Genomic DNA, 144179 nt, shown 5'->3' with positions numbered 1-144179 from the left:
GTGTCAGGGATGAACCGTGGAAACTGTGCGGCGCCCACAGCATCATACTTTGACTTCAGCGTGTCGTTGCACTGGAGTTCAATCAGCTCCATTTGGATGTTGGTTGGTGCATTTTCCACATCAACTGCGAAGGGATTACTAAGCAGTTCAAACTTGCATTTCTGGGCATCGAAGTCGGCAAATCGCCGGCTAAACTCAGGGGCGAGAACACTGAGTTTTTCAGCAAACTGTGCGCATGGGAACACGGCGGTAGAGATCTGTGCTGTTATGGATTGGCAGCAGGGAAAATGGCAAGGGTTTCCTTGCAGCATCTGATTCTCCCACAGGCACAGTTTAGTTTTGAAGGCCCTCACTGCAGCGTACATGTCTGTGATGATGCGCCCCCGCCCCTGAAGCTGCAGGTTCAGCGCATCGAGATGGCTCGAGATGTCACAGAGAAAGGCCAGCTCACACAGGAACTTTTGCTCCCGGAGCTCTGCTGTATCCTTCCCTTTGGTTTCCAGGAATTGACATATTTCCTCACGCAGCTCGAAACATCTATTCAGTACTTTTCCTCTGCTTAGCCATCTCACCTCTGTGTGATACGGCACGTCTGCGTATTCCGATCCACACTCCTCCAGAAAAGATTTAAACTGGCGGTGATTTAGACCTTTGGCTCTTATAAAGTTAACTACCTGTGTTACTGTGGTCATAACATGTTCCATCTTTAGGGCTTTGGCACACAGTGCTTCCTGATGTATGATGCAGTGGTAAACAGTTAGCTCACCTGCACAGTTCTCTTCCCGCATCTTCTCCCGAACCATGCCCACCAGTCCACTCTTTTTACCGCACATCGCTGGCGCACCATCTGTCGTTAATCCAACGAGTTTATCCCACGGCAGCTTTATTTCAGTTACACATTTGGAAACCTCCTCAAAGATTTCATTTCCTGTGGTTGTGCCATGCATTGATTTGAATCCTGATAGCTCCTCCGTAACACACAGATTTGAGTCCACTCCACGGATGAAGACTGACAGCTGAGCAGTATCAGATGCGTCGCAGCTCTCATCCACAGCGAGGGAGAACGCAACAAAATCTTTTCCCTTTTCCATCAGCTGGTCATACAGATTGGTGGCAAGATCACATGTGCGATCAGCTACTGTGTTCCTGCTCAGGCTCACGTTTGAAAATGCTTGTTTTTTCTCTGGGCATACGAGGTCACAAACCTTCATCATGCACTTTTTCATGAACTCTCCCTCATTAAAGGGCCGGGCTGATTTTGCGATCTCTGCTGCCACTATATAACTAGCCTTTACAGCAGCCTCGCTTTGTGATGTGGCTTTTTTAAACATATTCTGTTGTGAAACCAAACTTCTTTTCATCTCCTCTACTTTCTGGCTCCTTTGAGTCATGTCCAGGTCCTTGTATTTGTCATGGTGTTTGGTTTCATAGTGTCGTCTAATGTTGTACTCCTTACTTACAGCCACGTTGACTCCACAAACAAGACAAACAGGTTTGTCTTTTACATATGTAAACAGATATTCTGCCTCCCACTTGTCCAGAAAGCTCCTGTTTTCTGCCTTTCTTTTCGCCATTTTTGGGAAGGGTTAGCTCGCTGACAGTTGTAGCGTCTATGTTGCTATGACTAATGTCACAGAGGAGAGAGCGTTTCTGGGTCCTGTCCTGTTTGGCGCGCGAAAACAGCAGAGCATTATGGGATTCGTAGTATTAGTGGTGAATGCGCTGTATAATACCGGCGGGCCAGCTCTAGTAGTAATTTGGTATTGTCTCGCGGGCCAAATATAATTACCCCGCGGGCCAAATTTGGCCCACGGGCCAGAGTTTGACACCCATGCTGTAGATGGTTTGTTCTCTGACAAAGGATCTTCTGTTGAATCTGACAATGAATCTTGATGGTTGTACAGCCGTCTCAAAAAAAAAACTGTGAAGGCCCTCTGCGTTACTCTGGACCCTGATCTCTCTTTTGACAAACATATCAAGACTGTTTCGAGGACATGTTTTTTTCCATCTACGTAACATTGCAAAAATCTGAAACTTTCTGTCCAAAAATGATGCAGGAAAGTTAATCCATGCTTTTGTCACTTCTAGGTTAGACTGCTGCAATGCTCTACTTTCCAGCTACCCGGATAAAGCACTAAATAAACTTCAGTTAGTGCTAAACACGGCTGCTAGAATATTGACTAGAACCAAAAAATGTAATCATATTACTCCAGTGCTAGCCTCTCTAAACTGGCTTCCTGTTAAGGCTAGGGCTGATTAAGGTATTACTGCTAACCTACAAAGCATTACATGGGCTTGCTCCTACCTATCTTTCCGATTTGGTCCTGCCGTACATACAAGACGCAGGTCTCCTTACTGTCCCTAGAATTTCTAAGCAAACAGCTGGAGGCAGAGCCTTCTCCTATAGAGCTCCATTTTTATGGAATGGTTTGCCTATCCATGTGAGAGACATAGACTCGGTCTCAACCTTTAAGTATTTATTAAAGTCTCATCTCTTCAGAAGGTCCTATGATTGAGTGTAGTCTGGCCCAGGAGTGTGAAGGTGAATTGAAAGGCACTGGAGCAACTAACTGCCCTTGCTTTCTCTGCCTGGGTGGTTCCCCCTCTCTCCACTGGGATTCTCTGCCTCAAAGCCTAATACAGGGGCTGAGTTACTGGCTTACAGGTGCTTTTCCATGCCGTCCCAAGGAAGGGTGCGTCACTTGAGTGGGTTGAGTTACTGATGTGACCTTCCTGTGCGGGTTGGCACCCCCATTGGGTTTATGCCGTCGGGGAGATCTTTGTGGGCTATACTCAGACTTGTCTCAGGAAAGTAAGTTGATTGTTGAAGATATCCCTCTAGTGGTGTGGGGACTATGCTTTGGCAAGGTGGGTGGGGTTATATCCTGCCTGTTTGGCGCTGTCCGGGGGTATCGTCAGATGGGGCCACAGTGTCACCCGACCCATCCTGTCTCAGCCTCCAGTATTTATGCTGCAATAGTTTGTGTCGGGGGGGTAGGGTCAGTCTGTTATACCTGCAGTTCTTCTCCTGTCTTTTATGGTGTCCTGTGTGACTTTAAGCTCTCTCTCTCTCTCTCTGACCTGTTCACCGGACGTGCTACCTTCTCCCAGACCTGCTGTTTCAAGTCTCTAGAGACAGCATGAGAGGATGAGATACTCTGAATGATCGGCTATGAAAAGCCAATGACATTTCCTCCCGAGGTGCTGACCTGTTGCACCCTCTACAACCACTGTGATTATTATTATTTGACCCTGCTGGTCATCTATGAAAATTTGAACATCTTGGCCATGCTCTGTTAAAATCTCCACCCGGCATAGCCAGAAGAGGACTGGCCACCCCTCATTGCTTGCTTCCTATCTAGGTTTGTTCCTAGGTTCCTGCCTTTCTAGGGAGGTTTTCCTAGCCACCGTGCCACTTCTACAACTGCATTGCCTGCTGTTTGTGGTTTTAGGCAGGGTTTCTGTACAGCACTTTGTGACATCAGCTGACGTAAGAAGGGCTTTATGAATACATTTGATTGATTGATTGATCAAGGCAAAGGGATACCACTATGACTCGATGGGGCTCAAGGGATCGCACAAAGCGGATGTGGAGTGGTAAGGGGGGATATTAGGGTTGAGACATAGTTACCGCTGTGACCTCTGGGCCAGTACGGAGAGCAGCACAGGAATCAGTGGGAACCTGCATCACTGGGCCAGTAGGGGGAGCTGTAGAGTTTTTGGTGGAAACAGCTGGGCCGCCAGGGGGAGCGGGCATCTGGAGACCGGTGGGTGAAGTCACGGTGACATCGGCAGTCGGGTGTTCGGCACTGGTGGATGCGCTAGCGGGGCCCTCTCCACCAAGGGAGCAGCAGGGGAAGCAGCACTATAATTGGTGGCAACCTGCATCACTGGGCCAGCAGAGGGAGCTGGGCAGTTGTTGGTGGAAACTGCCAGGCCGGCAGAGGGATCAGACATGGTGGCTCTGCCATCTGGAGACCGGTGAGTGATGTCACAGTGAATGGGATTGCGGGGCATGACGTCATCGTTGGCAGTCGGTTGTTGGCAACGGTGGATGTGCTTGCGGGGCCACGTCCACTGAGGGAGCTGGCAAAGAATGAAAACAACACAGCTTTTGGATCTCTCCGGCGGAACCTCTGGAGGCCCACCACCCAGTCTGTGATGGCTAGTGGCTTGGACTTGTTGCCCCTGTAGGCCGCGGCCTGCCCTCGCGAGTGGAGAGAAGGGCTAGCTGAGCTAGCTGGTGTTATGGGGATGTGCGACATTGGCTTGAGGATCTGGTGGAGCAAGCTGGTGAATGATTTTCTTGAGGATAGACAATGGCAATTAGCAGGGCCAAGGGGTAGGGTGAGATGTTCTAGCCAGCGTGGAGGGTCTTGTGGCAAATTTCTCCAACATACAAGTATTAGGCAACATTTTAAAGATAAAATTCTCGTTAATCCAGCCACAGTGTCTGATTTAAAAAATTCTTTACAGCGAAAGCTCCACAAACGATTATGTTAGGTCACCACCAAGTCACAGAAAAACCCAGTCATTTTTCCAGCCAAAGAGAGGAGTCACAAAAAGCACAAATAGAGGTAAAATTAATCACTAACCTTTGATGATCGTCATTAGATGACACTCATAGGACGTCATGTTACACAATATATGTATGTTGTGTTCAATAAAGTGCATATTTATATCCAAAAATCTCATTTTACATTGGCGTGTTATGTTCAGTAGTTCAGTCGTTCCAAAACATGCAGTGATTTTACAAAGAGCCACATCAATTTACAGAAAAACTCATTATAAATGTTGATGAAAATACAAGTGGAACTTTAGATATACTTCTCCTTAAGAACAAATTCTTATTTTCAATGACGGCCTAGGAACAGTGGGTTAACTGCCTGTTCAGGGGCAGAACAACAGATTTGTACCTTGTCAGCTCAGGGATATGAATTGCAACCTTTCGGTTACTAGTCCAACGCTCTAACCACTAGGCTACCCTGCCGAGGATTGGAGGATTCTAAATTAATATCTAAGGGGCATTTTCCATGAGATATTCTCAGATATTCTCACAGATCCTAGGGGGCTATTATATAATTCTAAATTAATGAATATAATAATAATCATCGCTTTGTTTAATAAAATGTAACAATATTTTGGAAATGTCATTTTCATTTAATCTGGAGTGAACGAGAAAAAGGCAATTCTTGAACATGGGGTGAGACATTCTCACTAGTTTGTAAATAAAGCCAGTTTGTTAATTAGAATTATTTATTTTTGGAGAAATCTAACTTGATTTTTTAGCAGACATTGCTTATATTCAGTCAACACATATTTCTTAGGAATATCATGGAATATAATTTAACATTTTCGTTTCTCCATGCTTGTCTCAGAGCAGAGCAAAATGGTGCTGAAACAGATGTCCACAGCGGGAAGTTTATATATAACAATATTTTGGAGATATTTTGTTTTCAAAAACACAACAATGAGCGATTGTAATATGAATACAGGCCAAAATACAGCCCTGCTTAATAGCCATAGTGGCGCTGTACAACGTGACCGTGTGTTTGAAAGAGTATTTTCCAGTCAGCAACAATGATTCATTTGACAAACTAAGTACTTTGCGTCCTGCAGGCCCAGGTATGGAAAAAAGCTGGAGAGACATTCAATAACGTCATCTTAACAGATGAATCAACCGTAGCCCTTGAGCAATAATTTACTCAAAATTGCTACAGAAGAAAAGATCAAGCAAGCTGAGTCTCAAGCATCAGCTCAAACTCCATTTGTTGGGGGAAATTCCTCGCCAGGGACCAGGCCCATATTTGATTTTTGATGGTAAGTTTGGCTACTTACAAAGAAAAAAGGTACATACAATATTGTAGCCTACACCTCACGGACTGTTATGTGTTCCACAATAATTCACTTTGCCTCCTTTTTCAGGTATCATAGCTTGAGATTTCTTCGACGAAGACATCATCAGGAGAAATTCTGGACCCTATGTCAAAGAGGTATTTTTTGGACCAACATCGTTTCTTTCAAGGTAGGATTATAGCAATATTTTTGATACGTTTAGGCCTATTTACATGTATATTTCTATTATTATACGTAAAGTCGGTTTGTTGGGCTAAAAAACAAAAAATTCTCCAAATGCAGACAATGACCCAAAACACACTGCTGCCTGGGTTTGCATAAATTGGGTCAAGACGCCAGCAGAGTAAGTAGACCTTTATGTAGAAAAATAAAGATGGAATAAAAATAAATAAGTAAATAAAAGACATACAACACCTACGGTATGCCTACTGTATATCTAAAAATATTTTTTCATCTCTACATGTACTGTAAGTGTCACGAGTCCGACCGAGGGTGTTTCCTTTTCCCGGGCGGGTGGCGCTCGGCGGTCGTCGTCACCGGCCTATTAGCTGCCACTGATTGTTTTTCCTCCCCCTCCTTGTATGTTTAGTGGTAGCACCTGTGTAGGGTTAATTAGTTTGTCTTTATTAGACAGCCGGCCCGCCTGGTTGTTGTGCGGGATTATTTCTATGTAACCTTCGGCTCTGTTGTGTTTGGAACGTTACTTTTGTGAGCACCCTGTGGTGTGTTAAGCGCTATTAAAAGACGCACAGCATTGAAATCTCTGTTTCCTGCATTTGACTCCACACCCACGACACCCGGAGCATTACAGAATCCCGCACCAACTCAAATTGAATGGAGTCAGCAGGAGCAGCAGCCAACCCTCTCCCATCGATGGAGGAACGGGTTCTCCACCACACCACCGTCCTCCATCGGATCGGATCCGCGATGGATCAAGTGATGGAGAGAATGGACCGATGGGAGAGGAGTGGTCTCCTCTCTCCACCTTCGGCACCCACGGTTCCGGACTCTCCATCTCCCGACTCCAGCACCCTCCGTCTGACGCTACCGAAGGCTTATGATGGAGCTGCGGCGGGTTGCCAGGGGTTTCTGCTTCAGCTGGAGCTATACCTGGCCACCATCAGACCCACTCCCTCAGGAGCAGAGAGGGTGAGTGTCCTCATCTCCTGCCTCACGGGTCGTGCTCTGGAGTGGGCGAACGCAGTCTGGAATGGCCCAGACTCAGCGCGGGAGCACTACCCAGAGTTTTCCCGCCGCTTCCGTGCCGTGTTTGATCACCCTCTAGACGGCCGAGCGGTGGGAGAACGACTATTTCATCTCAGGCAGGAGAGGAGGAGCGCCCAGGATTACGCGCTGGAGTTCCGGACCTTGGCAGCCGGATCTGGGTGGAACGACAGGGCCCTCATGGACCACTACAGGTGTAGTCTCCGAGAGGACGTCCGCCGGGAGTTAGCGTGTCGGGACACCACTCTGTCACTGGATCAGCTGATTGACATGTCCATTCGACTGGATAATCTGCTGGCTGCCCGCGGGCGTTCAGAGAGGGTCCTGTGCATTCCACCACCCAGCCCCTCCGCTCCCATTCCGATGGAGTTGGGAGGGGCTGCGCCGAGGGGTACCGGAGGAGGAGGCCTTCCCTGCACCAACTGTGGTCGGAGAGGACACACGTCTGATCGGTGCTGGGGGTCCGTCTGGGAGTAGAGATGGCAGGCGGAACGCTTCTCGGTCACCCCAGGTGAGTCAGCATCAAACTCACCCAGAACCCCTTGTTGGCCACATGTTTGTCTTAACCTTTTTCCTTCACTTTTTTCCCTCTTCCCAGCATAGGGCGCTAGTCGATTCAGGCGCAGCTGGGAACTTTATGGATCGCGGACTCGCCCTTAAGTTAGGGGTTCCGCTGGTGCCGATAGATTCTCCCTTCCCCGTGCACTCCCTAGATAGCCGGCCATTAGGGTCAGGGATGGTCAGGAGACCACGGTCCCACTGGACATGGTGACGCAGGGGAATCATAGGGAGCGTATCAGTTTCTTTATTATTGATTCGCCTGCGTTTCCAGTGGTGCTGGGGACTCCCTGGTTGGCCCGGCACAATCCTAAAATTTCGTGGAGACAGGGGGTTCTCCAGGGGTGGTCAGAGGAGTGTTCTGGAAGGTGTTTGGGAGTTTCCATCGGTGCCACGTCGGTGGAGAGTCCAGACCAGGGTTCCACGGTGTGCATTCCCCCCGAGTATGCCGATTTGGCAATCGCTTTCAGTAAAGTGAAAGCGACTAAATTACCACCTTATCGACCGGGAAGGGATTGTACGATAGATCTCCAGGTAGACGCTGCGCTTCCCAAGAGTCACGTGTACCCGCTGTCCCAGGAGGAGACGTTGGCAATGGAGACATATGTCACGGAGTCGCTGGGACAGGGGTACATTCGGCCCTCCATTTCACCCGTCTCCTCGAGTTTCTTTTTTGTGAGGAAAAAGGAGGGAGGTTTGCGTCCATGTATCGATTATAGAGGTCTAAACGCCATCACAGTGGGGTATAGTTACCCTCTACCTCTCATCGCTACGGCGGTGGAATCGTTCCACGGAGCGCAGTTCTTCACAAAACTGGATCTCAGGAGCGCGTATAGTCTGGTGCGTATTCGGAAGGGAGACGAGTGGAAAACCGCATTTAGTACTACATCAGGCCACTATGAGTACCTCGTCATGCCGTATGGGTTAAAAAATGCTCCAGCCGTTTTTCAATCCTTTGTAGACGAGATTCTCAGGGACCTGTGCGGGCAGGGAGTGGTTGTTTATATCGATGACATTCTGATCTACTCGGCCACTCACACCGCGCATGTGTCTCTGGTGCGCAAAGTGCTTGGTAGACTGCTGGAGCATGACCTATACGTCAAGGCTGAGAAATGCGTGTTCTCTAAACGAGCCGTCTCTTTTCTGGGATATCGCATTTCCACCTCGGGGGGTAGTGATGGAGGGTGACCGCATTAGTGCCGTGCGTAATTGGCCGACTCCGACCACGGTAAAGGAGGTGCAGCGGTTTTTGGGTTTTGCCAACTACTACCGGAGGTTTATCCGGGGTTTTGGCCAGGTAGCGGCTCCCATTACCTCACTGCTGAAGGGGGGCCCGGTGCGTTTGCAGTGGTCAGCCGAGGCGGACGGAGCATTCAACAAGTTGAAGGCGCTGTTCACTGATGCGCCCGTGTTGGCGCATCCGGACACCTCTCTAGCATTCATAGTGGAGGTGGACGCGTCCGAGGCTGGGGTGGGTGCCGTGCTATCACAGCGCTCGGGTACGCCACCAAAACTCTGCCCCTGCGCTTTCTTCTCAAGGAAGCTCAGCCCAGCGGAGCGTAACTATGATGTGGGGGACCGGGAGTTGCTAGCGGTGGTTAAGGCACTGAAGGTGTGGAGACACTGGCTTGAGGGGGCTAAGCACCCCTTTCTCATCTGGACCGACCACCAGAATCTGGAGTATATTCGGGCAGCTAGGAGACTTAACCCACGCCAGGCAAGGTGGGCCATCTTCTTCACCCGGTTCCGGTTTACTTTGTCTTATAGACCGGGCTCCCAGAACGTAAAGGCTGACGCACTGTCCCGCCTTTACGACACGGAGGATGGGTCCACCGAACCAACTCCCATCCTTCCCGCCTCAAAGTTGGTAGCCCCAGTGGTATGGGAGGTGGACTCGGACATCGAGCGGGCGTTACGGGCTGAACCCGCGCCTCCTCAGTGTCCAGCGGGGCGAAGGTACGTGCCGCTTGGTGTTCGGGACAAACTGATTCGGTGGGCTCACGTCCTACCCTCCTCGGGTCACCCTGGGGTGACGAGGACAGTGGGGAGCCTTCGGGGGAGGTATTGGTGGCCTACGTTGGCTAAAGACGTTAAGGGTTATGTCTCCTCCTGTTCAGTGTGCGCTCAGAGTAAGGCTCCTAGGCACCTTCCTAGAGGGAAGCTACAACCCCTCCCCGTTCCACAGCGGCCATGGTCACATCTGTCCATAGATTTCCTGACCGATCTTCCGCCGTCTCAGGGGAACACCACGGTTCTAGTGATTGTGGATCGGTTCTCTAAGTCCTGCCGTCTCCTCCCGTTGCCCGGTATCCCTACAGCCCTACAGACTGCGGAGGCGTTATTCACCCATGTCTTTCGGCACTACGGGGTGCCGGAGGACATCGTTTCTGATCGGGGCCCCCAATTCACGTCTCGGGTATGGAGAGCGTTCATGGAACGCTTGGGGGTCTCCGTCAGCCTGACCTCCGGTTATCACCCCGAGAGTAATGGGCAGGTGGAGAGAGTGAACCAGGAGGTGGGTAGGTTTCTGCGGTCGTATTGCCAGGATCGGCCAGGGGAGTGGGCACGATACATTCCCTGGGCTGAAATGGCTCAGAACTCACTACGCCACTCCTCTACTAACGTGTCCCCTTTTCAGTGTGTGTTGGGGTACCAGCCGGTCCTGGCACCATGGCATCCGAGCCAGACCGAGGCTCCTGCGGTGGAGGAATGGGTACAGCGCTCCAAGGAGACCTGGAGGGCCGTCCAGGACTCTCTACGACAAGCGAGTGGACGGCAGAAGAGGAGTGCTGACCGCCACCGCAGTGAGGCCCCGTGTTTGTACCGGGGACAGGGTCTGGCTCTCGACCCGAAACCTACCTCTCCGCTTGCCCTGCCGGAAGCTGGGTCCGCAGTGTGTAGGGCCCTTTAAAGTCCTGAGGAGAATAAACGAGGTGTGTTATCGATTACAACTCCCTTCCTATTATCGTATTAACCCCTCGTTTCATGTGTCTCTCCTCAGGCCGGTGGTGGCTGGTCCCCTGCAGGACAGTGAGGTACCGGAGGTCCCTCCCCCTCTGGACATCGAGGGGACCCCGGCGTACACGATCCGGGCCATTCTGGACTCAAGGCGCCGGGTGAGGGGCCTGCAGTACCTCGTGGACTGGGAGGGGTACGGTCCGGAGGAGAGGTGCTGGGTACCGGTGGGGGACATCTTGGATCCCTGTTGAGGGATTTCCATCGCCTCCATCCGGATCGCCCTGCACCTCGTCCTCCGGGGCGACCTCGAGGCCGGTGTCGGCGCGCTGCGGGAGCCGCGCGTCAGGGGGGGGTACTGTCACGAGTCCGACCGAGGGTGTTTCCTTTTCCCGGGCGGGTGGCGCTCGGCGGTCGTCGTCACCGGCCTATTAGCTGCCACTGATTGTTTTTCCTCCCCCTCCTTGTATGTTTAGTGGTAGCACCTGTGTAGGGTTAATTAGTTTGTCTTTATTAGACAGCCGGCCCGCCTGGTTGTTGTGCGGGATTATTTCTATGTAACCTTCGGCTCTGTTGTGTTTGGAACGTTACTTTTGTGAGCACCCTGTGGTGTGTTAAGCGCTATTAAAAGACGCACAGCATTGAAATCTCTGTTTCCTGCATTTGACTCCACACCCACGACACCCGGAGCATTACAGTAAGTCTCCTGATTTGAACCCGATCGAAGTTGTCTGGCATCAACTGAAAACATGAACCTGTAACTCTGCCAAGCCGACAAGCAAAGATGAACTAGTCAAGGCCATCAAGATGTTATGGCTAGAGAAATTGACGATACAACAATGAAACAAATACATTGATCATCATTGATCATCTCAGCAATTTCTTACCTTTGGTCATGGAGCTGGGTGGAAGTGAGAATATAATGTGGTTTAAATAATCTGCATTTGAATGTCTTTTTTCTTGTTACTTTATTAACGAAAGCATAAAGACGTTGATGAAGAACTACTATACTGCGGTTTTGAGTTAGAAATGTAACACTCTAGGGTACTTGAGAAACGAATACATTGCAAGTTGAGGGATTTTCACAACAGTAGCCGGGCTATAGAAAGTATATTGTCTCGCTAATAGGAAGCATTTGCATGATGGGCTACACCTGCTACAGTGTTTGAAAACCTATTTTCAAAATGCCTCCAGTTGTCCATCACTACTGTAAAAAAAAGCACAGCATCTTGTTTACATTCTTTATTGTGTCACACATAATTTATGTCTATTTTTACAATTACTTTTAGAGTTTGGGATTTACAAATGTGCGCTTTTCATTATCACTTACATTGTTTTAGTTCAAACGTGCAGACTGTTTTATGTAGGATCCTAATTTAAAAAATCGTACTTCTATTACGCTGTTAAGCCTCATAGCCTACCTCAGCCATTTAAGTTATATTATATAGGTCTAGGCTCTGAAGAAATAGACTCCAATTAAGCCCTCTTGTTTGTAAAGTCAAATTAAAATGAAGATTATTGTTGATGTCACATTCTGACCTTTATTTCCTTTGTTTTGTATTTATTTAGTATGGTCAGGGCGTGAGTTGGGTGGGCAGTCTATGTTTGATTTTCTATGATTTGGGATTTCTATGTTTGGGATTTCTAGTATGGTTCTCAATCAGAGGCAGGTGTCATTAGTTGTCTCTGATTGAGAATCATACTTAGGTAGCCTGGGTTGCACTGTTTGTTTGTGGGTGATTGTCTATGTTAGTGGCTTGTGTCAGCACAGGTCTCATTTGTAGCTTCACGGTCGTCATTGGTTTATTGTTTTTGTATAGTGTTTCAGTGTTTTCTTTATTAAAATTCAGCATGAACACATACCACGCTGCATTTTGGTCCTCTGATCCTTCTTGCCTTCAGATGAAGAGGGGGAAGACCGTGACAGTTGAAATGAATTAATTGACTGGTGTAGGTATTCTCCATCTGTTGGTGTGCAACACTTGCATAACAAGTTAGCTATATTTTCAGCACCAGCCACTGTTCACCTCATATTGATTACTCTGCAGTTGCCACCTGTTTTTTTTTTTTTCAATTGAACCTTTATTTAGCAAAGCAAGTCAGGTAAGAACAATTTCTTATTTACAATGACGGCCTACCCCGGCCAAACCCAGATGATGCTGGACCAACCGTGCACTGCCCTATGGCACTTCCAATTACGGTCAGAAGTCCTACAGCCTGTATTCGAACCAGGGACTGTAGGAATGCCTCTTGCACTGAGATGCAGTGCCTTAGACCGCTGCGCCACTCAGGATCCGTGAACAATATATAGATGTTTTTTTTTTCAGAACATTAACCATGTGTAGGTAGATGTCGAAAGGTAGATACAAATGTTTTGTTGCAAGTTCACACCTAGCTCGGCTATTAGACAATTCTTTAGTAAAGGTTGAATAGTCTATTGTTCAGCTAATAGTGCATCCTAGAAACATGGTTAGCAGAATTCACAGCCTGCTATGCTTGTGAAAAACTATACTTTTTCCCCTTTCCACATGTTAAAGATTCCTGCTTGTTTCATGACATTATTATTCCGGTCTCAGCACACAGCCTGGATTGTTACTCCCATCTCGGTCCTCTTCCACGAGTCATTCTCCGCCTGAGTGGCTCGCTTGTGGGCTTGCTGGCAGGATATGGCAGCACCTTCGGTTGTGCGTCAAGAATTCAGCACAGCAAGTTTTTATGAAGGTCGGGTTATTCATAGGCAAATAGTAATATGCTCTAAACCACTCTGGTGACAAACAAACTTTGCTGCCCTGTTTGCAATCGTCCACATGGCTGGGAGTTAGATATGCATAGGAAGTATAGTGTACAGTTTTTTTTCTGTGTATATGAATTACAAATCATACTTTACTTAAATCATGTTTCTTGTCTATTGCATAGTTACAATGTGTAATCATTGATGTCCCAGGAGCAGGAGTGGTAAACACTGTTGAAGTGTATAATTGTAATACATACATGCAGACAGCATCATTCAAAGAATTGGATTTGATACACCTGGTATTGGATATGATTGAAAAAATAACTTGCTAAATAGTGATATTCGTAAATGTACTTTATGACAAAAAAATACACACTATCGTTTGTCTCTACATTATCTAAAATATTCCTCTCAATTGTACATTTTTTGTTTGACTCGTTAGGACATTATAATTACTTACATTTGCTTCCACCATAATGTTTTGTCAGACATCTTTGCTGAAGAAAGTCACCAGCGACAGGTGTCATAACGTCAAATTCGTCATTGGAACCACTTGATATTATTGGTCATATAAAAACCCTGGGACCCAAATGCATAACGAGTGCTCTAACTCCCACCTGCGGTAGTCTAGAGCAATGAAGCTGTGATGCTGGGTACCTCTAAATCCCGCATCGTAAGCTCGTAACTTTTAAAGGAGGAACCACTATATGAGATGAGTGATGCAAGATATGTAAACATTATTAAAGTGACGAGTGATCCATTTATTAAAGTGGCCAATGATTTCAAGTCTGTATGTAGGCAGTAGCCTCTCTGTGTTAGTGATGGCAACCTCTTAAGGATCCGCCCCTTTTTTTCAATTTACACCTAAAATGACATACCCAAATCTAACTGCCTGTAGCTCAGGACCTGAAGCAAGGATATGCATATTCTTGATAACATTTGGATTATATAATAATCAAGGAACCCACCAGATACAACCCTAAATCCGTGAACACGGGCACCCTCATAGACATTATCCTGACCAACTTGCCCTCCAAATACACCTCTGCCATTTTCAATCAGGATCTAAACGATCACTGCCTCATTGCCTGATTCCGCTATGGGTCCGCGGTCAAACGACCACCCCTCATCACGGTCAAACGCTCCCTAAAACACTTCTGCGAGCAGGCCTTTCTAATTGACCTGGCCCGGGTATCCTGGAAGGATATTGACCTCATCCCGTCAGTCGAGGGTGCCTGGTCATTCTTTAAAAGTAATTTCCTCACCATCTTAGATAAGCATGCCCCGTTCAAAAATATCAAATCAATTCAATATAGCCCTTGGTTCACTCCAGACCTGACTGCCATTGACCAGCACAAAAACATGCTGTGGCGGACTGCAATAGCATCGAATAGTCCCTACGATATGCAACTGTTCAGGGAAGTCAGGAACCAATACACGCAGTCAGTCAGAAAAGCAAAGAATAGCTTTTTCAAGCAGAATTTCCCGTCCTGTATCTCTAACTCCAAAAACGTTTTGGGACACTAAAGTCAATGGAGAACAAGAGCACCTCCTCCCAGCTGCCCACTGCACTGAGGCTAGGTAACACGGTCACCACTGATAGAACCATGGTAATCAAAAATTTCAAGAAGTTTTTCTCAACGGCTGGCCATACCTTCCTCCTGGCTACTCCAACCCTGGCCAACAGGCCCGCCCCCCACGCAGCTACTCGCCCAAGCCTCCCCAGCTTATCCTTCACCCATATCCAGACAGCAGATGTTCTGAAAGAGCTGCTAAACCTGGACCCGTAAAAATCAGCTGGGCTAGACAATCTGGACCCTCTCTTTCTAAAACTATCCGCCGCTATTGTTGCAACCCCTATTACCAGCCTGTTCAACCTCTCTTTTGTATTGGAAAGCTTCTGTGGTCATCCCCCTCTTCAAAGGGGGTGACACTCTAGACCCAAACTGTTACAGACCTATATCCATCCTGCTCTGCCTATCTAAAGTCTTCAAAAGCCAAGTTCATAAACAGATCACTGACCATTTCGAATCCCACCGTACCTTCTCCGCTGTGCAATCCGGCTTCCGAGCTGGTCACGGGCGAACCTCAGCCACGCTCAAAGTACTAAACGATATCATAACCGCCATCGACAAAAGACAGTACTGTGCAGCCGTCTTCATCGACCTGGCCAAGGCTTTCGACTCAGTCAATCACAGTATTCTTATCGGCGGACTCAATAGCCTACGTTTTTCTAATGACTGCCTCGCCTGGTTCACCAACTACTTTGCAGACAGAGTTCAGTGTGTCAAATCGGAGCGCATGTTGTCCGGAACTCTGGCAGTCTCTATGGGGGTACCACAGGGTTCAATTCTCGGGCCGACTCTTTTCTCTGTATATATCAATGATGTCGCTCTTGCTGCGGGTGATTTCCTGATCCACCTCTACACAGACGACACCATTCTGTATACTTCAGGCCCTTCCTTGGACACTGTGCTAACTAACCTCCAAACGAGCTTCATTGCCATACAACACTCCTTCCGTGGCCTCCAACTGCTCTTAAACGCTAGTAAAACCAAATGCATGCTTTTCAACCGTTCGCTGCCCGCACCCGCCCGCCCGACTAGCATCCCCACCCTGGACGGTTCCGACCTAGAATATGTGGACAACTATAAATACCTAGGTGTCTGGCTAGACTATAAACTCTCCTTCCAGACTCATATTAAACATCTACAATCCAAAATCAAATCTAGAATTGACTATCTATTTCGCAACAAAGCCGCATTCACTCAAGCCGCCAAACTTACCCTAGTAAAACTGACTATCCTACCGATCCTCGACTTCGGCGATGTAATCTACAAAATAGCCTCCAACACTCTACTCAGACTGCATCCAGTTTGCTATCACAATGCCATCCGTTTTGTTACCAAATCACCTTATACCACCCACCACTGCGACCTGTATGCTCTAGTCGGCTGGCCCTCGCTACATATTCGTCGCCAGACCCACTGGCTCCAGGTCATCTATAAGTCTATACTAGGTAAAGCTCCACCTTATCTAAGTTCACTGATCACGATAACAACACACACCCGTAGCACACGTTCCAGCAGGTATATCTCACTGATCATCCCCAAAGCCAACACCTCTTTTGGCCGCCTTTCCTTCCAAGTTTTCTGCTGCCAGTGACTGAAACGAATTGCAAAAATCGCTGAAGTTGGAGACTTTCATCTCCCTCACCAACTTTAAACATCAACTATCTGAGCAGCTAACCGATCACTGCAGCTGTACATAGTCCATCTGTAAAATAGCCCACCCAATCTACCTACAGTGGGGCAAAAAAGTATTTAGTCAGCCACCAATTGTGCAAGTTCTCCCACTTAAAAAGGCCTGTAATTTTTATCATAGGTACACTTCAACTATGACAGACAAAATGAGACAAAAATATCCAGAAAATCACATTGTAGGATTTTTAATGAATTTATTTGCAAATTATGGTGGAAAATAAGTATTTGGTCACCTACAAACGAGCAAGATTTCTGGCTCTCACAGACCTGTAACTTCTTCTTTAAGAGACTTCTCTGTCCTCCAGTCGTTACCTGTATTAATGGTTCCTGTTTGAACTTGTTATCAGTATAAAAGACACCTGTCCACAACCTCAAACAGTCACACTCCAAACTCCACTATGGCCAAGACCAAAGAGCTGTCAAAGGACACCAGAAACAAAATTGTAGCCCTGCACCAGGCTGGGAAGACTAAATCTGCAATAGGTAAGCAGTTTGGTTTGAAGAAATCAACTGTGGGAGCAATTATTAGGAAATGGAAGACATACAAGACAACTTATAATCTCCCTCGATCTAGGGCTCCACGCAAGATCTCACCCCTTGGGGTCAAAACGATCACAAGAACGGTGAGCAAAAATCCCAGAACCACACGGGGGGACCTAGTGAATGACCTGCAGAGAGCTGGGACCAAAGTAACAAAGCCTACCATCAGTAACACACTACGCCGCCAGTGACTCAAATCCTGCAGTGCCAGACGTGTTCCCTTGCTTAAGCCAGTACATGTCCAGGCCCATCTGAAGTTTAATAGAGAGCATTTGAATGATCCAGAAGAAGATTGTGAGAATGTCATATGGTCAGATGAAAGCAAAATATAACTTTTTGGTAAATACTCAACTCGTCGTGTTTGGAGGACAAAGAATGCTGAGTTGCATCCAAAGAACACCATACCTACTGTGAAGCATGGGGGTGGAAACATCATGCTTTGGGGCTGTTTTTCTGCAAAGGGACCAGGACGACTGATCCGTGTAAAGGAAAGAATGAATGGGGCCATGTATCGTGAGATTTTGAGTGAAAACCTCCTTACATCAGCAAGGGCATTGAAGATGAAACGTGGATGGGTCTTTCAGCATGACAATGATCCCAAGCACACCGCCCGGGCAACGAAGGAGTGGCTTCGTAAGAAGCATTTAAAGGTCCTGGAGTGGCCTAGCCAGTCTCCAGATCTTCAACCTCATAGAAAATCTTTGGAGGGAGTTGAAAGTCTGTGTTGCCCAGCAACAGCCCCAAAACATCACTGCTCTAGAGGAGATCTGCATGTAGGAATGGGCCAAAATACCAGCAACAGTGTGTGAAAACCTTGTGAAGACTTTGACGTTTGACCTCTGTCATTGCCAAAAAAGGGTATATGACAAAGTATTGAGAACCTTTTCGTTATTGACCAAATACTTATTTTCCACCATAATTTGCAAATAAATTCATTAAAAATCCTATAATGTGATTTTCTGGATTGTTTTCTCCTTTTGTCTGTCATAGTTGAAGTGTACCTATGATGAAAATTACAGGCCTCTCATCTTTTTAAGTGGGAGAACTTGCACAATTGGTGGCTGACTAAATACTTTTTTGCCCCACTGCACCTCATCCCCATATTGTTTTTTTTATTTACTTTTCTGCTCTTTTGCACACCAGTATCTCTACTTGCACATCATCATCTGCTCATTTATCACTCCAGTGTTAATCTGCTAAATTGTAATTATTTGCTCCTATGGCCTATTTATTGCCTACCTCCTCATGCCTTTTGCACACACTGTACATAGACTTTCTTTTTTTCATTGACTTGTTTGTGTTATTGCCTTGTTTATTGTTTACTCCAAGTGTTGTTGTCTGTGTCACACTGCTTTGCTTTATCTTGGCCAGGTCGCAGTTGCAAATGAGAACTTGTTCTCAACTAGCCTACCTGGTTAAATAAAGGTGAAATAAAAATGTTATCAAATATATATAACACATTACATCTGGTAAAAGATAATACAAAGAAAAACATGTATTTAAAAAAAATAGCACCATCTTTGAAATTCAAGAGAAACAACAATGTATTATTCCAGCTCAGGCACAATATATTTTGGCCACTAGATGGCAGCAGTGCACTTGCAAAGCTTTAGACTGATCCAATGAACCACTGTATTTCTGTTCAAAATGTTGTATCAAGACTAATGTGCCTAATTGGTTTATTAATACATTTTCAAATTCACAACTGTGCACTCTCGTCAAACAATAGCATGGTATTCTTTCACTGTAATAGCTACTGTAAATTGTACAGTGCAGTTAGATTAACAGGAATTTAAGCTTTCTGCCAATATCAGATATGTCTATGTCCTAGGAAATGTTCTTGTTACTTACAACCTCATGGTAATCACATTAGCCTACATTAGCTCAACAATCACTTGGGGGACCGATCCTGTAGAGGTTACTAACAACCTAATGGCCTCGAGATAGAAGCTGCTTTTCAGTATCTTGGTTCCAGCTTTGATGCACCTGTACTGACCTCGCCTTCTGGATGGTATCGGGGTGAACAGGCAGTGGCTCGGGTGGTTGTTTTCCTTGATTAACTTTTTGGCCTTCCTGTGACATTGGGTGCTGTAGGTGTCCTGGAGGGCAGGTAGTCCCCGGTGATGCATTGTGCAGACCGGTTGTGGGTGGTGCAGTTGCTGTCAGGCGGTGATACAGCCCGACAAGATGCTCTCAATTGTGCATCGGTAAAGGTTTGTGAGGGTTTAAGGTGACAAGCCAAATTTCTTCTTCACCACGCTGTCTGTGTGGGTGGACCATTTCAGTTTGTCTGTGATGTGTACGCTGAGGAAATTTAAACTTTTCACCTTCTCCACTGCTGTCCCGTCAATCTGGATAGGGGGTGCTCCCTCTGCTGTTTCCTGAAGTCCACAATCACTTCCTCTGTTTTGTTAACATTGAGTAAGAGGTTGTTTTCCTGACACCACGCTCAGAGTGCCCTCACCTCCTCCCTGGAGGCTGTCTCGTCATTGTTGCTAATCAAGCCCACTATTGTTGTGTTCAAACTTGATTGAGTTGGAGGAGTGCATGGCCACGCAGTCAAGGGTGAACAGGGAGTACAGGAGGGGGCTGAGCACACACCCTTGTTGGGCCCCAGTGTTGAGGATCAGCGAAGTGTAGGTGTTGTTTCCTACCTTCACCACCTAGGGGCGGCCCATCATGAAATCCAGGACCCAAATGCACAGGGCGGGGTTGAGACCCAGGACTTCAAGCTTAGCGATGAGCTTAGAGGGTACAAGGGTGTTGAATGCTGCGCTATGGTCAACAGAATTCTTACGTAGGTATTCCTCTTGTCCAGATTGGATAGGGCAGTGTGATGGCGATTGCATCGTCTGTGGACCTATTGGGCTGGTAAGAAAATTGAAGTTTGACAGGACAGGTCTAGGGTGACAGGTGATATGATCCTTGACTAGTCTCTCAAAGCACTGCATGATGACAGAAGTGAGTGCTACGATAGTCATTTAGTTCAGTAACCTTTACCTTCTTCGGTACAGGAAAAATGGTGCCATCTTGAAGCATGTGGGGACAGCAGTTTGGGATAGGGAGAGAATGAATATGTCCGCAAACACACCAGCCAGCTGGTCTGCGCATGCTCTGAGAACGTGGCTTGGGATGCCGTCTGGGCCGGCAGCCTTGTAAGGATTAACACGTTTTAATGTCTTACTCTCATCATCAACTGTTCAGAGGAGTCTGCGTGAATCAGGCTTTCATTTTATTTTTTTTACCTTTTATTTAACAAGGCAAGTCAGTTAAGAACAAATAAGAATAAGAATTCTTATTTTCAATGACAGCCTAGGAACCTCAAGGTCGAATTGCAGCAAAGAAACCACTACTAAAGGACACCAATAAGAAGAAGAGACTTGCTTGGGCCAAGAAACACGAGCAATGGACATTGGACCGGTGGAAATCGGTCCTTTCGTCTGACGAGTCCAAATTTGAGATTTTTCGTTCCATCCGCCGTGTCTTTCTGAGAATCAGAGTAGGTGAATGGAGGATCTCCGCATATATGGTTCCCACTGTGAAGCATGGAGGAGGAGGTGTGATGGTGTGGGGATGCTTTGCTGGTGACACTGTCTGAAGAGTGTGCAAAGCTGTCATTGAGGCAAAGGGTGGTTACTTTGAAGTATCTCAACTATAAAATATGTTTGGTTTTGTTTAACACTTTTTGGTTACTACATGATTCCAAATGTGTTATTTCATAGAGTTGATGTCTTCACTATTATTCTATAAAGAAAAACCCTTGAATTAATAGGTGTGTCCAAACTTTTGACAGGTACTATAGATCAGAAAGGTTGATATGTGAAACACTGTATTAAACATGTAGCTGGAATGCTGCAACACACACACACAAACACACATGCCAACCTCAACCAGTTGCCTAAAGAGACTCGTTCTATCCAACAATATCAGCTGTGAGTGTTTCATTAAAAATCCCTACACTGCTGAGGTTCTGTATCCACTCACTTAATAGAGTTTAATAGAGGAAGCTTGTGAATGTGTATACAAAATTTTAATGACTTGAAGTCGTGGTAATTTCAGTAGAAGCTGCTTAGCGGATGTCGACGCTGGTGTGACGTTTGAGAAGGGAACAGATGTGTGGCTGAGGCCTCGCAACTGAATAGCTGTTGATGGATAGGGAGAGATGTCGCACCTAAAGGGCAATTATGTGCAATAACAAAGATTGCAAATTAGCGGGATTATCCTGGTTGGGAGAATGTCGGCACAAACACAGCTCACCTTAAACGTGCAATATACAGAAATCTCTCCACCGTTGCCTCGTTGATAAAATTCTGATGGTTCACCTAATTTCAGTTTGTGACTAAACAAGTAAAATGTAGAGAATCATTGTATTATCTAAACCACTGTGAAATATCTATTCAATAACTAAAAATGCACTGTTTTAAGCTGTTGTACAAAACCAAAAGTAAAAAGACTCAAAAACTAAACTTAAGGATGAGAAGCATAAAAATAACACGTGGAACGGATCTACAGATCTACCTCTTCTCAGACTTGATTTCAATGAAGTTTGCCCACAAAGCTACATACTGTGCCTTTAATGCAACGCACATTTGGACAACACACACATACACACACAGACGCACGAAAGTATGCATACACGCACGCACGCATGCCTGCACACACACACACACACACACACTAACGCTTGTCGTCTGGGGAAGGAGAGGAGGACCAAGGCGCAGCGTGGTAAGTGTTCATATTATTTAATGATATATGCAACACTAGACAAACCAACAAACAAACAGTCCTGAAAGGTGAAACAAAAACACTAAACAGGAAACAACCACCCACAAAACACAATGGAAAACAGGCTACCTAAATATGGTTCTCAATCAGGGACAACGATTGACAGCTGCCTCTGATTGAGAACTATACCAGGCCAAACACAGAAATAGAAAATCATAGAAAACCTAACATAGACAACCCACCCAACTCATGCCCTGACCATACTAAACAAAGACATTACAAAAGAACTAAGGTCAGAATGTGACAATGATGACATTTTTGCTATATTCACAACATACCTTGTGTACTCATTTTGAGAAAGGCGTTATTCATGAACAAGATGTTCAGTATTTCAATCTGAGTTACTTTGAAGGACAAACCTATTTTAAGCATCATGTTTGTGTGAAATCACTGGTTGAATGATACTAAATGAGGGCTTATATTTTCAATAGTGCCACAATAATTAACACATGAACAAAAAATGCATCAGTGCTCAGGGTGTTTAATAAATTTCATATTAAAAGATAAACGCAAACACATTCACGCACACATACTGTAAACACACACACACAAAAATTACACCCGAGCATGCAGGCACACACACACACACACACAAACTTCCCTCTACTTCTTCCTCTATCATATTGGCCACAGTGATGCAGCATTATCAGTACAGGACCTGTAAAGGCTACTCAAATGATGCACTCTCTTCTCCAAAGGGTTATGCACTCAGATCCCGTTGATATTATTTTCCTGCCATAAACTCCCAGAGATTAAATGTCAGAAATGATTAGCCTTTTCAGTAGAGGAAGACAGACAGGCATGACTGAATGGAGGAAGAATTACTGTCTGTCAAAAGGGGAAAAAAAGGTTTAAAAAATTCTCAATCGCATACAAGCATTTTCTGGATCTGTGTTGAAACGTATCAATAGCAGAAGACCATATGGTATTGAGAAATCCAAAGTTCAAAAGCTTTTACGAGGGGAAGAGAAAAGGAAAGAAAGAGAACGAGAACGAATGAGACAATGATCATAGGACAAATCCAGACCTATAAGACTTTGCCACTTGGACTCAACACATTGACTGACAGACATTAGACCTCCTGGCTGTCACTGCATTTGGGCTCCTGGTTGTCTCTCTCTCCTGACCCATATACAGGTCAGACGGTCGGACCATGCCTACAGCAGACTGGCAGGACACAGGGCTGAATTCTGGAGATAACAACCTAGGCTCATTCACAATACCCCCCTAGCACTTCCCCTCCATTGTGTGCGATCACACAAGCCCTATCGTGTTGTAGTGGTATCACAATTCAACTTTGAATGAGGTGTAGTGCATTTTCAGCCCTCTAGTTGGCCCTCCAAACGAAGCTAATTGAGATGCAGACATTCTATTGAGTGTTTCCCTAAACTTGGGAAGCGTTGCTTCAAGAATAATGGCTGACAAAATAACTAGGAAGGAGGCAAATGTAATTCATTATAACTTCATAATGAATCAAGAAAAGCATGTGCAGTAAAGAGGAATATGCTAGTTCATGTAGAGACAAACAACATTTATAAGAATTGCTATTTAACAAGCTATCTGTCTAGCTAACATTAGCCAGCTAGCTATACATTTAGCATGCTATATGGGCGTTTGATTTGGAGGAATTGTAATTTGTGTTGTTTAATGTTTTAGGGACTATTTAACAAACCAGCCTGTCATGTTGTGAAACCCAGTGGATGTTAAATCTACTGCAAATTGAATGAACAATTGTGTAAGCTTGCCTTGCTGTTCATTAAAGCAGATTGACATAAGGAATAGCCTTTTTGCACTGGTGCCTGATCTACCTAAGGCTTCATCGCTGGGACTGCGCTGTGAACTCCAACTACGCAGACACCAGCAGTGGCTTTGTCACTCTCTGGATCTGATGGGGCTCTGCCTGCTGTGGGAGGTCTGGACCTATCGCCGGGAGCAGCGGGGGTATGCTATCCTGCTTTTCGTGGACCCTTGGAAGGCACAATAAATTGTGTGAGAGGTGGGAATGGGTTGATTCCTCAATTCTCTTCTCCGGCCATTGTATTGGGAAAGGGGGATTAGTCAGTTGTAGAACTGAAATGTCTCTTCCACATTTAACCCAACCCCTCTGAATCAGAGAGGTGTGGGGGGCTGCCTTAAATTGACATCGACGTCTTCGGCGCCTGAGGAACAATGGGTTAGCTGCCCTGCTAAGGGGCAGAATGACAGAGTTTTACATTGTCAGCTCGGGGTTGGAGGAGCTCAGCTCAGCTCAGCTCAACCTTTCAGTTGCTGGCTCAACGCTCTAACTACTAGGGTACCTGCCGCAGGCAGCTCAAATGTGAGAAATGCCTCAGTCTCTGGAGCAAAAACGTTGTGCTATCCAGGAGCACGAGTACAGGTCATCAATGAGCTGCTCCCAAACATTTTAACCATTCTAGAGCAGGTGCTCCGCTAGCGACTTGATGACCTGACTTGCCTTGTTAAATAAAAGGTAAAAAAAATAAAATGAAAGCCTGATTCACGCAGACTCCTCTGAACAGTTGATGATGAGAATAAGACATTAAAACGTGTTAATCCTTACAAGGCTGCCGGCCCAGACGGCATCCCAAGCCACGTCCTCAGAGCATGCGCACACCAGCTGGCTGGTGTGTTTGCGGACATATTCATTCTCTCCCTATCCCAAACTGCTGTCCCCACATGCTTCAAGATGGCACCATTTTTCCTGTACCGAAGAAGGTAAAGGTAACTGAACTAAATGACTATCGTAGCACTCACTTCTGTCATCATGCAGTGCTTTGAGAGACTAGTCAAGGATCATATCACCTGTCACCCTAGACCTGTCCTGTCAAATTGCAGAGCGCAAAATTCAAACTACAGAAATATAAATATTTAAACTTCATGAAAATACATGTGTATTACATGTGTAAATAAAGCTTAACTTCTTGTTAATCCAGCCGCTGTGTTAGATTTCAAATCAAATAAAATGTATTTATATAGCCCTTTGTACATCAGCTGATATCTTAAAGTGCTGTACAGTGCAGGTGTAGAGCAGGTGTAGAAGCACAGTGGCTAGGGAAAACTCCATAGAAAGGCCAAAACCTAGGAAGAAACCTAGAGAGGAACCAGGCTATGAGAGGTGGTCAGTCCTCTTCTGGCTGTGCCGGGTGGAGATTATAACAGAACATGACCAAGATGTTCAAATGTTCATAAATGACCAGCATGGTCAAATAATAATAATAACAGGCAGAACAGTTGAAACTGGAGCAGCAGCACGGCCAGGTGGACTGGGGACAGCAAGGAGTCATCATGCCAGGTCCTAGGGCTCAGGTCATCATGCCAGGTTCTAGGGCTCATCATGAGGCATGGTCCTAGGGCTCAGGTCCTCCGAGAGAGAGAAAGAAAGAGAGAATTAGAGACAGCATACTTAAATTCACACAGGACACCGGATAAGACAGGAGAAGTACTACAGATATAACAAACTGACCCTAGCCCCCCGACACATAAACTACTGCAGCATAAATACTGGAAGCTGAGACAGGAGGGGTCAGGAGACACTGTGGCCCCATCCGATGATACCCCCGGACAGGGCCAAACAGGAGGGATATAACCCCACCCACTTTGCCAAAGCACAGCCCACACCACTAGAGGGATATCTTCAACCACCAACTTACCATCCTGAGACAAGGCCGAGTATAGCCCACAAAGATCTCCGCCACGGCACAACCCAAGGGGTGGCGCCAACCCAGACAGGAAGATCACATCAGTGACTCAACACACTCAAGTGACGCACCCCTCCTAGGGATGGCATGAAAGAGCACCAGTAAGCCAGTGGGTTAGGCCGAGAATCCCAGTGGAGAGAGGGGAACCGGCCAGGCAGAGACAGCAAGGGCGGTTGGTTGCTCCAGAGCCTTTCCATTCACCTTCACACTCCTGGGCCAGACTACACTCAATCATATGACCCACTGAAGAGATGAGTCTTCAGTAAAGGCTTAAAGGTTGAGACCGAGTTTGCGTCTCTCACATGGGTAGGCAGACCACTCTATAAAAATGGAGCTCTATAGGAGAAAGCCCTGCCTCCAGCTGTTTGCTTAGAAATTCTAGGGACAATTAGGAGGCCTGCGTCTTGTGACTGCAGCGTACGTGTAGGTATGTACGGCTGGACCAAATCAGAGAGAATGGTAGGAGCAAGCCCATGTAATGCTTTGTTGGTTAGCAGTAAAACCTTGAAATCAGCCCTTGCCTTAACAGGAAGCCAGTGTAGGGAGGCTAGCACTGGAGTAATATGATCACATTTTTTGGTTCTAGTCAGGATTCTAGCAGCCGTATCTAGCACTAACTTAAGTTTATTTAGTGCTTTATCCGGGTAGCCGGAAAGGCTTTACGGGGAAAGCACACCATGCGATTATCTGAGGACAGTGCCCTGCATACAAAACCATGAAAAAAAAAGATTTCAACCAGGCAGGTGCGACACGAAAGTCAGAAATAGAGATATAATAAACGCCTTACCTTTGAATATCTTCTTCTGTTGGCACTCCAAAAGGTCCCAGTTACATCACAAAGGGTCCTTTTGTTTGATAAAGTCCTTCTTTATATCCATAAAAACTCAGTTTAGCTGGCACGCTTCAGTCAATAATCCACCGGTTTTCCTCCTTCAAAATGCATACAAAATGAATCAAAAACGTTACCAATAAACTTATCCAAATAAGTCAAACAATGTTTATAATCAAACCTTAGGTACCCTAATATGTAAATAAACAATACAATTTAAGACAGAGAATAGTATGTTCATTACCAAAGATAAATAACAAAGAACGCACTTTCCTTCACGCGCTTGGAAACACTACAGACAAAATGGGAGCCACTTAGAAAAACTAGCAAATTTTTTCCAAGAAACAGCCTGAAACTCTTTCTAAAGACTGTTGACATCTAGTGAAAAACCTAGGAACTGCAATCTGGGAGGTTTTCACCTTATAATAAAAGTGACAGCCATTGAAATCAGTGGTAGGCCAAATTTGTTTGGGGGAGGATGGTTTGTCCTTCGGGGTTTCACCTGCCATATCAGGTCTGTTAAACTCACAGACATTATTTTAACAGTTTTAGAAACTTTAGAGTGTTTTCTATCCAAATCTACCAATTATATGCATATCCTAGCCTCTACTGACTCCCCATCCCGCATGCGGGAGCGTAATCATCACCTGACACTAATTAGCGTAACGCAACGGACATAAATATCCCTAGAAAATATTCCTATTCATGAAAATCACAAATGAAATATATTGAGACACAGCTTAACCTTTTGTTAATCACCCTGTCATCTCAGATTTTCAAAATATGCTTTACAGCCAAAGCTAGACAAGTATTTGTGTAAGTTTATCGATAGCCTAACATAGCATTATGCCTTGCTAGCAGCAGGCAACCTTTTCACAAATCAATCAAGCAATCAAATTCAATCGTTTACCTTTGATGAACTTCGGATGTTTTCACTCACGAGACTCCCAGGTAGATAGCCAAAGTTAATTTTTCCCAAAAGATTATTGTTGTAGGCGAAATAGCTCCGTTTGTTCTTCACGTTTGGCTGAGAAATCGCCCGGAAATTGCAGTCATGAAAACGGCGAAAAATATTCCAAATTAGCTCCATAATATCGACAGAGACATGGCAAACGTTGTTTATAATCAATCCTTAAGGTGTTTTTCAAATATCTATTTGATAATATATCCGTCGGGACAATTCGTTTTTCAGTAAGACCGATTGGAGTAATGGCTACCTCTGTATTTTACGCGAGAGTCACCCTGGGAGCCATCAGGTGACCACTTACGCAATGTAGCCGCCTATGGCTATTCTTCAACATAAATGCGTAAAACTACGTCACAATGCTGTAGACACCTTGGGGAATACGTAGAAAGTGTAAGCCGGTTGATAGCACGTTCTCAGCTCAATAGGGACTCATTGGAAAGCAGCGCTTTCAAAATATGGAGCACTATAAGACACAATGTCAGTAACCTCATTTATGCCCCTCTTACTGCCATGAATGCCTCTGCTGGTCCTAAAATTACTGTATGCAGTAATCATATGCCTATGAACGACAGTTGTACTGTTACCACTGAGGCGGTGTGCCATAGCAGGAAGTCAACTGTGTGCAGCTCACCCTGTACTAACATAAATAACATGGGCTAAGCTTCCCAGTAAAGCAATAAAAACAATCAAGCATTCCAGAAAAGCGTTAAAAAAATAGCCAATGTTACATATGTAGCTTAAGAAATAAGGTTCATGAAATCAATTTGCTAGTAACAGAGGACATTCATATTCTGACAATCTCTGAAACTCACTTAGATAATACCTTTGATGATACAGTGGTAGCAAAACATGATTATAAGCACTACAAAAATGATAGAAATGCCAAAGGTGGAGGTCTGGCCTTTTTATATTCCTGTAAAGCTTGTTAAATACTGCTGAAGTAATATGGCAACAGGTTCATTTGCCTCACCTAAAGCCAATTCTTGTGGGAAGCTGCTATCGAACCACCAAGTGCTAACCGTCAGTATCTGGTTAACATGTGTGAAACTAAAGAAAAAGAAAAAGAAACTATACTCTGAAACAAAAAGAAAGGATATAAAAAATGAAAGTAAAAATCTTTGGAGTAACTTAAATAAAGCCCCCTTTACTGGCTCAAATAGCCAACCAACCAGCCTGTTCAGAACCCTTAGGAAACGTCTGGAAATAAGTGTGTTTAACCATATACAATGCTATCTCACAGTAAACAAATTGACCACAGACTTTCGGCACGCTTTAATGGAAGGACACTCAACAAGCACAGTACTTACACAAATTACTGATAGGCTAAGAGAAATTGATGATATAAAGATTGTGTAGGCGGTTTTGATAGACATTAGTGTGGTTTTGACATTGTGGTCATAGTCTGCTGTTGGAAAAACATATATGTTAGGGCTTTACACAGCCTGCTTTATTATGGATAAACAGTTACCTGTCTAACAGAACACAGGGTTTGTTCTTCAATGGAAGCCTTTCCAACATAATCCAGGTAGAATCAGGAATTCCCCAGGGCAGCTGTCTTGGTCTCGTACTTTTTAAAATCTTTACTAATGACTTGCCTTTACTAACTACTTGCCTTGGCTTTGAGTAAAGCCAGTGTGTCTATGTATGCGGATGACAACACTATACACGTCAGCTACTACAGCGTCTCAAATGACTGCAACAAAGAGCTGCAGTTAGTTTCAGAATGAGTGGCATGGAATAAGTCAGTCCTAAATATTTCAAAACTAAAACCATTGTATTTGGGACAAATCATTCAGTATACCCAAACCTCAACTAAATCTTGTTAGGAATAATGTGGACATTGAGCAAGTTGAGGTGACTAAACGGCTTGGAGTAATAGTGGATTGTAAAACTGTCATGATCAAAACATTTTGAAACAACAGTAGCTAACATGGGGAGACGTCTGTCCATAATAAAGCTCTGCTCTGCCTTTTTAACCTCTCTGCGCACCGAACCCGGTAGCGGGATGAAATTCGACAACATACGGTGATCGCTACATAAATAGTCATATTAAACATTCATGAAAATACAAGTGTCTCACATGTTTCGAAAGCCTTGAATCTTGCTAATCCAACTGAGTTGTCATATTTAAAAAAGGATTTACTGCGAAAGAATACGATGCGATTATCTGAGGATAGAACCCCATAAAAAACAACTATTTCAACCAGCACAGGCGTAACAAAATCACAAACTGCAGTAAAATAAATAATTTACTTTTGACGATCTTTGACGATCTTCCTCTGTTTGCAATCCCAATACTCATTATTATACTTTTGTTTGATAAAATCAATTTTTATAGCCTAACGAAACATTTTGTGAACCGCTTGTGTCGTGAATTCCGTCTCATTCCATTTTCGACGACACATTCGAGGTAAATACACACACAAAACGTGACTTTTCCAGTCATGTTTGGTTTCATTGCAATCAACACTACCAAACCTGATGGGTCATTTCGCGGGACGTATTGACTGAAAGAAACCAATTTGAAGACAACAAGTAATGACATTATTGTGCACCAATGATTTGACCGCTGTTTCGTTGATTGACTGTATTTTAACCCAATGACCACTGATCGTCTTGAAATCTAGCTGGGTAGATAGCCAATGAGCTGAGGTAAACGGCAATATGTAATGTTTATGTAGTAAACTCCGGCGTAAAGAGGTTCATTCGCCATTGACGATTCATACCGGAAGGAGCCACGCATGTTGCGCACAGCATTGTTTTGGTAAAGCGCATATTCAGCTGTTTATATATCAATCGGTATGGCGACTAAGTCAGGGAAAGCTAAATCTAAGTCTAGATATACAGATGTACACACAATTTTAAGAAATTGATTGAGGAAGATTCATTTAGCGATTCCCAAATGGAGGAATACTATTTGAACGGAGAGGACATCGTTTTGGACTGGTAAGTTCTTCTCATGCTAATGCCGTTGTTTGAAATTAATAATATAAAATATTATTTGTGAAATGAAATAGTGTATTTGAGGCTGTTGAGGGGAGGGCGGACCCACAACAATGGCCAAAGTGAAATTGAGACAGTAGATACAGCTGGTCTGTTGTAATATAATATCTAGCTGGTCTAGATCTGATATATGATACGTGATATATGATATAGATATGAGTAGATCTAGCTGGTCTGTCATAATATAATAGAGACAGTAGATCTAGCTGAAATGTCATAATATAAATGAGACAGTAGATCTAGCAGGTCTATAATAATATATTCAAACTTATGGTCTCTGTACTCTACATATACAGTGGGGCAAAAAAGTATTTAGTCAGCCAGCAATTGTGCAAGTTCTCCCACTTAAAAAGATGAGAGAAGCCTGTAATTTTCATCATAGGTACACTTCAACTATGACAGACAAAATGAGAGAAAAAAAATCCAGAAAATCACATTGTAGGATTTTTTATGAATTTATTTGCAAATTATGGTGTAAAATAAGTATTTGGTCAATGACAAAAGTTTAGCTCAATACTTTGTTATATACCCTTTGTTGGCAATGACAGAGGTCAAACGTTTTCTGTAAGTCTTCACAAGGTTTTCACACACTGTTACTGGTATTTTGGCCCATTCCTCCATACAAATCTCCTCTAGAGCAGTGATGTTTTGGGACTGTTGCTGGGCAACACGGACTTTCAACTCCCTCCAAAGATTTTCTATGAGGTTGAGATCTGGAGACTGTCTAGGCCATTCCAGGACCTTGAAATGCTTCTTACGAAGCCACTCCTTCGTTGCCCGGGCGGTGTGTTTGGGATCATTGTCATGCTGAAAGACCCAGCCACGTTTCATCTTCAATGCCCTTGCTGATGGAAGGAGGTTTTCACTCAAAATCTCACGATACATGGCCCTGAACTCTGAACCAATTATATTAATTTTGGGGCAAGTCGAAAAGCATTAAACACTTATGCAAATTTAGCTAGCTAGCTTGCAGTTGCTAGCTAATTTGTCCTATTTAGCTAGCTAGCTTGCTGTTGCTAGCTAATTTTTCCTGGGATACAAACATTGAGGTGTAATTTTTACCTGAAATGCACAAGGTCCTGTACTCCCACAATCAATCCACACATAAAACGGTGAGCCAAATCATTTCTAGTCATCTCTCTTCCTTCCAGGCTTCTTTTTCATTGTAAGGCGATTGGTAACTAACTTTCATAATAAACCACCACCGCCCTCAGTTCATCATTCAATCACCCACGTGGGTATATGTTCCTAAAAACCAATGAGAAGATGACATGTGGGTATATGCTCCTAAAAAACAATGAGGAGATGGGAGAGGCAGGACTTGCAGCTTGTTCTGGGTCACAAATATAATACATTTATATTTTAGCTCCTGGCAAATGCAGATGCTCATTGGAGAGCCCAAGCAGTGTGGATGCAATGATTGAATGTATGTGTCACGTTCGTTGTATGGAGGAGACCAAGGCGCAGCGGGAGATGAATACATCTTCTTTAAACAAAGAACACTTAAACAAACTTTCAAAACAACAAAACTAACATGACGCTATATATGATCAGTGCAGACACAGGCAACTAACACAGACAATAACCCACAAACTACCCAAAGAATATGGCTGCCTAAATATGGTTCCCAATCAGAGACAACGATAAACAGCAGATTGAGTCTCTGATTGAGAACCAATCTAGGCAACCATAGACATACAAAACACCTAGATAGTAAACAACCCCATTAACATACAAAACCCCTAGACAGTACGAAAACACATACATCACCCATGTCACACCCTGACCTAACCAAAATAATAAAGAAAACAAAGAATACTAAGGTCAGGGCGTGACAGTATGTGTTCATTTATTTTGCAACGCTCGCACACCCGACGTGACCGGTGTGCTCAGCATGTTAGGATAATTGCAATTGGCTCAGAACAGGCGGCACACAGAGAGCTAACATGAATAATATGCATATCAATCTCACCTTTCTCAAAGTGGAGGAGAGATTGACTTGATCAATACGGGCATATGTGAGAGGCATTGACATGTTGAATGTACCGATCTGTCTGTTTAAACTACCAGCACACTGCTCGGACCCTCATGCATACCCCACAAGACATGCCACCAGTGGTCTCTTCATAATCCCTAAATCCATAACAGACTATGTTAGGCGCACAGTCCTACATAGAGCCATGACTATATAGAACTCTATTCCACATCAAGTAACTCATGCAAGCAGTAAAATTTGATTTAAAAAACAGATAAAAATACACCTTGTGGAACAGCGGGACTGTGAAGCAAAATAATCATAGGCACAGACACATGCATACAAATGCACAATAACATTCGCACTATACAGACATGTACACATGCATTTTGTGTTGTATGTGGTGGTGGAGTAGGGGCCTGAGGTGACACACTTAATGTGTTGGGAAATCTGTTGTGCATGTATCGTAGGTTGGCAGGTAGCCTAATGATTAGAGCAGTCGCCCAGTAACCAAAAGGTTGCTGGATTGAATCCCTGAGCTGAGAAGGTAAAAGTCTGTCATCTGCCCCTGAGCAAGGCAGTTAACCAACTGTTCCCTGGGTGCTTAAGATGTCAATTAAGGCACGCTCTTGCACCACTCGGATTCAGAGTGTTTGGGTTAAATGCGGAAGATACATTTCAGTTGAATGCATTCAGTTGTACAACTGACAAGGTATCCCACTAAAATGGCATAACTGCCCTAGTTTTGCTGGATCCCAGGAAGAGTAGCTGCTGCCTTTGCAGCAGCTAATGGTGAATAAATACAATATACAAATAAAACAAATGTTCAAACCCTGACTTGCCATTGTTGTAATGTTAATATTAGGGCTTTAAGATCTTTGTAATGCAATGCAGCTGAAGTAACGTAGCTAGGTAGCTAACTCTTTTCTTGCTTATTGTGTAGTGAAGGATAAAATATGTAGCCGAGCTTTATATGGACACTAAAACGTTTGGTATAAATATTAGTACAGAACAGTAGTTTTCATTTTTAATTGCTTCCACTGGGTAATCATCAAGAAATTTCAGAAAATGACTGAGTAAAGTAAATACAAATCTTCCATGTCAAACAGCTATTATGGAAAGTCCTGTTCCAGTACTACTCCAAAGAGGATGGGTACTTTACAGGTACATTGTTGTTTTGCAATATGTTGCTCATATGGTAACTGTGTATTTGTTGCATGAGAAATATAAGGACAGCTATTACTGTTGCCAATACAGGCATTGTGAAAAACCCAAGGCATGTCGTCAAGAATTACGTGATAGCCTATCCTTTGGTCCCTTCTTCTGTTCGCAAATTATGTATTTACAGTATATCTCCCTACCACTAGTTGCTCCGTTTTCGAGGGATATGTCACTACACTTGAAAAAGAGGAGGAAGGCTAAGGGGAGGCATTGGATTGAAGTGTCCCCTCTCAGACACCACCTCCCTGTCCGCGCTCTCCCTACCCACACACTGACACAGGCTGTCAGGAATCAGGATAGGCACATGCAGCCCTTTCCTCTCTGACTGTCAGTGTCTTGCTCTTTAATACTAATTGTTTGAGTGCTTTCTTAACCGAAGCCCATTAATGAGGCAGGGGTTATTAAGTGCACTTCCCATTTGGCATTGTTTCCTAATCTCACCAAGCAGCTCAGTGATTCTCCTCCTCCTGCACATTCTGAGTTGTCAGTATGGAGTCTACACACAAGCACACACGTACCGACACATATATGCAGGGGCGTACACAAACGGGCACACATGTGCATGTAGAAACGTGTGCACACATATTTGACATTTTAGTAACTTGTTTTTCACTCACACGCAGACACACACACATTTCCGAGGTAGCATTTAACCACACACACACGCACACACACACACCACAAAAAGTGGACCTTCACTTTTATTTCCCTGCACTGGAAGACTGGTTGAGGATAGGTAGGCTAAAGGCCCTGTAGACTAGGTTCTTACTGCTCCTAGCAGAACTCTGCTAGGAGTAAGCGAACATCTGTGCTCTCATACTCCCTTAAAATACCTTTGCTTGAAAAATGAGAAAAAAGCAGAAATATTACTCTTTGTCCCTCTTGAGACGCCGTAGCAACAACATCACCAGTAACACTTCCTCAAAATAGTCAGAATTAATCTAAGAAAAAAATCAAGAAATCTGTAATACGTTTTGGTTTTTGCCATGGTGATTTTACATCTGTTCGGTGCAGTATTTCTCAACTGAAAATGTTTGCATGAAAACTACTCATCTCTTGTTGAATTACAACAAATACATCATTGTTACGACTCCTGCTCCTACTAAAAAATGTGTTTGCACAAAAACTGGCAAAAAAAAACTGTCGATGACAAAAACAACAAAAATGTCACAATTTGGTCATAATATTGTCCCAACCTGCTTGGATTTGGAAACATACATTATGGTAAGCTTAACTTGTGTTTCACATGGATCATACTGAACTACGGAATGCATTTTTTAAACTTATTTAGTCAACATGCAATGATTTGACCCTCTCTTTTCTGTGTTGTTTGACAAATGTATACTTGAGCAATAATTGCTGTAGAAAAATAAAATATATATACACCACAAGTCAAAAGTTTGGACACACCTACTCATTCAAAGGTTTTTCTTTATTTTTACTATTTTCTACATTGTAGAATAATAGTGAAGAGATCAAAACTATGAAATAACACATGGAATCATCTAGTAACAAAAGTGTTAAACAAATCAAAATATATTTTATATTTGAGATTCTTCAAAGCAGCCACACTTTGCCTTGATGACAGCTTTCCACACTCTTGGCATTCTCTCAACCAGCTTCACCTGGAATGATTTTCCAACCACCTTGAAGAAGTTCCCACATTGTCTGTATTGTGTTTATTCTTATGAAATTGTTAGATATTACAGCAATGTTGGAGCTAGAAACACAAGCACTTCGCTACACCCACAATAACATAAGCTAAACATTGGTAAAAGATCAAGTCCATATTATGGCAAGAACAACTCAAATAAGCAAATAGAAACGACAGTCCATCATTACGTTAAGACATGAAAGTCAGTCAGTCCTGGAAAATGTTAAGAACTTTCCAAATTTCTTCAAGTGCAGTCACAAAAACCATAAACGCTATGATGAAACTGGCTCTCATGAGGGCGGCAGGGTAGCCTAGTGGTTGGACTAGAGCATTGGACTAGTGACCGGAAGGTTGCAAGTTCAAATCCCCTAGCTGACAAGGTACAAATCTGTCGTTCTGCCCCTGAACAGGCAGTTAACCCACTGTTCCTAGGCTGTCATTGAAAATAAGAATTTGTTCTAGTTAAATAAAGGTAAAATAAAAAAAATATATAAAAAGGGCCGCCACAGGAATGAAGACCCAGAGTTACCTCTGCTGCAAGGATAGCTCATTAGAGTTACCAGACTCAAAAATTGCATACCAAGTCAATTCTTCACAGAATTAACAGTAATAGACACATCTCATGTCCTTCATGGGCAATTGCTGCAAAGAAGCCACTACTAAAGGAACCAATAATAAGAAGAGGCTTGCTTGATCCAAGAAACACAAGCAATGGACATCATGGGTGGAAATCTGTCCTTTGCTCTAAATAGTCCAAATTTGACATTTTTGGTTCCAAGGGGCAGAGTAGGTGTATGGATGATCTCCGCATATGTGGTTCCCACAGTGAAGCATGGAGGAGGTGTGATGGTCTGGGGGTACTTTGCTGGTGACACTGTCTGTGATTTATTTAGAATTCAAGGTACACTTACCCAGCATGGCTACTACAGAATTCTGTAGCAATACGCCATCCCATCTGGTTTGCGCTTAGTGGGACTATCATTTGTTTTTCAACAGGACAATGACGCAAAACACACCTCCAGGCTGTGTAAGGGCTATTTGACCAAAGAGAGTGCTGCGTTAGATGACCTGGCCTCCACAATCACTCGAACTCAACCCAATTGAGATGGATTGAGATGAGTTGGACCACAGAGTGAAGGAAAAGCAGCCAACAAGTGCTCAGCATATGTGAGAACTCCTTCAAAACTATTGGAAAAGCATTCCTCATGAAGCTGGCTGAGAGAATTCCAAGAGCGTGCAAAGCTGTCATCAAGGCAAAGGGGGGCTGGGCTGTTTGAACAAATCTTAAATATAATTTTGGGGGGGGATTTGTACTTTTGGTTATTACATGATTCCATATGTGTTATTTCATAGTTTTGATGGCTTCACTATTATTCAACAATATAGAGAATAGTAAGAATAAAGAAAAACCCTTCAAAGAGTAGCTGTGTCCAAACTTTTGACTGGTACTGTATAACACCGTCGCCTACACTGACTATAAAAAACATTAAGAACATCTGCTCTTTTCATGACATAGGCTGACCAGGTAAATCCAAGTGAAAGCTATGATCCCGTATTGATGTCACTTGTTATATCCACTTTAATCACTGTAGATGAAGGGGAGGAGACAGGTTTTTTAAAAATGTAAGCCTTGAGACAATTGAGACATGGATTGTGTAGGTGCACCATTCAGAGGGTGAATGGGCAAGACAACATTTTTAAGTGCCTTTGAAGGGGGAATATTATGTAGCAGGTGACAGGCGCACCGGTTTGAATGTGTCAAGAACTGCTATGCTGCCGGGTTTTTCATGCTCAACAGTTTCTGACGAATAGAGGCTGTTCTGAGGGCAAAAGGGGCAGAGTGCAACTCAATATCAGGAAGGTGTTCCTAATGTTCGGTATGTGTATATGTTGTTTGCTGGAGGTTCATCAGGTCAATGTTTACATTATGCCTACCCTCCATAAATTATATATTTTTATGGCCACCACAACATAGTCTCTTTGTCTAACAATGGATTTATCGCCTAAAATAAAACTAGACCCTGTAGCAAAAGCATTCATAACATCACTCCAAATGGAGGAAAGAATCGTGCTTATCCTGGAAACAAGTGCTAACATCTCATAGGATAAGCCTATAATAGCCATTCCCAAATAAAACAACCCATTTGTGAGGAGGAGCAAGATAACAATTATATGAATCAACACATTGGTTCTGAAACACAGATTTTATTCAAACAAACAATTAAAAATAGTTTATCTGCCAGAATACATAAAGCACAGTCGAAAGCAGAATTGCATACAATCTCTAGAACATTCATTCATGTGTTATTTCGGGAAAAATCAAAATGATCGATAAAGACATATCAGCATGATTGTTGTTAAAGTTATAATAATTTTTATTTACATTTTTTGGGATTGGCGGGTTAAGCCATGGCGCATAAAATAACGTAACATTTTTATATTGAAACTAAAGAGATGCGATGTAGTATAAGCAGTAAAGGCCCGGTTGTAGATTAATTAACATGATGTAAAGGTTTTCCAGAAGAAGTTCTTGCACCCAGCCTTGCGTTCACGCGGCGCCAGTACTGGGCCAGCTGCACGCTCCAGCTCGAGACGCACATCCTCCTGCTCCACGCCACGAGACAGGTCATCTGACTCAATCGCCTCGTTCTCTGCTAGTGCAAGCTCTGAGAGCAGCTCTGCAAGTGTATACCTGGCAAGCTCCTGAAAATAGATAAAATAACATAACATTTTTATTTCTTCTCTTTTGTGGAGACTGAAAAATACACATTTTAGCAACAGGATCTATTGAAATAGAAACAAATCAACACGCCTTAATAAAATGTAGCCTACCCATTTAGGAAGGAAATCAGTGTTTGAATGTTGTTTTCTCTTCCCTCAATTTGCTAAAATATATATAGGCTATTTGATCTGCATTATTTATAATGATTTAAGATGGCTGCAAATCTTTAAAATTACCTTTCCTACGCTGTTACGCATGAACCGATCACTTAAACTGAGATGTAAAACAACTTTTTTATTCCAACATGTGTTTCATTTTCTTTGAAGAAGACGTTTCATTAATAAACATTAACATTAAAACCCATTCCACTGTATGTTTTATCTATTCTTGTCAAGTTGTGTTTGTAATTGACAACTACCTACAGCAAGACCCCAAATTCCAGAGACATCTTTCGTTTTTATTTGATACATTTTCATTTTAAAGGTTGATTTAAAATATAGAACAATTGACATTTACATTTCATTAGTTGCTCTGATATCAGTCTTTCCACAATCCTCGGCACTTAATAAAATGCATGTCAATTTCTCCTGGCTCAACGTAGAGGATAGATTGATTTCATCACTACTTCTATTTGCGAGAAGTATTGATATGTTGAATGCACCGAGCTGTCTGTTTAAACTACTAGCACACAGCTCAGACACCCATGCATACTCCACAAGGCATGCCACCAGTGGTATTTTCATAATCCCCAAGTCTAGAACAAACTATGGGAGGCGCACAGTCCTACATAGAGCTACGGCTACTTAGAGCAATGACTACATGGAACCCTATTTCACATCAAAAAACTCATGCAAGCAGTAAAATCAGATTTAAAAACGGATTAAACTACACCTTATGGAACAGCAGGGACTATGAAGAGAGACACAGGCACAGACACGCATACACACATACATGATAACGTATACACACACATACACATGGATTTTGTGTTGTTGATATGTGGGAACACACTTAATATGTTATGGAATATGTTGTGAAATGTAATGTAATGTCTTTTTAATTGTATAAATGGCTTAATTTTGCTGGACCCCAAATATTTGTACAAATACAAATACTTAATTTCGTGGTCGCTTCGGCACCATGAAAATGCGCATCATGCTGTTCCCTGCATCTTGCTAATTAGATCGATTAATTTCCACATGCACCTGCAAGTAAAACCGCAGGGATAAATGTATGGCAACTGTTTAACCTTAAATCTGTATAATGTATAATCTCTATACTCTGGAAGTAAATCTACTTAAAATGTAGTTTGCAGCTGTACCACCAGCTCTGAAAAATAGGATACTATGGTCACAGTAGCTGGCGTTTAAGTCTGATTGAAGGTATTTACCTGTTTGCCTGCAGGTGCCATGAGTGACCGTTGAAGAAGCTGGCGAAGTTTGGCATCGGATGGAGCTGCAGAGACACTGCTGATGGTCAAGGCTAGGGAAAGCAGCGCTAGGGCGCACTGGACACGCGTCGAGAGCATCTTCTTTTGTGTATCGGGGTGGCAGAGGATGGATGAAGGCGGTTCAATTGGGCAGAAGATAGTCGAGATGGGGTTCTCTTCGGGTTATGCTGCTCCTTCTGTTGTTTTAGTGCACCCTCCGAACCCGTCTTTTAAACGGTTCGTCTGTGGTCAGGTGGTAAGGGGGGTTTCCTTCTGGCGCGTAACGTTTGAGTGATGATTCCAAGTGACAAAGTTTCCAACGATTGGAGAGTCGTGCGCATCCATCGAGAAAAGGGAATTCAAGATCCTTTCATTTATTGAATATCACCCGATTAGTGAAATATGGTTTACTTTGTAGAGACTTTCACTCCGTGTGGATCTTATTGAATTTCAACAAGTTCGTTTATTTTTTTTCGCCCAATGAAATGAACTCAAGGCCCTGTAATGGAAAATCAACAACACATACATCATGAATAGGCTACAATGTGTCAAACTGGCCTCCACTTGAATGACTATAGGATTTCATGATGAGTCTGAACGTCACTTATGCCTGAAATGTTTTTATTCTTCATAAATACAGCTGTTGGAAATATCCAACATATTGTTTCTACATATAGGACATACAGTATATTTTTTCCAATTTAGAGGACTCTTAAACTAATTCAAAACACTTCTCATATGGGTATTTTCGCTCGCTACTTCACGTCATTGCGCATGCCTGCAATGATCCTTTTGCATTTACAACAATTCAAGTATTATCGAACAAAATATCAGTATGATGAGACAAATATGTCTACATTGGAATAAAGCAAGTGAAGCAGCAAATGGAATTCACTTAATCTTGTAGTTTTTTGTATTATTATAAAGGGGCACTTTTATTTGAAAATGGATGTAATTCTTCTTCATTTCATTCATTCTTCAGCACACACAAGAAAATACTCATGTTGACCTGCAATGGATGTGGAGTGAGTTTCGTGGAAGAGTTCTGAATCCCAGTGGAATACTCAGAATAGCCTTCTATCCCATTAACTTCCAGCAATTAATATTGTAGTGCACATGCTTTCAAACGAAATATCCCTTTTGATAGTCACATACTGTCACCACTGTTTGTAATTTCGTGGCCTACATATACAAAGAGTTAATTAGACCAAATCCTGGTGTTATATTTGCTTTCCAGCCTTATGAGCTTCCCAATTTCTTGCCTGCATATGTAGAGTCGTAAGTGCCCAATAGTCTCTATTTATAGCGTTTACATTCTAAGCCATTGTAATAAGACTTCTAAAGAAGACTGCTAAATAGCAATTCAAATAGTTACCGAGACTACCCGCATTGACCCTTTTTGCACTAAATATCTTGCACTGACTCTATGCACACACGGTAGATTACACCCACACACACACACACACTTACATTGATTCCCCAACACACACACACAACATTCGCCCACATACACACTGACGCCACGCACAAACACACGCGCACACACACACACACACACACACACACACACACACACACACACACACACACACACACACACACACACACACACACACACACACACACAAGCCACATTATCCCTACTTGTATGTACAGTACATAGCTACGTCAATTACGCCAGCAACAGACGCAGACACGACACATCCAAGTATATCTGACCAAATTATGAAAGACAAGCATTGTAATTTAGAGTTTCGTAAAGTGAGTGTGGAAGAGGTAAAAAAAAGTGTTGTCTATCAACAATGACAAGCCACCTGGGTCTGACAACCTGGATGGAAAATGAATGAGAATAGCGGACGATATTGCCACTACTATTTGCCATATCTTCAATTCAAGCCTACAAGAAAGTGTGTGCCCTCAGGTCTGGGGGGAAGCAAAAGTAATTCCGCTACCCAAGAATAGTAAAGCCCCCTTTACTAGCTCAAATAGCCGACTAATCAGTCTGTTACCAACCCTTAGTAAACTTTGGGGAAAAAATAGTTTTTAACCAGATACAATGCCATTTTACAGTAAACTAACATACTTTCAGGGTGCTGATAGGGAAGGACATTTTTTTCCATGTATGGCACTTATACAAATGACAGATGATTGGCTGAGAGAATTTGATGATAGCATTGTTTTTGGTACAAAACCCACAACCTCAACTAAATCTAGTCATGAATCATGTGGAAATTGAGCAAAAAAAAATGCTTGGAGTAACCTTGGAGTAACCCTAGAATGTAAACTGTCATGGTCAAAACATGTCGATGCAACAGTAGCTAAGATGGGAAGAAGTCTGTCCATAATAAAGCATTGCTCTTCCTTCCTTCTTAAGGCTAGGGGGCAGTATTCGGAAGTTCGAATGACTGAGCCCAAAGTAACCTGCCTGTTAATCAGGCCCAGAGGCTAGGATAAGCATATAATACCATTTGATAGTAGCATTAGATAGAAAACACTCTGAAGTTTTTTAAACTGTTAAAATAATGTCTGTGAGTAAAACAGAACTGATATGGCAGGCGGAAACCCGAGGAGAATCCATCCGTTAAAAAAAATGTTGAGGTCACAGGCCATTTCAATGCTAGTCTATGAGATATTCAAAAGAACCCTTCCCAGATTGCAGTTCCTATGGCTTCCACTAGATGTCAAACAGTCTTTAGAAAGGGTTTCAGGCTTGTTTTTTGAAAAGTTGTAGTTTTTCAAGGTGTACCTCATTAGGATTCTAATGGCACGTGTGAATGAGGGCCCGCACTTCGTAATTCATCTCCGGTATTGAACATATTACAGTGATGGAAAAAAATATGGAATATGTAAATAAATTATACAATTTAAGATGGCATGTACAGTGAGGAAAAAAAGTATTTGATCCCCTGCTGATTTTGTACGTCTGCCCACTGACAAAGAAATGATCCGTCTATAATTGTAATGGAAGGTTTATTTGAACAGTGAGAGACAGAATAACAACAAAAAAATCCAGAAAAACGCATGTCAAAAAGGTTATAAATTGATTTGCAATTTAATGAGGGAAATGAGCTCTGGAGTGGGCCAATGCCGTGTGGGGAGAAGGAGATGCGGCATTGGAGGACTTCACAGAGTTCACCCGCCCGAGGGTAGAGTGGCGTGTGAGCGCCTCTTCCAGCTGAGGCAGGATACGAGGTGCGCCTAGGAGTTTGCCCTAGAGTTTAGGACCCTGGCTGCCAACGCGGTATGGAACGACAGGGCCCTGATCGACCACTACCGTTGCAGTCTGCGCGAAGACGTCTGTCCTCGCGCAGACTGCAAGTTGGCCTGCAGAGACACCACCCTCATGTTGCATCAGCTGGTGGACCTGTCCATCCGGCTAAACAACCTGTTGGCTACCCTGTTGGACATTCAGATTGGGGTCTGGTGGTTCCATCCCCTCGCACCCCCTCTCCTGAACCTATGGAGCTAGGAGGGGTCGGTGCGTAGGAAGACCAGAGGGGGTTCCAGTTCGTGCACCATCTGTGGCCGCAGAGGACACACTGCCGGTCGGTGCCGGGTTGGTCCCTCTGGGAATCGAGGCAGCAGGCAGGGCACTCTGGCGTCACCCTAGGTGAGTCTGCACCACTCTCATCCAGAGTCCTCTGTTGTCCAACTGTTTTTTTTCTGATATTTCCCCGCAATCCCAGCATAAGGTGCTCGTCGATTCAGGCACTGCTGGGAATTTTATTGACAGAGCACTCGCTCTTAGTCTAATGATCCCCATTATCCCTGTGGCTAAACCTTTCCCAGTTCACGCTCTGGATAGTCGACCACTGGGGTCTGGGCTAATCAGGGAAGCCACTATCTCCCTGGCCATGGTGACGCAGGGGAGTCACGGGGAGAGAATCAGTCCCTTTTTCATTGACTCTCCTGCGTTTCCCGTGGTACTGGGCCTTCCCTGGTTAGCTTATCATAACCCCACTATTTCATGGCAACAGAGGGCTCTCACTGGATGGTCGCAAGACTGGTCGGGGAGGTGTGTAGGGGTTTCCGTTGGTGCTACAATGGTGGAAATTCCAGACCAGGTCTCCACTGTGCGCATCCCCCCTGAATATGCCGATTTGGCTCTCGCCTTCTGTAAAAAGAATGCGACTCAATTACCACTCCATCGACAGGGGGATTGTGCAATAAATCTCCTGATAGACGCCGCACTTCCCAGGAGTCACGTGTATCCCCTGTCGCAAGCGGAGATGGTGGCTATGGAGACATATGTCTCCGAATCCCTGAGTCAGGGGTACATTCGGTCATCCACTTCACCCGTCTCCTCGAGTTTCTTTTTTGTGAAAAAGAAGGATGGAGGTTTGCGCCCCCTGCATTGATTATCAAGGTCTCAATCAAATCACGGTGAGGTGCAGTTACCCGCTACCTCTTATCGCCACGGCGATTGAGTCAATGCACGGGGCGCGCTTCTTTACAAAACTGGAGCTCAGGAGCGCATACCACCTGGTGCTTATTCAGGTGAGGGAAACAAGTGAAAGATGGCGTTTAGTACCACCTCAGGGCATTATGAGTACCTCGTCATGCCGTACGGGTTGATGAATGCTCCATCAGTCTTCCAATCGTTTGTAGATTAGATTTTCAGGGACCTGCACGGGCAGGGTGTAGTGGTGTATATCGATGACATTCTGGTATACTCCGCTACACACGCTGAGCATGTGTCTTTGGTGCGCAAGGTACTTGGACAACTGTTGGAGCATGACCTGTACGTCAAGGCTGAGAAATGCCTGTTCTTTCAGCAAGCCGTCTCCTTCCTAGGGTATCGCATTTCCACATCAGGGGTGGAGATGGAGAGGGACCGCATTTCAGCCATGCGTAATTGGCCAACTCCCACCACGGTAAAGGAGGTGCAGCGATTTTTAGGGTTTGCCAATTACTACTGGAGATTCATCCAGGGTTTTGGTGAGGTGGCTGCTCCCATTACCTCACTGCTGAAGGGGGGTCCTGTACGTCTCCAGTGGTCAGTTGAGCCAGACAGGGCTTTTGGACAACTAAGGGCTCTGTTTACCTCGGCGCCCGTGCTGGCCCATCACGCTCCCTCTTTGGAGTTCATAGTGGAGGTGGACTCGTCCGAGGCTGGGATAGGAGTGGTGCTTTCTCAGAGCTCGGGTACGCCCCCGAAGCTCCGCCCCTGTGCCTTCTTCTCGAAGAAGCTCAGCCTGGTGGAGCAAAACTATGACGTGGGGGACCGGGAGCTGTTGGCTGTAGTCAAGGCCTTGAAGGCGTGGAGACATTGACTTGAGGGGGCTAAACACCCTTTTTTCATCTGGACTGACCACCGCAATCTGGAGTACATCCGGGCAGCGAGGAGACTGAACCCTCGCCATTTTGTTTTCACCCTTTCGTACAGAACGGGTTCACGAACGTTAAGGCAGATACACTGTCCCGGCAGTATGACACGGAGGAGCGGTCCATGGATCCCGCTCTCATACTCCCCTCCTCTTGCTTGGTGGTGGACATGGACATTGAGCGGGCGTTACGTGCAGAGCCCGCTCCCCCCCAGTGTCCAGAGTGAACGGGGTATGTTATAGGTTACAGCTTCCCCCCGATTACCGCATTAATCCCTCATTCCATGTGTCTCTCCTCAGGCCGGTGGTGGCTGGCCCACTCCAGGAAGCTGAGGTGCGGGTGGTTCCTCTCCCCCCTCTGGACATCGAGGGGGCCCTGTTCAATCCATCCTGGATTCGAGATGTCGGGTGAAGGGCCTTCAGTACCTCGTGGACTGGGAGGGGTACGGAGGAGAGATGCTGGGTTCCGGAGGAGGACGTGTTGGACCCTTCCATGCTGCAGGATTTCCACCGTCTCCATCCGGATTGCCCAGAACCTCGCCCTACGGGTTGTCCCCAAGGCCAGTGTCGGCGCGCTGCTGGAGCCGCGCGTCAAGGGGGGGATACTGTCACAACTTCTCCCGAAGTCGGTTCTTCTCCTTGTTTGTGCGGTGTTCGGCGGTCGACGTCACCGGTCTTCTAGCAATCGCGATCCATTTTTCATGTTTCATTTGTTTTGTCTTGTTTTCACATTCACCTGGTTTCAATTCCCTAATTACATGTTGTATATGTTCCCTCTGTTTCCCAAATGTCCTTGTTGGGAATTGTTTATTGTAAGTACGTGTGCATTGTGTGACTGGTGCGATACGGGTTGTGTGCCCAGGTGTTTGTTGTTTTTGTATGCTGGTAGTTATGCTCCGACTATTTACCAAGTTCTGCTCTTCTGCGTTTGACTTCCCTGCCACCAGTTACGCACCCCTTACAGTCATTTTTAAAGTATTAATTTATTATTATTATGAATCTGTACATGTGTGACGAAAAGGGGAATTAAAGAGCTACAGAGATAAGATGGAAGGATGAATGAATGGATGGATAGAAAGAAGGAAGTATACAGTATTTACAGTGGGATCCGGAATGGTTGGATTCCTTGATAAAGACGAGCAAAAAATAAATATAAAGTAAATAATACAAATACTGAGCTTTATTGTAAGCAAACAAAAATATATATATATATTTTATCGAATCACACGAGTGTGAGGTGTGGCTCTGTTCTTGTAGTATATAGGGTTAGGGGGAAGGTGTTGTGGGAGTATCTCCCGGCTCTCTGTGTTGGCTAATGAAGGCCAAGTTTAACACATTTGTCCACTAGACTCTTTGCACATTTGGGCAGAAGTATCTGGGGGGTTCTACTAAGCTAACCTATGGAATTGTTTTAAGATGGTCATACCATACCATCTTTTAGCTTTTTGATTGACAAGACAGATTTTTTGGATCATTTTAGAACCCCTTTAGGTATATAAAAAAAACATGTTTACTTTGGCCTTTAACAGTACAGCCATAGGAATGCATTGAATAACACATTTATAAATGGCAAAAAAATAAAGTAAAAAAGTAAATCATAAGGAATAAGGTTTTGAAGTGTCTGTCCTACACTCTTAGAAGAAAATGTGCTATCTAGGACCTAAAAGGGTTCTTCGGCTGTCCCCAAAAGACAACCCTTTGAAGAACCATTTTGAGTTCCATGTATGTCACGCTGGAATAAAGGATTTGGATACATGCGCAGTAATACACAATAGGGGGTTTTAATACACCCAAAACAAACACGTATACAAAAACTGGGCTGTACCCAAACAAAAGAGCGATGGTAAACCTTGTTGAATGACACAGGACGATACACATAATATACAATATATAAAGGGACATGGGAACAATAACTGACAAAGACAGAGGGAACAGAGGGCACATATATAACATACTAATCAGGAGAATGTGGGAACCAGGAGTGTGTAATCAGACAAGAGAGTCCGGGGTTGATGATAATGATTCCCTTTCAGTGAAGCCTAGAAAGCCGGTGACGTAGACCTCCGGAACTGGTGAACAGAATGAGCAGCAGTACCGGGAGGATCCGTGACAATGTAGAACCCTTTCCACAGAGGGCACTACATCTAACCCAAAAGAGTTCTACCTGGAACCAAAAATGGTTCTTCAATGGGTTCTACTATGGTGACAGCCGAAGAACCCATTTGGAACCCTTTTTTCTTAAAGTGTATATCTGGGAGATATAAGAAAGCTAATTCTTTTCATTATTTTTGTTGGCACAAAACGTTGATTCATTTGTATGGGTTACCTTCACACAAGTCCCGTGACGCTTGTGGAAGTATAGCGTCATGAGAATCTCTCCTTTCCACAATGAGGTCAAATTTATTTGTAGCCAAAACAGTTTGAACGCTACTGACATTTTCGTGAGAAAACTGATTTTTGGTATGTCTCATAGTCTAACAACACCAACGCAGATGTGGAAGGCCGACGAAGCCCATACAAAAAAACAGATGTTTGTAGCTTAAACTGGGCACCTCCCTGACCAAGACCTTTCTCCCCCGATTGTTCAGTTTGGCTGAGTGGCCAGCTCTAGGAAGAGTCTTGGTGGTTCTAAACTTCTTCCATTGAAGAATGGTGGAGCCCACTGTGTTCTTGAGGACCTTCAATGCTACAGAAATGTTTTGTGCCTCGCAGGAACCTGTCTCGACGTTCTGCGGACAATTCCTTCTACCCCATGTCTTGATTTTTGCTCCGGTATGAATTGTCAACTGTGGGACCTTAAATAGACAGGTGTATGCCTTTCCAAATAATGTCAAATCAATTGAATTTACCACAGGTTGACTCCAATCAAGTTGTTGAAACATCTCAAAGATGATCAATGCAAACAGGATGCACCTGAGCTCAATTTCGAGTGTTATAGCAAAGGGTCTGAATAATATGTAAATAAGGTATTTCTGTTTTTTATTTGTAATACATTTACAAACATTTCTATAAACCTGTTTTCGCTTTGTCATAATGGGTTATAGTGTGTAGATTGCTGAGGATTCAATATTTAATACATTTTATAATAAGGCTGTTACATAACAAAATGTTGAAAAAGTTAAGGGGTCTGAATACTTTCCGAAGGCACTGTATATGCATACATCATCGCAGATGGATGGATAGACAGACAGAATGGCAGACAGACAGACTGTGATAAACTCAGAAGCATGATGGGTGGTTCAAGAGAGTGATAGGATGCACAGCCGGTGCCTCATCAGTGATGTCTCCGCATCTTGATTTTCAGAAAATTGTTAAAGACAACTTCTGGAGCCTGTTGCTGAACATTAAGGAGGATTTGCAGAGGTCGTCTAATCTCACTATATTGTTACAGGGTAAAGTTAGTATCTTGCCCTGGATTAACCTTTAATTATTTATGATCTCTATGTCGCCACCTACAACATTTATAAAGGAAGTACATTTAACTCTCTCTAAATGAATATGGGGTGGAAAGCAGGCTACGATTAAACTCACCAATCTGCAGCATGTTACATTTAAACTCACCATTCTGCAGCATGTTGCGGATTTGCTGATCCGAATCATTTTTTTTTAATGGGCTTTTCAAATAAGAGCTTTACTAGTGTGGATGAACCGTCAATGGGGTGCACCATGGAGTGCTATTTAATCTGCATTTGAACCACATAGACTAGAACATTTAATGTTTGCAGGGTTTGGGAATAGTTCTGATCTCCTTGACTGTATGCAAGAGGTGGAAAAGGTCATAGGTCATCAAACAAAATTCCAGCAATTGTCTCAATGTGGAACAATTTCCATTTATTAATGGGTGTACATCCTTTCACACAGGCCTGTTGGTCTTCAAAGGGCATTTATTTTTTGATGGGCATTAATAATGAGACTGGCCTCCCCACATTTCAGGACATTAAAGGGATGGTTTACTCAAAAATGATATTTTAGTTTCTTGTTCATTAGTCCACTATTAATACAATGCCAAAAAAAGTGTGCATGTCACCAGTCAAGTTTTCAAGATAGTCCAAACTCAGTACAGATCAAAAACTGTAATGATGATGTGTTTTGCATCACACGGTGCAGATTGCATCATCAGGACCGTTTTTGCTCTGTACTAAAAGTACTCTGTCTTGAAAAAAATACTGCTGACATGCACACTTTAGAGATTAATATTCCTTGCCAGGATCCTCATGCTTTCTGTATCTGCAGTTAAGGTCAATAATAAAGCAGTGTGCTATGGAATTTCCCCCTGACCAGAACACCCAATGGCAGGCTAGATAGGTCCCTACTAGAAGCTCAAGAGGGCTAGTAGCAGACATACAGTATATGATTCAATTATAGGGAAGAAATACAAGAAAACACATGTGGAGAGTGCATGTTAGGAAAAGTAGCAGTAGATGGGATTTACATCTGATTGGGAAAGGATATGGTCAACCCTGAATGAGGCATCTAAGAACCTTAGCCACCAGCTTATCCACTTCCAATTGATTCACATATCATATGCCAGCACATATGAACATCTTCGGATGAAAATAATAACAAACCAAAACTGAACATTCTGTAAAAAAATAATGCCGTTATGCATATGTTCTGGGAACATTTTTGAGTGACATGCTTGGTGCTGTCAAGATCAATGGGAGTAAATCATGTCCCAGATCTCTGCCTATGCCTGCTGAATGATGACTCATCTTTGTATTTTACACCCTATTCGAAGTAGAATTATATTAGCTTGATTTATAGCAGCAAAGAAAGCAATTTTTCACCAATGCTCCCTAAAAAATGGTAGGCACTGAGCAAATTTCAGAACTATGAGCAAAAACTATTTTGAAACTTCCAGTGAGCCTGTACGCACTTTAAAGATCCAATGCAGCCATTTTTGATCAAATAAATTCTGAGTAACAATGAAGTACCTTACTGTGATTGTTTTCAATTAAAAATAAACTAAAATAGCTATTCAGCAAAGAGTAATTTCTCGAGGAAGGATTTTGCTTTCTTATTGGTCTATTAACAAATGTACTGCCTGGTGATGTCACCATGGAAGGCCAAAACAGGCGGATAGTTTCAGACAGTGGCCAATAGCAAATACCATTTCCACATGAATATACAGTTGAAGTCTGAAGAATACATACACTTTGGCCAAATACATTTAAACTCAACACAACATTATGTCATACATAGCCTACAGTTTCATCCCATGAGGAAGCAAAAAGCAAAAAAGACAATTGAATGATAGGTTTGTCACTCAGGACAGGTCAGCCTCCCTCCAATCTCACGCCCACAGCCTGTATCCCCTCTTCTCAAAATAGCAAAGAAAGTAAAAAACAGAAACCAAAGGGGAAGAAAAGAAAAGTAAATTACTGTCACGCCCTGGCCTTAGTATTCTTAGTATTCTTAGTATTCTTAGTATTTTTCGTTATTATTTTGGTTAGGCCAGGGTGTGACATGGGGATTTATGTGGTTTGTTTTGTCTGGGGTTGTTTGTAGGTATGGGACTGTGGTTAGAGTAGTACTCTAGGTAAGTCTATGGTTGCCTAGAGTTGTTCTCAATCAGAGGCAGGTGTTTATCGTTGTCTCTGATTGGGAACCATATTTAGGCAGCCATATTCTTTAGGTCTCTTGTGGGTGATTGTTCCTGTCTTTGTGTTTGTGGCACCAGATAGAACTGTTTTGGTTTTTTCACATGTCTTGTAGATTGTTGTATTTTCATCTTTATTAAAGATGTACAAAACTAACCACGCTGTATTTCGGTCTGCCTCTCTTTCACCAGAACAAAACCGTTACAATCACCTTAACAGTTGTTCCCTTATGTTGGAGGAAATCCCTGCCCATTTAGATGGCCTTGCCCTGGTAACTTTTGTAGGAAAAGGGGGGTGCTTGCATGCCGATGAACACCATCCCAACCGTGAAGCACAGGGGTGGCAGCATCATGTTGTGGAGGTGCTTTGCTGCAGGAGCAATGGTGCACTTCACAAAATAGATGGCATCATGAGCTACGAAAATGATGTGGATATTGAAGCAACATCTCAAGACATCAGTCAGGAAGCTTGGTCGCAAATGGGTTTTCCAAATGGACAATGACCCCAAGCATACTTCCAAAGTTGTGACAAAATGGCTTAAGAACAACAAAGTCAAGGTATTGGAGTGGCCATCACAAAGCCCTGAACTCAATCCTAAAGAAGATTTGTGGGCAGAACTGAAAAATTGTGCGTGAGCAAGGAGGCCTACAAACCTGACTCAGTTATACCAGTTCTGTCAGGAGGAATGGGCCAAAATTCACCCAACTTATTGTGGGAATCTTGTGGAAAGGCTACCTGAAACATTTGACCCAAGTTAAACAATTTAAAGGCAATGCTATCAAATACTAATTGAGTGTATGTAAACTTCTGACCCACTGGGAATGTGATGAAAGGAATAAAAGCTGAAATAAATGATCCTCTGCTATTATTCTGACATTTCATATTCTTAAATAAAGTGGTGATCCTAACTGATCTAAGACAGGGAATTTTTAATAGGAATAAATGTCAGGAATTGTGAAAAACTAAGTTTAAATGTACTTGACTAAGGTGTATGTAAAGTTCCGACTTCAACTGTATATAAATTGTGTGTCATAAAATATAGCCTCTCTAGCTCTATCCGTCTCTGAGTAATTAGGAAAAAAAGAAAAAGTGTTACTTTCGCCCCGGTTCTCCCCTACGTTCTCAGTGTGATTGACAGACAGCGTGAGTAATTACCCTCCCCCTCTGACATAGTGTTCCCTGTTGGGGCCGTTCATAGGCGGGCAGCACAACACGACAGCTCACACACTCTGCTGTGTGATGCCATGCAGCAGCTCCTAACACACCAATAAAAGCATCTGCTTAATGAATAAAATAATGTAAAATGAGAACTATTGAGGTCTGAACTGCCTCTTTTTACATGATAACAATATTTAATTTAACTTAAACACTAACATATTCCACTGCAAGTCAGAAGCTAAGCATATAGATCATTGGAAATGCTGGGTTTTGAGACCTCATTGCAGAGCTTGAATTCAAAAGTAATTTACATTTAATTGGGAGAGATGCAATATTGAAGTAAAGATTGAATTATTGAATGGGGAACAATTAAAGCTCACCAATCCCAAATTATTTTCCGTTCATAACCTGTTTGTTCATTAGCAACGAGTTCATTTACATGATTTCTAACATCATTCAGACCCATGATGAAAAATGTTTACTGTATCTTTGCATTTTCACAAAGATGTAATATAGCATGATTGAAAATCTGTAGTTTTGATTATAAGACAATTTATCTAAGTTTCTTTAGTTGTGCTTTAAGTTTTTGAATAAATCATTCATTTAAAGCTTGGATGCCAAAGTCCTTGATGCCATCTCTTGCCATTGGGCAAGGCATGCAGTGCATTCGGAAAGTATTCAGACCCCTTCACTTTTCCCACATTTTGTTACGTTACAGCCTTAATCTAAAATGGATTAAACAAATACAAATTTCATTAATCTACAGACAATACCCCATAACGACAAAGCGAAAACAGGTTTATAGAAATGTTTGTAAATGTAATAGACATAAAAAACAGAAATACCTTATTTATATATTATTCAGACCCTTTGCTATGAGACTCGAAATTGAGCTCAGGTGCTTCCTGTTTCCAATGATCATCCTTGAGATGTTTCTCCAACTTGATTGGAGTCCACTTGTGGTAAATTCAATTGATTGGACATGATTTGGAAAGGCATACACCTGTCTATATAAGGTCCCACAGTTGACAGTGCATTTCAGAGCAAAAACCAAGCCATGATGTCGAAGGAATTGTTCGTAGAGATTCGAGACAGGATTGTGGAAGAAGGAAGAAGTTTGGAACCATCAAGACTCTTCCTAGAGCTGGCCACCCAGCCAAACTGAGCAATTAGGGGAGAATGGCCTTGGTCAGGGAAGAATGGGAGAAACTCCCCAAATATAGGTGTGCCAAGCTTGTAGCGTCATACCCAAGAAGACTGAGGCTGTAATCACTGACAAGGGTGCTTCAACAAAGTACTGAATTAAAGGTCTGAATACTTATGAACATTTGATATTTAAGTTTTTTATCATTAAAGGGTATTGTGTGTATATTGATGAGGAAAAAAGCAATTTAATACATTTTAGAATAAGTCTGTAACATAACAAAATGTGAAAAAAGTGAAGGGGTCTGAATACTTTCCGAATGCACTGTACTACCCCTTAACTGCATCAGGGGTAATTGGCCCGCTGCAATCTGCCCTATGGATCACTTTGCAACAGACGTCCATCAGGGGATGGCTTTGGATCCCCCTGGTCTTCATCTGGTCCTGTGCACAGGGGGAGCCTGGGGCAGCAGAGCCATCCTCAATAGCAGACTGGGAGGTCAGATAGAGAGAGAGAGAGAGAGAGAGAGGGAGAGAGAGAGAGAGAGATGGGGGACAGGAGAAGCAGCCACTTCATGCACCATTAGCACAGCTGACATGTAATTACTCTTCTCTCACTCCTCCCTCTCTTCTTTCCATCTTTCTCCCTCACTCTCTTTCTCTCTCACACACACACACACACACGCACGCATGCACGCGCGCACACACACACGGTCCGCTGGTTGTTTGTGTTTAATTTACTGGTATGTCTTCTCTTCCGCATGGATCGCCAGACTTCCTTCTGTGCCTTCCTAACTTGACAGCCGTTATTCATGAGCAGCACAGGAGAGCGGTTTTATAATCACATCGATTTGAATCATATGGCTTTAACGTCAGCTATCACATTCCATACGTTTGTCTGTGTGTGCAGGTTTTGCTGTGGGTGCATACCGTTTGTGTATACACACACACAGCATCTCCATTGTACTGTAATATGTGTGTCTCTATGGCCATGCATGTTTATGTACCTATCATATTACCTGGTTAGCCTTTGTTTTGGATTTATTCTTATTTTTAACTCTAATCTGATGTATTTCTCATTTCTTTCTCTCCAGGCATTTAAAATGTGAAGTTTGGAGAATCGTGTCAAAATGATTGAATCATTGACAGGCATTCTAAATATTATCCATCATGTTCAGGTGTTATTGTCACACGTATAGGACGAAGATGTTACTAACATGTTCAATGGTATCAATTGGCATTAGGAACCGTATGCAATTTTTGGAACAAGGTACATGGAGGAATTTTGGGGAGGGTCATGCTTTAAAAGATTCAGTCTGGGTATTTTTTGGTATTTTTGTATTTAGTCCAGGGGAGGTTCATGTAATTTGTAATCAATTCAATTTATATTTCTCAGTGTTTTAACAGTGGTTGCTTATTATATCTAGATGTGTCCCTGATGCTCAGCAGCAGCACATGATTCTCCACTGAGCCTGCCAGATCAAATGCTCCTATTATTTAGTGTGGTCTCAATAAAAATGATCAAAAGCCTTAGGCTATACAAAGTGCATGCTCAGAGGGGGAAAAAAATGTGTTACTAAGAAAATCTACAATTACTTTGTGTAGAGGGAGGGACAATTGTTTTTTTTAGGCATTCTGGGAGGGTCATGTGAAATATATTTTGCTTAATGAATCTATGACTGCGCCTCTGCATAGTAAAAAAAAATCCCCATCAAAATCCGTTTGTTTAAGCTAGAGATAACTTTTTATCTTGGGAGCAAGAAAATACCCTCCCTTGGGCTAGAAACTCATTGCATGTTCTGAAAATCACGTAGTTTTTTTCTGTGATGTCACAGAGAATATATTTTTTTGTGCCTTTTCTTCTGATCCTTTTTAACTACAGATCACACTGTTTTCACATACGCACACGCTGGTTTGGTGATGGAGATTAAGAATATGTGGTTGAAAAGTAGCAGAATTCCATTTTCATTTCAGAGAGGTGAGACCTTCTCTGTGTACACCTTAATATAACAAATGTACAGTCCCTTATCCATGCTTATTCTCTTGCCTCTCATTTATTATCACATGATCCACCCCCCATATGTGTGTGTGTGTGTGTGCTTTGCCGGCAATGTCCTGGCCAAGGCGGTGCTACACAGGCTGGTGAACAATATCAGAGGAACTGCTGCCAGAGTCAGAATGTGGCTTCAGAAAGAACAGGAGGGTGGTCAACATGATATTCATGGCAGAACAACATCAGGACCTTTTCATGGCCTTTGTCGACCTCTCCAAGGTCTTTGACACTGTGATCAGGGTACTACTATGGGGCATTCTACTCACATTTAGCTGTCCAGACAAATATTTCAACTTCGTTTGCCAGTTCCATGATGGGATGATGGCTCGGGTGGCCATAGGAAGGGAGGTGTAAGTGCCCTTTGGCGTAAACATCAATGTGAGGCAGGGGTGTGTGCTGGCACCGGTACTCTTTAACATCTTCCTTCTATGTGTCACCCAGTTTCTCCACAAGGAGCTTGAAGACAGCAGCGGTGTTGCGGTGGACTTCAGGCTGGATGGAAACCTATTGAACATCAGGAGTTTCCAAGCAACCACCAAAGTTTTGACAGAGCGGGTTCTTGAGCTGCAGTATGCTGATGACTGTGCTCTTGTGGCCCACACTCCGGAAGACCTTCAGTCCATCCTTGTGCGGCTGTGAGGGTCAATAGCAGGATGGGACTGCCTATTAACACCACCACGACAGAGGTGGTCTGCCAATGGAGATCCAGCCCTCCTCCCAACATGCCTGTCTTCAACATTGAACACAAATCACTGGCAATAGTTCCGTTCTTCAAGTACATGGGCAGCATCCTCTCAGAGGACTGCAGCATCGACCTCGAAATTCAAAATAGGATTAAACAAGCATCAGCTGTGTCACGCCCTGACCTTAGTTATCATTGTTTTCTTTATTATTTTGGTTAGGTCAGGGTGTGACGAGGGTGGTTTGTTTAGTTTTTGTATTGTCTAGGGTTTTTTGTATGTCTATGGTTGCCTAGATTGGTTCTCAATCAGAGGCAGCTGTTTATCCTTGTCTCTGATTGGGGACCATATTTAGGTAGCCATATTCCTTGGGTATTTTGTGGGTTCTATTCTATGATTAGTTGCCTGGTCTGCACTACGCATATTAGCTTCATGGTTCGTTTTGTTGTTTTGATAGTTTGTTCAGTGTTCTTTCTTTAATTAAAGAGAACGTACGCATTCCACGCTGTACCTTGGTCTCCTCCATATGATGACCGTGACAGAAGATCCCACCATAAAAGGACCAAGCAGTGTGAAAAGGAGGAGCAGCGTTTGATGGAGCAGACAGCATGGACATGTGACAAAATACTGGATGGTAAAGGATTCTGGACGTGGGAGGAGATATTGGCAGGAGAGGATCGCCTACCATGAAGGCAGGTGGAGATAGCACGGTATGAACGGCGATGATATGAGGGTACAGGGCTAGCACGGAAGCCCGAAAGGCAGCCCCAAGAAATGTTTTGAGGGGGGGCACACGAGGAGATTGCATGAGTCAGGACAGAGACCTGAGCCAACTCCTCGTGCTTACTGTGGGGAGCGTGTTACTGGTCAGGCACCGTGTTATGCGGTGGAGTGCACAGTGTCTCCAGTGTGCTATTCTAGCCCGGTGCGCTCTATTCCAGCTCCTCGCATTGGCCGGGCTAGAATGGGCATCCAGCCAGGAAGAAGTGTGCCGGCTCAGCTCTCCTGGTCTCCAGTTTACCTCCTTGGACCAGGATATCCTGCATCGGCTCTGCGTACTGTGTCTCCATGGAGTCTGCACAGCCCATTGCGACCTGTGCCAGCGCCCTGCATTTCCAGGGCGAGAATAAACATCCAGCCAGGACGGGTTGTGTCAGCTCTACACTCCAGACCTCCAGTGCTTCTCCACAGTCCAGTACGTCCTGTGCTTGCTCCCCGCACTTGCCCTGAGGTGCGTGTCACCAGCCCGGTACAACCAGTGCCGGCACCACGCACCAGGCCTCCATTATGCCTCCAGGGTCTAGTACACCCTGTTCCTGCTCCTCGCACTCGCCCTGAGGTGCATGTCCCCAGCCCGGTACCACCAGTGCCGGCACCACGAACCAGGCCTACAGTGCGCCTCGGTAGTCCAGAGCGTCCGGCGACAGTACCTAGTCCAGAGCATCCGGCGACAGTACCCAGTCCAGAGCGTCCGGCGACAGTACCCAGTCCAGAGCGTCCGGCGACAGTTCACAGACTGGAACCTCCAATGACAGTCCCCAGCCCGGGGTCTCCAGCGACGGTCCCCAGCCCAGGGTCTCCAGCGACGGTCTCCAGTGACGGTCCCCAGTCCAGAGCCTCCGGCGATGATCCACGCAGCGAGGGTTCCCTGCCCAGGGCCTACGGCGAGGATCCGCAGTCCAGAGCCTCCAGCGATGATCCACAGGTCAGTGCTACAAGGGCAGAGGGCTCAGTGTAAAGAAGGGGGGCTGCGTCCAGAACCAGAGCCGCCACCGAAGTTAGATGCCCACCCAGACCCTCCCATATAGGTTAGGTTTGCGGCCGGGAGTCCGCACCTTTGGGGTGGGGGGTACTGTCCCTGACCTTAGTTATCTTTGTTTTCTTTATTATTTTGGTTAGGTCAGGGTGTGACGAGGGTGGTTTGTTTAGTTTTTTGTATTGTCTAGGGGTTTTTGTATTTCTAGGGGGTTTTGTAAGTCTAGGTTGTTTATATGTCTATGGTTGCCTAGATTGATTCTCAATCAGAGGCAGATGTTTATCATTGTCTCTGATTGGGGAACATATTTAGGTAGCCATATTCCTTGGGTATCTTGTGGGTTCTGTTCTATGTTTAGTTGCTTGTTCTGCACTAGCCATATTGCTTCACGGTTCGTTTAGTTGTTTTGTTAGTTTTGTTCAGTGTTCGTTCTTCTATTAAATAAGTATGTTCGCTTACCACGCTGCGCCTTGGTCTCCTCAATACGACAAACGTGACAAGCTGCTTTCGGGAAACTCAGATGCAGGGTTATCCAAAACAGAGATTGCCACCTCCACACCAAAGTCGCCGTCTGCATGACCACACTTCTTTACAGCTGTGAATGTTGGGTCCCTTACAGTCGCCACAACAAGCAGCATGAGCGATTCCACATAATATGCCTGCACCGAATCCTGGGAATCACCTGGTGCAACCATGTGGCGCATACAAAAATACTTGCTAAGACCAACTGTAAGATTATGGAGGCCATGGTCACCCAACACCAACTGTGCTGGCTTGGGCATGTCATTAGAATGTTTCAAGAGCACTTGAGGTGGAATACACTGTATGGTCAGCTACATCTTGGCCGGCAGTCTGTAGAGGGGCAGATGAAGCGCTACAAGCTAAAAACTTTGCTGAAGAAGTGCAACACAAAACCACAGACCTAGAGGATGCTGCTGCCAACCGTTCCACCTGGCGGCAGCTCTGCCAGAGCGGTGTACGGAGGTGGGAGGAGGAGAGCTGTACAAAGAGACAGCAAAAACAGCTCAGGAGACATACAGCCATGCCTACCCCCGCCAACACAGACTGCATATGCCACACCTCCAATAAAGTTTGTGGGTCTCGGATTGGACTGTATAGTCACAAAATAATTCCATTGTTAACTCAGAAGTGGAAGTCATCATCGAATACAATGGACTACCATAAGCAAGCGCTTGTTCATGTTTCAACTCGTGTGTGTGTTCGCGTGTGCAAATACGTGTTTGTGTATTGTACTGTACATCCACCACAGCAGGTTGGTGGCACCTTAATTGGGGAGAATGGGCTTGTGGTAATGACTGGAGTGGAATAGGTGGAATGGTATCAAATACATCAAACTCATGTTTTCATGGTGTTTGATGCCGTTCTATTTGCTCCGTTCCGTTCATTATTATGAGCCGATCCATAGTCAATGTTCTAGAATTTACAGTAATAATGACGAAGATGTGGTGCATAATAGAACCAGAGAATATTGGGGGCCTCTTCTGTCTTGGCTACAATTACTTGCTTACTTAGGCCCATCTCCCTAGGATGAGCATAGGCCGTCAACAACACCTCAACAGCGAACCGAACAGGCTGCAATAGGGAATTCCTATTGTCATTAACAGCCACTCTGTGAGGAAATGATATACTGTAAATTCCTCTCAAACCTCTCTTTAACTATCGACCTTGTCCTCCTGTGCCCTTAATGTGCCATTGTGGGATGTAAGGGTGAAGGGATCGGAGATGTCTATGGGGAAGGTGGTCATGTAACCTGAGACACATCAGTATGCTACAGTCTAACAAAATGATTGAAGTGGGCAGTTCAAAAACACACAGCCTCATGGCACCTCTCTATTTATATAATCTCATATTAAAGCCACAGTCTGCAATATATACCAAACCGGGTCTTTTTTATCTCAAACAGAAATCAATCTGCGGTCTTTGAATTATGTTAAAGGTCATGGCTTTTCTCTTTCATTGGCCAGCAGGGATGTTCTTGTCCCATCGCGAGTCCTGTGGCACAAAGTCGCACACGTTTTTTCGGAGAATCACAATACAGACACGGTGCAGCACCGCCTGGTGCTGTATCATATCCTGAGATCATATCCTGAGATTATATTATGCAGTTTTTTACTGAGTGTGTGTGTGTATCTGTGTGTTTCTGACTTTGTGTTATATTTGTGTATGTATGCGTGTGCATCTGTGCATGGCTTTGTGTTTTGTGCGCACGTATGTGTGTGTGTCCTTTAGATGTGGGCCATGTCTTATCTTGTGCAGGCAAGTAAAGAGACAAGCCACATCTTCCCTGATATGTTTGTCTGTCAAGTGGCAACGTCATCAATGCCATTCAATCTATGCCTTGTGAAAGCGATCAGAAGACTCCAAAAGAGCACCTGCTCTCAGAATCACTCTATTGACATTTAAATACTACCTCTAAAGCATTCAATTTTTCTATTCGCATATCGCTAATGATCTATTCACTTCATCTAGAAATGGGATGACGTGGAATGGTTTTCGTATGTGCGCATGTGTGTGTCTTTGAAGGGAGTTTTCCCTAATGTTAGGCAGAAGAGGCAGTCTTGATTGATGGCTGTAATGCAGCAGTCTAATCTCACGCTCCATGCCCTGGTCACTGGCTGTCAGCTGGTCAGATGGACCAGTGTTTTTTTTACAGTGGCCACAACACACAGCAGTTTGCCTTATCTTAGCCAAGACACTCAGACTGCCCACGTCACTGGGTTTTTGTGCATGACTCTGTGTAGGTGTATATAAGTGAATGTATTTATTTTTTTTATTTTTTTTTGTACTGTGAATATGAGTGTGTTTATCTGAAATGTAGTTTGTGTTCATTTGGTTTCGTGCGCGTGTGTGTGTGCGTGTGCGTGTGTGAGCCACTGGTAACTCACCGACTTTGTATGGCTAATAGTTCTGTTACTCACAGCTGGGTGTTGTCTCCTGTAACGCCTCATACATGCCTCAGCAGAAGACATAAAAGGTTAAGCCTACACTTTCCATCCTTTTTTCCTCCCTTCCGCCTGTCTTTAGAACGCTGCTCTGACTCTTGGGGGAGATAGTAGGCAAGTGATTGGTGAAGCCATCCAAACATTATATCCCAACTATTTACCTTGATATAATTTCCCGATTATGGCATCTATTGTGTAATATATACACCGTCATTGTGGGTTCAATTCCCGTAAGGATCACGCACACATACTGTATGAAAATGTATGCACTCCCTGCACTGTAAGTCACTTTGGATATATTATATAGTACCAGTCAAAGGTTTTGACACATCTACTCATTCCAGGGTTTTTCTTTATCTTATATTAAGGGTAGCCTAGTGGTTAGAGCGTTGGACTAGTAACCGAAAGGTTGCAAGTTCAATTCCCTGAGCTGTAACGATGGTGACAATTCATAAACTCCATCATAGACTCCAAGACTCCATCACCTTTCTGATTACCTCCCATATATATGTCACTCCCTTTGGTTCTTTCCTCAGGCATTAATGATTCTGTTTCTATGTTTCATGGCTATACGCTACTCGTGTTTCTTGGTTTGCTCCAAACATGCCCACATCCTCTTGCCTTCCCAAGCGAGGGAGCATCAGAAAGGGACCCTAGGGTGCATTGGCTGGGAGGTATTCTGAAGAAGGGGCAGGGGATGGGATAGAACTCATCATCGTCTCGGTGCATGCATGGGTGTGTGTTTCGCTGACTCACACCGAGACATGTTACGTCCACCTAGAGCCTTGAACACATGCATTTATTCAAGTGAAGTGTACAGGCTTGTCCTCCTTGATCTCTGTGTAAAAGTCCAGCTTTTCATCTCATTTTATTAAATTAGCAGCGATGCAGTTGGAGAGAGGGTGGGGTGCCCAGTGCCCCCCATGTGAGGCATGTGGGGTTTGTGCATTGATGTGAATTTGTGTTGTAGTCTTGAATGTCCTCTGATGCTGTTGAAGGCCAGACACAAGGATACTGAGCGTCAAAACACACAAACACTCTAACATACATGTACCACATCCTGACTCTCTGAGGTCCGTTATTAAGATCCCATGGCACTTATGGTAAGGGTGTTAACCTGGTGTCCTAGCCATATTCCCAACCTGGCCCCAATTCCATGACGGCCACCAAATCATCCCCCTCACGCCTCACCTCTCCACCATGATAGCTGATGAGTGGTGAGTGTTCTGGCACAAAATGGTTTTGCAGTGCATCACCCTAGGGTGCTACACATTGGTGATGGATGAGATGAGTTTCCCCTTTACTATGTAAAGTGTAAGTTACTATATTAATACAATTATTAAGGAGTGGCCACCCTCAGTCAGCTTTCCTTTCCATAAATCAGCGCTAATATCTCTAACGGATATGATTACTAAGCTGTGTTAGCTAGTTGCTGTGTGGTACAATTAATCGAGGAACAGGAGTAATAGAATAACACACTGACTCCCTGGCTAAATAAAGGTGAAATTGATTGTTACATTTTTTTCACTGTATGGGTGACAAAGAAAAATAGAGATAATGGCAAGACATTTAAGAAAACCCAGTACAGAATACACTGGAAGTATTTTTTTGTTTTAAGGAGAATACTTATACATATTTAAGACAGTAGTAGGTTGCAAAGGGAGGTTTTCAGACCTCAGGACGCAGATGCAGACACGGGGCAGGCAAATGACAGGTCAAGGGCAGGCAGAGGTCAGTAATCCAGAGCAGAGTCTGAAAGGTACAGAACGTCAGGCAGAGGTCAGTAATCTAGGGCACTGTCACAAGGTACAGAATGGCAGGCAGGCTCAGGGTCAGGGCAGGAAGAATGGTCAAACCGGGAAAACTAGAAAACAGGGACGAGAGAGAAAAACAGGTGTACGGGAAAATAGGCGAACTGGCAACGAACTGGCAACAGACAAACAGAAAACACAGGTATAAACGTACATGAAATAATGTGAAAACAGTTGACACCTGGAGGGGAGTGGAAACAAGCACAAGACAGGTGAAACAGATCAGGGTGTGACAGAGGCTAGATTGCAGGTACATTTCTACATTTACCACTAAACTACCAGAATTTTGGTAGCTTTCAATGTTTTTTATTTTATTTTATCACATGACATCTAGTGGCCTTTTGGGGTACTTCAGATTATCACAGGTGTCTGTAACTTTCTCTGGCTCTCTGTGGCCTTATCACAAAATATATAAAATAATCAAATAAGATAAAAACATTTTTTTAAATAATTGACTGACTGACAAAGCTGTAAAACATTATCTTAAATACAAACCAACTTAGTGAATACCATTGGTGTTAAATATGAGGGTTTTAGTATGAAATATTCTTTATATATTTTTACACACTTTTATACATTTTACTATGTCAATATGTCTTTGATATTTCATGTTTTGGAGCAAACTGGTTGCAGTTGTAAAACATGTCAATAATTATAAGAGTTGCAGAGTTAATGTTAAATAATGCCATTATTGATAAGTTGCATTTTACATTAATTTGACTGTTTTTTCTTGAACCGTATGGTTCTAGAAGCCAATTCCACTTGAAACTCATGGACAATATGGACAGAGATATATATATATATTTTTTTAAAGGAATACTATATATGAATCCATTTTAAAAAAGTTATTAAAGTATAAATTACAAAAGTTTGCCATAGATTACCTGTTAATTACCTAAATTACTGAATGTTCTGGTAACTTTGGTAAATTGCAGGTAACTTTGCAACCCTACACGGCAGGATATGCAGGGAAGACAGAGTAGGGAGGAGATACAGCATAGAAACGAGAGACCAGACTAGGATGTGGACCCTGGTCTCTCAGTGTGGGAACAACAGGGACTGTGAAGAGACACACAGGCACAGACAGCACTCTCTACACACATGCACATGTATGTTGTATTGTAAATATGTGGTGGTGGAGTGGTGGCCTGAGGAAACACACTGAATGTGTTGGGTAAGGTGTTCTGAAATGTAATGTCATGTAATATTTTAAACTGTATGTAACTGTCTTATTTTGCTGGACCCCAGGAAAAGTAGCTGCCGCCTTGGCTAATGGGGATCCATAATGAATACAAATGTGACCTAGAGTTGTGGTGGTGTTACCCACTCATGCACACACTGGAAGTCATACTGTAAAACTGTCTATGTGTCACGCCCTGGCCTTAGAGCCTTTTTTATTCTCTATTTGGTTAGGTCAGGGTGTGACTTGGGTGGGCAAATCTATGTTTATATTTCTTTGTTGGCCTAGTATGGTTCCCAATCAGAGGCAGCTGTTTATCGTTGTCTCTGATTGGGAATCATACTTAGGCAGCCCTTTTTCCCACCTTAGATTGTGGGATCTTGTTTTTGTGTAGTTGCTTTCTGCACTGCATGTACAGTGGGGCAAAAAAGTATTAGGTCAGCCACCAATTTGCAAGTTCTCCCACTTAAAAAGATGAGAGAGGCCTGTAATTTTCATCATAGGTACACTTCATCTATGAGAGCAGGAATTAGGGAAAAAAATCCAGAAATGAAAAATGAAAAATCCAGAAATTTTAATGAATTCATTTGCAAATTATGGTGGAAAATAAGTATTTGGTAAATAACAAAAGTTTATCTCAATACACCCTTTGTTGGCAATGACAGAGGTCAAACGTTTTCTGTAAGTCTTCACAAGGTTTTCACACACTGTTGCTGGTATTTTGGCCCATTCCTCCATGCAGATCTCCTCTAGAGCAGTGATGTTTTGGGGCTGTTGCTGGGCAACAAGGACTTTCAACTCCCTCCAAAGATTCTCTATGGGGTTGAGATCTGGAGACTGGCTAGACCACTCCAGGACCTTGAAATGCTTCTTACGAAGCCACTCCTTCATTGCCCGGGCGGTGTGTTTGGGATCATTGTCATGCTGACAATTCATCTTCAATGCCCTTGCTGATGGAAGGAGGTTTTCACTCAAAATCTCACGATACATGGCCCCATTCATTCTTTCCTTTACACGGATCAGTCGTCCTGGTCCCTTTGCAGAAAAACAGCCCCAAAGCATGAGGTTTCCACCCCCATGCTTCACAGTAGGTATGGTGTTCTTTGGATGCAACTCAGCATTCTTTAAGAAGTTACAGGTCTGTGAGAGCCAGAAATATTGCTTGTTTGTAGGAGACCAAATACTTATTTTCCACCATAATTTGCAAATAAATTCATTAAAAATCTTACAATATGATTTTCTGGATTTTTTTTTCTCATTTTGTCTGTCATAGTTGAAGTGTACCTATGATGAAAATTACAGGCCTCTCTCATCTTTTTAAGTGGGAGAACTTGCACAATTGGTGGCTGACTAAATACTTTTTTGCCCCACTGTAGCTTCACGTTCGTTTTTGTATTTTGTTGTTTTTCGGTGTCATTTAAATAAAAGGTCAAATGTACCCCTAACACGCTGCACCTTGGTCCAATCCATCTTTCAACGGACGTGACACTATGGAGCTCACATGCACGCCTTTTATGTTCTCCTTCCTCCAAACTTGTTCCTATACTTACTGCAGCTACAGTCAACATTGTGCACTTATCAACGGGTTACCTCTGTACTTCTTACCCTGAAAATCACGAATTCACTCTGTAAAATATCCACATACTGTAGCTCTCTCAAATATTACCTGCTCTATTGACCAAAGGCCAGGTTGAATTGGAATCCCATGGTGGGGAATGGCTATTATGAAGTGTCAATCATATTAACCTGTTGATATGCAGTGAAACCATCTGTCATTCACTTACATAAGTGAATTATCTTAGCCATCCTGGACAAAAGCCTTTCTTCACCTCATCACGAACATTTACTAACACCAAAACTCTGTACTGCAGTCAATGGACACCCTGCACCCTACTATACTAACTCCTTTAGACAGGTAGAGCCCAGGGCTAACCAATTGATCCAGAGAGACACCCATCCTAATCATTCCCATCAGGGACGCCTGGGCTATGATAACCAGACCTGGATTCAAAAGGAATTTAGTTTTTTGTCAATTGCTTTGATCATTTGATTGAGCCTGTATGATGCCTGTGCCATATAGGCAGGGTTTGCACATTTGGGACTATTCCATTGGTTTCATTGGGCCAAGCTAGATCAATCACGTGGTGTTAAGGTATATGGGGGAAATAACAATACTATTTGAACCCAGGTCTGATGCTAACCCACTGTGACAAGAAGGAAATCTCTATAATGGTGGCCTTTCCAGAGGCTTGGTCACAGCACACCCATCAGACAGCAGTAGATTAGATTCATAACAACCATTTCACCACAACACAGTGAGCATTCACTGCATGGATTTTCTTGCCTTACTGACCACACACACACTCACGCACATAAAAAGAGAGGAAGTGAAAGGGGAAAGAGAGAGAGAGAGGGTAGGGAACGAGAGAGAAAACAGATAAATCTGCCTTCTCTGTAAACACCACAGCGGTAAGATGTTTTAATGCCTGACATACAGTAGTCGCTTCTCAAGCTCGATAATCAAACACCCCAGATGTGTCTAAATATTTGCATTGTTTCAGAAGCATAATTAAATAACAATTACTGCTGGCTAAATGTCTTTTCCACATTGTCTGTCGTCAAGAGTCGCAGGGGAGAAAACACGGTAGAGGTGTTCCTGTTTTCACAGCCAATAAGGCTGTAATGAAAAATGCATCAAACGGCCCATTAGTCCTCGCCTGGAGCCTCTTAATCAGCCCCAGTGCGTGGGTGGAAGTTTGCAGCTTAATGCTTTGCGCTCGTGCGCGAGAGCCCCATCTCCAAACACTCGCCGACTGGATGCCATCTCTTAATGCTGTATGCCGCAGTGGCTTTTCTCCATTAGGATGGAAATCTGATTGTTTTTCGCTCTCCTCAGTGTCACTCTATTAAACAGGACGGAAGTATCCCTCATGGCCGCTAATTAGCTATAATCATAGTAATGTGGCTGGCCTAACCAGAGCCTTTAAAACACACAGTGTCAACAAGAGTACTGTGTGTGTACGTGTGTGTGCGCACTTGTATATGTGGGTTGCTCTACCAGCTCTCACAGTCTCACATCAGAATTAGACGTTCATTCATTTCTCAAATGTAACATTTTGAAGTTGTTCCAAATTTCAGTGTTTAAGGTTAAGGTTAGGCATTAACACCAAATGGTTAAGGTAAGGGTTAAGATCTGGGATAGGCTTAAAACAAAAATATCAAACAAATATCAACAACTTTCTATTGCTGGATTTAAACTGGCAACTTTTGGAATCAGAGGCAGATGCTCAAGGTTAGGGTTAAGTTCAGGCATTAACTATAAATGGTTGAGGTAAGGGTTACGTTTTGGGATTTGCTTAAAACAAAAATATAAAGAACAACTTTCTATTGTCGGATTCAAACTTGGAACCTTTGGAATCAGAGACAGATGCTTACACCGATCTGCCATTCCCAACCACAACACCCTAGCAAAACCTAAACCTCCCTCAAGGTAACAGCGCTCACTGTTGCCCCTCAGACATGGATGAAAGTCAAATACTGACTTGTATCATGGGTGGACCTGGTTACCCAGACTCCTTGATCCGGCCAAACGCTACACCACCACCCATTAGTTTCTTCTCCGCAATGACTCTGGATCTGAATGCCTAACCAACGCTTCCAGGCCCCCAGTGTCCGGTCTGGAGAGTGATAATGGGAAATGGGAAAGGGGGATACCTAGTCAGTTGTACAACTGAACACATTCCACTGAATATGTCTTCTGCATTTAACCCAACCCCTCTGAATCAGAGAGGTGCAGAGGGTTTCTTTAATCAACATCTTCAGCACCTGGTGAACAGTGGGTTAATGCCTTGCTCAGGAGCAGAAGACAGATGTTTACCTTGTCAGCTCGGGGATTCGCTCCAGCAACCTTTTGGTTCCTGGTCCAATGCTCCTACCCACCAGGCTACCTGAAGTCACAAGTTCTGCTGGTCAGCTACTGCGTAGTAACCTAGCAGTGCCAAAAGCCCTGGTCTGCCCTAGAAAGCCTTTGTAAATTACAATCGCCAGAACTGCCAAATATTTACGAGGAGGCTCGCGCCCTCGTGCACGTGCACCTAAGAGGGTGTGGTGTGCTATCTAGATGAGAGCGCGGAGTCAACAAGCCTATCAAGTGGAGATAGAGGGGTTGAGCAATGTCTATGGGGTTGACAGAGGATGACAGAGTGGAGAACAGAGGATGGACATGGAGATGGAGGATTGCGGCCACACTATGTTTGAGATATCAATTTAGTATAAAATTATAATTAAATACATGTTTTATTCCAAACTGCATTGTATGTCTGAGGTTATTTTTTATGATGACAAGATGATGCAGTTGCACAAATGATAGAGATAGTCTACAGAATCAAGATACAATGTTCTCATTGGGTTATCCAATCTAGCCTAACCGAGTTTTGATCAGTTGTTGTGATGGTAATCCATTAACTTTTTATTTTCAGGTGGAAGGATCCTGGTCATATGACAGCTAGACTAGATAGGGTACTCGTGCCCACTTAACTTTGAGACAATTTTTGTTAGATTTTACAAAGAGTCACCATGCCGGCATGTTCTGTATTTAACTGTACTAATCATCACCCGAAGGAGTTTAATCTAAAAAATTTCTAATAAATAAGTCGTAATTCTGAATATTGGAAGAATTTAGTGTGAGTCGTCAGGCAAGGGGTGGACTGCTACACAACAGTGTCAGTGTGTGAGTGCATGGCTACTGTTTGATAATAAGGCCACATGTGAATATGCTAGTCTCACTGTGTCATCTGTTTAGACATTATTTGAAATAAGGATTTTCTATGTCCATTAGTATCACTCCCTGCTTGGCACACACCGGTTGAATCAGTGTTGTTTTCATTATGTTGAGCCAAAGTGGAATAGACATTAAACTGACGTCTGTGCCCAGTGGGTCAGAGTCATTGCCTTTGTAGGCTAGTGGCAAGGCCTCCACATTTTTGAGATATCACTACCCGTGGTAGAACAAAACAAAACCATGTTTTTCACACCTCTAATGTCTCATTAGGATATACTAATGCATCTTGGAAATATAGACCTGTAAACACAGAGATACAATAGGTGAAAAAATATAAACTATGAATATTTATTATATTTATTGGTAGCTGATTACTAGACAACTCTCCAAGTCAAATGTGTTCTCATTCACTGCTGTTTGGTCCTGCCTGAAAAAAATACATGCAGTTACATGTATTTTGATGTTGTGGCTATTGTAATCGGCTCTAAGGAAAACAAGTGGCTCAGACATTAGAAATACATTTTTGGGGGGTTCCAAGGTTCCTTGAAGGATGTTGTATCTTTAGCCCCTACTCTTGCAATTCAGTCAAGAGGCCACCACAGATTATCTTTGGAGCCACCCTGGATATCGTCACAAATCCAATATGGCTGTTATAATACCGTTTGAGGGAGGTTAAATCAAATGTAAATATGAAAGATAAATATGAAGAATTGTGTACAACACTCATGCCAATAAAGAGTGTTTTGGTAGTGTTTTGGTATTCAGAGTCCAATATACCCAACAAACACCTTCACCTGTGTGCACACTGACTGTACAAAACATTAAGAACACCTTCCCAATATTGTGTTTCACGCCCCTTTTGCACTCAGAATAGCCTCCATTCGTCGGGGCATGGACTCTACAAGGTGTCGAAAGTGTTCCACAGTGATGCTGGCCATTGTTGACTCCAATGTTTCCCACAGTTGTGTCAAGTTAGCTAGATGTCCTTTAGGTGGTAGGCCATTATTGATACACATGGGAAACTGTTGAGCGTGAAAAACCCTGCAGCGTCGCAGTTCTTGACACAAACCAGTGCGCCTGACACCTACTACCATACCCGTTCAAAAGCACTTAAATCATTTGAATGGCACACATACACAATCCATCTCTCAATGGTCTCAAGGCTTAATCCTTCTTTAACCTGCCTCCTCCCCTTCATCTACACTGATCGAGGTGAATTTAACCAGGGACATCAATAAGGGATCATAGCTTTCACTTGGATTCACCTGGTCAGTCTATGTCTTGGAAAGAGCATGTTCTTCTTACCCTCCATGTAAATTGTCGTTGTTTATTTTGTGTTGTGTTATTCTGTTTCTAAAAGGGTTTCATACGGCTCTTGGTATAACTAGGGCTATGAGTGGCACTGCCATGCCTCTGTTGTGTATGAATTGCTGAAGCCAACTAGCTTTTCAATGTAATTTCATGTTTTTCACGACAGAAGCACAAGTTGCAGGAAAAGAACCTGTAATACAACAGTAAGCTACTCGAGCAGCTCTAACATTTCGCATTTTTTTCGTAGCTAAAAGTAAGTGTGCCGGGTTGATTCAACATCTTTGGAGTGACCAGGACATGAGCGTGTCCTAACACGGTGAGGAGGCAAAGTGTCCAATAGTGGTTGTAGTTCTGGGGCCTGACCAGGTTACACAGCTACCTGGTAATTCTGGCCAAGCTGTATCTTTCCTTTATGACTGACATGGTATTCAGGGCTGTGAGGTGATCAGTTTCCATTTCTACAACAGTTAGGTGCAGGCACTCAACAGATTCAGCTTGCGTGCCAACGAGACCCATTGACTAATTGGTATGTTATCTCACCTGCCCATAGATCTTTCCAACACTTAATTGATTTGTGTTTGGAGTTTTTTATGTTGAATGTGGCAAAAGACCTGCAGGTCACATCCTACATCCTATATATTCCTTTATATAGATAATTTGATTATTTGGCTGATATTTACTGTGGGTAGTTGGTGATTACAATCTGGGGCAGGCCCAGAAGGAGATGAGGAGAGTGACAGGTTACCTAGAGGTTACTTAGAGTGTAGGTCATAGACTATCAATATGAAACATTGGTTATAAACTTTGTTTTGATTTGATTTTGTTTTGATTTTTACGAGGGACGTAGCACAAATCCACAAACATATACAGCTAACTGCCAAAATAAAGGAACATAAATTGTCTTAATAGGATGCTACACCATTCTTCCACAAGAAATTCCTTCATTTGGTGTTTTGTTGATGGTGGTGAAAAAAGCTGTCTCAGGCGCCTCAACAGAATCTCCCATAAGTTTTCAATTGGGTTGAGATCCGGTGACTGTGACACACACACACACACACACACACACACACACCCTATGCTCCTTTGAGACCCCTCTTTCAAAGTCACTGAGATCTCTTCTTCTAGCCTTGATAGTCAAAATAATGGGGTTATGTATAATTTCTATACATGACCCTAAGCATGATGGAATGTTATTGCTTAATTAACTCAGGAACCTGCTTTCAATAAACGTTTTATCCCTGATTTATTCATGTTTTTCCTTTATTTTGGCAGTTACCTGAACATTTGGAGAATATGCCTGAGCTTTGATGGAAAGTGAAGGGTTTGCAGAAGTAGTGAAACGGATCAAGCATGGCACACAAAGACCACTATCTCACAGTCAATCCCCATCCAACATACACGACAACATACAGCATCTTTGCTTAATTTTGACCATCCTAAGGGGTCTCTTGATTGCCATAGATGCCATTGTGTCCTCATAGGGATGTTGGGATTACTGAACAGTTTCCCAGACCTATAAATGAGTCACGGCAGAACGAGAGTTGATTCTTCACATTCCAGTCCAGTTCAAGTGTATTTAAATGTATTAGGGATCACCATTAGTTCCTGCCAAGGCGGCAGCTACTCTTTCTTGGGTCCAGCAAAATTAAGGCATTACAATTGTGATTTCACAACACACGGTGCGCCCTCAGGCCCCTACTCCACCACTACCAGTACAAAATCCATGTGTACGTGTGTGTATAGTGCATATGTTATTGTGTGTGTGTGTGTGTGTGTGTATGCATGTGTCTGTGCCTATGTTTGTGTTGCTTCACAGTCCCTGCTGTTCCATAAGGTGTATTCTATCTGTTTTTAAAATCAAATTTGCATCAGTTACTTGATGTGTAATAGAATTCCATGTAGTCATGGCTCTATGTAGTACTGTAAGACTCCCATAGTCTGTTCTGGACTTGGGGACTGTGAAAAGGCCTCTTTTGGCATGTCTTGTGGGGTATGCATGAGTGTCCAAGCTTTGTGCCAGTAGTTCAAACAGACAGCTTGGTGCATTCAACATTCCTCTCATAATTACAAGAATTACATCCACTTTGAGCCAGGAGGAGTAGGACAGATCGGACCAATGCAGATCGTGGTAAGTGTCTATATTTTAATGAAATGACCGAACACAAAAGAACGAGAAATAAATGAAAACCGAAACATTTCTGTATGGTCAGACACAGAAAACAACTACCCACAACCCATAGTGAGAAAACAGGCTGCCTAAGTATGGTTCTCAATCAGAGACAACAATCGACAGCTGCCTCTGATTGGGAACCATACCAGGCCAAACACAGAAATACATAGAATGCCCACCCCAACTCACGCCCTGTATGTATTCACAATATAGTAGTCATATCTAGGAAAACCAAAGTTCCAAAGGCTGGGCCTAAGATACTGTATATGAAGTCATACAATAAATGTTGTAGTTATTCCTATGTTGTTGATGTAAAGAATGTTTGTTGGTCTGTGGTGTGTAATGAGGAGCAACCAGATGCTACAGTTGACAAATGTATGAAATTGTTTATCACAGTTACTAATAAGCATGCACCCATGAAGAAAATGACTGTGAAAACGGTTAAATCCCTGTGGATTGATGAGGAATTGAAACATTGTATGGTTGAGAGGGATGAGGCAAAAGGAATGGCACATCAGTCTGGCTGCACAACCGATTGGCAAACGTACTGCAAATTGAGACAACATGTGACTAAACTGAATAAAAAGTAGAATAAACTACAGTTGAAGTTGGAAGTTTACATACACCTTAGCCAAAAACATTTAAACTCAGTTTTTCACAATTCCTGACATTTAATACTAGTAAAAATTCCCTGTCTTAGGTCAGTAGGATCACAACTTTATTTTAAGAATGTGAAATATCAGAATAATAGTAGAGAGAATGATTTGTTTCAGCTTTTATTTCTTTCATCACATTCCCAGAGGGTCAGAAGTTTACATACACTCAAATAGTATTTGGTAGCATTGCCTTTAAATGGTTAACTTGGGTTAAAAGTTTCAGGTAGCCCTCCACAAGCTTCCCACAATAAGTTGGGTGAATTTTGGCCCATTCCAGAGCTGGTGTAACTAAGTCTGGTTGTAGGCCTCCTTGCTCGTACATGCTTTGTCAGTTCTGCCCAATAATTTTCTATAGGATTGAGGTCAGGGCTTTGTGATGGTCACTCCAATACCTTGACTTTGTTGTCCTCAAGCCATTTTGCCACAACTTAGGAAGTATGCTTGGGGTCATTGTCAATTTGGAAGACCCATTTGCGAAAAAGCTTTAATTTCCCAACTGATGTCTTGAGATGTTGCTTCAATATATCCATCTAATTTTCATTACTCATGATGCCATGGATTTCGTGAAGTGCACCAGTCCCTCCTCAGCAAAGCACCCCCCACAAAATGATGCTGCCACCCCTGTGCTTAACGGCGGGGACGGTGTTCTTCGGCTTTCAAGTCTCCCCCTTTTTCCTCCAAACATAACGATGGTCATTATGGCCAAAAAGTACAATCTTTGTCCTCATGTGCAGTTGAAAACCGTAATGACTCCAAAGTAAGTGTATGTAAACTTCCGACTTCAACTGCATACTATGAAACAAATATAAATGATATAAAGACTGATACTAAAAATCTCTGGAGCACCTTAAATGAAAGTTTGGGCAAAAAGGCAAACTCAGCTCTATCATTCATTTATCGGATGGCTCATTTGATCACAAAGATTTTTTTAAATATAAAAAACATATATATATTTTTTAAATTTATTCCACCTTTATTCAACCAGGCAGGCAAGTTGAGAACAAGTTCTCATTTACAACTGCGACATGGACAAGATGAAGCAAAGCAGTTCGACACACAACAACACAGAGTTACACATGGAGTGAGCAAACATACAGTCAATAATACAGTTGAAAAACAAGTCTATATTCAATGTGTGCAAATGAGGTGAGATAAGGGAGGTAAGGCAATAAATAGGCCATGGTAGCAAAGTAAATACATCAATTAAACACTGGAATGGTAGATGTACAGTAGATGAATGTGCAAAGTAGAAATACTGGGGTGCAAAGGAGCAAGTTAAATAAATGAATACAGTAGGGGATGAGGTAGTTGTTTTGGCTATTTTCAGATGGGCTATGTACAGGTGCAGTGATCTGTGAGCTGCTCTGACAGCTGATGCTTAAAGCTAGTGAGGGAGATAGGTGTCTCCAGTTTCAGTGATTTTTGTAGTTCGTTCCAGTCATTGGCAGCAGAGAACTGGAAGGAGAGGCGGCCAAAGGGGGAATTGGCTTTGGGGGTGACCAGTTGAGATATACCTGCTGGAGCGCGTGCTACGGGTGGGTCCTGCTATGGTGACCAGCGAGCTGAGATAGGGCTTTACCTAGCAGGGTCTTGTAGATGACCTGGAGGCAGTGGGTTTGGCGACAAGTATGAAGCGAGGGACAGCCAACGAGAGTGTACAAGTCGCAGTGGTGGGTAGTATATGGGGCTTTGGTGACAAAACGGATGGCACTGTGCTAGACTGCATCCAATTTGTTGAGTAGAGGCTATTTTGTAAATGACATCGCCAAAGTCGAGGATCGGTAGGATGGTCAGTTTTACGAGGGTATGTTTGGCAGCATGAGTGAAGTATGCTTTGTTGTGAAATAGTTAGGCAATTCTAGATTTAACTTTGGATTGGAGATGTTTGATGTGAGTCTGGAAGGAGAGTTTACAGTCTAACCATACACGTAGGTATTTGTAGTTGTCCACATATTCTAAGTCAGAACAGTCCAGAGTAGTGATGCTGGACAGGCGGGCAGGTGCGGGCAGCGATCAGTTGAAGAGCATGCATTTAGTTTTACTTGTATTTAAGAGCAGTTGGAGGCCACAGAAGGAGAGTTGTATGGCATTGAAGCTCGTCTGGAGGGTAGTTAACACAGTGTCCAAAGAAGGGCCAGAAGTATACAGACCGGTGTCGTCTGCGTAGAGGTGGATCAGAGACTCACCAGCAGCAAGAGCGACATCATTGATGTATACAGAGAAGAGAGTTGGCCCAAGAATTGAACCCTGTGGTAGCCCCATAGAAACTGCCAGAGGCCCGGACAACAGGTCCTCCGATTTTACACACTGAACTCTATCGGAGAAGTAGTTGGTGAACCAGGCGAGGCAATCATTTGAGAAACCAAGGCTGTTGAGTCTGCCGATAAGGATGTGGTGATTGACAGAGTCAAAGCCTTAGTCAGGTCGATGAATACGGCTGCACAGTATTGTTTCTTATCGATGGTGGTTATGATATCGTTTAGGACCTTGAGCGTGGCTGAGGTGCACCGATGACCAGCTCTGAAACAAACATAGTCATGACATGTTAGCAACAAATGCTGACACCACACATTAAAGTCTATACGATCAAATTATGAAAGACACATTTTGAATTTCATAAAGTGAGTGTGGAAGAGGTGAAAAAAATGTATGTTGTCTATCAATGATAAACGACCTGGGTATGACAACTGGAAAGAAAAATGACTGAGGATAATAGCTGACGATATTGCCACTCCTATTTACCATATCATCAATTTAAGCATACTAGAAAGTGTGTGTCTTCAGGCCTGGAGGGAAGCAAAAGTAATTCTGCTACATAAGAATAGTAAAGCCCCCTTTACTGGCTCAACTAGCTGACCAATCAGCCTGTTACCAACCCTTAGTAAACTTTTTAATGGTTTGACCAGATACAATGCTATTTTAAAGCAAACAAATTCACAACAGACTTTCAGCATGATTATATGGAAGAACATTCACAAGCGACTGATGGTTGTCTGAGAGAAATTGAAAAAATAACCAATTGTGTAGGCTGTTTTGTGAGACTTAAGTGAGGCTTTTGACATTATCGATCATAGTCTGCTGCTGGTACAACTTATGTGTTGTGGCTTTATACCCCCTGCTATATTGTGGATAAAGAGTTACCTGGTTAACAGAACACAGAGTTTGTTCTTCAATGGATGCCTCTCCAACATAATCCAGGTAGAATCAGGAATTTCCCAGGGCAGCTGTCTAGGCCCCTTACTTTTTTCAATCTTTGCTAACGTCATGCCACAGGCTTTGAGTAAAGTGTGCCTATGTATGTGGATAACTTAACACTATATACATCAGCCACTACAGCAACTGAAATGATTGCAACACTTAACAAAGCGCTGCAGTTTGTTTCAGAATGTGTGACAATGTAATGGTTTTCTTCATCTGAAGGAGAGGCAGACCAAAGCGCAGCGTGGTGGTTATTCATATTCTTTAATTTATAAAGAAACTACACATGAGATGACTAACAAAAACAACAAATGTGAGAAAACCTAAAACAGTCCCATCTGGTGCAAAACACAAAGACAGGAACAATCACCCACAAACACACAGTGAAACCCAGGCTACCTAAGTATGATTCTCAATCAGAGACAACTAATGACACCTGCCTCTGATTGAGAACCATACTAGGCCGAAACATAGAAATACCCAAATGATAGAAAAACAAACAGACTGCCCACCCAACTCACGCCCTGACCATACTAAATAAATACAAAACAAGGGAAATAAAGGTCAGAACGTGACAGTACCCCCCCCAAAGGTGCGGACTCCGGCCGCAAAACCTTGACCTATAGGGGAGGGTCTGGGTGGGCGTCTGTCCGCGGTGGCGGCTCTGGCGCGGGACGCGGACCCCACTTAACCATTGTCTTAGTCCGCCTCATTGTCCGCCTCCGTGGCTTTCTACCCATGGCCACCCCTCTCAATGACCCCACTGGACAGAGGAGCAGCTCGGGACAGAGGAGCAGCTCGGGACAGAGGAGCAGCTCGGGACAGAGGAGCAGCTCGGGACAGAGGTGCGGAAGCTCGGGACAGAGGGGCAGAAGCTCGGGACAGAGGGGCAGAAGCTCTGGCGCCTCTGGGCTGAGGGGCTCTGGCGCCTCTGGGCTGAGGGGCTCTGGCGCCTCTGGGCTGAGGGGCTCCGGCAGCGGCGCCAGACAGGCGGGAGGCTCCGGCAGCGGCGCCGGACAGGCGGGAGGCTCCGGCGCCGGACAGGCGGGAGGCTCCGGCAGCGGCGCCGGACAGGCGGGAGGCTCCGGCAGCGGCGCCGGACAGGCGGGAGGCTCCGGCAGCGGCGCCGGACAGGCGGGAGGCTCCGGCAGCAGCGCCGGACAGGCGGGAGGCTCCGGCAGCAGCGCCGGACAGGCGGGACCACCTGCAGGGAGGAGACGGAGAGACAGCCTGGTGCGTGGGGCTGCCACAGGAACCACCAGGCTGGGGAGACCTTCAGGAGGCTTTGTGTTAGGAGGAGGCACCTGAAGGACCGGGCTGTGGGGGAGCTCTGGTGCGCAACCTTGGCACCACTTCCCCAGGCTGGACAACTACTCTAGCCCGGACCCTCCAGAGTGCAGGCACAGGTTGAACCGGGCTGTGGATAAGCACGGGAGATCTAGTGCTCACTACACACACCTCTCACCTAGGCTCCACTCCCACATTTGCCCGGCACGAGCGGAGCGCAGGCAGAGGACGCACTGCACCCTCCCAGCGCCCCGGAGACACAGCACGCAGAGCCGGCGCAGGGTAACCTGGACCAAAACTGCGTACCGGCGACCAGACCCGCTGAGCAGGCACCATACGCCCTGGCTCCATGCCCACACTCGCATGGCACTTTCGGGGGGCTGCCCTATAGCGCACCGGGCTATGGGCACGCACTGGCGACACCGTGCGCTTAACCGCATAACACGGTGCCTGACCAGTAATGCGCTGCTTATAATAAGCACGAGGAGTGAGCTCAGGTCTGCTACCTGGCTTAGTACCACACCTCGTCTGCCCCCCCCCAAAAAAATTTTGGGGCTGCCTCTCGTACCTGTCGCACTGCCGTGCTGCCTCCTCATATCGCCGGCTCCTCTCTCCGGCTGCCTCCACCTGTTCCCATGGAAGGCGATCCTTTCCCGCCAGGATCTCCTCCCAGGTGTAGCAACCCTTGCCGTCCAATACATCCTCCCATGTCCAGGAGTCCTGTGATGCTGGCCGCTGTTGTTGCCGCTGCTGCTGTCGTCGCTGCTGTTTACCACGCCGCTTGGTCCGAGTTGGGTGGGTGATTCTGTAACGGTTTTCTTCATCTGAAGGAGAGGCAGACCAAAGCGCAGCGTGGTGGTTATTCATATTCTTTAATTTATAAAGAAACTACACATGAGAACTAACAAAAACAACAAATGTGAGAAAACCTAAAACAGTCCCATCTGGTGCAAAACACAAAGACAGGAACAATCACCCACAAACACACAGTGAAACCCAGGCTACCTAAGTATGATTCTCAATCAGAGACAACTAATGACACCTGCCTCTGATTGAGAACCATACTAGGCCGAAACATAGAAATACCCAAATTATAGAAAAACAAACATAGACTGCCCACCCAACTCACGCCCTGACCATACTAAATAAATACAAAACAAGGGAAATAAAGGTCAGAACGTGACAGACAAGGACTACATTAGTCCAAAATATTTCAAAAACGAATTTTGTGTTTGGGAAAAATCATTCACCAAACCCTAAACCTGAAGTAAATCTTTAATCATTCACTAAACCCTAAACCTGATGTAAATGTTTTAATGAATACTGTGTAAATTGAGCAAGTTGAGGTCACTAAACTGCTTGGAGTAACCGTGGATGTCATGGACAAAACATGTTGATACAATAATAGCTAAGATGGGGAATAGTCTGTCCATAATAAAGTGCTGCTCAAATCAAATCAAATCAAATGTTATTTGTCACATACACATGGTTAGCAGATGTTAATGCGAGTGTAGCGAAATGCTTGTGCTTCTAGTTCCGACAATGCAGTAATAACGAACAAGTAATCTAACTAACAATTCCAAAAAACTACTGTCTTATACACAGTGTAAGGGGATAAAGAATAAGTACATAAGGATATATGAATGAGTGATGGTACAGAGCAGCATAGGCAAGATACAGTAGATGATATCGAGTACAGTATATACATATGAGATGAGCATGTAAACCAAGTGGCATAGTTAAAGTGGCTAGTGATACATGTATTACATAAGGATACAGTCGATGATATAGAGTACAGTATATACGTATGCATATGAGATGAATAATGTAGGGTAAGTAACATTATATAAGGTAGCATTGTTTAAAGTGGCTAGTGATATATTTACATCATTTCCCATCAATTCCCATTATTAAAGTGGCTGGAGTTGAGTCAGTGTCATAGACAGTGTGTTGGCAGCAGCCACTCAATGTTAGTGGTGGCTGTTTAACAGTCTGATGGCCTTGAGATAGAAGCTGTTTTTCAGTCTCTCGGTCCCAGCTTTGATGCACCTGTACTGACCTCGCCTTCTGGATGACAGCGGGGTGAACAGGCAGTGGCTCGGGTGGTTGATGTCCTTGATGATCTTTATGGCCTTCCTGTAGCATCGGGTGGTGTAGGTGTCCTGGAGGGCAGGTAGTTTGCCCCCGGTGATGCGTTCTGCAGACCTCACTACCCTCTGGAGAGCCTTACGGTTGAGGGCGGTGCAGTTGCCATACCAGGCGGTGATACATCCCGCCAGGATGCTCTCGATTGTGCATCTGTAGAAGTTTGTGAGTGCTTTTGGTGACAAGCCGAATTTCTTCAGCCTCCTGAGGTTGAAGAGGCGCTGCTGCGCCTTCTTCACGATGCTGTCTGTGTGAGTGGACCAATTCAGTTTGTCTGTGATGTGTATGCCGAGGAACTTAAAACTTGCTACCCTCTCCACTACTGTTCCATCGATGTGGATGGGGGTGTTCCCTCTGCTGTTTCCTGAAGTCCACAATCATCTCCTTAGTTTTGTTGACGTTGAGTGTGAGGTTATTTTCCTGACACCACACTCCGAGGGCCCTCACCTCCTCCCTGTAGGCTGTCTCGTCGTTGTTGGTAATCAAGCCTACCACTGTTGTGTCGTCCGCAAACTTGATGATTGAGTTGGAGGCGTGCGTGGCCACGCAGTCGTGGGTGAACAGGGAGTACAGGAGAGGGCTCAGAACGCACCCTTGTGGGGCCCCAGTGTTGAGGATCAGCGGGGAGGAGATGTTGTTGCCTACCCTCACCACCTGGGGGCGGCCCGTCAGGAAGTCCAGTACCCAGTTGCACAGGGCGGGGTCGAGACCCAGGGTCTCGAGCTTGATGACGAGCTTGGAGGGTACTATGGTGTTGAATGTGGAGCTGTAGTCGATGAACAGCATTCTCACATAGGTATTCCTCTTGTCCAGATGGGTTAGGGCAGTGTGCAATGTGGTTGAGATTGCATCGTCTGTGGACCTATTTGGGCGGTAAGCAAATTGGAGTGGGTCTAGGGTGTCAGGTAGGGTGGAGGTGATATGGTCCTTGACTAGTCTCTCAAAGCACTTCATGATGACGGATGTGAGTGCTACGGGGCGGTAGTCGTTTAGCTCAGTTACCTTAGCTTTCTTGGGAACAGGAACAATGGTGGCCCTCTTGAAGCATGTGGGAACAGCAGACTGGTATAGGGATTGATTGAATATGTCCGTAAACACACCGGCCAGCTGGTCTGCGCATGCTCTGAGGGCGCGGCTGGGGATGCCGTCTGGGCCTGCAGCCTTGCGAGGGTTAACACGTTTAAATGTCTTACTCACCACGGCTGCAGTGAAGGAGAGACCGCATGTTTTCGTTGCAGGCCGTGTCAGTGGCACTGTATTGTCCTCAAAGCGGGCAAAAAGTTATTTAGTCTGCCTGGGAGCAAGACATCCTGGTCCGTGACTGGGCTGGATTTCTTCCTGTAGTCCGTGATTGACTGTAGACCCTGCCACATGCCTCTTGTGTCTGAGCCGTTGAATTGAGATTCTACTTTGTCTCTGTACTGGCGCTTAGCTTGTTTGATAGCCTTGCGGAGGGAATAGCTGCACTGTTTGTATTCAGTCATGTTACCAGACACCTTGCCCTGATTAAAAGCAGTGGTTCGCGCTTTCAGTTTCACACGAATGCTGCCATCAATCCACGGTTTCTGGTTAGGGAATGTTTTAATCGTTGCTATGGGAACGACATCTTCAACGCACGTTCTAATGAACTCGCACACCGAATCAGCGTATTCGTCAATGTTGTTGTCTTACGCAATACGAAACATCTCCCAGTCCACGTGATGGAAGCAGTCTTGGAGTGTGGAGTCAGCTTGGTCGGACCAGCGTTGGACAGACCTCAGCCTGGGAGCCTCTTGTTTTAGTTTCTGTCTGTAGGCAGGGATCAACAAAATGGAGTCGTGGTCAGCTTTTCCGAAAGGGGGGCGGGGCAGGGCCTTATATGCGTCGCGGAAGTTAGAGTAATGATGATCCAGGGTCTTTCCACCCCTGGTTGCGCAATCGATATGCTGATAAAATTTAGGGAGTCTTGTTTTCAGATTAGCCTTGTTAAAAATCCCCAGCTACAATGAATGCAGCCTCCGGATAAATCATTTCCAGTTTGCAGAGAGTTAAATAAAGTTCGTTCAGAGCCATCGATGTGTCTGCTTGGGGGGGGATATATACGGCTGTGATTATAATCGAAGAGAATTCTCTTGGTAGATAATGCGGTCTACATTTGATTGTGAGGAATTCTAAATCAGGTGAACAGAAGGATTTGAGTTCCTGTATGTTTCTTTCATCACACCATGTCACGTTGGTCATAAGGCATACGCCCCCGCCCCTCTTCTTACCAGAAAGATGTTTGTTTCTGTCGGCGCGATGCGTGGAGAAACCCGCTGGCTGCACCGCTTCGGATAGCGTCTCTCCAGTGAGCCATGTTTCCGTGAAGCAGAGAACGTTACAGTCTCTGATGTCCCTCTGGAATGCTACCCTTGCTCGGATTTCATCAACCTTGTTGTCAAGAGACTGGACATTGCTCTGCCATCCTAACAACACTATCAACAATGTAGGTCATTCAGGCCCTAGTTTACAATTGGCTCAGAACAGGGAAGCACAGCTGGCCCTTAAATGTGAACGGATTGCTAACAATAATGATACGTATGTCAATCTCTCATTGCTCAAAAAGGAGGAAAGATTGATTTCATCACTACTTGTTTTTTTAAGAAGCGTACCGACCTGTCTGTTTAAACTACTAACACACAGCTCAGACACCCATGCATACCCCACAAGACATGCCACCAGAGGTCTCTTCACAATCCCCAAGTCCAGAACAGACTATGGGAGGCTCACAGTACTACATAGAGCCATGACTACTTGGAACTCTATTCCACATCAAGTAACTGATGCAAACAGTAGAATCAGATTTAAAAAACATAAAAATACACCTTATGGAACATTAAATCCCATTACTATTGTAAAATGTCAGTCTAAAACATTTAGTTAGGCTTTCTGTCAAGGCACAGAGGCTGTCATTGATAATAAGAATTTGTTCTTAAGTGCCTTAAAGTGTTTGGACTCCAGGAAGAGTAGCTGCTTCCTTGGCAACAGCTAATATGGGATCCCTAATAAATACAAATACTACATGGAACTCTATTCCACATCGGGTAACTGATGCAAGTAGTAGAATTAGATTTTAAAAAACAATAAAAGTACACCTTATGGAAAAGCGTGGACTGTGAAGTGACAGACACGCATACGCACAAGCATTCTAAACACACATACATTGTGGTATTGTTGTATGGCGGTATCATGCATTTTGTGCTGTGGATATGTACTGCTGTAGCTGTGTTATACGATGTACTGTTTTATATTTTGTTTTATGTGTAATGTAAGTCTCTTGATGTGTAAACAATGTAATAAACAATACAAAAATACAGACCGCCACTGATATACAGCAACTCCAGTGCAGTCAGCAGGGATGGTGGACATGATCACAAATGCAGTGAGCCAGTGGAAGGTCATGTTGGATTCAGGCAGCCATATTTGACTAGCAATGAATCAAAGCTTACTTCTAAATAATGAAGGGACTTAAGAGCCAAATCCTGGAGGCACAAGTTGTACCACAGTGGGGGCACACTGTACAGAAAAGGCGAGGGTGTCCAGGGTTCTCTTTCCTTTCGTTGAAGCCTCTGAGTTTCCTCATTGATCCTCAGAAGCTCATGACTTGGAATACTTCTGCTACCTTTTCTATATCCAGACAATGGTGTTTGAGTGTAATTATGCAGGACTATTGGATTCTCAACATAGTTGAGTTCCACAAAAATAGTTTTGAGTACAAGACATAAGTACAGTACACACATATTTAAGATGTCTCTCATTTTAAACATATACAGGTGATTAAACAACAATGTAATGGTATTATGGCAGCCGTAATAGATTTTGGACGCCATAATGGATTTGGAGTGAAATCTAGGGGAGCCCCTTAAACGTAACGGCAAGAGGTGGAACATATAAAATGGCAGTTTCACTGTCTCAAGCCACTTGTTTTCCTTACAGCTGATTAGATTACAATAGCCACAACATTAAAAAATATATAACTTTTAACTGAATGCATTTTTGTCAGCAGGACCATACAGCACTGAATGAGAGCGAATTTTACTTGGAAAGTGTCTATTAATCAGGTACTAAAAAGTAAAGCTTACATTCATCATAAATATTCATAGTTGATACCTTTTGCATCTCTGTGTTCCAGGTATATATTTCCAAGATGCATTAAGATATCCTAATGTGTACTTGTACTTGATTGAGGAATTAAGATCACTGATTAGGAATGACCTCCCCTCACCTGGTTGTCTAGTTCTTAACTGAAAAGAGGAACCAATATCCAGCAGACACTAGGCATGGAATTAGTTTGACACCCCTGGTTTAGTGGGTGTTTTCTTTAGAGTTGATTACAACAGCCACAACATCGAAAAACGTGTAACTGTATGTATTTTTGTCAGGCATGACCATACAGCACTGAATGAGAGCAAATTTGTAGCCCAATCCCCTTCAGTTAGGCATTATTCTGCATGTTTTGTGTTTACGGGGTGTGACACAATATCTACAAATATTACTACTTTTGCAGTAAAATTGTTTTTCACAACTATCCATTTCATAAATGGGAGACATTAAAGATGTGAAAAAACATGGAGCCCTGAAACTGAAGCCCTTTTTGAGGATTGGTCACTCACTAGCCTAGTGTCAGTGTGAGTGTTTGAGGGTGATTGCATTTGAGTGTTACATCAGCCAGTACAAGATGTAATCTATGCATAAATTAATAAAGGGTAATCTATGCATAAATTAATAAAGGGTATGTCAACCGAGTCTTTGCTTTGGTTATACAAACATTTTTGTATCAAATAACTGACACACTGAAATAAAATTATTTTCTCTTTATTTCTCTTTATTTCATAAATTAGACAGGTACATCATAATCATAATCGTCAGCAGGCACAGCTACCTGCTGATTGGCTACATTAGTCAGATGAAGGTTGGCGGTGGGATGTGATTGGCAGCATCGTGTCATAAGGTGGTCAGGCTTTTCTTCCCTTAGCAAGAAGTGAAGCCCTTCCAGTAGAAGTTCTTGCAGCCAGCTTTGCGCTCGCGGGGGGGAAGGTTGTCCACTGAGCGCTCCAGGACCTCTTTGGCCTCAGCCGTGGACCCCTCACTTTTCTGGGCCTCCACCTCAGGCAAGGACAGTTCGGATAGAATGTCCTCCATCACTCGCTTACTCCACTCCTACATGCAGGAAAAACACAGACACACATACATATACACACCAGCAGAAGCCCATATCAACAAAAGCAAACAGAAACCTACACGTCATACACTCACACACAAGCGACTGTGTGTGCACGCACATACACACACAGACACACACAAATGTGATCACCACCACATTAAGGCAGTGTTAATTTCCATGTCTCATTATGTTCCCGATTCCAACCTGAGTTAAGCACGCGTATATGGAACTTAATTACATTTTTTATGCACTTTTCTCTCTAGGAGTATTCTGACCTTAAATTTAAGCATGAGAATAGCATGCTAGTCACCTGCTATTCATTCGGAGTGGAGAGCTAAGAAATGAAAGTGTGGTGGAGGTGTGTCTACAGATAAGATAGAGCGAACCTGCCGGTTCCAAGTGGAAAAAGCATCTACTTACTTTCCGATAGAAATAACAGCATTCTCCATGCACTATAATTTATAAATAGATAAGAGGTATTGATAAGAGCAAGGTAAATTAATAATCCGTCTGGCGAAGGGGATTGTAAATACACATAGCAATTGTTTTAGATGATTGTTCCTTATGATCCCAGGGGACCTATGTGAAACCAGCCATACGGAAGAAAAAAGTAAATCATCATGTATTGTGGCCTGTCATGCCAAATAGTGTCCCCCTCCTACGTCACAATGGGATTCGATGAGTTCTAGCTTCTGTTGCTAGGGCTGTTGCTAGAATTTGCAACATTCTGACCGGATCACTTAATGAACCAAAGCATCCGTTGCTATGCTGGTTGTTTGGCTCTATTTTACCTCATAGGAGGCTGCAGGCAGTTCTAGTTCTATTTCACCACATAAACGCTCTCTCAGTCCGTGCAAAATTATTACCTCAGAATTGCTCTCCAAGGACGGTGTTTTTGATGATGACAACCTGCTGACTACCTGAGAACCCTTTCTTTACCATTAATTTGTCTGAAGTACATATTGTTAAATAGGAATAAATGATATAAGCTGTTTTTATAGATTGTCGTTGCTAGCTAACTTACTGTACTTATACACCCCAGCCTGCCTAGTCAGCTAGCCAGACAGTTTTATTTAGCTAACGTTAGCTAGCTACTGTAACTGTTATAGCAGCTTTCTGTTTGTATGTAGCTTGCACTTCAATGGCATCCCTCGAGGATATTTTATTTTATCTTTCCAACCAGGTGAAGTACTATGAAGACACCACTGATCTCGACAAGAGGCGCAACATTCAGAGAAATTCACAATTCAGGTTAACGTTAAGCAGTTAGATTAGATAACTGGACAAATTTAGCTATGTACAACCATTTTCCATCTAATGATAGCTAGTTGCTAGCTATACATTTAGGTCAGTGGAGGCTGCTGAGGGGAGGATGGCTCATGATAATGTCTGGAATGGAGTACATGGAATGTTATCAAACATGTGGTTTCTATGTGGTTGATACCATTCAATTGACTCCATTCCAGCCCATATTATGAGCCGTCCTCCCCTCAGCAGCCTACAGTTATATGTCTGTCATATTGAGGTGTCTAGCTATAAGTTAAACCTGATCAATCAAATGGACAGGTGTAAACTAGGTGTCTTCGATAGACAGACACAGGGGGGTCTGTCTATCGAAGACATTGTATATACAATTATTGCAAATACTGTATAGTCTTTCAAATTTTTGATTGACTTAGTGTTGTTGTTTGTCCATTGCTATTTTTGTATAATGTACTTTCAGATCACTGAAACCCCACCTGATGTGGTGGAAGTCAAACCAGATCAGAACGCCTTCGAGTACTACCTTCAGGCACAGACTGAGAAGGATGTGGTTTTTGACCAGGTAAAAATTATTGCCTGTTGTTCATTTATTTTATAACACTGCGCTAATCCATCAAATTGTCTCACAGTAAAGTGTAACCTGTGTGTTTGCTTCTTTACGTCTCTGTCTCCTAACCTTTTCCGTTAATGTCTGGGTATCTGCCCAACACCCAGACGTGGATCCACCTGATGTCCTTACCAACCACCTTCCAACTTTTCATTACATCATCTACAGCTACTGTTGTCATTATCTGCTAAATTGTCATTATTTCGCCACTATAGCCTATGTATTGCCTTATCTCCCTAATCTTACTACATTTGCAAACACTGTATATAGATGTTTCTATTGTGTTATTGACTGTACGTTTGTTTATCCCATGTGTAACTCTGTGTTGTTGTTTTTTTCAAACTGCTTTGCTTTATCTTGGCCAGGTGGCAGTTGTAAATGAGAACTTGTTCGCAACTGGCCTACCTCGTTAAATAAAGGTAATTTAAAAAATTAAATCTGCTAAAAAAAAGTTATCTTGCTCTATCATACTGGACACATAATATGTGAGATACACAGATGAACTAAAAACACTAGCACTGCATACACTATGTAGAATGAGAGCAGCAGAGAGCAGCAGTGCCTGGACATTTCAAGTCCCCTTCTGAGACTGTCTGCCTGTTGACAGGCAGAATTCCACACACTAGAATTCAGTATTTTAGTCTATGATTGCCATGTGAGTGCACAAAAAAAATCTGTGAAAATAAATGAATGACACAACTTTACCAAAAAAGATCAAAGTTTATGTATTAAAATCTTAAATATTGCCAGAATGGTTTTCACGACTGTTTCACAATGTGTTAATTATGGTAAGTTGTAAGGTATCCTTTGATGGTATTTATTTGTTCCACATTATTCATTGTTGCATCCTATGACCTACAACAGATACATATACGAGCTATGCGAGATATATATTTTATAAATGATAATAGAGGACTACTGAAATTATATTATTTCAGTGTAGATAAGGGAAGGGCAGGTTAAAATAAAACATGACAGTCAGACAAGCCAGTGTATGAATCAAACAGATTTGCATATGAATGGATATGAAATTAGCTGACTTCCTGATCTGTAAGGTAAGTAACTTTAATGTGTCAAGTAGATTACACGTTTTCTTTGCCATTTCTGAAACGTAGCAATGTTTAAGACATGGACTTCATGTTGTAGTGTTAACAAGGTACCCAAAAGTAGTTAGAATTAATGTTTTCATTTGATTAGCATAACAACTTGTTAACAAATTGTTGCGGAAATCAGCCTTGTTTGCACAGCAATGATGAAAATAACGTAATTTAGGCTGTAATGATCTCCAAAATTCTAATCGTTAGGTCATCACACCGTTGATATAGCAACGGATGCTAATAGTTGATCGAATCCCATTGTGACTTAGAGTGGGACACTGACTGGGGGATATTATTTGGCATGACAGGCCCCTTTAAAACAGTGAAATAGGCTATAAATAGCTATGCCGTTATTCAGAATTTTAATTGTGTGCCCTCGTAATTTGCATGGATGAAATTAGGACACCAGAGGCTTCTGCAGGGCTGAAACTCCCGAGTTTATGTATGTGCTTCAGAGTGTTTTAATTATAGCCCATGCCCGGGTATTTAATTTTTATTTATTTTTTACAATTTGTATCATGTAAAATATTAGCCACTATCAGGAGCCACCATCATTTAAGACTGTCACTTTAGTGTTAGTTTATTTTTATTTGTAGTTTATATTTTGCATCATTCCATTCCGTTTACCTTTCTTTCCTATGTTAAATCCGTGTAAGTTGTTCCTGAGGCATTAGTGGATCATATTAGGCTAACGTTGTTCAACAATTTGGGATGTAGCCTATTTGAACCATTATGGAACTCAGACCACATGTAGCGGGTTAAACCTGGAGCCTGGCACACGTTTCTCGACGACTGGACCGTTGTCATACAGTCCCATGATTAGTGAGAATAAGCTAAGCAGGATTGGTCATGGTCAGTCCCTGGATGGGAGATCAGATGCTGCTGGAAGTGGTGTTGGAGGGCCAGTAGGAGACACTCTTTCCTCTGGTCTAAAAAATATCCCAATGCCTCAGGGCAGTGACACTGCCCTGTGTAGGGTGCCGTTTTTCGGATGGGAAGTTAAACGGGTGTCATGACTCTCTGAGGTCATAAATGCTCTCCAAATCAGATAGGAGGAGAATATTTGTTTTCTATCAGCAGATAATTGAGAGCTGTACAAAAACACACAGCAGCATGCAAATACTTTTTCATGTTTGGTAGAAAACATTTGGTTTGTAAAATGAGAAACTTTACAGATGAGGTGCACTGTCAGAGTGAGCTGTGCATGACTAACTAGTGAGTCATTTGTATGAGAAAGTGTCACTCAGACCGACGTGATTGTCGGTCATAGGAGGGAATGATGGAAATCTCCTTCTTGAGAAATATCGGTGTCTATTGGAGTTCACACCCCTATTACATGTAACAACTGAAATTTCACAGTCAGATTCCTCCATGCACATCGGAATCTGTGGCAGAAAGATGTGTATATGACACAGAATGAAATAAGATACACAAACTCCCCACTGGGCAAACCACTTCATTTCAACTTGGATAATTGGGTAATGTTTGGTTGAGACGGGGACCAATGAGATTACAATCAGGTAGGTTACTTTGCCTTGTTTTACCTGAGCATAACCCCAAAACTAAGGATTTATTATTATCCAGTCCTACTCTAGTTTATGATTTTGTTGTCATGGAGGACTGATTGGGCTCATTGGTTTGAGTTGCGCTCATGGAATGGCATGCTTTGAGCACTACTGAAAAGTGCTATTTACATGTGAAAAATGAATGCCATATGTTGCATTTGCTATAGGCCTACTGTTAACCTTTTTGCTGGTGACACTTTTATATATTGATAACATGCAGCTGTTTAAAGGGCAAATCCACAGATGTAACAATAGAAAAATGGTCAAAACGTCTGTTTTGGTAAAAAGCTGAGGGATGGGCCTGTTGAAATGTAACCACTTTCAGATTAAAAGACAGAGCTATGGATGCAAGGACTGACCATCCATGATATCAAAATGATTGTTTTAACCAAGTTATGAGGCTACACAGTGTTTGTTTACATTTACAATGTTTAAAAACATTGGAGAAAAACAAGCTTATATTTTGGGTTGAATTAAGCTCATGAGGCATTTATAAGTTATATTCTTCAAGAATCAATGTATATATATATATATATATATATATATATATATATATATATATATATATATATATATATATATATATATATATATATATATATAATAAGCGTTTATTCAAGTTGGATAATCTTTGGCTGAAGACAGCAGTCGCACCATTGGAAGACTTAGCTTGGACTATAGCCTACAAATGCATATGCCTGCTCTTTTCCTGCGATCCATCAAACACATTTGGTGTGTCATCATAATGGTCTCTGTCTTGTGGAACAAACTTAAACTTGCACCTTTTTCCAATGCTGATTTAAAGGTCATTAAGAAAACAGAGAAGTGTCCCAATTTTTTTTAGCAAACATCCTTTCTGAATTTAAAAGTAATCCTCGAAGTAATCATCTAGTTTTTCTAAAAGTATCTGTAATCTGATTACAATATTTCTGCTGGTAATTTAACGGATTACAGTTACCGGTATTTTTGTTACCGTTTTTTTTGTAATCCCTTAAATGTAAAGGATTACATTAAAAGCTATAATCACCCACTCAAAAATAATAAACATTTGTTGAATTTACAATTTTCAACCATCTAAAAGCACAACCAAATTCCAATGGAAAAACAATGTCTGGTTTTTGGTTTAGTTGTCACCTAAATCCCCGTGTTTTCAACCATTTAAAAGCACAGCATAGTTAAAATGGTAATAGAATGTCAGAAATGTTGTTCATTTATATATCAGATTAATGTGTTATCACTGCTTCATCTAATAGCAGAACCAAATTTCCTGGATTGCAGTTGAGATTACATTAAAATTACATGGTGCAAGTAAGTGATAAATGCCGTTTGAGATTCTGCGCAGATTATTACGGCACTTCTTACAGCCAAATCTCCACAGAACTGCGAAGACATATGCATGCTATCTTGAACATGCATGCTTTATATGATTACATAGAAATTTATAGCTGCAGTAACCTCCAAATGTGGCCATGGATGTGTTGCTCATTTTAAGGTTAAATGTCACATTAGTTTGTAAAATAACCTTAGCTTTAGGCTATCCACTGCATTACAAAAGTAATACTGAATTGTGTTCTGTTGACAATGCAACAAAATACAATTTAAAGGAGATCTGAGCCACTGGCTTAATCACATTCTTTAAATTGGAGACGTGAATCCAACATATCATTTGTTAAATTGTCAACAAGTTAAGAGGCTATTTACTGTATTTCAAAAGTGATATTGAGTTATGTTATGGGGCAGCAGGTAGCCTAGTGGTTAGAGTGTGGGCCAGTAACCGAAAGATTGCTGGATCGAAACCCTGAGCTGACAAGGAAGAAATCTGTCGTTCTGCCCCTGAACAAGGCAGTTAACCCACTGTTCCCTGGTAGGCCATCATTGTAAATTGGGAAATTTGTTCTTAAACCAACTTGCCTAGTTAAATATATATATATATTTTCAAATGTTTGGTTGTCAACCCAACCAAATATCAACATTTGAAGGAGTTTATATTCTGCTTTGATAGTTCCATCTATGCCACTGCTTTCTTTCTAGCTTTCTACAAATTAATAATTGATACGTTAGATTCACGTCTCCATCTCGACCAAAAAGTTAAAGAATATGACTAAATCAAATCAAACTATAATGCACTTTAAATCAAGTTTGATTTGATTTACTCCTATTCTTTAATGTTGATATGCATGGCACATATTGAACTATCCAAGCAGAAGATTCATCTCCCTCTAATGTTGATATTTGGTTGCACTGACAACAAAACACAATTCATTATCACTAAATATTATTACATTTGAAATCAACCAGAGCTTAAAACCGTAGGCCCATATTAGTCTATATTACCCGTCTATATTAAGTTGAATTCTAGGTTGAATTTAACAATAGCTGTTGATGACTTTGCAAATATAGGCCTAAATAGCGTCCTTGATGATATATGAGTGATAAAGTACGGTCACATTTCATTTGCTCTATTAAAACTATCTTTCGGATGACTTTGGTAGCAACAGTGAATCTATTTCGTTTTTCTTTGGAGATCTCTCAAGAATCCCTCTCATGATAGCATATTGGTAATAATGTGACAAATATCATGGCTATGCAGGACTGGGCTTGGTTAAAACCCTTGAATGGGAGACCAAAATGTAGCTGTAGATAAATCAATTCTCCAGTAGGATGTGTTGCCCAGCCTATTGTTTTTTCCCTTCTGATAGTGGATATAACATTGAAGATATTACATTGTTTTAAAGGTACAAATTCAACATATTTTATTCAAGGATTGTCTATGTTGAAATTTGGTTACCATTATGACATAATCATGTGGTTGAAATGTCACCCTCAAAACAACAGTTTATGTTGACTTTTCTCCAATCCAATGTATTTTCCATACAGAGTCCACATCACAAGACGTTGACAAATTACGTTGAAACAACGTTGATTCAACCAGTTTATGCAAAGTGGGTCCTTACTCGAGAGTGACTGTCTGTGTTGACTATGTCCACCAACAATGACCGTAACCAAAATGTTCCAAATCATATATTCAACTAAAAAAATAGAGAAAACACTTATGGGATGGGATTACTGTATACAATAACAGTATATGACTAAAACAGCTCTGATACTGTATACAAATATCAGGCCCAGTTGCATGTTTTGGCTTGACAACTGAAAATATTCATTTTAGTCCAGGAGTAATCAAATCTGAGTTTGGAGGTCCGGAATACTGCTGGTCTTCAACCTGATAATTAATTGCATCCACCTGGTGTCCCAGGTCTAAATCACACTTTGATTAGAGGGGAACAATGAAAATCAACAGTGGAACTGGCTTCGAAGTCCAGATTAGAATTGACCTGCAGTAGTCACTGCTGTTACTAATGTTGCCTAATTAAATAGGTACACGAGACCTGTCAGCTGTAGTGAGTCTATGCCCTAGTATGTGTATCGTATGTGTGTGAGTATGTGATAATCTGACCACAGACTGTTTAACTGAATTCCATTGTGGTTTGGTGTGTAAGTCTGTTTCACTGAAGCGAAGGGCACTGTGCTGTATGTGAGTCACAGTGTGGACTATGCTGTACCTGTTTTACTAACGACACATTATGTTCTCATAGTGTCAATAGTGGTGTTCCGGAATCATTGTGAGAGATGTACTCTACTGTATTCATGTTCTCGTGTCATGACACGAACAGTGCATGCTATCTGTGTGACCATGTCATTGGCTTCTCACCTGTGTGCAGCATAGAGGTACTCGTAGAATTGTAATTGAATAGTGTAATATTATGAGAGCAATAATTTAACTGCCCTATGGACCTCTTCCTTCTTCTTAACCACCCTTTCATTTGGTATGTGTATGCCATAGGAGGCAGCTGAGGGGAGGACAGCTCATAATAATGGCTGGAATGGAGTAATGCCATTGCAGACATTGCTATGAGCCTGTTCTACCCAATTAAGGTGTCACCAGCTGCCTGTGGTGTGTGCCAGTGTCAAATGCTGCTTACCTGTGTGGCAATGCTAGCGGCACGGGCCCTCTGAAGGAGTCGGCGGCTGCGGAGGTCCAGGTCTGGCTGCGAGGCGGCTCCTTGGCTGCAAATGGCCAGGGCCAGACCCAGCAGGGCCAGTGCACAGTGGATTTGGGAGAACTTCATGTCCAACAGAGCTGGGTTGGGTTTGCAGGGACGAGACACGGTGAAACTAGCTGAACTAAGCTGGACCGGAGTGTGCTGGATCTAGATCAGTTGATATGGAGCAGGCCTGGTTCTGTTGATGAGGGTTCTGTGGGGCTCTTATAAAGAGCTCGCCCTCTCAGCTCGTCACTCTGCTTCCTGGGTTGAGTGACAGGTGGCCTGTCAGGGATGTGGGGGGGGTGGACCACCAACCTCTTTCCCCACCGGCTGCCTGGCGATGATGGAATACAGTGTCATAAACCACTTAGAAACACTGTACGCTTTTTCTTAATCTCTTTGTTCAGCCATTTAGTCACAATGCAGCTCCTCTGAGACTTATTGATTTTAGATGGAGGCACGACAATAAAACAATTAGCCAATATGGATTTAGCAGACAGCGCTGATCTAAATCAAATACAAACAGAAAATGTCTGCTTCATAAAAGCCTTTAAAAACAGGAAGCAAGAGTCATCGCTTAAATGTAAAATATTAAACTTAAGTGATGACATCACGGAATACTGCCGAACAAAAGATTCCTTGCCATTGATTGCTACAGTGGGATCAACAGGTTAGCCTTTGTTTATATAAAATATGAAAAATATAATTTTGTTTGCCATGGTTAACACAGTTTCCATGAATTACGAGGTTAAAATTGTATAAACTATACTGTTCACTTGCATACTGTATTGTGGATATGTATTTGTTGAAGTGTGATTTGAAAAGGCCTATTCTGAAAGGAATAATAGACTGAGTGCTATCTGTCTGATATCCCTCAGACAGCATTACATTGAATGTCTTGGAATAAAATCAAATTATAGATTTCACACAATCTAATTAGTAGGTTATTTCTGTTTATGCTGAAATGTCTTCTTACTTGCACAGAAGTCTGCATCATACTGTAGCTATTGCTACTGTGCTACATTTTACTGTAGCTCTTCACTGCTCCCCTGTGGCCATGGATTGCAGACATAAACTACAATAAGCTTTGCCAGACATTGTCAATGCAAGTTTAACCTTCATCCCCAGGCTCAATGGCTGGTGGACGACATGAAAGCAATTTTGATCAGGATAAAAACACAATAGGACACGTCTTCATAAAAAATGTTTGGAAGTCTACAATTTAAAATAGCAGCAAAAAGTGAACACTCATTTATTAAAATTAAATATTGTCACGCCTCCCTACATGTCTCTAACTGTGTTACAACACTATTGAGCTTGGAAATGACAGGTGACCTGTACAACTGTATGATTAATGGTATAGCAGAGCTTCAGGGTTGTTAAAAGGACATGTAAATTACATTTAGTGGTTGCAGCATTTCAATGGCACAGAAAATGTGCATCGGACGCACATGCACGCACACACACGCACGCAAGCACCCCCATACACACACGCACGCAAGCACCCCACACACACACACACACACACACACACACACACACACACACACACACACACACACACACACACACACACACACACACGGAAGCACCCCCATACGCACACACACACGGAAGCACACCCATACACACACACACACACACACACATACACACACGCACGCACGCAAGTACCCACATACGCACACAAACACACAGACAAGTGTGACAAACACAGACATATTCCATTCTGAACTGTTTCAGTTCATTACAACTATGGAGGGGAAATGTTGGGCATACAATGCTTCAGACCCTTATTTATACATACATATTTATACATGTGGCTGCTGCTTGCAATACAAAATAACAAGAGCGGCCTTTGAGTTCATTTCTATGGGCAGTTATACAAGGCAGTTTAATTTACCAAAACCCTATGCTTGTGGCTGACAAATTAAGATGATACAGTAGATGATATACACAGTAGTATGGCAGAAAGTTAAGTAATTGCTTTACCTTTAAGTTAATTTAGCACTTCCTGGAACAGAAAATTATTCAACTTAAGGCTGACAACAGTCTCTTTTTTAAAATACATCTCTAAACGAACTCAAGCTATACAATACAATTTGCACATGAATTACATTACCATTAGGGAGTGAAGTAATTCACACAGAAATGAGCATCGAAACACAATGTTAAATAAGTGCATCGGTTATACAAGAGTTATGTGCAACAGTGTCCATACAGACAACACTTTTTGAGGTATTTCTCAAGAAGTATAGTACAATATTTTGTTTGAAAAGCAAGGAGGTCAGTTAAAAAGGGTGCAGGCAAGGCACAACATTGGAAAGCAATATGGAAATCAAGGTGATATTATTGTACAGATAAATGGGAAATGCACAGCCTACTCACTTTGGTATTAAATGTGATTAATACAGTGGGTATGGTTCCATTGGAAAGAATACATAGAAAGGGTCCAAATGGAAGTTTATGCAACACGCCAATGGACAGTGAAATTATGATAACTATATCTCTCCATATAAATACTACACTAAAGCTCAATCTATTTAAAGGGCCAAGTTGAGAGCATGTTAACAAATTCTTAATCATATTATTCAATATCTCCCTGACAAGGTGATTATTACAACATAATTGATTTATGTCCATTGTGGGTATACAGCAGTATTCAACCAACTACAGTGTTTACAAATCTAAGATAAAGTTACTAAGACATTCTAATGAAAATACATTTAGTGATATGAGCGACATGTTTCTTTGCTAAATAATTTTTTGGTAACACTTTTACTTATGTCGGTATAATGCATTGTGACCTGTTATAAGCATGTATTGGCTCTCAATCTTTTATACACATACATCTGTTAAAACTCAGGAGCACTCTGAGATGCTACAAAGATATTGTAAGGGTATCATACATTTTAAAGGCAGTGCATTATTTATTTATTTATTATTTATTTTTTCACCTTTGTTTAACCAGGTAGGCTAGTTGAGAACAAGTTCTCATTTACAACTGCGACCTGGCCAAGATAAAGCATAGCAGTGTGAACAGACAACAACACAGAGTTACACATGGAGTAAACAATAATCAAGTCAATAACACAGTAGAAAAAAAGAGTCTATATACATTGTGTGCAAAAGGCATGAGGAGGTAGGCGATTAATTACAATTTAGCAGATTAACACTGGAGTGATAAATGATCAGATGATCATGTGCAAGTAGAGATATTGGTGTGCAAAAGAGCAGAAAAGTAAATAAATAAAACAGTATGGGGATGAGGTAGGTAAATTGGGTGGGCTATTTACAGATGGACTATGTACAGCTGCAGCAATCGGTTAGCTGCTCAGATAGCAGATGTTTAAAGTTGGAGAGGGAAATAAAAGTCTCCAACTTCAGCAATTTTTGCAATTCGTTCCAGTCACAGGCAGCAGAGAACTGCAAGGAAAGGCGGCCAAATGAGGTGTTGGCTTCAGGGATGATCAGTGAGATACACCTGCTAGAGCGCGTGCTACGGGTGGGTGTTGCCATCGTGACCAGTGAACTGAGATAAGGCGATGCTTTACCTAGCATGGACTTGTAGATAACCTGGGTCTGGCGACGAATATGTAGCGAGGGCCAGCCGACTAGAGCATACAGGTCGCATTGGTGGGTGGTATAAAGTGCTTTAGTAACAAAACGGATGGCACTGTGATAAACTGCATCTAGTTTGTTGAGTAGAGTATTGGAAGCTATTTTGTAGATGACATCGCCGAAGTCGAGGATCGGTAGGATAGTTAGTTTTACTAGGGTAAGTTTGGCGGCGTGAGTGAAGGAGGCTTTGTTGCGAAATAGAAAGCCGACTCTAGATTTGATTTTGGATTGGAATGCATCATAATTCATTACACTCGCTGGCTTTAAGTGAAATGTTCACGCTTTTCCCTCCAAACTCAATTGCTGATAACAAAACTGATCCTAGTTCAGCTGTCTGGCGTTAACAGCTGATCTGTAACTGATGTACTCCCAATAAGGTACCAATCTTCTACCAGATTGCTATCATATTCTTAGCACACAATAGACAACATAACATCCAACAAACAGACAGGCCATCAGGTAACTAGACAGGCAGTTAAAGTGGAATTCCACCACTTTTTAAACTTGTATTCTTTATCTCCAGCACCATTTTCAGTTTTAATGTTGATGACATCATGTGTTTCTTCTTATCTTTTTGACTACAGACCATTTGCACATACAGTATGTAGACTGGGATGGTGCTGGAGATAATGAATATGAGGTTTAAAAGTGGTGGAATTCAATCTGAACTTTTCATTCAAATGTGCATCCAGTAATGAGAAAAAATGTGTTTCTGACCAGGCTAAATGAGTCCATTCAGCATGCTGTAAGTAATAGAGCAGCAGTAGCAGTAAGGAGAAGGAGAGGCCATGCAGACTGCAAAACATCTCTGGATTCAGTGGGTAATTCCTATTTTTATTTGACAAAATGTGAGAGTGAAAGGTGCAAAACATGATCACTCTTTTTAAAAGCATGTTTAACTTTTGCACCATGGATTTTGCATTATTTTAGATCACCAGTTTTGTTGTGTGTGCATTTAAAAAAAACTTTTGCACAAAACATTTTGTATTATTGAAGACTTTTGAGTCGGACAGTTTCTTTTTCAGTGTGAAGAGCATTCCTCCCTCTCCTTATTACATAGCATCCAACAAGAGTCCTCAGGCAGTCAGGCACTTTGTCAGGCAGTTAACTTTCCATTCAAATGTATCAAAAAGACTGAGTCCTAGATTCAATCAGTTCAGCGTTAACCCACAACTACATAGCATATCATTTATTTTGTTTAGGGCGGTGTCGGAGGTGTAACTGCATTGGAGATGTAAAATCCACAAGCTGCTCCTGGCTATATACACCAAGTCACATTAGTAGAAATCCCATGCAGTGATACAAGTTCAAACACGGTATGTGAGAATCTAGACCTCGATTAGGCTGATATAAATCCTTATTATTTTATTTCGTAATTTTTGAGTGTCATTATTTATATATAGCCTATGTTACAGAGGTCAGCCTGCCTGCAAGGGAGAACCACTTCCTCCTGATTCAGGCTCACACTGATGCTCGAACCTAGGACCTCTGCCTTGCTAACACACGTGACCGCCTTCCTTGACATACCAACCATTTTTTTTTGAGCTACTGAAAAATATCGAATTAAATTGCTCCTTCGGATACATTTCACGCTAGCTATGGAGTGAGCTTATGGTATGCTATTAACTCTGTTACACTCACCCCTTCTCAACTTGCTTCAAAGCAAGTGATTCCGGATGATGACCTGAACCCAACTGCTCATCAGGGTCACGGCACTTACTTAGCGAGAACCCCTTCCTCCTGATTCGTCCTAAACCAAGGCTCAAACCTAAGACCTCTGATTTTCTAGCAAATGTGTCAACATATTAACTGTTTGACATATATTAAAAATGTATTTATTCAATAGCGCCATCGGCTCCAACGCATGATTATGCTCTGCAGCTGTCGGTTATCGCGGCTTAATGCTGAACTGATTGAATCTAGTCCTGGATCACACTGACCATCTGCCATAAAACAGTCAGTCATAAAACAGTCATTTAGTAATAAAAACAAAATACAAACAAAAAAACCAGTAAAACTGAGAACAAAACGTCAGATTGAGCAGATGCCACTAACAGGTTGCGTCTCAATAGTCTTTCCTTGCTTCCTTGTGCACTCTCCTTCTGTCTATCCCTTGCTGAAAACATCAGCGTGAGCCGAGGAGAGGACTGGAGGGGATGAAACATGGAAAACAGGAACAGCGCATGTAAGAATTGAGACATCCTTTGGTATCCCAGGAAGCACAATGATTGAAACACTGTCTTTATTGAATTAATCAGTCTCTCTGTTGCCCTACAGTGGCTGATAATGGGAGGTGCATCTCCAGTTTATTCCCTATCAGTTCTAGCTCTTAGGGTCACTGCCACTGCTTCATACAGACCTGCCAGTGACTGACTATACTCCCCTGCTAGTCTCCTTTCACTGTCTGAGGCCTGGGTTTACTGCGTTAGCAGAAGAAGTGTGAGCATATGTCAGACCACATTACAGCAATGCATTGATGAATACTCTACTGCGATGTTGCAGCTGTAGGCACAAAGTTCCTTTATATAATTATGGAACTAACTGAGACATGGTTTTCAAATGAATATTACAGCACTCACTAGTTCATCAATAGAGTGCCGGATAATGTGAAAACACCGGGTAAATGTGTACTGTATAATGAATTACTATATGAAGAAGACAATATTCACGATATGCTGGTTTTACCTGAACATGTTTTCAGGGTCCAACAAGGCCAGCCAGTAGCTGTATGAGTCAGTGTAGTAGTTGCAAGTCCCTCGCCTATGGCACTCAATGAAGGGAATCTTCCGGACCTCTTCTAGGCAGGACCACGAAGAGGCCAGCAGCTGACCAGAGCCCTCCGCTCCAGCCCCTGTTTGCTGTGAACACACTTTACATATATAACATGATATCATATGATATAGCACAGAATGTCATCTTTAGCACTACCAGAGTTCTATTACCAGCAAACCAAGACTCTGAAAATCATTGTGGACATATGGTGCATTCAGAAAGTATTCAGACCCTTTGACTTTTTACACATTCTGTTACGTTCACAGCCTTATTCTAAAATTGATTTAAATTGTGGGTTTTTTTTCATCCTCAATCTACACACAATACCCATAATGGCAAAGCACTGTTTTACAGGAAACTAATTGACAACATACTTTCCGCAATCTTATAGGAAAGGACATTCAACAAGCATAGCAGTTATACAAATGACTGATGATCAGCGGAGAGAAATTGATTATCAAAAATATTGTGGGGGCTGTTTTGTTAGACTTCAATGCAGCTTTTCACATTATCGATCATAGTCTGCTGCTGGAAAAACAAATGTGTTAGGACTTTACACCCCCTGCTAATATTTTTTGATAAGAGTTATGTCTAACAGAACACAGAGGGTGTTCTTTAATAGCAATCTCTCCAATATAATCCAGGTAGAATCAGGAATTCTCCAGGGCAGGTGTCTAGGCGCCTTAATGTTTTCAATCTTCACTAACAACATACCACTGGCTTGAGTAAAGCGAGTGTGTCTATGTATGCGGATGACACAACACTATACACGTCAGCTACTACAGCGAGTGAAATGACTGCAACACTTAACAAAGAGCTGCAGTTTGTTTCAGAATGGATGGCAAGGAATACGTTAGTCCTAAATATTTCAAAAACTAAAAGCAATGTATTTGGGACAAATCATTCACTAAACCATAAACCTCAAACAAATATTGTAATGAATAACATGGAAATGTAGCAAGTTGAGGTGACTGAACTGCTTGGAATAACCCTGGATTATAGACTGTCATGAATACACACAGGGGCGCTAGCACATGCACTTAACACACATGTACATTGTAATATTGTTGTATGGTGGTGTCATACATTTTGTGTTGTGGATATGTGGTTGTGTGACAGTGTTATATAATGTACTGTTTTATGTTTAATGTAAGTGTCTTAATGGGTTTGGAACTCAGGAAGAGTAGCTGGTGCCTTGGCAGCAGCTAATGGTGATCTCTAATAAAATACCAATGCAAAATAGCAAAGGGTCTGAATACTTGTGTAAATAAGGTATTTCTGTTTTTGACATTTTATAAATTAGCAAAAAAAATCAAAACCCTGATTTTGCATTGTCATTATGGGGTATTGTGTGTAGATTGATAAGGAAAAAAATAATTTAATCAATTTTAGAATATGGTTGTAACGTAACAAAATATGAAAAAAGGGAAGGTATCAAAATAATTGTTGTCTCCACCTTCTTGTCCTTTATGCTGTTGTCTGTGCCCAATAATGTTTGTATCATGTTTTGTGCTGCTACCATGATGTGTTGTTGTCTTCAGTCTCAATGTAGTGTTGTGGTGTCTCTCTTTTTGTGATATGTGTTTTGTCCTATATATATATTTTATCCCAGCCCCCTGCAGGAGGCCTTACAGATTGATTGCACAAAATGGAAATTGGTCTTCTGCTGTGCCCAACCCCTCTGATATACACACACACATGTATATCTGAAGCGTTACAAATTGATTGGGCAATCAACATTTAAATGTAATTTCCAATTGAGCACCGACATATGCAGCATTTACTGTGAATACAGACTCCACTAGAGCGGAGACATTGCCTTTAAATTTGAATCATGCTGTAACGTCAAACTTCAGGACTACGGATTGAATCCAGATTGAATCAAGGCAGCTACTAGTGCAGTGCCCGTTGGGCAGTTTAGGGGTTAAGTGTCTTGCTCACAGGTACAACCGCAGGTGATGGCATCTAGGACACTGATGGCAGCAACCCTCAGGCCCTGACCTTAGAGAGACATTATATTTCTCTATTTGGTTAGGTCAGGGTGTGATGTGGGGTGGGCATTCTATTTTTTGTTTTTAAGGTTTCTTTATTTCTATGTTTTGGCCGGGTATGGTTCTCAATCAGGGACAGCTGTCTATCGTTGTCTCTGATTGGCAATCATACTTAGGTAGCCCTTTCTCCCTCCTTTCAGTGTGGGTAGTTAATATCGTTTGTGGCACTTAGCCCTGTAAGTTTCACGGTTGTGTCATTCGTTTGTTGGCGACATTTCAAAAATAAAGAAAATGTACGCTCACCATGCTGCACTTTGGTCTACTTCCAACGACACCCGTGACAGAACTACCCACCACCAAAGGACCATGCAGCGTGGTCAGGAGGAGAGGACACGACGGAAACCTGAGAGGCAGCCCCAAAATATATATTTTTTTGGGGGGGGGGCAGATTACGTGGGCGTCGGTGCTGAGGGGTGAGTCCGAGACCGAGGAGGAATTCTTGGACCGTTTGAGCGAGAAGTGGTTGGCAGTCGTGAGGGATGAAAGAGTTTGGAGAGGTTGGAGTTTGGAGCAAGACAGTCGCTTTGAGGAGCATGTGACTGGTCAGGCACCGTGTTATGGGGTGAAGCGCACGGTGTCTCGAGTGAGCATTCACAGTCCGGTGTGCTCTGTGCCAGGGTCCCGCATTTGCCGGGTGGAAGTGGGCATCCAGCCAAAATGGGTTGTTCCAGCTCTGTGCTCGAGACCCCAGGGCACCTTCACGGCCCAGTGTATCCGATTCCCGCCCCATGCACCAGGCCTCCCGTGTGTCTCTCCAGCCCGGTTAGTCCTGTGCATGCTTCAAGGACCAGGCCTCCTGTGTGTTTCCCTAGGCTGGTGAGTCCTGTGCCGTCTTTCAGTGCGGAGCCTCCAGCGACGTCTTTCAGTCCGGAGCCCCCAGCGAGGGTGCCCAGTCCGGGGCCCGCAACGAGGGTGCCCAGTCTGGGGCCGGCAACGAGGGTGCCCAGTCCAGGGCCCGCAACGAGGGCGCCCATTCCGGGGCCCGCAATGAGGGTGCCCAGTCCGGGGCCCGCAAAGAGGGTCCCCAGTCCGGGGCCCACAACGAGGGTCCCAAGTCCAGGGTCGGCGGCGAGGGTAGCAGTCCGGGGTCGGCGGCGAGGGTCCCCACACCAGAGGCACCACCAAAGCGGTTTGAGCCAGAGGTGGAGCGGGGTCTACATCCCGCACCAGAGGCCCTGTAAGCTTAGCCCTGTAAGCTTCATGGTTGTTTCTTTCGTTTGTTGTTTTGTTGGCGACATTTTAAAAATAAAGAAAATGTACGCTCACCACGCGGCACTTTGGTCTACTTCCAACAACACCCGTGACAGTTCCTCTTTCTCAGACTGTAGTTCCTACCATGACAAAAGAGTAGCCAGCACAAAGACAAAGCCAGCCCATATAGCGCAAATGCGGTATGATTTTTTGATATAATTTGGCGGTTAAAAAAAAAAACTGTCACGGCTTCTGCCGAAGTTGGTGCCTCTCCTTGTTCGGGCGGTGTTCGGCGCTCGTCGTCACCGGCTTTCTAGTTGCCACCAATCCATGTTTCTGTTTTCCATTTGTTATGTCTTGAGTGTACACACCTGGTTCCCATTTAGTTATTATTATTATTTCCTTATTTAACCCTCTGGTTCCCATTATGTGTTGTGCGTGATTGTTCCTGTTATGTGTTAGTCTTGTGTGTTAGGGTTTGTATTTCCCTACGTACTGTATTTCCCTATTTTGTACTGTTTATTTTTTCCTGAGTGAAGTACATTATTTTTACTCAGTTCTGTTTCCTGCGCTTGAATCCGTCCTCACCTATATACCACTGACGCTGACATAAACATACATCACATTGACTCTGAAGAGCATGCTTGGGCAGACAAGGAAACATGCCAGCATAATTTTCCATTTATTCATTTCAATTTAGGGTTGCAAAATTCAAGCTAGCTAGAGTAACTTTCTCAAAATTCCCAGGTTTTCCAAAAATCTTGGTTGGAGGATTCCAGATGTCCTGCTAATTCCTTTCTGATTACAGGAATATTCCAAACGGGATTTCTGGATTTTGGCAAAGTTACTGGAATTTTGCAACTGTAATTCAATTAAATTGGGCATTTTACCCAGCAGAATGGGGATTCCCGGCTATCAGGGCAGACCCATATTTACTTATGGAGTGACATTGGAGTTCCTTCCTGTGTTATGTCTAGGACAATCTGTTCAAACCAGTGTATACTAGAGCAGAACCTGCTGACATATCTCTCCAGTGAGTCACCAGAGTGGGGGCCATACCAAGCGATGCATGGCTTCATCCGTGGACAGCTGGTAGGAGTAGTCTTTGCGGGAGGCTTAGCGGCTCGTGCTGTCTGTGTTGCAGAATAAGAAGGGCATAGTAGAGAAAGGCTGACAGAAACGAGGCTGACAGTTCCCCAGTGTACCTGGACAGCGGGCAAACCAGAGAAATATAATCAATGTATTTCTATTGCGCAGAAAGCAGTATATCAAGGAGCCGGAACCGTTGTTATGTTATCGAATAGAATAGCAGGGATTGGGTTCGTCTTCGGAGACTGTGTGTGCATGTCTTTGGGTTATATACGGTATATGCATGAATATCTGTGTGTGTGCGTGTGTGTGTGTGTGTGTGTGTGTGTGGTTGTGTGTGTATAAATGTATGCATGCCTATGTATATGTATTTATATGTGCATCCATGGATGGATGCGCATGCACATGTGTGTGTATCCTCATACCCAGATTCTGGCCATGGCCTCTGTTGTTGCCATTGATGAACAGGAGGGAGTATCCAGAGTAGATGAGGTTGCTGCCCCCTGGGCACTGTGGCACGTTCTGCTTCTGGTTGTGAAGGGTGAATCGGAAGCCGTCCTGTACTGGCCCGGCAAATTAGGGACCTGGAGGGCCTTGGGAGCCTTTGGATCCCGGAGTCCCCTGCTCACCTTGGATACCTGAGGAAATAACCCCATAGTCTCTTTTCACAGACACTCTTTTCACAGACCCTCTGCCACAGTGTCTGTTTAACACTTTCGGGCACTCTGCAATTGATACTTATAAGTCAGGGTTAATAAGTAAGATTCCATGTATGGATGAGAAACAAGTAGCATAATAAAGATAGGGAGGAGGATACATGGTGTGTGTGTGTCTGTGGAGGTTCTTCAGAGGAGGAAGGGGAGGACCATCCAACTCAGTGAATTTCCTAAAAATAAAAATAGTGAAACATTTGAAAAGTTATCCTTCTAGATAAAATTATACAAAATATATTAATGTCACCAAATAAATGATTAAAGCACACTGTTTTGTAATGAAGATCTACAGTAGCCTCAACAGCACCCTCTAGGGTAGCACCATGGTCTAGCCAGAAGACAGCTATTTTCCACCCTCCTCTGGGTACATTGACTTCACAATACAAAACCTAGGAGGCTCATGGTTCTCACCTCCTTCCATAGACGTACACAGTAATTTTGACAAGTTCTGTAGGACGCCCTCCAACATATCAGAGCTCTTGCAGCATGAACAGGCATGTTGTCCATCCAATCAAGGGATCAGAGAAGGAATCTAGTGCTGAAATAATTATCTACAGCTAGTTAGCACTGCAGTGAATATGTCTCAAACAGAGAGAAAGACAATACCTGAACAGTTTTGAACAAATTAGTAAAAAATGACCCTGCCCTGAACTTAGTCACTGTTAACAGCCGGCTACCACCCAGTACGCTACCCTGTACCTTAGAGACTGCTGCCCTACGTATATAGTCATTGAACACTGGTCAATTTAATTAGGTTTACATACTGTTTTACCCACTGTGGATTATAGGAATATATTAAATACTGTATTATAGTCCAGGCTCATCCTATATAATTACTGCTTGTCACGCCTTTGCTATTCTTACACTGTCCATATTATCTATACACACCACCGTTCAAAAGTTTCGGGTCCATTAGAATTTTTTGGTGCATTAAAATAACATCAAATTGATCAGAAATAGAGTGTAGACATTGTTAATGTTGTAAATGACTATTGTAGCTGGAACCGGCTGATTTTTAATGGAATATCTACATAGGCGTACAGAGGCCCATTATCAGCAACCATCACTCCTGTGTTCCAATGGCACATTGTGTTATCTAGAATTGGCTTCCTATTTCGCAACAAAGCATCCTTCACTCATGCTGCCAAACATACACTTGTAAAACTGACCATCCTACCAATCCTCGACTTTGGCGATGTCATTTACAAAATAGCCTCCAATACCCTACTCAACAAATTGGATGCAGTCTATCACAGTGCAATCCATTTTGTCACCAAAGCCCCATATACTACCCACCATTGCGACCTGTACGCTGTCGTTGGCTGGCCCTCGCTTCATACTCGTCGCCAAACCCACTGGCTCCATGTCATCTACAAGACCCTGCTAGGTAAAGTCCCCCCTTATCTCAGCTCGCTGGTCACCATAGCATCTCCCACCTGTAGCACACGCTCCAGCAGGTATATCTCTTTAGTCACTCCCAAAACAAATTCTTTCTTTGGCTGCCTCTCCTTCCAGTTCTCTGCTGCCAATGACTGGAACGAACTACAAAAATCTCTGAAACTGGAAACACTTATCTCCCTCACTAGCTTTAAGCACCAACTGTCAGAGCAGCTCACAGATTACTGCACCTGTACATAGCCCACCTATAATTTAGCCCAAACAACTACCTCTTTCCCAACTGTATTTAATTTATTTATTTATTTTGCTCCTTTGCACCCCATTATTTTTATTTCTACTTTGCACATTCATCCATTGCAAAACTACCATTCCAGTGTTTTACTTGCTATATTGTATTTACTTTGCCACCATGGCCTTTTTTGCCTTTACCTCCCTTCTCACCTCATTTGCTCACATTGTATATAGACTTGTTTATACTGTATTATTGACTGTATGTTTGTTTTACTCCATGTGTAACTCTGTGTCGTTGTATCTGTCGAACTGCTTTGCTTTATCTTGGCCAGGTTGCAATTGTAAATGAGAACTTGTTCTCAACTTGCCTACCTGGTTAAATAAAGGTGAAATAAAATTTAAAAAATAGCTTGTAAAAGTTTATCATTTGAAAATGCTAATTGATCAATAGAAACCACTTTTGAAATTATGTTTGCACAGCTGAAAACTGTTGTCTGATTAAACAAGCAATAAAACATGCCTTCTTTAGACTAGTTGAGCATCTGGAGCATCAGCATTTGTGGGTTCGATTACAGGCTCAAATGGCTAGAAACAAATAACTTTCCTCTGAAACTCGTCAAGTTTATTCTTGTTCTAAGAAATGAAGGCTATTCCATACGTGAAATTGCCAAGAAACTGAAGATCTCATACAACACTGTGTACTACTCCCTTTACAGAAAAGGTCAAACTGGCTCTAACCAGAATAGAAAGAGGAGTAGGGGGCCCCGATGCACAACTGAGAAAGAGGACAAGTACATTAGAGTGTCTAGTTTGAGAAACAGACTCCTCACAAGTCCTCAACTGACAGCTTCATCAAATAGTACCCGCAAAACACCAGTCTTAACGTCAACAGTGAAGAGGCGACTCCGGGATGCTGGCCTTCTAGGCAGAGTTGCAAAGAAAAAGCCATATCTCAGACTGGTCAATAAAAAGAAAAAATTAAGAACACAAAATAACACAGACAACTGGACAGGGGAACTGTTAGAGCTCCTCTGTCCACATATTTTGCACCTGTGATAACACCTGTGTCAACATTTTTTATTTGATTCTTCTTAGTTTACCTTTAACTTACTTAGCTAGCTGATGCAGCTAATTTAGCCTACTCACAACTTGACTCAAACAGAGAGGAATGCTATTTATGTTAGCTAGCTGGCTAATGCTATCCAACACTGCAACTCTTCCAAGTAAAGGTAAGCTTTCGATTTTATTAATTTATTGCAACGGTGCCTGCCGGTGTAACTGCTAAACTGCTTGCTGTACACTGTACTGTTGTAACAGTATAACTTTAGACCGTCCCCTCGCCCATACCTGGGCGCGAACCAGGGACCCTCTGCACACATCAACAACAGTCACCCACGAAGCATCGTTACCCATCACTTCACAAAAGCCGTAGCCCTTGCAGAGCAAGGGGAACCACTACTTCAAGGTCTCAGAGCAAGTGACGTCATTGATTGAAACACTATTTAGCGCGCACCACCGCTAACTAAGCTAGCTTTTCACATCCGTTACAACTGCATGATTATACACATGGATTGGATTGTTGGTTTACTAACGCGTTAGTTCTAGTAGCTATGTTGACTATGATGTTAGCTAATATGGTGTCAGCGAAAGGCTGTGTAGCGGTTAGCATTTTGGTCAGAACAAATCAAGCTTCAAACATGGAATGCAACGCAATTGGCTTCACGGGAAAAAAAACTAATACAAAACAATGCAAAGAAAAACAGAAATATTTACCACAACAAACAAAAGTGCACAAAAAAATAAAACAATAACAATAAAAACTGAAACACTATAAAAAAACGAAGGAAAAGTTTAAGATCTGTCCAAAGTTTTGGCCCTGCTTATATTCTCTGGCAGGATATTCCAGAGGCTGGAGGCATAATTACTAAAGGCTGGCTCTCCATTCATCTTGGTCCTATTCTTTGGAATAGTTAAACGGCCAGTGCCAGAGGACCTGAGGGACTACTGGGACCTACCAAAAGAAGAACCTTAAAATGAATTCTAACTCACAGGCAGCCAGTGCAGAAAACTTAAAACCGGTGTAGTGTGTGCTCTCCGTCTGGTCTTGGTATGAAGGTTTCGCTTGGAGAGGTTTTTTCGGCAGGTAACAGACAGCTGTTGTGCTGTGCACTGAAGTCCACAAGCGAATGGAAAAGTTGAGAATGAGAGTGCGTAGATGCGAGAAGGAATAATACAACAAGAAAAGTGATGATGCTGTTTGTGACTGCTATGAAAGTGAACTGAGTGTGCCGGTGATCAGGGGATGTATTCATTCCCCTGATTTTGTTACAAAAGTTTCCTTAAGTGGAAGCAAAAGAAATGAATTTGTCCAATAGAAACTCTTGTTTTAGTGGACTAATGGAATAATGGTTACACGCCAGATCAGCCAGATGCATGCAAGTGTGCCAGGTGATCTTGGGTCAGTTTCTAATTTCCCCCACCAATGATTAGGGTTAGGATTTAGGGAGAGGAAGCTGATCCTAAATCTGTATCCAGAGGAACTTCACTCGGGAGCGAATACAAACCTGGGAGTGTGCTTCTGTATCTCAAGGCTCTAAATAACTATTTTTGACACCAAATAATACATAATTCAATATGGGCGTCAATTAATTAACTGCTTGTTTTAAGGTGGAGATATGGTTATTCTCTTGCAGTCATACGCAGTGTTCTTGGTTGGTCATCAATCGAAAAGGTAATTGAAAAAACATGCTTATTTTATTTTATAATATACATCATTTAAAACGGCCGAGTTCTATTCACAGCAGGTTTCAGTTGGTAAGAGACAGACATTCCGTAAATACTAGGAATAGATTGTCCACCATCTATGCATTATCCAGACAGAAAAGTGAATGGGCAAAAGAACATTTCGATTTAGAGCAATAAAGAAATTGAATAAATTAACTGAGCAAACTAGAAACCTTTCAATATATACATTTAAACAATATTTTAAAATAATTTAAATATAATATATAGAAATGTTGTGTGACCATAGTAGATGAATAATCAATATTTTTTAGATTGAGTATTTATTGGGTCATTATGCTAGTATTATGTATGTTTGTAATAGTGTGTTATATGTGAAAGTGTTTAAGGTGTTTAAGGACTCTTGGAAGTTTAGTCCAAATGGGGACTAAAAGAGATCCAAATCAAATCAACTGCTCATTTGATGATGTTTGTTTTCAGCACAGACATTCATCAATTAGAGATATGAATTAATGTGGTCATGTCTGAATATCCAAATTTGCATTCTAAGTAGTAGGTTGATAATGTATGTGGAAATATAACAGTATGTAAATGCCAGGATGTCATATTCAATTCGGCTTTTCATCTACATGTAGTAGGAATACGTTGTATGCTATTGAGGAAGATAATCTTATTTTCAGACCCAAGTGTTTTTGACAACAGCTGATAATTCTATAAGGGGGACAGGCTATACCAAAAAGAACAAAGGTTGGGAAACAGCGCAATTGTCCATTAGATTATACATTCCCAATATGGGTATGTATGCTTTAAACCAGGTAGGCTAGTTGAGAACAAGTTCTCATTTGCAACTGCGACCTGGCCAAGATAAATCGTAGCAATTTGACACATACAACAACACAGAGTTACACATGGAATAAACAAAACATACATTCAATAATACAGTAGAACAAAAGAAAACAAAAAGTCTATATACAGTGAGTGCAAATGAGGTAAGTTAAGGAAATATATAGGCCATGGTGGCGAAGTAATTACAATAGAGCAATTAAACACTGGAATGGTAGATCGGCAGAAGATGAATGTGCAGGTAGAGATACTGGGGTGCAAAGGAGCTAAATAAATAAATAAATACCAGTATGGGGATGAGGTAGGTAGATAGGGCTGGGCTGTTTACAGATAGGCTAAGTACAGGTGCAGTGATCTGTAAAATGCTCTGACAGCTGGTGCTTAAAGCTAGTGAGGGAGATGTGAGTCTCCAGCTTCAGAGATTTTTGCAATTCGTTCCAGTCATGGGCAGCAGAGAACTGGAAGGAAAGACGACCAAAGGAGGAATTGCCTTTGGGGGTGACTAGTGAGATATACCTGCTGTAGAGCATGCTACGAGTGGGTGCTGCTATGGTGACCAGTGAGCTGAGATAAGGCAGGGCTTTACCTAGCAGAGACTTGTAGATAACCTGTAGCCAGTGGGTTTGGCAATCATTTGAGAAACCAAGGCTGTCGAGTCTACCAATAAGAATGTTGTGATTGACAGAGTCGAAAGCCTTGGCCAGGTCGATGAATACGGCTGCACAGTAATGTCTCTTATCAATGGCGGTTATGATGTCGTTTAGAACCTTGAGCGTGGCTGAGGTGCACCCATGACCAGCTCTGAAACCAGATTGCATAGCGGAGAAGGTATGGTGGGATTCGAAAGGGTCAGTAATCTGTTTGTTAACTTGGCTATCGAAGACCTCAGAAAGACAGGGTAGGATAGATATAGGTCTGTAGCAGCTTGGGTCTAGAGTGTCACCCCCTTTGAAGAGGGGGATGACCGCGGCAGCTGTCCAATCTTTGGGAATCTCAGACGATACGAAAGAGAGGTTGAACAGGCTAGTAATAAGGGTTGCAACAATTTTGGCAGATCATTTTAGAAAGAGAGGGTCCAGATTGTCTAGCCCGGCTGATTTGTAGGGGTCCAGATTTTGCAGCTCTTTCAGAACATCGGCTATCTGGATTTGGGTAAAGGAGAAATGGTGGGGGCTTTGGTGGGTGCCGGGCAGTTGACCGGGGTAGGGGGAGCAATGTGGAAAGCATGGCCAGCCGTAGAGAAATGCTTATTGAAATTCTCAATTAGAGTGGATTTATCGGTGGTGACAATGTTTTCTAGCCTCAGAGCAGTGGGCAGCTGGGAGGAGGTGCTCTTATTCTCCATGGACTTTACAGTGTCCCAGAACTTTTTTGAGTTAGTACTACAGGATGCAAATTTCTGTTTGAAAAAGCTTGCCTTAGCTTTTCTAACTGCCTGTGTATATTTGTTCCTAACTTCCCTGAAAAGTTGCATATCACGGTTGCTATTCGATGCTAATGCAGAACGCCACAGGATGTTTTGGTGCTGGTCAAGGGCAGACAGGTCTGGTGTTCACCAAGGACTATATCTGTTCCTAGTTCTACATTTTTTGAGAGGGGCATGCTTATTTAAGATGGTGAGGAAGGCACTTTTAAAGAATAGCCAGGCATCATCTACTGACGGGATGAGGTCAATGTCATTCCAGGATACCCCGGCCAGGTCAATTAGAAAGGCCTGCTCGCAGAAGTGTTTCAGGGAGCGTTTGACAGTGATGAGGGGTGGTTGTTTGGTCGCAGACCCATTACGGATGCAGGCAATGAGGCAGTGATCGCTGAGATCTTGATTGAAAACAGCAGAGGTGTATTTGGAGGGCAAATTAGTTAGGATGACATCTATGAGGGTGCCCGTGTTTACTGATTTGGGGTTGTACCTGGTAGGTTCATTGATAATTTGTGTGAGATTGAGGGCATCAAGCTTAGTTTGTAGGATGGCCGGGGTGTTAAGCATGTCCCAGTTTAGGTCACCTAGTAGCACGAGCTCAGAAGATAGATGGGGGGCAATCAGTTCACATATAGTATCGAGGGCACAGCTGGGGGCAGAGGGAGGTCTATAGCAAGTGGCAACAGTGAGAGACTTGTTCCTGGAAAGGTGAATTTTTAGAAGTAGAAGCTCAAATTGTTTGGGTACAGACTTAGAAAGTAATACAGAACTCTGCAGGCTATCTTTGCAGTAAATTGCAACACAGCCCCCTTTGGCAGTTCTATCTTGGCGGAAAACGTTATAGTTAGCAATGGAGATTTCAGGGTTTTTGGTGGTTTTCCTAAGCCAGGATTCAGACACGGCTAAGACATCTGGGTTGGCAGAGTGTGCTAAAGCAGTGAGTAAAACAAACTTGGGGAGTAGGCTTCTAATGTTAACATGCATGAAACCAAGGCTTTTACATTTACAGAAGTCAACAAATGAGAGCACCTGGGGGGTGGGAGTGGAGCTAGGCACTGCAGGACCTGGATTAACCTCCACATCACCAGAGGAACAGAGGAGAAGTAGGATAAGGGTACGGCTAAAGCCTATACGAACTGGCCGTCTAGCACGTTCAGAACAGAGAGTAAAAGGAGCAGGTTTCTGAGCACGATAGCATAGATTCAAGGCATAGTGTACAGACAAAGGTAAGGTAGGATGTGAGTACATTGGAGGTAAACCTAGGCATTGAGTAATGAAGAGAGAGATATAGTCTCTAGAGAGGTTTAAACCAGGTGATGTCATCGCATATGTCGGAGGTGGAACAACATGGTTGGTTAAGGCATATTGAGCAGGGCTAGAGGCTCTACAGTGAAATAAGACAGTAATCACTAACCAGGACAGTAATGGACAAGGCATATTGATGTTAGAGAGAGGCATGCGTAGCCAAGTGAACATATGGGTCCAGTGAGTGGTTGGGCTGGCTGGGGACACAGCGATTCAGACAGTTAGCAGGCTGACAAGCTAACAGTTAGTAGGCCGGAGCTAAACAAGCTAGCAGCTAGTAGACCAGGGCAAGCTAGCAGTTAGCAGGCCGGGTTGCAAGAGCTAGCAGTTAGCAGACCGGGCAGGCAAGCTAGCAGTTAGCAGACCGGGTTAGCAAGCAAGCAGTTAGCAAGGGCTAGCAGTTAGCAGACCGGGCAGGCAAGCTAGCAGTTAGCAGACCGGGTTAGCAAGCAAGCAGATAGCAGGGGCTAGAAAGTTAGCCTTTGGGGGGGGGACGTCGCAATGGTGGTAAGTCTGTTTTTGCCTCTTCGTGCGGTGACGTCGATAGACCAGTCGTGGAATTAGTAGGGTTCCAAGTAGCTCTAGGTAGCTAGCAGGCCAACATTGTAGCCCAGGAGCATGCTTCGGTGGAAGCACAGGCACCCTGTCCGGGCTAGCTTCAAGCTAAATTGGTGCTTGCTCTGGGATGGAAACGCTAGCCAGGAGTAGTCCTCTGGGATTGCAGTTAGCTAGTTGTGAAGATCCAGATGAAAATGTTCAGTTTGCGGTAGGAATCCAGGGATAAAAATAACAGGTCCGTTATAGTCTAGTTAGAGTCACGTAGAGTCACGAGCTGAAGGTTAGCTGATGACCGCTGGCAATGGTTTGCTGACTAATATCTGGTAGTTAGCTGGCTAGCTTCAGTTGAGGGATTCCAGATCCGAAGTTAATATAAATACTTTAGGGAAAAAAAAGCAGATCCACGCCACATTGGGTGAGGCGGGTTGCAGGAGAGTATTTAGATGATGAGGTTTTGCAAAATATTTTAAAGGATATGCGACGAAAAATATATAAAACGATATATACAAGGGATACGACAGGACAAAGACATCTTGACTGCTACGCCATCTTGGAATTACAAATGCCAGGATGTCATATTCAATTCGGCTTTTCATCTACATGTAGTAGGAATACGTTGTATGCTATTGAGGAAGAGAATCTTATTTTCAGACCCAAGTGTTTTTGACAACAGCTGATAATTCTATAAGGAGGACAGGCTATACCAAAATTAACAAATGTCGGGAAACAGCGCAATTGTGCATTAGATGATACATTCTCAATATGGGTGAGCCTAGTACAGTATGTTGATATTTGTTGCTTACTGAATATATTTAGTCATGACTGTCCTGTGATGATCAGAATGGGTCATATCAGACTGGAGGGGGATGGCAGTAACGAGGCCTCTCTCGCCCACAGAGGGGGGGAAGGGAGTTACTGGATGGTCGACAGTTCACACCCTGTTGTAAATTACAGCAGGGGCCTTTTTCTCTCCTCCAGTATGAACAAAAGGAATGCCTTTGTTAAAAGTGGATACTGGAACAATAATTCTATCATAAGAATGTGGGGAATGGTCAGTGGGGAGCTATAGAAAACTAATGTCATATTGGTTTTCATTTTGTGATGTCATTACAAATTGTGATTTTAGGAGGTGTAAGAGAATCTATCTCCTATAAACTGTTCATATTAAGTAGCCACTCCCCGAGTGAGGTCAGAGAGCGTGTCAGACTGACAGAACTGTCCCTTTTGTCCAGAGTGCATAAAAGGATTGCCAACAAGGATTAATATTAGCCAAGGAAAGGCCTGGTTCGGACAGAGATAAACGGCGAACAAAGGCACTCACACGAAAATACATCAATGATTTCTTATTCATAAACGGGTGGCGGTTCATGTGAAAAGTATATGATTAACATGAGAATAGTTCTGAAATGTGTAAATGATAAGTGTCCCTCTCTCTCTCTCTCTGCCGTTGTAACAAGCCATCATATTGTGTCAGTCCACTAGGGACTGTTGTCTCATGTAAAGGGTGTATGTTACTTCTGTGTTATTATTTAGTTAGCTAGTAAATAAATAATTAAACCAATTTGTGTAGTACTGAATCATGAGTAAGGCTGGGGCTTTTACAGATGCATGAGGTTACGACTGTTCAGAATGAAGATATGATAAGAGGTAATGTTTAATACGTTGACTGTTTTTTGGATGTGATAGGTAAAGACCTTTAGAGTTTAATTCAGGAGATGGTAACTCTTTAAACAACCTCTTCCATGGTGCCCCAAATCCTAATGGGTTAATTGTTACATGATTAATTTAATCAGGTAACGATTAAATAAATAACAGTCATCAGATTAACGAAAGGTTGGCCTTTCAGTCCTGGCTATCCAGGGACCCTTTCAGTCCCATCGCTCACAGGAACTCCTGGATCCCCGGGTGAGCCCACAGGCCCCCTGTTTCCTGGGGACATGGGACCTTTCTCCCCCTTGGGCTATGTAGAGCCTGGTATACCATAGGGACCCTACAGATCCAAAGACATAAAAGGACGTGACCCCCCCAAAAATCATTAGAATAAAATCTCCCCATACAATGTAAAACCGCCTTGACAAAAAGTACTGTAATGTAATGTAAATTGTAATGATGGACGTTGCCATTTTCCAAGTATGTACAGTATATTTAAGAATACATCTGCATGTTAGTCATATGGATGTGAATATGGACAAACTCTATCATTACCCCAACAATGTCCACTTTGACCGCATTAGTTCCAATATCTCACGCCAATATCTCTGCCTCAGAATGTCCGATCCTCACAAAGTAAAGTGCTTATTGTTCAGAAGTGTCTTTCTGAGTAGTTTGAGAGGTTTACACTGTCTGAGAAAATTATGCACATGCTTTTACTGTGTATATGCATTGTTAAAGCCTAAAAGCATAATTATTATGCCAAAAGTAACTATAATCCAAAGTCTAAGTATGTATAAATTATTAAATTGTCAGTTTGTATTGATATACTCAGTAAATTTGGCGAGAATCTATGGCCACACATTTTACCCCTTAGATATGGCATTACAGTTTCAATATCTCTGGCCCAGAAAGTCAGATTCTTACAGGGTAAAGTTATTTTGGTTCAGTAGGGTCTCCCGCAGTTTTCTGATAGGGTCTATCATCTAAGAATGATCCTTAGTGGGCTAAGGACCACAACTGTAGCTGAACACATTTGAATTTTCATATTTTCTGTATATTTGAATGTCTTAAAGCATAATAACTCTATGAAAAGTAACTATTAATGCATCCATTCCATAGTCTGTTTATGTTTGATAATTTTTGTTCAGAATTAAAGGTATTTTACCTAAACCTATTACTATTTCCATTATATCAATTTTCATCAGATTTGACCTTTTACACCTTGAAAATTGCCTTACAAGTCTAAATTAAACTTTGTCTATCACCCCAACATTGTTTGATTTAGCATTGATGAAAGCCTTTAACAAGGAAATAGATTTTTCAAGCATTCAATCCAGATTGACTGATCTACTAAAAAGGATAATAGGTCAAATCGGAATAATGCCTTTTTCCTGACCATGTGACCTAACATGGAAAAACTCAGGGCCATAGTAATATACCTTTGGTCACCCGGTCAGACAAAATTCATGGGCTTAGTCATTGTATGACATGACATGGCATAAAAGAGCTGTTGTTATGTCCATGTATTGGTGTTACCAATACATTGTGACGCTGAATGCGGTGCAAGTCCTGCCTCTCCCATCTCCTCATTGGTTTATAGAAGCAGATACCCAAAGAAAGATGAACCGAGTTCGGTCGATCATCATGGTAACTATGAAAGTTAGATGCCAATCGCCATATAAAGTCCAAAGAAGAAAAAGCCTGGAAGGAGGAGAGATGACTTAAAAACGATTCGGTTGACCGTTATGTGTGTGGATTAATTGTCGGAGTAGAGGATTACTATTGCAACAACACATCATCAGTAGGGTAAAACTAACCTGTCTCACGACGGTCTAAACCCAGCTCACGTTCCCTATTAGTGGGTGAACAATCCAACGCTTGGTGAATTCTGCATTTCAGGTAAAATTATGGCAGAGATGAGAACGGTATTTGAATCTCCGGTATCTGGGAGAAAGGCGGCCAGTAAACTTCTTGATTTAAGTCAAAACTCCCGTACTGTGGTAGGCTACGCTGTTGATTTTCGCACATTGGCCGCCGAGAGTGCCTGGAATCCGGAGTCTCTTTCGATACTTTCCTGCACAGATTATCTGAGGATGTAAAGGATGAGCTAGCTCTCTGGAATTACCGGTGGACCTCGACTCCCTTATCGCCTTAACCATCAAAATCAATGGACAACTAAGGGAACATAGGAGTGAGAGAAGGTCTGGTCTCGGGCACACTCGTGCACCCGCTATGGCTCGTTCACCTTTGAGGGAATCAGGAAGTTTCCAAAGGCAGCTTTTCTGAGAGGATTCGAAGCCACCCGAGCCGTCTCGTGAATCTATGATAGGTGAGTTGGATACTCCTGGGCCACTGCAGTTGGGAAGAGCTAGGTTGTCCTCACAGAGGATGAACGGTAACTGTTGTCAGTACTGTGGAAAGGCAGGACATTTTATAGCTACCTGTACTATTAGGAAACCCTTGTCTCTAGTGGGTACCAGTACTATGGTGAATCAGACTGGGAGATACCTAATTCCCATCACCCGCACACCCTTTGTTGTGCTTGTGCTGCTGTGGGAAGACCAATCCAAGTCTCTCCGAGTGCTCATTGACTCTGGGGCTGATGAATGTCTTATGGATGCCACGATAGCTTTGGAGCTTGGTATTCCCACTCAGCCTCTCTCTGTGCCCATGGGCTGCTCTATAGGGGAAGTAACCCATAGTACTGTGCCCATTCAATTACGGGTTTCTGGTAACCACAGTGAGACCATACAGTTCCTCCTCATTGCATCTCCCCATGTTCCAGTCGTTTTGGAATTTTCCTGGCTACAAAAACACAATCCTGTGATAGACTGGACCACAAGCTCCATCCTGGGTTGGAGTCCTTTTTGTCATTCCCACTGCCTTCAAGCAGCACAGCCTTTCCCATGTTGTCTTCCTCAGGACGTTAGCAAGACTGTGGATGTCTCTGCCATTCCCACTGAGCACCATGACCTCCTGGAGGTCTACAGTAAGGCACGTGCTACTTCCCTCCCCCCATACTGTCCTTATGACTGTGCCATTGATCTTCTCCCAGGCACTACACCACCTCGGAGTCAGTTGTATTCTCTGTCCAGACCAGAGACCAAATCTATGGAGGAGTACAGAGGAGTGTCTGGCCACTGGGGCCGTCCGTCCGTCTGCGAGCCAACCAAGACCTGGAAACCACCCTGAGATGCCTGGTCTCAACCAATCCCACAACCTGGAGACGACAACTGGTTTGGGTGGAGTATGCCCGGAACACCCTTCCCGGAACAAGAACAGGAGGTCAGCGTATCCTCGGCCCAGATATTTGTCTGTCGCTGTCGACGTACCTGTAGAAGAGCCAGGGGGGCTGTTCTCATGACCAACTCCAGGTATCGTCGACAAGTGGACCGTCGCCGGACCCCAGCTCCCTGCTACCGCATTGGGCAGAGGGTATGGCTGTCCACACGGGACCTGCCCCTTCGGGTAGAGTCCCGCAAACTGTCCCCTCGTTTCATTGGTCCTTTTCTCATCTCCAGAGTCTTGCGTTACCCCGTACCCTCCGTATTTACCCTACCTTCCATTTGTCTAAGATTAAGCCTGTGTCTAACTGTTCTTTGTCTTCTGCCTCCCCCTCCCTGTGTCATTGATGGTCATCCGGCCTACACAGTAAAACATCTCCTGGGTGTTTGACCACAGGGCAGGGGTTTCCAGTACCTGGTTGACTGGGAGGGTTATGGCCCGGAGGAGCGGTGCTGGGTTCCCACTAGAGACATCCTGAACCCAGCCCTCATCACTGACATCCACCGCCGACACCCTGGTCAACCTGCATCTGGGTCTCGCCTTGTGTCATGATACAAATAACTCAATGTTTATATCCCAGGACAAATTCGCCAGGAACAGCAAGCTACCGAAATAAGACAAATTAGCTAGCAACTGCAAGTTAGTTAGCTAAAGTGCCATAAATGTTTAATGCTTTTCGACCTGTCCCCAAATTAATTTAATTGGTTCAGAGTTTGTTTTGATATTTTAACCTGCGTGTTGTGATCGCGTTTGGTGTGGGGTGACGGTGCTAAGAGAGACATAACGACAGGCAGGAAGTGGTTGTGGTTGTTCAGTGGTTCTTGCCTGTGAAGCATCAAAGTAACTAGAGCTCTCATTGCCCCAGCGACAACTCAATGTACTCAAATCAAGTCAAAATGACATTTTATTCATAAAGCCCTAAACAGTGAAATGTAAAAACAAACAATGATATGTGCTTTACAGTAACCCAGCCTATAAAACATACACTCCATGAAACAAAGCAAAAAACTAACTGTTACATTTGTCAAAAAGACCGAACCCCTAACTTTTACCTCACATGACAGTTGCAAACTGCACCTTCAATTCCATATCCTTATTCCTGTACTGCTCTTTTAAAGAAGAACGTATTTGAAACTGAATATACATATTTCTCAGAACCAGTCTCTATCTCCTGGTTGTCCTGGGATGCCTTTGATGACTTTAGGACCAGGTGGTCCAGGGTTGCCACTCAACAGATCAGTGCAGAGACCTCACCGGGCAAAAACACCTTCAATGAAAATTGTAACAACATCATATTGCAATGAACTTAAGAACACATTCTTATTTTCAATGACGGCCTAGAAACGGTGGGTTAACTCTCTCGTTCAGGGGCAGAACGACAGATTTTCACCTTGTCAGCTCGGGGGATCCAATCTTACAACCTTACAGTTAACTAGTCCAACGCAATAACGACCTGCCTCTCTCTCGTTGCACTCCACAAGGAGACTGCCTGTTACGCAAATGCAGTAAGCCAAGGTAAGTTGCTAGCTAGCATTAAACTTATCTTATAAAAAACAATCAATCATAATCACTAGTTAACTACACATGGTTGATGATATTACTAGATATTATCTAGCGTGTCCTGCGTTGCATGTACTCTGACTGAGCGGTGGTAGGCAGAAGCAGGCGCATAAACATTCATTCAAACAGCACTCTCCAGCGTTTTGCCAGCAGCTCTTCGTTGTGCGTCAAGCATTGCGCTGTTTATGACTTTAAGCCTATCAACTCCCGAGATGGGGCTGGTGTAACCGAAGTGAAATGGCTGGCTAGTTAGCGCGCGCTAATAGCGTTTCAAACTTCACTCGCTCTGAGCCTTGGGGTGGTTGTTTCCCTTGCTCTGCATGGGTAACGCTGCTTCGATGTGGTGGCTGTTGTCGTTGTGTTGCTGGTTCGAACCCAGGGAGGAGCGAGGAGAGGGACGGAAGCTATACTGTTACACTGGCAATACTAAAGTGACTGTAAGAACATCCAATAGTCAACGGTTAATTAAATACAAATGGTATAGAGGGAAATAGTCCTATAATTCCTATAATAACTGCAACCTAAAACTTCTTACCTGGGAATTTTGAAGACTCATGTTAAAAGGAACCACCAGCTTTCATATGTTCTCATGTTCTGAGCAAGGAACTGAAACGTTAGCTTTCTTACATAGCACATTTTGCACTTTTACTTTCTTCGCCAACACTTTGTTTTTGCATTATTTAAACCAAATTGAACATGTTTCATTTTTTACTTGAGGCTAAATTGATTTTATTGATGTATCATATTAAGTTAAAATAAGTGTTCATTCAGTATTGTTGTAATTGTCATTATTACAAATACATAAAAAAAATATAAAAAAACGTCCGATTAATCGGTATCGGCTTTTTGGTCCTCCAATAATCGGCATAGGCATCGGTATCGGCGTTGAAAAATCATAATCGGGCGACCTCTACTTGCAAGCACAGCTTTTGAGGCATCAAAAGCTCGCAACTCTAAGAGCCCTGACCACTCGGTTTTGAAGTTTGACCAGGAGCACTCACTCCAGTTAGAGGGTGCATTATCAGGTATTGGAGCGTTGAGAGATGACGCACAACAACAGTTTCTACCACGAAACCATGATTCCAATATCCCCCGCGGTCATTCCCCATTGTAAAGTACGTAGCCATCAAAACGAATACCGCTATAATCGACCTGTTCACTACGTTCCTGCACCCAACCCACACAAAGTGTCAGAGCACAAGGGTAACAAAGGGTTGAAAGATGATCAAAACGTAGACCAGTGTTCTCCAGAAGCTCCACTACGTGAAGAACTAAAGCGAGAAACATTTGAGAAAAGGGTAAAAGATAAGCCACAAGGACTAGACGGGGAATTACCGGACACCAGGTCCGCAGGAATTAACACACATAGCAAGGACGTTAAAATTCAAATCTCTCCCGCTCTCACTCGAGACCCTATCCAGGGCCTGCTTGATCAAGAAACAAGCCCACAGGCTTTGTCTATAGACTCTGATACAAAGGTTGCGAAGAAAAAGGTCAAACGCTTCGTTAAAGCCAAGCCCACTCAAAATCTGAAAAGTCGATCTGCTTCCACCTTGAACAGAATTGACACATCACGTCGTTGCGAATGACCACTCCACTTTGTGGGGAATATGTCCACTAAACAGGAATCCAAACGACCATACCTGGAGACACTCCTGGAGGACTGCTTAACTTGTCATGTGCTAATTGATTCGGGTGCGACAATATCACTCATCTCTCAAAGATTGTTCAATGATCTCAAAAGAGCTTTGAAGCCAACTAAACGTTGGTTAAAAGTGGAACGATGCGACACTACACTTTGAGGCGTCATTCAGACTACCTCGCCTCTCAGATTGAGAGTCATGCTGAAACTACACTTCAAGGACGTATCGCTCGTCCACCCTGTGTATGTTACCAGCCTCGAAACTGTACCCCTGCTACTTGGAACAGAATTGATGGATCGGTTACTCCCATTGATGGATTGGAAAACCAACAGGCTACAGTGCCTTCTCCACCGACCACACTGTCTTCCCTAAACGCTAACTGCAACGCAGTCATTCACGAGGGGTATCTGTCGAAAGCACCCCCTGGGAAAAAGACGTTTAGAAACCTCTTGGGGCAGAGTCTAATCCAAGGAGATATTACGATATCTCGACACATTCCATCAGCCAATCTGATTGAAAATTATTTTCATGATTTCGAGCCAGCTGTCTCTGTGAATGAGCAACTTCCCTCCTCCTTGCAGTCGTGCAATACGGTAGTTGAGATGAACTTCTCTTGCCCTTTGGACACTTCCGCAAGCACTGCGGCCGTCTCAGCAAGAAAAACATCGATGCGCAGAGTATACTCTGCTTCCGATGATACACCTTCCGCTTTGTGGGGGACTGTCAACCCTTACAATGACACTAATGGCAGTCCAGCAACTGACCCGATGACTCCCACTGGAGTCCCACCGATGACTCCCACACTCCCCCGCCCCACCCACACAACAAGGTAATTAGTTAATTAGGGTGCAAGGGGCTCTCTTTCTGGAGTAAGGTTAATAAATAAAATATAGTAAAAGACAGATTTAGATGGTGGATGGATGGTGTTACGCCACTTACCTTACTGCCTTTAACTCCATCACAGTTACAGTGACAGCTACATGCCTGGGGACAAGCAGAACAGTCAGTTTCACACACCCAACTCACTAAGTTGTCCTGAATTTAACATGGAATGGCAGCCCTCTGGGTAAAACACTAATGTAACATACAGATGACGTTGACTTAGTTAAATGTATTTTTCCCAGTGGAGAAGACTTTTAAATATCATTGGAAGTGCTAAAGCCTTTAACGTGTTTGGAAGTGTGCTGGTTACACTGATGGCTAGTCTATGTTTACTCGGTATTTTAGAAAATCCTCTCACACATCCTTTAACAAGTATCTACAACAGACCTATTGAGCAGACAGAAATGCAAAGCATTCATCGCCAAACACGTCATTCTATGGTATCCCGAGTCCCCACAGCTCACACCCCAAGTCCCCACAGCTTTGCATACTGTATAATATTCTATCAATTGTCTTCCACTACTTGGCCTGGGAGAGCAAGTCATTGTGTGTGTGTTTGAGCTGATTATACACAGCTCTGTAAAGAACAGCCAATCTTCATTATGCCTGGAGAGTCATTTAACCAATAACTTTGCAATAATTATCCTATATTGTGAAATAATCCTATATTCGACATCTTGAACACTCACATTGAGTCAATAATATTCTCACAACAAGTTGTACGTACAAACCCACCCAGAAACCTCAGCAGTTCTGATCTGCCATGCTCAGGATGCCATGTCGACCTGAAACATGTCATATCCCAGACATTCTTATCTCAGGTGAGTACCTTTCTGAAGTAGGTCAGACACAACAAGAATGCATGATAATCTTATATCAAGTTAGAGCTGCTGGTTTGATTTGCCTTGTTTTTCCTTGTTTCCCAATGTAACAGAATCTCCCTTTGTTGACTGACTGTTGCGTGTTCCTAATGAATGAGATTGTCTGTGCAGGAAGAGGGAAAGAGATATGTGGGGAGATGAAATAGACACTCTGTCCACAAGGGTTGTTTGGGTTTCTGACGGCATGCAACACAAATGGAGCAGGGGTGGTAGGGGGCTGGGTGGAGGGAGCAGGGGCGGACTTAGTGATTTAGAGGCTCCAGGCAGAGGCCTGTCTGAGGCCCCCTCCCTCCCCTTGTGCGTGCACCATTTTTTAAGTGGGTTTTTATTATAAAGACATGTAATTTAACTGTAAAAATGTATTACAGTTTAATGTGGCAAGAACATAACCAGTCATGATGTTTTCATCTGATTGTCATACAAATCACTTCAAAAAGTAGGTAACCTTCGCACGTTCATCCAAAATAATTCCAGCATCCGAAAATTGCACTGTGCACCCGGCAACTTGCCTTCAATTTGCAAGTGGCTGAAACTATCTCACCGGAGAAAGCATCCCTGTAACAAATCTCTTCTTCGTCTGAGGAAGAGTAAGAAGGATCGGACCAATATGCAGCGTGGTAAGTGTTCCTCATGTTTTAATAGAACAAACTGAACACTACAGAAATTAACAACGAAGAGAAAACGAAACAGTTCTGCCAGGTGAACAGACACTAAACAGAAATTAAACACCCACAACCAAAATGGGGAAAACAGGCTACCTAAGTATGATTCTCAATCAGAGACAACGAACGACACCTTCCTCTGATTGAGAACCATACTAGGCCAAACACATAGAAATATAACAACATAGAAAAAAGAACATAGACCCCAACTCACGCCCTGACCAACCTAACACAAAGACATAAAAAAAAGGAACTAAGGTCTGAACGTGACAAACCCAGCGAGCGAAACAGCTGTCTTACTATATATAGCCCATGTATCTGATGCTGTCTGGGCAAAAAGAGTATTTACATGCCATACTCTTTTTTTTGCCAGACAGTGACACATATATGCCGTCTGCCTCTGCCTCGACGATGGTGGCAGTATTATAGGTAGCACCTTTTTACTAAATAAATTAGTTAACTTAGGTACTTTTCTGTTAACATTTACAATTCTTTCTTTGTATTTTCTCTGCCCTGCTCTGAAAATGCTTAATTGCTGCAGCTTAATTTCAATGAATGTCACATTTGCAATCAAATCGCATCAAACAATGCAAAGGAACTCTGTAAGGGTGAAATAGTCCATTATTATGAACCAGTCCATTGGGGATTAATGACAATTGTTTCTACTATTATGAGAAAAACTTGGATTATATTAAAATTGATATAAAATATAAGATATGTATATGTATGGAAATAAATTATTGATCTTTTAATACATGTCGCCTTATTGACCTTGGCACAGTGGCCTGACAAAAAACTGCTCCCTCCCCATTTCCTTTAGAACTTTGAAGCTACCCGCAGATTTTTCTGCTCCTTGAGCGGAGCCTGGGGGGCCTCAAGCAACAAAAACAAAAAAGATCATTAATATATACAGTGGGGCAAAAAAGTATTTAGTCAGCCACCAATTGTGCAAGTTCTCCCACTTAAAAAGATGAGAGAGGCCTGTAATTTTCACCATAGGTACACTTCAACTATGACAGACAAAATGAGAAACAAAAATCCCAAAAATCACATTGTAGGATTTTTAATGAATTTATTTGCAAATTATGGTGGAAAATAAGTATTTGGTCACCTACAAACAAGCAAGATTTCTGGCTCTCACAGACCTGTAACTTCTTCTTTAAGAGGCTCCTCTGTCCTCCACCCGTTACCTGTATTAATGGCAGCTGTTTGAACTTGTTATCAGTATAAAAGACACCTGTCCACAACCTCAAACAGTCACACTCCAAACTCCACTATGGCCAAGACCAAAGAGCTGTCAAAGGACACCAGAAACAAAATTGTAGACCTGCACCAGGCTGGGAAGACTGAATCTGCAATAGGTAAGCAGCTTGGTTTGAAGAAATCAAATGGGGGAGCAATTATTAGGAAATGGAAGACATACAAGACCACTGATAATCTCCCTCGATCTGGGGCTCCACGCAAGATCTCACCCCGTGGGGTCAAAATGATCACAAGAACGGTGAGCAAAAATCCCAGAACCACAAGGGGGGACCTAGTGAATGACCTGCAGAGAGATGGGACCAAAGTAACAAAGCCTGCCATCAGTAACACACTACGCCGCCAGGGACTCAAATCCTGCAGTGCCAGACGTGTCCCCCTGCTTAAGCCAGTACATGTCCAGGCCCGTCTGAAGTTTGCTAGAGAGCATTTGGATGATCCAGAAGAAGATTGGGAGAATGTCATATGTTCAGATGAAACCAAAATATAACTTTTTGGTAAAAACTCAACTCGCCGTGTTTGGAGGACAAAGAATGCTGAGTTGCATCCAAAGAACACCATACATACTGTGAAGCATGGGGGTGGAAACATCATGCTTTGGGACTGTTTTTCTGCAAAGGGACCAGGACGACTGATCCGTGTAAAGGAAAGAATGAATGGGGCCATGTATCGTGAGATTTTGAGTGAAAACCTCCTTCAATCAGCAAGGGCATTGAAGATGAAACGTGGCTGGGTCTTTCAGCATGACAATGATCCCAAACACACAGCCCGGGCAACGAAGGAGTGGCTTCGTAAGAAGCATTTCAAGGACCTGGAGTGGCCTAGCCAGTCTCCAGATCTCAACCCCATAGAAAATCTTTGGAGTGAGTTGAAAGTCCGTGTTGCCCAGCAACAGCCCCAAAACATCACTGCTCTAGAGGAGATCTGCATGGAGGAATGGGCCAAAATACCAGCAACAGTGTGTGAAAACCTTGTGAAGACTTACAGAAAACGTTTGACCTCTGTTATTGCCAACAAAGGGTATATAACAAAGTATTGAGATAAACTTTTGTTATAGACCAAATACTTGTTTTCCACCATAATTTGCAAATAAATTCATTAAAAATCCTACAATGTGATTTTCTGGATTTCTTTTCTCATTTTGTCTGTCATAGTTGAAGTGTACCCATGATGAAAATTACAGGCCTCTCTCATCTTTTTAAGTGGGAGAACTTGCACAATTGGTGGCTGACTAAATACTTTTTTGCCCCAATGTATGTGTTGTATTAAGCACATCATGAGGCCACTTGATGATGTGAGGCCAGAGGCAATTGCCTCTTCTGCCTAATGGTAAGTCTTCCACTGGAAGGGAGACAATGAGACAGATAGGATCCTATATATTGTACACACACAAAGTCTCTTTCTCACACACACACACACACACACACACACACACACACACACACACACACACACACACACACACACACACACTTAAACACATCCAGACATAAACACTTGGCATACTTAAAAACTAGATCAACAAAATAATGTACAGTGGAGAGGTTTAACATTTTTATACTAATCACGTAAATAATATGATAATAGCAGAGCCGAATGATAGAAATGAGGCTTGGTGTCAAAAAACAGTGCAAGTAGGGAGGTGTGTGTGTGCGTGTGCATCTGACCGTGTGTGAATTTAATGTTGTTATCGCCCTGGCAGGATCTTGGGCCCTGTGTGACGGCTCCACAGTCCCCTGATAACACATCATCAGACAGAGACCTGCACACACCTGGGGCATGCAGGAGAGAGAGGGAGAGAAGGAGGAGAGGGGAAAGAGAGGAGGAAAGACAGCAGAGATTTAAGCAACATGAGGTGACAGGAAGAAAAAAATAAATCTGTAATGAAAGAAAGAACAGCAAAGTGGAAAAAGGAGACGGGACAGAGAGAGAGAAAGAAAGAGAGAGAGAGAGAGAGAGAGAGAGAGAGAGAGAGAGAGAGAGAGAGAGAGAGAATGAAGGATGCACAGATTAATAGAGACAAAGACAGCTTGAAGACCTAAATAACTCTGTTCTGTCACAAAGATGAACAAAAGTTACCAGTGAAAAGAGTACAAAAGGACCGTGAGTGGTCATGGACACTTAATAACATCATAGTCATAATCAAATAACATATTGTTACGGGCCTTGGTCTATGTTTCCAGGTCAAAATTAGTGCACTATATAGGGAATAGGGTGCCATTTAGGACGTAGGCTTTAACACCGTCACTCAGTAGTCTACAGATAAGAATAATGTGGAGTCACTGTGGACACATTTCCTGACCACCTGTTTTATTAATTCCCTCCTGTCTAAAGAAATCACAATAAGTGAATCAGTGTTTTGCCTAACAGGCTCAGTAATCTGACCACACAAACCTTTACACAAACACACCCACACACGAGCCGGCCAACGCTAGCAGCCATCCATTACCCTCTGTAGTGCCTTGCGGTCGGTGGCTGTGCAGTTGCCATACCAGGCAATGATGCAACCAGTCAGGATGCTCTCAATGGTGCAGCTATAGAACCTTTTGAGGATCTGAGGACCCATGCCAAATCTTTTCAGTCTCCTGAGGGGGACTGTGGCACTCTCAAGAGAGGGACAAGATTAGAAAACCCGGTATTCTCCAAGAATACCAGAGAACAGAAAACACTTTTCAAACCCATGGTGGCGGAACATCAAAGACTGTAGAAAATGCAACGGATTCAAAACAAGGAGATACGCTGCATGTCAGTGTTCACAGATGGGCAAGCCAGCATGCTGGTGACGGCTGGTCTGTCGTTTTCAGACACATCTCCAGATCTCTCCCCACCCCCGCCTCACCTCTGTAAGAGTCAACTTCCTCAACCTCAGTGCTTACTATGTTACCCATCAACCTCTCTCACCCCTTCCTTCACCTCTCCCTCTTCTCTCACCCACTTTCAACCTCTCACCTCTGCAAGCACATACTGGTTCTGGCTAACACTTTTCTCATGTCCTGTTCTTGTCTCTCACATACCTGAACCTGACCCTATTTAATTCTAATCAGGCGGCATCGAAGCATTCACGGTGGCAAGCTTGCATACTTGAACCAGGTCCAAGTCGTGAGCCTCGATGAATAGAAAATATTCACTACAACACCTTGCTTTGTCTCTGTCTCCGCAGGGCATGCCTGATCTGGGATGGCCCTGTCCCCCTCATGGTGGCAGTAGACAGCCCTTTGGTCCACACACAGAGCTTGGGTCTATGTAGTCTCACCGGCGAGCTCTATGCATAGACATATAATCTAGTCATTGAATTTCTATGGCTCTATTCATCTGAGAGAGTGATCGAACCGTCCTATATCTCCCGGTGCTGTCCACTAATGCTTATCTGAGCTAATCAAACAGAACAGCTACTCACTGTCACACTTAAGACTAGCTGTAGTGTGAGCGCATGGTTCCCTGACTCTAGAGTTTCAAAACGGCAATTCTTCTTCTTCTGTTAAATCACTGCCTTCTTCCCTACTGAGAGAGCAGGATGGAAGACAGGCCCACTGGCCTTTTCTAATGTGACAATGTGCTGTTGTTATTGTAGCAACCTTAATCCAACACCTAGTGACCTAGTCAAGAGATTCGGAACAGCTAAGGTTGATAGTTGCTGGACTCGGGTTCGAGTCCCTGTTGGGGCAACCCCCCCGAATTTGTTACATTATGATCAAAGGGTAGAAGCAGGAGTGAGTTTCCCAGAAGCGTTGTAGTGAACTCATAACATTGTTTCTCTTGACAAACCACCCACACAGCAGTGAGAGAGGGATAACTATAAAAAGGATATTTGATTGTAAATCTTCTGCGATGAACACAATTCATCAAATGTTGCTATTCTGCTAGTGGAACTGGTATGGGTCATCCAGAGAAATAGCGATGATCACAATCGCTACAAGGTTTTCGGGAAACTCACCCCAGGTCAGTAAAGCAGTGATCGTCAACAAGGGATTGACTCTGTTCTCAGAGGGTGATTCCCAGCGGGCAAAACTGGTTGAAATGATGGCATCATTTCAGTTTGCCCAGATATGTGGCACATGGAGATGCGTGAAACTTACTCCTCAGCCTTAAGTATCCACGTTTGCACCATTCAATTGCTAGCTTTTGAGAAGTGCGACTGGTAGAGATGCTTGAGGCAGGACGGTCAGGTATGTTTGTGAAGCAGAGGTCCAGGGTTTGAGCCAGGTATGTGCCGAAACGGGAGGAAGTGGTACTCACCAAGCAGTCCTTTACACCCACTGGGTTAGAAGAAAACTTGATAGTCTATTAACTTACAGAGAATGGACATTTGTATTTTATGTTCACAACCCAAGCCCACAAAGACACACACACAAATATACCCTGAGGGTTTGGAAGCAGTGGGTCAGCTGCAGTTCACTGCCACCAGAGCAATTGTAGGGGGTTAAGTGCCTTGCACAAGGAAACAACAACAAGCAAGGATGTCTAGCATGATGCAAGCAACTCTCCAGTTGCCAGGTCACACATCATCAGATTTAAACCAGCAACCCTACTTCTCTAACCGCTATGCTACCTGTGTTAGGCCTCATGCATGCTTAAGGAGTACCCAACTAAGCAGAAACGAGAATGAGCTGAGAAGAGGCCACATACCACAACAGTTTTGTCCCAGAGTTCCTGAGCACCTCTCTTGTGTGTGTGACCGGGATTTAAGCCAATACCACCATAATCCCTGGGGACTAATGTCGGGGGTGAAGGGGTTGGTGGGGGTCCCCATGCAACGGATTGTCTGCAGTGCCGGGAACAGCACCCTCTGACCGCCCATTTTCCCCCCGCTTCACTCCACCATCCCCCACCGATGGGTGACTTCCTGGCGGCTCAGCATGCCTGTGGCTCTCTCTCATTTTGCTCGTGGTGTGAAACCACTCGGAAGACAAACGGGTCGGGATACGAGCTGCCCATCTAAAGCCCCCGGGGAGTGACAATGGTGGAGCTCTGGGGGCTTTGGTCTGAAGAGGGGGCACTCTGAAACAACAGAGTAGCAGCACAAAGGGCTGAATAGGAAGACTAAAACAACAGGGGCTATGGCCTGTGGGATGTGGGACTGACCAAGACCTGAGCTCTCTCTCTGTCTGTATGTCTGTCTGGAACAGAGCTCTGTGTAGGTGCTACCATATCAAGCCATTTGGATGCACCTAAGAGTTTCTGACTAAAGAGGTTCATGCCCACAGTAGTAACATCAATGTATAGCCTGGTCCATGACAAAATAGCAAATATCTGTGCAGAAACTACTGTAAACTTCACAATAATCTGGCAATGATTTCATTTCTGTTATAAGGAGGCAATTATTTAGTAAACTGAGTAATACATAAATAGTTGCCTCCTTATAACACACATTGTTCTTATAACAAGACATTTTTCTGCCAGTGTTGTTCATTGGGTTTGTGCCGCAGCGCATCATGGGGGTTGTATGTGTTGAGACCGAGCACATTGTAGATAAATAGTTGAACTGATTCCTGTCTCCCGTCTGATCATTATTGAATTGTTATAAAGACGTGGTTATGAAACCCGCGAGACATAATAACAGATAACGAGTAAGTCTGAACCTACGTGAACTTTTCTGTTTGGAAAAATGCATTTTTTACAAGTTTAAAAGTGCTTTTTTACGGCATCCTTAGTGGCGCAGTGGTCTAAGGCACTGTATACAGTGCTAGCTGTGCCACTAGAGAGCCTGGTTCAAGTCCAGACTCTGATGCAGCCGGCCACAACCGGGAGACCCATGGGGTGGTGCACAATTGGCCCAGTGTCATCCTGGTTATTGGAGTGTTTGTCCCATTGTGCTCTAGTGAATCCTGGTTGGGCACATGCACACTGACATGGTCACCAGGTCTATGGTGTTTTCTCTGACACATTGGTGTGGCTACCAATTGGATACCATAAAAACATGTTATTTTTCGTGGGACAGTCTAATTGCTAGCAGAGTGTATTGCTGGTAGAGGCAAGTGCCTAGCTAGCTAAGAGAGTTAGCATCGTCATGGATGGCAGAAAGGGATTTGAGACGGTCGTCAGTGAGTAAAGGAAAGGACAAGTTTGAAGAAAAACTTTTGAATTAAAAGCTGCTAAATCAGTGAATTTCAGGATAAAACATCAGTGAGTGAAGTGAATGAAGATCACTTGACTGAAGAAAATATTATTACGGCTGAACAGAACATTGCCATGGTTGAGGACAAGTATGAGTTGAGTAACAAACAGGAGCCAAATGAGAACCAAAAAATGTCTGGAATTGTTAGAAATATTGGACAGTTTGATGAAAGTGTTGAGCAATGGAGTTCATACAGAACGGTTTGAATATTTTGTTCTTGCAAACGGCATTGATCAGGACAAAATGTTGCCAAAAATGTTTTGTGTAATGGGGCCAAATACATTTAATTTTACTACACAGCCTGCTACAGCCAGACAGGACAGGTAATAAGATGTATGGGAATATTGTGGCAGTACTGAAAGGACTATTTACATTTAAAAAAAGAGGCGGATTCCTATGAACGCTTTAAGCACTGGTTATATGTAAACCTGGCTGCTCTTCTTACGTACATTGTTGGCATGACAAGGACAGTTAGTGAAGATGGCTAAATCTCATACAGATCTGGTGACCAGGCAATAGTAATGCAGTAGTAACTATGTCGACACATTGAATGTGTCACAGCAGCAGAGGCAGGCACATGCTGGTAAGGGGGTCATTTTGAAGTAGTGTATGTTGTGATTTGACAGGCTGTAGGGAACCCATCCAACAACCGTCCAACAACCATCTTACTCACAGGCAGTCCAGTAACCCCAGCACGGCCGACATCAACCTGTCAGAGATGAACAAGAGAAGAGGAAAGAAAAAGAGAAGAAGTCTTAACAACAGAACATACATGGCAATGTGAGGAGGCATTGGAGTGGGTGAGGATGGGCAAACGGGTGTACAAAGCTAAGAGGGTATATGAGTGAGAGTCAGGTACACAGACAATGACTGTAGGATGATTGATTGTGTAGAAGCATAGGGCATATTGGTTTTGTTTTGTATGCAGACATGGGTTGGGCACCTAAAAGGTTTATGACAATCAATCCATCCATCCATCCATCATCAATCAATAAATCTATCAATAATCAAATAAGATTAATATTTTGCGTAAGAGATGCAAGCATGTACAGGTGGGAAAGCATGTACAGGTGGACACACAAATGAAAGAGACTTTATGGAGGGGTGATGGTTGTGAAAGCCCACTTACAGGTATACCAGGGTACTGGATGAACTGAACGGTGGGGTCCCCTGGCACTCCTTTGATCCCTGAGAAACCCTGCAGTCATCAATAGAAATGTCAACAACACAATACAGTATATTTGTTCCTTCCACACTATCTGCATCTGGGTCTTCCATAAATGTGATACTATTCATTATAATCCACACAATAATTCACATTTCCTGTTGCTGCAGGATTATTTTCTGTAAATGTGTTGGCTCTTCAATATTAGCCTGGTCCCAGATCTGTTTGTGCTGCATAGCCAATTCATGTTGGGACATTGGCAAAAAATAGGAATTGGCAAGACAACACAAACTGATCTGGTACCAGGCTACTTCGATATGCCACCTCGCTCAGATTATTTAGCCATCTAGCTACCCTAATCCTTCATGTTCTGGGATCTCAAGGAATGCAGAGTGATATAGCCCCTCTCTGTGTCCCCTACACCAGCCACATGCCGTACAGTTCTGTACTGTACTCACCGCTCCCACATCAGGCCCATCCAGAACATGGATTCCAGGGAAACCAGAGTCCCCTCTGGTCCCGTTACAGCCATCTAGACCGGTATACCAGGAATACCCCTTGGCCCTGGGTGACCCTGGAACACACACACACACACACATACGCACACACACACACATTAGGCTATTTATGCACCATTGGTCATTCCCACTATCCAGTCCCTTTTCTTTCCCCAGGAAATATAACTTCTTATACCATGGCGTTGTTGAATAATAGTTTCTGATTGGCTTGAAGGGCATTCTAGAGCGTGCATTGGTGCATTGGTGCATCCCTATAACGTAGGGTGACCAGACGTCCCCGTTTTCCAGGGACAGTCCCCGTTTTTGGTGGCCTGTCCCCGGCTGGTGCTGTCCCCGGAAATGTCCCCGTTTTTACCTGTGCGTTAAAAACATACCGCAAAGTGAAATATTTTACCTGGCAAGAAACACTGTACAGCAGAGCCTACCGGTTGACGTCTCAATCGCGTTGTGCTTGTTTAGTCCAGCAGAGGGGGCTGCTCACTATAGCAGCTTCATTCACTCTTCTTCTTCTACTAACTACTTGCTCACGATAGTTTTAGAGAAAACTTCTGTGGAAAACTTGGTCAGAAGCTAGCAAGTGTCAGGTGAATCCACAACATCACCACAAACGTCTTTTCAAGCCAGGTAAGTTACAATCGTTTGAGATACTAGCTAGTGATGTTATAATGTCACAATTTATTATATAGATAGATGATCTGCTCTATAAGGTTTTAAATAGGTTATGCTAGCTAACATTAGCTGTGTAGACTAAGTTAGCAGGCTAAGTTAGCTAGCTACTGTTATAGCTAGGTTAAAAAACATTCACATATAAACATGCAGTGGACGGGCTATTTTGAAAATATGATTGTATTAAATGAATGCACAATTAATTCTGAAAATATATTTGTAGATTACAATTTTAATGGTTTGGCATTAAAATAAGTAGTGTGAAAATATAGTTAGAAATGTTCATGGATAACATTAGCAGTGGAGAGGAAGGAGAGGAGGAAGACTGGATAGGAAGAAGAGTGAAGGAGACAGAGGAGGAAAGGTAAAGATATGATTACAGAGCCTGCCAATTTATTATTACAAACAATGTTTTTGAGATAAAATACAGAAATGAGGCAAGCAATGGGAATCTTTTAACCAAAGTATTTTATCTAATATTATACTATTTATTAATACAGATTGGAGAGGAAGGAGAAGGAAACATTAAGGGAGTAAAAAGAGTGAAGCAAGGAGGGCGTAGAAGAGTGAGGTGGAAAGGTGAAGAGAAGGAAAGGAAGACGAGTGAAGAAAAGAGGAGGAGAAAGATTGGAGGAGAAGAAAAAGTTGAGAGTAAGAAAAGTTATACAAGGAGAGTGAAGAAGAGCAGAAAGAGGAGAGACAATGACTCTTTCCAAGAAACGGAAATGCACTTTATGAAAAACATGATGAGAGAATTTCCATTTATACGCTCAGGTCAAGACGATAAAATGGCACCCTTTGTAATTCCTCTCTTTCAATTGGCAGCCGGAGAAGAACGGCAGTGGTAGAACATCAGCAGACGAAAAAGCATAAAGCCTCTCTGATTGCCCGTGTTGGTATGCCCACTGTCACCACATTCTTCAAGAAGGTAGAGCCTTCCCAAGAAGAATATGGTTTAGCTGTGCAGGAGGGTGTCTTTGCATACCACACTATGTGACACAATCATAGTTACAGATCTATGGACTGCACAGCACAACTGACATGGAAGCTTTATGAGCCAAAGTTTACATGTGCTAGGACAAAATATGACGCCATAGTGAGTAACGTGTTAGCAACATGGGCAACTACTTTGGTAACACAGGACCTAGACCAGGTTGAATTTGTGTCCTTGTCCATTGATGTGTCCAATCATGAACATGTAAAGCTGCTGCCAATAGTAGTCAGATATGTAAGATATATGAATGCAGCACATCTGTGGAAACAAAACTACTTGATTTTGTTGAATTGAATGGAGAAAAAGCAGAGAAAATTGCAGCTGAGGTCCTAGTGGTCATCCAAAAATGTAACCTGGAAAACATTCTCTGCTGACAACAAATACCTTTGGAGGACTGAATAGGCTGGGGAGGGTCAATGTCCCATACCAAAGTTAAAAATGCTCTGCAGCGTGAGGTGATTGGCTTAGGTTGTCCTGCCCACATCATTCGTAACACGGCCAGAACAGCTTTGGATATGATGTTTAGTACCTGCTCACAAAGATATTTGGAATAAGTTCATATTTTCACCGTCAGAGTAGAAAGACTGAAAGGCTTTTGTGAGTTTGTTGGCCAGGAGTACCATAACATTTTAGGACACAGCAATGTTCACTGGATGTCCATGCTCCCTGCTCTAGAAAGAGTGCTGAAAATGTGCCATTGAAATCCTTTTTTATTTCTGAAGACAAATGCCCTGTTGTCCTGTGAACAATGTTTGAAGATCCACTGACTGAACTTTGGCTGGCCTTTGTCCATGGAAACTTGACCGTATTCAGTGACACGATCAAGATGCTTGGAGGCCAGGGCCACTGTGCTGTGGAGTCCGCTGCAATTCTGAGAATTGTTGAGGCAAAATTGACTGCAAAATTGACTGATGACAAGTTTTGGTCAGAGGACTTCTGAGAGAGCTAGAGGACAATGGAGCCATGTCTAAAGAGAGCTTTCTCAAAACATCCCAATCGTTCTTCACTATGGCTGTGAACTACTTGCAAGCATGGGAAAAGCACACAGATAATCTAAAAGATTTACATTGTCTCCTTTTAAAAAGGCAACCTCTGCGTGAAGGCTCCAGGCACACTGCAGGAAAAATGCCCCAATGTGACCATCAATGAGGATGCATTGTGTGATGAGGTTACTGGCCTGCAAGAGTTACTAAAGGGGGTTTCGCTTGAAGAATGGAAAACATCTGAGACACCGCTTAGTCAGAGATGGAGCACGGTGGTTACCCACTTCTAAGAGAACGACATCCCACACACTAACCTGGCTAGATTAGCGTCTGTTGTCATGTGCTTACCTAGAAGTAATGCATCATTCGAGAGAGTGTTCTCCCAAATGAATGCTCTATGGACAGCAGCAAGAAATAGGTTCACTGTTCCTACCATCAAGGCCACGCTTATTGTGAAGACAAACTTAAACCTCCCCTGCCAGGAGTTCATGGAGAAGCTGGCCGAAGACAGAGCAATCCTGAAGAAAATACATTCTTCTGAGAAATATACAGATTAGGTTGGTATAAGTATATTATGTAGTTACCAATCTCATCAGCATCTTATTTCTTTATTATGTTAAGTATTTCACATATACTATTGTCTGTTTTTTCAATTTTGCTCAGGTTCTCTTCTGCTCTTATTATACCCAGACTACCAGGACCACTGAATGGCTGTTCAAATTGGACAGTTCTGTCTTGTCTGTAGTGTTTCTGTAATATAGTTGTTTTCTCTGTCTATCACAGTGTGCCTGTTAGACTAAATAGATGAAACCGGAATTGTCCCCCTTTTTTATTTCATAGATAATAACATTGGATATTTTAATCATATATTGACCACTGAACTGGAAATGTCCCCGGTTTTCATTTCAGAAATCTGGTCACCTTACTATAACGCACGGTATATTTGCACGGTAGAATTCAATGGCTAGTTCTTACATGTTCTATGATTGAACAGCTTTTAAAAGCAAAAGTCGAATTGAAAAGGTCATTGGCACTGTTGAATTTGATTTTCATAATAACAAGTTTGGACTGATGGTTTGGTTAGCTAAACTAGCAAGTCTGTGTGCTTGGTTACCAAGGCGACTGTTGCTGTCTAGTAAACTTGCTAGCTACTTCAGTGGATGTTAAACACATTTCTACCTGCAAATGAACACATTTCTAGCTGTACATTTGTTAAATTATAGCCATGGTATAAAATATATAATCAACTCGGGGCTCTATGCGTTCTCTGGAAAATAATGCAACTCTGTGGCACGATAGTTTCACTTTGCTAGCGTGTCGTGGAACACACATTCTACATCAATCATTATTTTCTAGAGAACGCATAGCCCCTCGTTGACTATCCCTTACTTATTTAGTGTAAAATGTGGATTCCAAAAGGCTTTAAATATAAGATTAGGTGTCATTTACCATAAAAACACAAAGATATGGATCAATATGCATTTGGTTTTCAGTGCATGTTGGCATTTTTGCCATGTCCCCTGGTGCTATTCGTCAACTACTACAATACATATAAACTATACAACAATAAAATATTTCCTCATTATTTTAAATATCTCTCATCAATATTTTATTTCTCATGATTATTGTATTTATTATTATTGCATTTATGATGTTCTGTGTGTCCCTGATATCACTTTCCACCCTGTTAGTTTGTAGTAATTCTCCTTTAAGAAAACAACCCCTTGACATCATGTTCAGGTAGTGTCATCACTTTGTTGGTGGGAAAACGGTCATGATGGGATACTAATGTCAAAGTGAAGTCAAAACTTGCATATTTGAGTCCCATCTGGGATCATTTTAGCATTTCATGACGTTAGTCTGTTTGTCTCACTCCTAAATCCCCACCCTGTTAGGAGAAATTACAGAGAACATTTAGGAAATGTCAAAATGTTAAGGATACTTTTGATATATAAATTAAATCCTCTTTCAATGTTTACCATATTTACCATTGTGCTAGCTCAATCGCAATCACCCACAGAGCTATGGCTAATTTAGGCTCCAAATGTTCACCCTGTTAGGTTTCACACTGTTAGAATTATGCAACTAACATAATAACATTTTTCTGAAAGTCAAACCTGTCCTTTTTCTGATATACTAAAGAAATTAAACATAAACAGCACCAGTCAAAAGTAGTTTGGACACACCTACTCATTCCAGGGTTTTTCTTTATTTTTAATATTTTCTACATTGTAGAATAATAGTGAAATAACACATATTGAATCATGTAGTAACCAAAAAAGTGTTAAACAAATGAAAATAGATTTTAGATTCTTCAAAGTAGCCAACCTTTGCCTTGATGACAGCTTTGCACACTCTTGGCATTAACAGGCACACCTGGTAATTATTCTACAATGTTGAAAATAGTAAAAAAAATAAAGAAAAAACCCTTGAATGAGTAGGTGTGTCCAAACTTTTTACTGGTACTTTACTTTAGTGCCTTATTGCAAACAGGATGCATGTTTTGGAATATTTACATTCAATACAGGCTGCTTTATTTTCACTATGTCATTTAGGTTAGTATTGTTGAGTAACTGCAATGTTGTTGATCCATCCTCAGTTCTCCTATCACAGCTATTAAACTCTGTAACTGTTTTGAAGTCACCATTGGACTCATTATGAAATCATTGAGCAGTTTCCATCCGCTCCAGCAACTGAGTTAGGAAGGGTCCCTGTATCTTTGTAGTGACTGGGTGTATTAATACACCATCCAAAGTGTAATTATTTTACAATCTACCAATAAGTGCCCTTCATTGCAAGGCATTGGAAACCTCCCTGGTTGTTGTGGTTGAATCTGTGTTTAAAAGGCACTGTTCAACCGAGGGAACCTTACGTATGTGTGGGAGTCATTCAAAAATCATTTTAAACACTATTATTGCACACAGAGTGAGTCCATGCAAACTATTATGTGACTTGTTAAGCAATCTCCTGAAATGATTTAGGCTTGCCATAACAAAGGAGTTAAATACTTATTGACTCAAGACATTTCATTTTGAAATCATTTGTAAAACATTCTAAAAACACAAGTCCACTTTGACGTTATGTATAGGCCAGTGACACACAATCTCAATTTAATCCATTTTAAATTCAGCTTGTTGCACAACAAAATGTGGAAAAGTCAAGGAGTGTGAAAACTTTCTGAAGGCACTGTATAAGTTATTTGTTATAAAAGATGGTCGCTCTAGCTCTATCGATCTTTGAGTAGTTACATTTTTAAAAAACTGTTACTTTTGTCCCGGTTCTCCCCTACCCCTGACCTAAAGCCTGTGACTTGTCTTAATCATCAATGTGATTTTGTTCCACTGAATCTCTGTCTGTATGTTTGGTCAATTCTGTAAGTGATAAGTCATAAATAAGTGTAGGTGTTACTGCTCATATATTACTGATCAGAAACATTTAGCATGCAATAATGTCGTCTAAATGAAGTGTAGGCCTATTATTTTGCTCGATCGTGTATACACAACTCCAAAAGCTCGCGAAGGATGTGAAATATCAACACGAGACTCACATGCTTTTGAAAATACAGATTGCTATTATTTTCCATCAGTATCATGATGAATATAATCTCAAATGTAAGACCCTACATCTGCTCTCTAACAAAGCAGAGTGAGAGTATAAAATGAAATCATTTTATTAATCTTATGTTTTTTAAGGACCTGCCTAAAACAAAATAATAATGCATTTCTTTGTGATGGAGTATATTCAACGGATTTATTAAAATAGACTTCCACCCACATTGGCCCATGTCTACTCCCACTCATAAAATTGCCAGCGGGCATGTGCAAAGGAGACATAAAAGGCTTATCCCGGCAAGCATCTGGTAAATATCGGACTGCTTGAATTGAGCTCTAAAAAACACTGCAACATACCGTGAAGTCTGTCTGTTAAAGGGTATTTGCTGAGATCTGAAGACTTGTATTAGCTCCACAAACCAATTCCCAGACTTTAGTTCCGCAGGCTAACTGTGACGCCCTGACCTTAGAGATCCCTATTATTCTTTATGTTTTGGTTAGGTCAGGGTGTGACTCAGGTGGGAAAGTCTATGTTTTCTATTTCTTTGTTTTTGGCTGAGTGTGGTTCCCAATCAGAGGCAGCTGTCTATCGTTGTCTCTGATTGGGGATCATATATAAGTTGTCATTTTCCTTTTGGGTTTTGTGGGATCTTGTTTTCTGTTTCGTGTCTGTACCTGACAGAACTGTGCGCTTTCGTTTTCACTTTGGTTATTTTGTGTGAGTGTTCTTTGAAAAAATTAGAATCATGAACACTTTCCACGCTGCGCCTTGGTCCACTCTTCCTTCTACCAACGAGAGCCATTACAGAAGATCCCACCAAAGACGGACCAAGCAGCGAGGCCAGGATGAATGGACATGGTAGGAAATCCTGAATGGAGAAGGACCCTGGACGCGGGTTGGAGAGTATCACCGTTCAAGGGAGCAGACGGAGGCAGCAAGAGAGGAATGGCGACGATACAAGGAATTAGAACAACAAAGGAAGCCCGAGAGGCAGCTCCCCAATTTTTTTTGGGGGGGGTGGCTCACGGGGAGATTGGCGGAGTCAGGGTTTAGACCTGAGCCAACTCCCTGTGCTTACCGTGGGGAGCATGTGACCGCTCAGGCACCGTGTTATGCGCACTGGAGACACAGACACCTTAGAGATCTCTATTATTCTCTGTTTGGTTAGGTCAGGGTGTGACTCGGGTGGGAAAGTCTATGTCTTCTATTTCTTTGTTTTTGGCCGAGTGTGGTTCCCAATCAGAGGAAGCTGTCTATCGTTGTCTCTGATTGGGAATCATACAGTGGGGAGAACAAGTATTTGATACACTGCCGATTTTGCAGATTTTCCTACTTACAAAGCATGTAAAGGTCTGTAATTTTTATCATAGGTACACTTCAACTGTGAGAGACGGAATCTAAAACAAAAATCCAGAAAAATCACATTGTATGATTTTTAAGTAATTCATTTTCATTTTATTGCATGACATAAGTATTTGATACTTCAGAAAAAGCAGAACTTAATATTTGGTACAGAAATCTTTGTTTGCAATTACAGAGATCATACATTTCCTGTAGTTCTTGACCAGGTTTGCACACACTGCAGCAGGGATTTTGGCCCTCTCCTCCATACAGACCTTCTCCAGATCCTTCAGGTTTCAGGGCTGTCGCTGGGCAATACGGAATTTCTGCTCCCTCCAAAGATGTTCTATTGGGTTCAGGTCTGGAGACTGGCTAGGCCACTACAGGACCTTGAGATGCTTCTTACGGAGCCACTCCTTAGTTGCCCTGGCTGTGTGTTTCGGGTCGTTGTCATGCTGGAAGACCCAGCCACGACCCATCTTCAATGCTCTTGCTGAGGGAAGGAGGTTGTTGGCCAAGATCTCACGATACATGGCCCCATCCATCCTCCCCACAATACGGTGCAGTCGTCCTGTCCCCTTTGCAGAAAAGCATCCCCAAAGAATGATGTTTCCACCTCCATGCTTCACGGTTGGGATGGTGTTCTTGGGGTTGTGCTCATCCTCCTTCTTCCTTGAAACACGGCGAGTGGAGTTTAGACCAAAAAGCTCTATTTTGTCTCTTCCTTCTACCAACGAGAGCCGTTACACTAACACACTCTTGTAGTGCACAGGAACCATATGGCTCACGACAGACTTTTCTTATAAAACAATTATTGTACTACAATTAGAATGTATTTATTTTTATGCATTTATTGGTCACTAGACTGTGACATCAGACTGTGTGACTCCACACACCTGGAAAATATAATATTATCTCTCTCCCCCTCTCTCTGTTCATCTTACCTTTTCGCCCAGAGGCAGATAGTTACTTTCAATAACTTTCTGCAGAATACTATTTCCTCTTTCACATTCCAATAGTTTTTCTATATTTCCTGCATTTCTGCTACTGAAGGCAGTCTTAAACAAGGGTCATGTTTTGATTCTTCAAAAGTGTTCTTCTGTTGTGATAAGTCTATGCCTTAGGCCATCTGTTTAGTAAATGCCACAATACAAAATTAGTCCAAAAGATAAGCACCACATAGATTTGCTGTGCTTAGGTTTCCCATTAAAATGGGGTTTAAACATACAGCTGGATCTATACAAATGTGTTCTCTATTATAAACCATGTATATACAGTTTAAAACACCTTGATACTCCCCATCCCAGAGTATCATCGACTGACACTAATTAGCATAACTCAACGGACATAAATATTACTAGAAAATATTCCTATTCATGAAAATCACAAGTGAAATATATTCAGACACAGCTTAGCCTTTTGTTAATCCCCCTGTCATCTCAGATTTTCAAAATATGCTTTACAGCCAAAGCAAGACAAGCATTTGTGTAAGTTTATCGATAGCCTAGCATAGCATTATGTCCAGCTAGCAGCAGGTAACTTGGTCACGAAAATCAGAAAAGCAATCAAATTAAATCGTTTACCTTTGATGAGCTTCGGATGTTTTCACTCACGAGACTCCCAGTTAGATAGCCAATGTTCCTTTTTTCCAAAAAGATTATTTTTGGAGGCGAAATAGCTCCGTTTGTTCTTCACGTTTGGCTGAGAAATCGACCGGAAATTGCGGTCACGACAACGCCGAAAAATATTCCAAATTAGCTCCATAATATCGACAGAAACATGGCAAACGTTGTTTATAATCAATCCTCAAGGTGTTTTTCAAATATCTATTCGATAATATATCCACCGGGACAATTGGTTTTTCTGTAGGACCGATTGGAAAAATGGCTACCTCTGTATTTTACGCGAGAATCACTCTTGAGAACCATCAGGTGACCACTTACACAATGTAGCCACTTACGGGTATTCTTCAACATAAAGGCGTAAAACTACGTCACAATGCTGTAGACACCTTGAGGCATGGGTGTCAAACTCTGGCCCGTGGCGCGGGGTAATTATATTTGGCCCGCGAGACAATACCAAATTACTACTAGAGCTGGCCCGCCGGTATTATACAGCGCATTCACCACTAATACTACGAATCCCATAATGCTCTGCTGTTTTCGCGCGCCAATCAGGACAGGACCCAGAAACGCTCTCTCCTCTGTGACATTAGTCATAGCAACATAGACGCTACAACTGTCAGCGAGCTAACCCTTCCCAAAAATGGGGAAAAGAAAGGCAGAAAACAGGAGCTTTCTGGACAAGTGGGAGGCAGAATATCTGTTTACGTATGTAAAAGACAAACCTGTTTGTCTTGTTTGTGGAGTCAACGTGGCTGTAAGTAAGGAGTACAACATTAGACGACACTATGAAACGAAACACCATGACAAATACAAGGACCTGGACATGACTCAAAGGAGCCAGAAAGTAGAGGAGATGAAAAGAAGTTTGGTTTCACAACAGAATATGTTTAAAAAGCCACATCACAAAGCGAGGCTGCTGTAAAGGCTAGTTATATAGTGGCAGCAGAGATCGCAAAATCAGCCCGGCCCTTTAATGAGGGAGAGTTCATGAAAAAGTGCATGATGAAGGTTTGTGACCTCGTATGCCCAGAGAAAAAACAAGCATTTTCAAACGTGAGCCTGAGCAGGAACACAGTAGCTGATCGCACATGTGATCTTGCCACCAATCTGTATGACCAGCTGATGGAAAAGGGAAAAGATTTTGTTGCGTTCTCCCTCGCTGTGGATGAGAGCTGCGACGCATCTGATACTGCTCAGCTGTCAGTCTTCATCCGTGGAGTGGACTCAAATCTGTGTGTTACGGAGGAGCTATTAGGATTCAAATCAATGCATGGCACAACCACAGGAAATGAAATCTTTGAGGAGGTTTCCAAATGTGTAACTGAAATAAAGCTGCCGTGGGATAAACTCGTTGGATCAACGACAGATGGTGCGCCAGCGATGTGCGGTAAAAAGAGTGGACTGGTGGGCATGGTTCGGGAGAAGATGCGGGAAGAGAACTGTGCAGGTGAGCTAACTGTTTACCACTGCATCATACATCAGGAAGCACTGTGTGCCAAAGCCCTAAAGATGGAACATGTTATGACCACAGTAACACAGGTAGTTAACTTTATAAGAGCCAAAGGTCTAAATCACCGCCAGTTTAAATCTTTTCTGGAGGAGTGTGGATCGGAATACGCAGACGTGCCGTATCACACAGAGGTGAGATGGCTAAGCAGAGGAAAAGTACTGAACAGATGTTTCGAGCTGCGTGAGGAAATATGTCAATTCCTGGAAACCAAAGGGAAGGATACAGCAGAGCTCCGGGAGCAAAAGTTCCTGTGTGAGCTGGCCTTTCTCTGTGACATCTCGAGCCATCTCGATGCGCTGAACCTGCAGCTTCAGGGGCGGGGGCGCATCATCACAGACATGTACGCTGCAGTGAGGGCCTTCAAAACTAAACTGTGCCTGTGGGAGAATCAGATGCTGCAAGGAAACCCTTGGCATTTTCCCTGCTGCCAATCCATAAAAGCGCAGATCTCTACCGCCGTGTTCCCATGCGCACAGTTTGCTGAAAAACTCAGTGTTCTCGCCGCTGAGTTTAGCCGGCGATTTGCCGACTTTGATGCCCAGAAATGCAAGTTTGAACTGCTTAGTAATCCCTTCGCAGTTGATGTGGAAAATGCACCAACCAACATCCAAATGGAGCTGATTGAACTCCAGTGCAACGACACGCTGAAGTCAAAGTATGATGCTGTGGGCGCCGCACAGTTTCCACGGTTCATCCCTGACACAATGCCTCAGCTCCGCACCCAAGCTGCTCAGATGCTCTCCATGTTCGGCAGCACTTATCTATGCGAGCAACTTTTCTCCTCGATGAAGATGACCAAAACAACTCACAGGAGACGTCTGACTGATGAACATCTTCGCTCGATACTGAGGATTTCTTCAGCTCAGAGCTTGAGCCCAGACATTGATGAACTAGCATCCAAGAAGAGATGCCAGGTATCTGGCTTGGGCACATCAGATTAGACCAGTGTGCAATAATTAACGTTTTCTTTATGCACTTTTTCTTGCTACAAGGCATGGGCTTGAATGGTTGATTGATTTATTATCATTTTATTTGTAAAATTATTAGCCAGTGGAAAAAGTTTATTTTGGTATTTAAATCAGAAGGCTGCAAATAGAAAAGAGGCATACAATTTTTATTTCAATTTTATTTATTAAATAAATGAATGCCATTGATGTGTTTTTTCATTTGAAATTCGATTTTGCATGTCTCCACTATTAAATTATATATTGTATGGTAATAAGCGATGCTTGTTCCATATTCAATGTTAAAGCAAAACTTGTTTGGGTCCATATTAAAAGGTTAATTTGTTCAATGTTGGCCCGTGACTTTGTTCAGGTTTTACATTTTGGCCCACTGGGTATTTGAGTTTGACACCCCTGCCTTGAGGAATACGTAGAAAAAGTAATCTGGTTGATAGCCCATTCACTGCTCAATAGGGACGCATTGGAACGCAGAGCTTTCAAAACTTCTGGATTGGATTTTTCTCAGGCTTTCGCCTGCAATATCAGTTCTGTTATACTCACAGACAATATTTTTACAGTTTTGGAAACTTTAGAGTGTTTTCTATCCTAACCTGTCAA

The 144179-nt window shown here is 43.0% G+C and overlaps 3 protein-coding genes across 3 annotated transcripts; all 3 read right to left on the bottom strand.

The window, feature by feature from the left end:
* Positions 1–37451: 37451 nt before the first annotated feature.
* Positions 37452–39683, bottom strand: LOC112265931 (somatostatin-1A). Its single transcript, XM_024443453.1, has 2 exons — positions 39375–39683; positions 37452–37965 (listed from the first exon to the last, which is right to left on the bottom strand). The coding sequence occupies exons 1-2, from the start codon at positions 39510–39512 to the stop codon at positions 37759–37761; spliced, it is 345 nt and encodes a 114-aa protein (XP_024299221.1). The 5' UTR covers positions 39513–39683; the 3' UTR covers positions 37452–37758.
* Positions 39684–83617: 43934 nt separating this feature from the next.
* On the bottom strand, positions 83618–92472 carry sst1.2 (somatostatin 1, tandem duplicate 2). The gene is made up of 2 exons (XM_024441959.2): positions 92326–92472; positions 83618–83806 (listed from the first exon to the last, which is right to left on the bottom strand). The coding sequence occupies exons 1-2, from the start codon at positions 92470–92472 to the stop codon at positions 83618–83620; spliced, it is 336 nt and encodes a 111-aa protein (XP_024297727.1).
* On the bottom strand, positions 92425–138373 carry LOC112266045 (collagen alpha-5(IV) chain). The gene is made up of 8 exons (XM_024443537.2): positions 138364–138373; positions 131887–132002; positions 131393–131461; positions 130937–130972; positions 121403–121447; positions 103538–103750; positions 98695–98867; positions 92425–92718 (listed from the first exon to the last, which is right to left on the bottom strand). Exons 1-8 carry the CDS (start codon positions 138371–138373, stop codon positions 92559–92561), a joined length of 822 nt encoding a protein of 273 aa, XP_024299305.1. The 3' UTR covers positions 92425–92558.
* Between the last annotated feature and the right edge of the window lie 5806 nt (positions 138374–144179).

Source organism: Oncorhynchus tshawytscha, linkage group LG13, assembly GCF_018296145.1.
Source record: "Oncorhynchus tshawytscha isolate Ot180627B linkage group LG13, Otsh_v2.0, whole genome shotgun sequence".
NCBI lineage: Eukaryota > Metazoa > Chordata > Actinopteri > Salmoniformes > Salmonidae > Oncorhynchus > Oncorhynchus tshawytscha.
Note: the sequence above shows the minus strand (reverse complement) of the source record. Positions and strands in the feature narration are given on the sequence as shown.

What these genes read in the sequence shown, in the direction of transcription:
- LOC112266045 (XM_024443537.2), bottom strand. An exon ending in CTGGGGTTACTGGACTGCCT is followed by an intron (nt 121,448 to 130,936) that starts GTGAGTAAGATG and finishes GCTTGTCCCCAG; the next exon opens with GCATGTAGCTGTCACTGTAA. An exon ending in AGGCCATGGCCAGAATCTGG is followed by an intron (nt 98,868 to 103,537) that starts GTATGAGGATAC and finishes GTGTGTTCACAG; the next exon opens with CAAACAGGGGCTGGAGCGGA.
- LOC112265931 (XM_024443453.1), bottom strand. Translation starts at nt 39,512, where the DNA reads ATGCTCTCGACGCGTGTCCAGTGCGCCCTAGCGCTGCTTTCCCTAGCC. An exon ending in TGGCACCTGCAGGCAAACAG is followed by an intron (nt 37,966 to 39,374) that starts GTAAATACCTTC and finishes ATCTATTTTCAG; the next exon opens with GAGCTTGCCAGGTATACACT.
- sst1.2 (XM_024441959.2), bottom strand. Translation starts at nt 92,472, where the DNA reads ATGAAGTTCTCCCAAATCCACTGTGCACTGGCCCTGCTGGGTCTGGCC. An exon ending in CCGCTAGCATTGCCACACAG is followed by an intron (nt 83,807 to 92,325) that starts GTAAGCAGCATT and finishes TCCTGCATGTAG; the next exon opens with GAGTGGAGTAAGCGAGTGAT.